General features: G+C 38.4%; 5 protein-coding genes and 1 long non-coding RNA gene across 6 annotated transcripts; 3 read left to right on the forward strand and 3 right to left on the reverse strand.

Annotated features, from left to right (window-relative positions):
- The first annotated feature begins 31,739 nt into the window (after positions 1 to 31,739).
- Positions 31,740 to 40,029, forward strand: LOC108947776 (uncharacterized). Its single transcript, XR_011415272.1, has 4 exons — positions 31,740 to 32,088; positions 32,198 to 32,415; positions 37,611 to 38,102; positions 38,400 to 40,029. It is a non-coding gene; the product is annotated as an uncharacterized lncRNA (long non-coding RNA).
- LOC104111570 (glutathione S-transferase T3-like) lies at positions 32,714 to 33,902 on the reverse strand. The gene is made up of 2 exons (XM_009621297.4): positions 33,519 to 33,902; positions 32,714 to 33,435 (listed from the first exon to the last, which is right to left on the reverse strand). The coding sequence occupies exons 1-2, from the start codon at positions 33,804 to 33,806 to the stop codon at positions 32,917 to 32,919; spliced, it is 807 nt and encodes a 268-aa protein (XP_009619592.1). The 5' UTR covers positions 33,807 to 33,902; the 3' UTR covers positions 32,714 to 32,916.
- LOC104111573 (uncharacterized) lies at positions 34,282 to 35,954 on the forward strand. The gene has a single exon (XM_070199576.1). It carries the CDS (start codon positions 35,141 to 35,143, stop codon positions 35,825 to 35,827), a length of 687 nt encoding a protein of 228 aa, XP_070055677.1. The 5' UTR covers positions 34,282 to 35,140; the 3' UTR covers positions 35,828 to 35,954.
- LOC104111571 (uncharacterized) lies at positions 39,563 to 47,341 on the reverse strand. Its single transcript, XM_009621298.4, has 5 exons — positions 47,186 to 47,341; positions 40,756 to 40,828; positions 40,601 to 40,649; positions 40,142 to 40,265; positions 39,563 to 39,824 (listed from the first exon to the last, which is right to left on the reverse strand). Exons 1-5 carry the CDS (start codon positions 47,186 to 47,188, stop codon positions 39,696 to 39,698), a joined length of 378 nt encoding a protein of 125 aa, XP_009619593.1. The 5' UTR covers positions 47,189 to 47,341; the 3' UTR covers positions 39,563 to 39,695.
- Positions 47,342 to 48,233: 892 nt separating this feature from the next.
- Positions 48,234 to 57,242, forward strand: LOC104111572 (SWR1 complex subunit 2). Its single transcript, XM_009621300.4, has 11 exons — positions 48,234 to 48,499; positions 48,626 to 48,695; positions 49,720 to 49,791; positions 49,961 to 50,004; positions 50,092 to 50,350; positions 50,695 to 50,770; positions 50,868 to 50,987; positions 51,165 to 51,233; positions 52,355 to 52,397; positions 56,024 to 56,089; positions 56,782 to 57,242. Exons 1-11 carry the CDS (start codon positions 48,429 to 48,431, stop codon positions 56,975 to 56,977), a joined length of 1,086 nt encoding a protein of 361 aa, XP_009619595.1. The 5' UTR covers positions 48,234 to 48,428; the 3' UTR covers positions 56,978 to 57,242.
- Positions 57,243 to 133,385: 76,143 nt separating this feature from the next.
- On the reverse strand, positions 133,386 to 134,011 carry LOC138909295 (uncharacterized). Its single transcript, XM_070200479.1, has 2 exons — positions 133,707 to 134,011; positions 133,386 to 133,599 (listed from the first exon to the last, which is right to left on the reverse strand). The coding sequence occupies exons 1-2, from the start codon at positions 134,009 to 134,011 to the stop codon at positions 133,386 to 133,388; spliced, it is 519 nt and encodes a 172-aa protein (XP_070056580.1).
- Positions 134,012 to 144,179: the final 10,168 nt, after the last annotated feature.

Genomic DNA, 144,179 nt, shown 5'->3' on the forward strand with positions numbered 1-144,179 from the left:
CAACAACGACCGCTTTCACATCAGGTTTTAGTTAACAAACTCCACGAGGTACCGAACCTCAGACAAATCACAACTCACGGGTCTCAATACCTGAACCCTAACACTTGTCATCTCGTGCCCTCATTACACCTCATAACTGCACTAATGACTCGCGTGCCAAATAGAGTCATTCTCACAAGAAGGCAAGTAAGCAAGGGTATGCATTTATACTCAACAATATCAAGACAACCTCTTATCCGATAAGAGTTCTTAACTACGTGTATACTTGTGCAAGTGTCATAACATAGTTCATACCAGCTAGTGAGCATAAGGAAAAGAACGGACAACACGTAGAATGTTTTCTCACAACTTTCACAAGATAAAACTCACACAGGTAAGTGTACCACTACACAAATATCAACAATAAGAATGCCCCCAGGCCATCACAAATCTTCACAAATCAATCCCTGAGATAGCCCACCTTGTCTCGCCATGTGTGCAATAGTAAAGTAAATGCCCGCCTTGTCTCGCCACACATGCATAATAATATTCCCACCTTGTCTCGCCACATGCGCAATCCACATATATATACCGCCTTGTCACGCCGCATGTGCAAATATCAATAGTAACATCAGCACGACAAAAACCTCATGAAACCCCATAACAAAGAGATGTCAACAAAGGGAACTCCCGAAATACCGTCTCGTGGTCCCAAAAGTAAATGCTCAACAGGGGATCTCCCGAGGTACCACCTCGTAGTCCCAAAAGTAAATATGCAAGATAGGGGGATCTCCCGAGGTACCGCCTCCAAGTCCCAAAGTAAATATGCGAGACAGGGGGATCTCCCGAGGTACCGCCTTGTAGTCCCAAAGTAAATATGCAAGAACAACAAGTACAACATCAACAATAATACTAATACAAGGGTACGACAAATAAATGAACTCAGAAATTCCAGAACTCAAAGGAACGGAGGAATTAATTCACGCGAAGTGGACACAATAGAGAATGCTAGTCATAATAAAAATAGCTCAACAAGAAAAGGAAATATTATGTAACAACGGTCCATGATGTACAGTTCTACAACGAGGGAGCTGACACAAGGCGAATAATTCCAAATAAGGACAAATTTAATTAGGGATAAGCAGCAGAAACATAATCATAGCCTCAATTAGGGATAATCAATTACAAAAGAGATAATTATAACTTCAAATAAAGTTAAGCAGTTAGGGGAAAGATAACATGGCAATAGAAGAGATAACCATTTCAGTTAAGGCACAGATGACTCAAATAAGCATCAAGGGCGGATCATGAAGCAATTAATTCTAATTAAAGCAGGTAGAGATGAAACTAGTAATTAAGAGACGTATTCATAACATAACAACTGCATAATCAGTGAATACAAGGACCTAAGAAGCCTAAAAGGCCAACTTTCTACAAATAAGTCCGAGCACGTACTTGTCACCTCGCGTACACGGATTACAATTAGCATAGAAGACTCAAATCCTAAGGGGTAGTTCCCCCACACGAAGTTAGTCAAGATACTTACCTCGCACCAAGCTCAATCAATCAGTAAGAATGCCCTTTCCACGATTATCCGACTCTGAATGGCCCAAATTTAGCCAAACACAATTACATATCATGAATAAAATTACAAGAAACTAATTTAAATAATAAATCTATGACTTTAGCAAAGAATCAAAAATTCGGCTTAGAAGGTCGACCCGGGCCCATGTCTCGAAATCGGGTATAAGTCACAAAATACGAACACCCAATCTACCACGAGTTCACTCGTACCAAAATTATCCAAATCCGATATCAAAATCCGAATCAAAACACAAAAATTTATTTGAAGAACCTTCTAACCTTTTCCCAAATTTCTCAACCAAAACACAGTCATATTCAACATTACGGACCTACTCCAACTTCCAGAATCAGATTCCGACCCTGATATCAAAATGTCCACTACCGGTCAAAATCTCCAAAAAATCGACTTTCGCCATTTCAAGCCTACATGAGCTACAGACATCCAAAACACAATCCGGACACGCCCCTAAGTCCAAAATCACCCAACAGAGCTAACGGAACTGACAAAACTCCATTTCGGAGTCGTCTTCACATAGTTCTGACAACGGTCAAAATCCTAAGGCTTAAGCTTCCGTTTAAGGCATTAAGTGTCCCAAATCACTCCGAATCATCTGGTAATTGAATTCAACCACACATGCTAGTCAATACACATAATACGAATCTGCTCAGGGCCTTATGTCACCGAACGAGACTTCAATTCTCAAAACGACCGGCTGGGTCATTACAAATCCCAACCGAGCATTCCTTGATTCACTAGCATAATCCGGATACGTCCTATCAAAATGCTTCCAAGCTTCCCCATCTGAAGGATGACACATAACACTCCGGCGGCCTTCTATTTTCATAGTGCCATCTCATATGAGGAGCAAAACTCATCGATGCGTACAACCTCTTTATTCTAGGAGTAAGAGGTAAGTAATGCATCGACTTCACAACAACCTTCTTCCCGTTGGAAACCTGCTTAAAACGAGGTGTTTCACAAAATTTACAACTTTCTAAATCTGCATCACCCTTATAATACAACATGCAACCATCTTCACAATAATCGATTCTCATAGATGAGAGTCCTAACTTAGAAATCAATCTTTTAGCCTTATAGAAATCTTCAAGTATGTTGAAAGTTGGGTCAACTAGTGCACTCATAAGGCCAATGATAGAATCCATTCCCGCTTGAGAAATATTGATATCTGATGTGATACTTAATAATCTAAACGCAACAGACAACTGAGAGTGCATACTCCCTTCACTTAGTGGATGACTAGCGGCCTCTAACTGTTTATAAAAATGTTTTGCCTCTTCGTTAGGAGCTTGTTCAACACTTTCATGGGGTTCAAACTCGAAGTGCATCCCAAAAGCATCCACAACCATTTCATGGTATCTAGGATGTTGAACGGTATTCCCCACCGACCTACTACTTTCACCAACAACTATGTTATAAAATATACCATCACTACCATCAACCTCTCCATGACTAGTCCACACAAAATAATTTTTCATAAAACCCTTTTTATAAAGACAAGTCTTAACATCCTCCGATCCAAAAATATGCAAACACTTGCACTTCACACAAGGACACCGAATCATCCCTCCGATTTGAAACGGTTCAAGTAACATTGCATGCCTAATAAATTCCTTAACCTCTTCTATAAATTCCTCCCTCAAAAACCGACGATTAGGATAATTTTTATTGTACATCCAACTACGATATTCCATCTACATCAAAAAAAATTATATTATATTTATATTAATCATAATTCAAATTAATTTATAGAATTAAGTTACATAATAAACTTTAGTTACAAAATACAACATAGTCAAATACTAGAATATTGAATTAGTTAAGCCATTCAATTAGACTAACTCAGTTACTATTAATCATAATTAATAAATCCTAAATCGTAATTTAATGTTCCCTAAAAGTCCAACTATGATATTCCATCTGCATAAAAAACAAATACATTAATATCCCAAAAATCCCAAATTGTAAACCCTAGTTTATACAATTGAAAGAATTTATATAACTAAAATTAACAAATGTGGATAACTAACCTTCAGAGAGAGGAGAGGGGTATGATTTTGGGAGTGGTGCGGCAGTGGCGAAGGAGCAGTGGTGGCGAAGAAGCAGTGGTGGCGCAGGAGAGACGAAGTGGGGGGTTTGATTTTGGGTGAGAAGGGAGTGGTGAGGTGATTTGGGTGGGATTTGGGAAGGATTTTCGGATGTGGAAGAAAGAGTGAGAAAAAGAGTAAAGAGAAAAATGGGAAAGAAACTCGTGCTCTTTTCCCTTAAATAGAAATTTTGACCGAAGTTGGTCGGAATATTCGGTCGGTAATATTAAGTTAATTTTGACCGTTTGACTACACATAACCGACCGAAATCGATCAGTAATTGATTTTTAAATTATTTTTAAAAGTAATTTAATTATAAAACCGACCGAAGTCTGTCGGTTTTTGTCAATTTATAATATTTAATATTTAAGTTTTATATATATATGTATATGTGTGTGTGTGTGTGTGTGTATTCTCCAATCGTGTGATTTAACCGAGTATATGTTATTGTTGTGTGTGTGTGTGTGTATATATATATATATATATATATATATATATATATATATATATATATATATATTGTGATGACCCGATAGGTCATGTTTAAATTTAATAAATTATATTTGTATTCTGAGAGCTCAAATAGCACTATTCATTATTCCTCGACTTGCGTGCGCAATCAGTATAATTTTTCGGAAAGTTTTTATGTGAAAAATAAATTAAAATATGAAATAGAGCTTTAAAACTCACTTAAGTTGACTTCGGTCAACATGTTTAGCAAATGGGCATAGATTAGTGTTTTGACAGCTCCAGTAGGTCTGTATCAAGATTTGGGATTTGGGCGTATGCCCGAAATTAAATTCGGAGGTCCCTAGCTCAAATTATCGCCATTTAACGAAAAACTAGAAATATAAAGGTTAAAGATTTCCAAAGTTTGACCGCGGAGTTGACTCTATTGTTATTGGACTCGGATAGAGATTCCAAAAATTGGAATAGCTCTGTTATGTCATTTATGACTTGTGTGTCAAATTTGAAGTCATTCCGGATTCATTTAACATGTTTCGGCACAAGTTTTGTAAATTAAAAAGTTTGACACTTATAAGTCCGAATCGAGGTATGAATTGTAATTTCGATGGTGTTTGACGTGATTTGAAACCCCGAGTAAGTCTGTATTATATTTCGGGACTTGTTGGAATATTCGGACGGGGTCCCGAGGGGCTCGGGTGAGTTACGGGGTGGTTTCGGACCGTTTCTAGGCTATTGTTAGCTACTGGGTTTTGGATACAGCAGTGTGCTATGCGATAGCGGGTAATTTTCTGCGATCGCGATAAGTAAAATGGGAGAAATTGACCAGTGCTTCGCGATCGCAGATGACCTTTCGCGATCGCATAGAGGAAACTTCGGTTGCACTGACCTGACTTTGGAAGCTTATATCTCGCAAACTATAAGGAATTTGGAGATGATCCAAAAATGAAAGTTGTAACCCTTTGTGTCTAGTTTGCATAAAATCAAACCATTTTGTATTTGGAGTTGTGTACAAAAAGTTTTGATTGGTACACTATAGGCTGTCCGGGAAGATGTTTGGAAATCGCGAAGAAGAAATTTGTGTTGCAAAGGGCTGATTTTGACAACTTATATCTCGAACTGTATAAGGAATTAGGAGATGACCAAAACATTAAAGTTGTAGATCTTGGTGTCTAGTTTTTAGAAAGATAATCCATTTCTTATTTGGAGTTTTGTTCAAAAGGTTATGACCATTATACTAGAGGCTATCCGGAAGAGTTGGAGAAGGTTGTCCGGGAGTTTGGTCGTGATCACATAGGGTAAATGACTGGGCAACAGAACTTAAGTTCTGGAAATGGGATTTCATCCCATTTTTCACTTCTCATGATTTTGAGCTCGGGTATGACGATTTTTGGGCGATTTTCACGGGAAAATATTAGGGTAGGTGTTCCTTATCCTATATTGATTATATTTCATTATTCCATACTCATTTACATCATGAATCCGTGAATTTATGGAAGAAAAATCAAATTTTTATAAAATCTTCCAAAAATATAAAATGAAGATTTGAAGGTCAATCTGATGTCAGAATTCGATAATTTTTGTATAGTTGAACTCGTATCTAAACGGGTGAGTTTTTTCGGGATTCGAGACGTGGGTCCTCCTATCGATTTTTAAAATGAATTTCAAATTTTATTCCGAAAAATTAGCAAATTCAAATGGAATTAATTCCTACGATTTGTATTGAGTATATTGAATTATTTATGACTAAATTTGAGACTTTCAGACACTAATTCGCGAGGCAAGGGTTTACTGGAATCTTGAATTTGGTTGCGAAGAGAGGTAAGTGTCGTGGTTAACCTTGACTTGAGGGAATAGAACACTTGAATGATTTGTTATATGAAATTCATGTGAACGACGTATAGGCGAGGTGATGAGTGTCTATATGTCAACAAATTAATTGTTTGCATAATTATTTGAAATCATAAATTGTTTTAAGACATGAATTAATTATTATATTAATTGTTTCTCTCATATTCCTTGCTCAATATTATGCCTTGAATCCATGCTATAGCTGTTACATGTTATTTGACATATGTGATTCATGTATTAGAAATTAAATTGCCTATTTTCTCCCTGATTTCCACAATTAAATGCTACTTGTCATTACTTGTTCCTAAATAATTTATAAATATTGTGTGCATTGTTGCCTAATAATTTCTTACTGAATGTGGTATTTATTGGAGTATTTTTTTTAATATTTAAGAGTTGTTAAATTATATTGTTGGAGCGGGTTGCAAGCCGCAACGGAAATGAAAAGGATTATATTTTAAGTTTATATTGTTGGAGCGGGTTGCATGCTGCAACAAAAATTTGTTGAATAATTATATTGTTGGAATGAGATACACGCCGCAACAGAAATTGATTGAAATAATAGTTGGTTATGACTGTCGAGTTGGCTTCAACTGTTGAAATGGGTTACTTGTTTTATTTCTATTATTGTTGTTATTACTATTTTTATGTACATGTTAATGTAAGTGACCTGCCTTAGCCTTGTCACTACTTCGTCGAGGTTAGGCTCAACACTTACAGAGTACATGGGGTCGGTTGTACTCATACTACACTCTTCACTTCTTGTGCAGATTCCGGAGTTGGTCCTAGCGGCGTACTGTAGATTGTGCTCAGATTCAGCTACCAGTGTAGACTTGAGGTATAGCTGCACGGCGTTCGCAATTCTGAAGTCCCCTTCTACTTTATTTTAGCTGTGTGCTTTCTTTCAGACAATATTATTTTATTCAGACCCTTGTTTGTATTATTCTAGAAGCTCGTGCACTTGTGACTCCAGTTCTGGGATGGTATTTAGACATCGCTATTATTATGGATTATTCACTTTATTTCCGCACTTGTTTCTTTGTTATTAAGAAATCTTAAATTGTTAAAAAAATGGTTTAAATTATTCTAAAGTTGGCTTGCCTAGCAAGTGAAATTATTCTGGTTATGACAAGTTGGTATCAGAGCACTAGGTTACCTAGGTCTCACGAGTCAAGAACAAGCTTAGTAGAGTCTGAAGGATCGGTACGAAGACGTCTGTACTTATCTTCCAGAGGCTACAGAGTTTAGGAAAAATTTCACTTATTTCATTCCTTATCGTATGACATTGATTTAGCTTGAAACATATAGTGTATTACATTGCGCACTCGGTATCAGTTATGCGTCAATGGTTCGTGATGCCACAGATGGACTACGAGGGAGTTAGAGATGCTCAAACATTGCCTCAACATGTGGTTCCGACTGAAGATGCAGACGTATTGAGAGATCACCCAATTAATCATGTGGGGGTGCAATGGACCTTGGCATCTTGTTGATTTATATGAGATGTGAAGTTTAATATTGTGGATCATCGGACGTTGTGACCTATGACTTCACGCCGAGTGGGGGAGTACACTATCAATGGATGGATTACGGGGTAATGTGTTATATCAGGTTTGGCCTAAAATGTATATATGTGGTACTAAAAGGTTCCCCAAAATTTACACATGTTTAAGGCCTCAGATTTTGTAAAGGATAAGGTTGGGACTTACGGTATGTCTTCCTCCTTAATAATCAAATACTTCTGTACCAAAAGAGTTAGAGAAACAACTTTAAATTTACAGAAGGTCTACTCTGCGTAGACATCACGGTTGTGGATTTTGGGGTGCTTCGGAGGAAGTACAGTGGTTGACGAGATTCTAGACTATGTGGTTCGTGCCAAGATTTGTCTGTATAGAGCTCTACTTTTATGATCGTTGTGTATAAATAGGGGTAAGGGTTACCCCAAAGAAGAATCGAAGAGTATGTTAAGAAATAGGTCAGCTCAGCAGTGTTGCGTCAGCATAACAAAAGAAGAAATTGGCCTTCGGAGAGATAATTCTCCACTGGTGTTTGTGGCAAGCCTATAAAGGGGACAGACAAGCCAATGCAACACCGCCCACTTGGCTCAGTTCTCAGAAATGCTTTTGAAAGAGTTTATTTCCTGGACGCTCCGTAATGCATGGCGCATAGGGTTTGAACGGTTGTGTCAGGTCACCCTGACAGTGTCAAAATATGCCATCAGGTTAAATAAGTTAGCCCGTCATACTCCTACTTTGGTTCCTACAGCCAGAGAGTGAGTCCACAGACTCATTAAAGGACTCAATTATGATCGTAAAATTTTGTACGACTCGGGAGCTACAGGTTGATACTTCATTTCCGCTAGTGGTAGAAATTGCCAAGATATTAGAACGTGTTCGGGGTGAGGAAAAAGGAAACTAAGGAAACCAAGAGGTCTCGAGGTTCTGGAGGATTCAGTGGATTCTACTCTGCATGTATGAATCATTACGGTGGGGGCTCGGGCAGTTGGCCAGCCCAATTTGCACATCGAATTACTCAGGATGCTCCAGTAAGTTCTTTTAATGCACCACCGACATGAGTTTCCTACAATGGTTATTCTAGTTATCTGGCACAGACTCAGTATGAACAGCCAAACCCGCAAAGGGTTTGTTATGAATGCGGTGATACTAGGCACATCATGAGAAAATTGTCCCAGACTTAGGAGAGACATATTTCATCAAAGCACTCAGGCTACGTGCCCCATTGCAGTTACTACACCACCTACACGACCAGTTAGGGGTGGAGGACGGGCAGGTAGAGGGAGTCCTAGAGGGGGAGGCCCAGCCATTGATATAATGTGTTTTATGGTAGGGCTAAGGTCTCTACATCAGATGGTGTCATTACAGGTACGACCTCGATTTAATATAAAGGAATAATTTCCTTAACTTGATTCGGTTCTGAGTATCGAGACGAGTCCTCCTATTGTGCTCCACTTATGAGTGAGCTTCGTAATTCTATAATCTATTTATGTGCTTACTCATGTTGGGAGATTCTATGGAGATAACTACGCCTATCATTCTGTGTTGGTCACTAATAAGAGCTGTGAGGCTAAAGGTGGCTTTCTGTTACTCATTTCGATAAGTTTTGATGTAATTTCTGGATAATTAATTACAAATTGTGAATTATATGCCCTACCGGTGTGGGGTTCATTATGTGTTGTGATTTTGTTAAACGGAAATTATTTTAAAGGAGAAAATGAAAAGTTTCGATTGGCACGATGTGCATATTACTTGTGATTCAGAACTGAGGACAAGATACTCGCATTTTAATATAAATTGATATGTTTAAACTAGGCTATGAGCTGCGGTGGAAGTTATATAAGGACGAGATCCTTGTGATGAAAATTCTTGTGTTTAAGCTCTCCATTGTGAAATTAAATTTGTACTATAGTACTAATAGGGAGTCATACATGTTAGTCTTATTTGAAAATTCTTGTATGAAACTCTCTGTGCATATTTGCCAACTTCGTGTTGTAATTATTGAGTTTTAACCTACGAGGTAGTGCCCACCCAGGTGGCGTTAAATATGACTCGTTAATTAGGGTAAATAATTATGAGGTCTTCATGCCTCGTATCTCGTTATCAGTATTGTGAAGGTTTGAAACAAGATTTTTGTTAACATGAAGTTAATTGACGATTCTGTAATTGATTATGAACAACTATTAAGACCAGATTGACCCAGAAGGGTGCCCCGTTCAGGTGGGCCGAATAGTGTGAGGAGAGCTTTCAAAAGCTCAAGATAGCTTTGACTACTGCCCCAGTATTAGTATTACTTACAGGTTCGGGGTCTTACACGGTGTATTGTGATGCATCTCGTATTGGACTTGGTGCAGTATTTATGCAAGATGGCAGAGTGATTGCTTATGCGTCACGGCAGTTGAAAGTCCATGAGAAGAATTATCCTGTTCATGACTTAGAATTGGCAGCCATTGTTCATGTGATGAAGATTTGGAGACACTACCTCTACGGCGTGTCATGTGAAGTATTCACAGATCATCGTAGTCTACGGTATCTATTCAGACAAAAAGATCTTAATTTGAGGCAGAGAAGATGGTTGGAGTTGTTGAAAGACTATGATATCACCATTTTGTATCACCTTGGAAAGGCCAATATGGTGGCCGATACTTTGAGTAGAAAGGCTGTGAGTATGGGCAGCCTTGCATATATTCCAGTTGGTGAGAGGCCACTAGCTGCAAATGGTCAGACTTTGGCCAATCAGTTTGTGAGGTTAGATGTTTTAGAGCCAAGTCGGTTTCTAGCTTGTACAGTTACTCGGTCTTCTTTATATGAGCATATTAGACAGCAACAGTATGATGATCCTCATTTCCTTGTCCTTAAGGACACGGTGGTGCCAAACAGGTTATTGTAGGGGAAGATGGAGTTATGCGGATGTAGGGTCGTATTTGTGTGCCTAATGTGAATGGGCTTCGTGAATTTATTCTTGAAGAGGCATATAGTTTTAGGTATTCTATTCATCCAGGTGCCGCCAAAATGTATCAAGATTTGCGGCAATATTATTGGTGGAGGATAATGAAAAAGGATATAGTGGCATATGTAGATCAGTGTCTAAATTGTCAACAAGTCAAGTACGAGCATCAAAGACCTGGTGGTTTGCTTCAGAAGTTAGAAATTCCTGAGTGAAAGTGGGAGCGTATCACTATGGATTTTGTTGTTGGGCTCCCACGGATTCAGAGAAAATTCGACGCAGTTTGGGTCATTGTGGATAGGTTGACCAAGTCAGCATATTTCATTCCAGTGGCAGTTACCTATTCTTCAGAGCGGTTAGCTGAAATTTACATTTGTGAGATTGTCTGCCTTCACGGTGTGCCTGTGTCTATTATTTTAGATCAAGGTACATAGTTTACCTCACACTTTTGGAGGGGGTACAACGTGAGTTAGGCACGCGGGTTGAATTGAGTACAATATTTCATCCACAGATAGACGGACAGTCAGAGCGCATTATTCAAATATTGGAAGATATGTTTCGCGCTTGTGTTATAGACTTTGGAGGTTCTTGGGATTAGTTCTTGCCACTTGCGGAGTTTGTATATAATAACATCTATCAGTCTGGCATTCAGATGGCTCCATATGAATCATTATACGGGAGACGATGTCGTTCGCCTATTGGCTAGTTTGAACCGGGAGAGGCTCGGTTGTTGGGTACCGATTCGGTGCACGATGCCTTGGATAAGATCAAGATTATTCAGGATCGACTTCGCACAGCTCAGTCTAAGGCAAAAGATTTATGCCGACTGTAAAGTTCATGATATTGCATTCATGGTGGGAGAAAGAGTATTGCCCCGGGTTTCATCTATGAAGGGCGTAATAAGATTCGGATAGAAGGGCAAATTGAGACCTAGGTATATCGAGCCCTTTGAAATTCTTGAAAGGGTGGGTGAAGTAGCCTACATGCTTGTGCTACCACCTTGTTTATCAGAAGTTCATCCGGTGTTCCCTGTGTCTATGCTACGGAAATATCATGGTGATCCGTCCCATGTATTAGATTTCAGCTCAGTCCAATTGGACAAGGATTTGACTTATGAAGAGGAGTCGGTAGCTATTCTAGCCCGACAAGTCCGACATTTGAGGTCTAAGAGTTATCCTTCAGTTCAGGTGCAATGGAAAGGTCAGTCGATTGAGACAGCTACCTAGGAGTCCGAGTCGGACATGCGGAGTAGATATCTATACCTTTTTCACCAGCTTAGGTAATTTTCTAATTTCGTTCGAGGACGAATGTTTGTTTTAGAGGTGGAGAATTTGATGGTTCAATATGTCATTTTTAAATTTAATAAATTATTTCTATGTTATGAGACCTCAAATAGCACTATTCATTATTCTTCGACTTGCGTGCGTAGTCCGTATAATTTTTCGGAAAGTTTTTATGTGAAAAATGAATTAAAATACAAAATAGAGCTTTAAAACTCACTTAAGTTGACTTTGGTCAACAGTTTTAGCAAACGGACCCGGATCATTATTTTGACAGCTCCGGTAGGTCGGTATCGTGATTTGGGACTTGGGCATATGCCCGAAATTGAATTTGGAGGTCCCTAGCTCAAATTATCGCCATTTAACGAAAAACTAGAAATATAAAGGCTAAAGATTTCCAAAGTTTGATTGCGGAGTTGACTTTATTGTTATTCAACTCGGATTGAGATTTCAAAAATTGGAATAGCTCTGTTATGTCATTTATGACTTGGGTGTCAAATTTGATATCATTCCAGATTCATTTAACATGTTTCGGCACAAGTTTTGTAAATTGAAAAGTTTGAAACTCATAAGTTTGAAACTCATAAGTCTGAATCGAGGTGTGAATTGTAATTTCGATGGTGTTTGGCATGATTTGAAACCCCGAGTAAGGATATATTGTGTTTCAGGACTTTTTTGGAATATTCGGACAGGGTCCCGAGGGGCTCGAGTGAGTTTCAGGGTGGTTTCAGACCATTTCTAGGCCATTTTTAGCTGCTGGTTTTTGGCTACAGCAGTGTGCAATGCGATAGTAGGTAATTGTCCGTGATCGCGATGAGTAAAATGGGAGAAATTGACCAGTGCTTCGCGATCGCGGATGACCTTTCGCGATCGCGTAGAGGAAACTTCTGTTGCACTAACCCGACTTTGGAAGCTTATATCTCGCAATCAATATAGAATTTGGAGATGATCCAAAAATGAAAGTTGTAGCTATTTGTCTCTAGTTTTCAAAATAGGAAACCATTTGGTATTTGGAGTTGTATAGAAAAGGTTATGGTTGGTACACTATAGGATGTCCGGGAAGATGTTTGGAAATCGTTAAGAAGAAATTTGTGTTGCACACGGCTGGCTTTGACAGCTTATATCTCAAAATGTATAAGGAATTAGGAGATGACCAAAACATGAAAATTGTAGACCTTAGTGTCTAGTTTTCAAAAATATAAACCATTTCTTATTTGGAGTTTTGTACAAAAGGTTATAACTATTATACTAGAGGCTATCCGAAAGTGTTGGAGAAGGCTGTTGGAAAAATTTGTTCTTCGCGATCGCGGGAGAATGGTCGCGATCGCATAGAGTAAAAGAATGCTGGAAAATTTTTGTGCTTCACGATCGCAGGAGTTTGGCCGTGATCGCATAGGGTAAATAACTGGTCAACAGAACTTAAGTTCTCGAAATGGGATTTCATCCCATTAGTTACTTCTCACGATTTCGAGCTCGGGTAAAACGACTTTTGGGCGATTTTCACGGGAAAACATTGGGGTAAGTGTTCCTTATCCTATATTGATTATATTTTATGATTCAATACTCATTTACATCATGAATCCGTGAATTTATGGAAGAAAAATCAGATTTTTATAAAATCTTCCAAAAATTTAAAATGAAGATTTGAAGGTCAATCCGATGTCGGAATTCGATAATGTTTGTATGGTTGAACTCGTATCAGAACGAGTGTTCAGATTTTGTGAGTTTTTCTGGGATTCGAGACATGAGTTCCACTACCAATTTTTAAAATGAATTTCGGATTTTAATCCGGAAAATTAGTAAATTCATATGGAATTAATTTCTACGATTTGTATTGAGTATATTGAATTGTTTATGACTATATTTGAGGCTTTCAGACACTAATTCGCGAGGCAAGGGTTTATTGGAATCTTGAATTTGGTTGTGAAGCGAGGTAAGTGTCGTGGTTAACCTTGACTTGAGGGAATAGAACCCTTGAATGATTTGTTATATGAAATTCATGTGAACGACGTATAGGCGAGGTGACGAGTATCTATACGTTGTCAAATTAATTGTTTGCATAATTATTTGAAATCATAAATTATTTTAAGACATGAATTATTTATTATATTAATTATTTCTCTCATATTCCTTGCTAGATATTATGCCTTGAATCCATGCTATAATTGTTATATGTTATTTCACTTATGTGACTTAATTGTTACTTGACATTTAGTATATTAGAAATTAAATTGCCTATTTTCTCCTTAATTTCCACAATTAAATGCTACTTCTCATTACTTGTTCCTAAATAATTTATAAATATTATGTGCATTATTTCCTAATAATTTCTTACTAAATGTGGTATTTATTGGAGTTTGTTTTATATATATAATAGTTGTTAAATTATATTGTTGGAGCGGGTTCCACGCAGCAACGGAAATGAAAAGGAATATATTGGGGGATCGGGTTGCACGCCTCAACAGATTATATTTTATGTTTATATTGTTGGAGCGGGTTGCACGCTGCAACGGAAATTGATTGAAATAATAGTTGGTTATGACTACCGAGTTGGCTTCAACTATTGAAATGAGTTACTTGTTTTATTTCTATTGTTGTTGTTATTACTATTATTGCATATAGGTCAATGTAAGTGACCTGCCTTAGCCTCGTCACTGCTTCGTCGAAGTTACGCTCAACACTTATAGAATACATAGGATCGGTTATACTCATACTATACTCTGCACTTCTTGTGCAGATTCCGGAGTTGGTCCTAGCAGCGTATTGTAGATTGTGCTCGGATTCAGCTACCAGTGGAGACTTGAGGTATAGTAGCACGGCGTTCGCAGTTCTGAAGTCCCCTTCTACTATATTTTAGTTGTGTGCTTTCTTTCAGACAACTTTATTTTATTCAGACCCTTATTTGTATTATTCTAGAAGCTCGTGCACTTGTGACTCCAGTTCTAGGATGATATTTAGACATCGCTATTATTATAGATTATTCACTTTATTTTAGACTTTATTTCCGCACTTGTTTCTTTGTTATTAAGAAATCTAAAATTATTTAAAAAATGGTTTAAATTATTCTAACGTTGGCTTGCCTAGCAAGTGAAATGTTAGGCGCCATCACGGTACCGAAGGTGAGAATTTCGGGTTATAACACACACACATAGACATACACACACACACACATACACACACACACACACACATATATATATATATATATATATATATATATATATATATATATATATATATGCGTGTGTGTGTGTGTGTGTATTTGTTTGACCATTTTGACCAATAATACCGACTATACATATATACACACACAGACACCAATAATACCGACTATACACACACACATACACATATGTGTGTGTGTGTGTGTGTATGTGTGTGTATATGTGTGTGTGTGTGTGTTTGACCATTTTTACCAATAATACTGACCGATTTCGGTATACCAATAAAACCAAAATGTGATTTGCTTGACTGATATATATGTGTATGTGTGTGTGTGTGTGTGTGTGTGTCTATATATGTGTGTATGTGTATGTATATAAATATATATTCAATGTCACGACCCAAAATCCACTAGAGGTTGTGATGGCGCCTAACACCCCCGTCAGGCAAGCCAACAGTGGATGATTAACTAAATTACTCATTTTAATATTTTTGAAATCAAAATTTCATCAATAAATTAGTAAGAAATAGAATTTTACATGGTAACTGATAATATGTTCACGACTACAACAATGAACCACCCACAAGCACCCCCAAAACCCGGTGTCACAAGTACATGAGCATCAACTAGGAAATATAATATAATTCAACCTCTGTCTGGAATACAAATTAGACATGAGAGTATAAATAACTCTGATGGAGACTCTGTAGGTTGCAGATTATAACATAAAATGCAGCTCACGGTAAGTCCCCGCAACATCCGCACCTCTGCACCCAGAAGACCGCCAGACATATAAGTACCTGCAAAAAAATATGCATCAAGTGTAGCATGAGTACGTAAATCAACGAGTACCCAGTAAGTATCTAGCCTAACCCCAGAGAAGTAGTGACGAGGGGTCAACATTGACGCTTACTAGTGGTCCAATAAGGCAAATACAGTAAGAAGTAAAACATATATGGGGCAGAATAAATGCGCGAATTAAACAAATATAAATATGTGGTACAATCTTCCTCTCAACAATAAACTCAACTCTCGATTAGCAGTCACCTCCTCCCTCTTATATATATATATATAATGGACCTCACCAGATGGGTCGCCATAATTCAAATCAGGAAAACTCCCAGATACACTGGCCTTTTGTACAATTAATACGCACGATTCCATAGAAGGAATTTTATAGAAATGTCAAGGCGTACGGCCCGATCCCATTATCATCTGGTATATAACCATAGATACATCTATTATATATATTGCCAAGGCGAACGACCCGCTCCCATGAGAGTGTGGTACATAATCCTGCCGAGGTGCACAACCCGATCCCATAAAGTGTGCGCACTGCCGAGGGTCGAAGAGCACGAACTATAGATATATCTATCTTGCCGAGGCGAACGGCCCGATCCCATTATCATCTGGTATATAACCATAGATACATCTATTATATATATTTCCAAGGCGAACGACCCGCTCCCATGAGAGTGTGGTACATAATCCTGCCGAGGTGCACAACCCGATCCCATAAAGTGTGCGCACTGCCGAGGGTCGAAGAGCACGAACCATAGATGTATCTATCTTGCCGAGGCGAACGGCCCGATCCCATTAGAATAAGAAATATTTGATGGGTCCTTGACCCCACTCATGAAGGGACATGCGAGTTTTAGGAAAGCTTTGGGGAAAGCCCTTCGATGAGAATGCGTAACGCGGGGGAAATTCGTAGGAGTACAATTATTTTGTGGCAATTCATAAAGTTCATCTGATCTCTACAGTAACGAGTCTACCACTCTACACAAGTCTAGTCTCAAGTCGTAACAAAAAAAATAAAGGAATTTAATAGGCAAGAGACTGTTCAAATAGCACAGTTATAGCATGGTGTGACCCTAAGTCTACCCGAACAATAACATGAATATATCTACGTACGAACTCTCATCACCTCGTACGTACGTAGCACCCACAACTAGTAGCACATAACAATTACATCACCTAGGGGTGGTTTCCCCCTCACAAGGTTAGACAAGAGACTTACCTCGCTCTGAAGTTCCATAACCGGCTCCAACGCCACTCTAACACCTCAAATCAATGTCCGTCGCTACAAAACTAGTCAAATAATGTGCAAACCAATAAAAATATACTCTAGTACTCATAATAAATCAATTTATAACAATCCCAAACCCCGCTCGAAAAGTCAATAAAATTGACTCACATGCCCGGATTCCGAAAAGTTTTGAAAATAAATATTACTCATAACTCATATGGTCTATATCCAGAAAATCATCCAATTTCATCCATGAATCGACCCTCAAATCATGGATTTACCATTTTTCAACTTTGGGGCTCAAAATCTCAATTTTTACAATTCAAATACGAATAAAAATAATAACCAACGGAAATAATAATAGAGAAACATCAAACTAAAAGGTCAGATATTTACCCCCTTGTTGATACGAGAACAACGCCGTGAAAATCACCTCAAACGGAGCTTTAGAACTCAAGATATGCCCAAAATACCAAAATAACACGGTCTGATTTTTATACCGAGGGATTTTCGCTTTTGCGACAAAACATCCGCACCTGCGCATTTTCAGCTGTAATATACGCTTTTACGGACCAATTTTTGCACCTGCGGGGGTGCAGATGCGGACCCAACTTTGCATCTGCGAAGCACCAACACCAACTCTATTCCCTGACACTAAAATGAGCATAACTTCCTCATACGATGTCCAAATTCGACTATTCTTGTCACGACTCAAGATCCCACCACAGGCGTCGTGATGGCACACATGAAGCGACAACGATTACAAGTCACACAGAAAATATAGGTGCACAATAACATCTCAAGATAAAGGCATGAATGTATACACAACAAAACGATATCACAATATAATATATGTCTCTCGCCCTCGCCTGCACGGAAACACCCTTCGTGCCATGAATATATGATAACATAAAAATAATTGCGTGGCATCACCCTTCGTGCTTTTACTCTCATCCTCACCTGATAATATAAATAAAATAGCACGGCATCACCCTTCGTGCTTTACACTCTCAATGGCACGACATCACCCTTCGTGCTTTACACTCTCAAATGGCACGGCATCACCCTTCGTGCTTTACACTCTCAAATGGCACGGCATCACCCTTCGTGCTTTACACTCTTCCTTACCAAGTACATGTATATCATTAACAAGCAAGGTAGGAAGCATAAATAACATCAAGGAGAGTGTTTATACCACAACACAACACAACAATTCATATCGCAATTTCCACTGACCACAACCAAATTCCAAATATGTAGCAGAATCAATAAATTTGTCAACAAATAGCCCAAGGCTCAACACAACGTATAATAAACCTCAAAACAATCAACAGAGGTGAAAAATACTCAATATAGGGCAACACCTTCATTATTCCAAATTCTTGATAATTATATTAACTCCTCAATTTAAACTTATTAATAAATATTTGCAGATAAGGGTTCCATCATGGATTTAATTCCAAGAAAATATCAAATCAATAAATACACGGAATTCACGAAAAATACAAGTGACAATAACACTAAATTTATTATATAAAATACAAATTTGACAAATAAGGAATGAGGCGTGATAATTCAAAGATTTACTAATGCCAACAATTATCTATTTTAATACATAAGAATGCCTAAAACTTTAAACCAATAAACTTTGCACATATAAGCCCGAGTACGTACTCGTCACCTCGCGTACTCGGCTTCACAGTTCACAAATGGCACATAAGACTCGATGCCTAAGGGGTATTTCCCCCACTCGAGGTTAAGCAAGACACTTATCTTTTTGAAATTATGCCGATATTCCAAAATCGCATCCTTTCTTGAATTGACCATCAGACCGCCCAAATCTATCAAAATTAATTGTATAACTCCATTAAAATTCATCGGAAATAATTCCGGATAATAATACGTCGACTTAAAAATTTATTCCAAAAAGTCAACAAAAGTCAACACGGGACCCGCCCCTCGAAACCCGATATAATTTTCATGAAATCCGAACACCTATTCTGATACAAGTTCAACCATACCAATTTTATCAAATTTCGATAACAACTCGACCTCCAAATCTTAAATTTTCGTTTTTGGAAGATTTTGCAAAATTCTTGATTTCTTCCATTGAAATCTGAAATAAATGATGAATATAACCATATAATCATGAATTATAATCACTTTAGGATATAGAACACTTACCCCAATCTATATGGTAAAACTCGCCTCAAAAATCGCATTAATCCGAGCTCCATCGCTCCAAATATATTAAAAATGGCTGAAATCTCAAAATATAGCTACTGCCCAGGTATTTACTCTTCGCGATCACGGAAAATGCTTCGCGATCGCGAAGCACAAAATTTTTCAGCCCCAAAATTGCTCTTCGCGATAGCGGAAAACCAATTGCGATCGCGAAGAACAAACTCCCCAACTCTTCCGGACAGTCTCTAGTATAATGGTCATAACGTTTTGTACAAACCTCCAAATGATAAATGGTTAACTTTATGAAAACTGGATTCCAAGGACTATAATTTTCTTTTGTTGCTCATCTCCAAATTCCTTATATATTTTGAGATATAAGCTTCCAAACTCATCCCTATGCAACAGAGATTTCAAAACTCTTCGCGGATAGCCTGTAGTATATCTATCATAACCTTTTGTACACAACTCAAAATGACAAACGTTTTACCTTTCTGAAAACTAGACACAAAGTGCTACAACTGCCATTTTTGGTTCATCTCCAAATTCTTTATAGATTGCGAGATATAAGCTTCCAAAGTCGGGTTAGTGCAGCAGAAGATTTCCTCTACACGATCGCGAAAGGCCTTCCGCGATCGTGATTCACTGGCCATTTTCCCCCATTTTGTGCTTCGCGATCGCGGCCAATTCCACGCGATCGCATAGCACACTGCTGTAGCCAAAAACCAGCAGCTATAAATGGCCTAGAAATGGTCCGAAACCACCCCGAAACTCACCTGAGCCCCTCGGGACCCCGTCCAATCACACCATCCAGTCCCATAACATAACACGGACCTACTCGAGGCCTCAAATCACATCGAACAACATCAAAATGAAGGTTCAGTGGAGGGGTTAGTCGGTCGAGGAGGCGACTTGGGAGACTGAGCATGATATGCGTAGCCTTTATCCTCATCTACTCGAGGACGAACAATTATTATAAGAGCATGAGGATGTAACGACCGGCCGGTCATTTTGAGAGTAATAGCCCTGATCCCCTGTTTATTGCTTCCCCCGTATCTTTTTATGCTTATGTGACTTGTCGGGAGGTTCTGTTTGTGGTTTCGGGGTGATTTGGGACACTTAGTCCCTAAAACGAAACTTAAGTTCTAGGATTTTTTATCGTAGTTGGAACTGTGTGAAGACGACTCAGGAATGGAGTTTCGTCGGTTTCGTTAGCTCCTTCAGGTGATTTTGGACTAGGAGCGTATTCGGATTATGTTTTGGAGATCTGTTGCTAAATTAGGCTTGAAATGGCAAAAGTTGAATTTTTGGAAAGTTTGACCGGCAGTGAACTTTTTGATATCGGGGTCAGATTCTGATTCTGGAAGTTAGAATATGTCCGTAATGTCGAATATGACTTGTGTGCAAAATTTGAGGTCAATCGGGCGTGGTTTGATAGGTTTCGGCATCGGTTGTGGAAGTTTGAAGTTTCAAAGTTCATAAAGTTTGAATTGGAAGGCAATTCGTGTCTTTAGCGTTGTTTGATGTGAATTGAGGGCTCGACTATGTTCGTATGGTGTTTTAGGACTTGTCAGTATGTTTGGTTGAGGTCTCGGGGGCCTCGGGTTGATTTCGGATACTTAACGGATCGAAATGGGACTTGTGTTTATTACTGAAGCCTTCAGGCTTCTGATGTTGTCGCACCTACGGTGGGGAGCCCGTAGGTGCGGGATCACACGTGTGTGAGGTCAAGCGTAGAAGCGGATTTGGGATATGTGGTCAGGGGTCACAGGTGCGAGAAAAATGCCGCATCTGCGATGCCCGCGGATACGCTTATGGAACAGCATGAGCGGAGAAGACCGCAGAAGCGGACAGTAGTTCGCAGGCGCACACTCGCAGGTGCGGCCCTTTTATCGCAGAAGAAGACCCAGCCCTCTTAAGTCATTTCCGCACCTGAGAAGGAAATTCAGCAGGTGTGGCTTCGCAGGTGCGACTGGAAGCCCGCAGAAGCGAAATCTTTAGGCAGAAAAGGGCCAAGTTCGAGGGTTTTATCCCAATTTCAATTTTAGGACTTTGAGAGCTCGGATTGAGGCGATAATTCAAGGATTTTTCAGAGAGAACTTTGGGGTAATGATTCTTAACTCATTTATGGTTATATTCCACTAATGTATAGTTGATTTCATCATTCAATTAAGGAATATATTTGAGAAATTTGGAGGAAAATGGGAGAAGTTCTTCAACTAAATTTTTGAGTTTTGATTGGGATTTTGATATCGGATTTGGATAATTTTGGTATGAGTGAACTCGTGAGTGAATGGGTGTTCATATTTTGTGACTTTTACCCGATTCCGAGACATGGGCCTAGGGAGGCCTTTTAGGGTGATTTTCGAAATTCTTGTTAAACTCTTGATTTCATTAATTAGCTTAGTCTATCATAGTTGTATTTATGAAATGTAATTGTGTTCGGCTAGATTTGGGTCATTCGGAGTCGGACAATCGAGGAAAAAGCATTCTTACGGATTGATTTGAGCTTGGTTCGAGATAAATGGCTTACCTAACCTTGTGTGAGGAAAATTCCCTTAGGATTTGGTACTGTTGTGATATGTGAGCGTCGTGTACGTGAGGTGACGAGTGTGTACATAAGCTATTTGTTGTAAAACCCGATTTTTACCGAGTAGTGACCTGTTTTTATCTTAATTGATTTATACTAGCATGTGTAGTTATCGTGTTTAGTCTAATATCCCATGTCTACATACTTTAACTGCTCATTTGAACTCTGTGCAGCATGTCTAATTGATTTCCTGCTTTTCCTTGATCTTTATCAGTCTTAACTGTAGAATTCTTGTTGTTAATTATTGTATTTATCGGTTTGAGCTGTGTGTTTACTTTTGAGACTACGAGGTGGTACCTCGGGAGTTCTCCCTCCATATTTACTTTTGAGACTACGAGGCGGTACCTCGGGAGTTCTCCCTGCATATTTACTTTTAAAACTACGAGGCGGTACCTCGAGAGTTCTCTTTGCATATTTACTTTGGGACTACGAGATAGTAACTCGGGAGATCCCCTACTGCTTAACCCTGTGTACTGTACTTTTATTTTGCTATATTTTCCTTTTTGTTAAATTCCAGTCTCTTATTATATTGCTACATTCTCCTGCTCTATTTATTATATACCGGTGGGCCCTGACCTGACCTCGTCATTACTCGACCGAGGTTAGGCTTGGCACTTACTGAGTACCGTTGTGGTGTACTCATGCTATACTTCTGCATATGTTTTGTGTGCAGATCCAGGTGCTCCTTATCAGCCACGTCATCAGTGAGCAGTGACAGTTGGAGTCTTCAAATTATATATGTCGCGTCTGCAGACCTCGAAGTCCCCCTTATTCTCCCCTATGTCAATTATCTTCTGTATTTCTTTTATTAGACTTTGGTGTATAGAGATACTAGTTTTCCTTATGTACCTTGTAACTTATGATGTTCTAGGTTTTGGGAATAATGTGTATTACTAAAGTGTTGGTTATTGTACATACCGAGCGTCATTGCTACCAGTTATTTAGTTACCTGCTGCAGTTAGTTGTTAATGTTTTACTTTCGTTTTTTTTTGTTATTTTCCGTAAATTGTTAGGCTTACCTAGTCGTAGAGACTAGGTGTTGTCACGACGTTTCACGGAGGGAGTTTGGGTCGTGACATATGCCTTGTAGGAGTGATTCCGATCTATGTAGATGTTGTGGAATGAATTCATGCTATTCTGGAGCTTTAAAGTCTGAGTAAAAGCCCAAGGATTAAGTTGGGATCGTGTTCGGGGATCAACGGATGATAGTGCACTTTAAGAACGCAACGAAGAATCGAGCAGGCATACTGGGCATTATCCAGTAAAATGTATATAACATTTAGCTCAGAAATCCATTTGGGCTCCACAATATATCGTTGGAAAGCTATTTAAAAGGGCTACAACTTTCATGTTTTACACTTTCCCAAATTCCCAACTGATGCCACCCAGGTGTGCGACCAAGTGTGCGTTCACGCACTAGGCGTACACTTGGGGCAGAACGTTGTGCAAAATGTGCGACCAAGTGCGCGAGTAGGTCCCTAGGTGCGCGACCGCGCATGTCCTGTCTGGGAAAAGTTCTATTTCGCTAAGAAAAGGGTAGTTTCATCCGTTTATTTTGGGGGCGGATTAAATACCCCAAAACACCATTTTAGAAGGACTTTTGACATACCTTAGACCTTGGGAAGCTTACGAGAAAAAGGAGAAGTAAGAACACAAGGATTTCATCTTTTCTTCCTCACTCAAATCCCGGTTTGGATTGTATTTATGTTTTCCTCTATTTTTGTTTCATTTGTGAAGAACTCCTCCATGTCTATGGAGTTGAACCATTTGAGTTTTGATGGATTTGGTGTATTGATGGTTGTTTGTGGATTATATCTCTATGTTTATGTATTTAAATCGTTTTTGGAAGATTTAATTATTGCATCTATGTTCACTTGTTCTTGTAATCGAAAGAGGCATAATTTGTGATATACTTGCACTATGTTGTTGGTTGAGTTCGTAGATTCTTCTAAGTAATAGAAAGAGGCTAGTTGAATCCTTGATTAAACCTAGTTACGAGGATAATCGAAAGAGGTACTCCTAAAGACCAATCCATTACGAATTCTTGTATATCTTCACCGAGCTTAAATTGGTTCATATTATGATGTTGAAACTTAATCGAGAGAGGAGTTTCTACTAAACATTTGTACTAATAATTAAGTGAATTAGAGAGATTCACTTAAACATTAAAAGTGAATTATCTAGAGTTAGATTCCGAAAAATTATCTTGTACCTATCCTATCAACCCATATTTTCTCCCATTGATAACTTCCTTGCTTACCTTTGTTGAGATTGTCATTAGTCAATAGTTTAGGTTCTTATTTAGTTTCAATTCTTAATTGTATAAATATCCATTGTTGATCCTCCTGGATAGCAATCGAGCTAACGAACTACGAGAATACGATTTAAATCCAATCCCTGTGGAGACGATAATTATACTATAGTATCTTTGACTAGCGAGCATAATTTAAGTGTGTGTTTTGCGCTCGTAATTATACACTCTTTGATATTGTACCTTATGGATGCTTCAATGTGTGGAATCAAGACAAGAGAAATCAAGTCAACATTCGAGTTAAAATGATTCCCACTGAATGTGTCCATTTAACAATTGTGGGTGTCAATGTATTTACCCACAACCCACATATTTGTTTTCAGCTTCCTCGCACGCAGCATCCAATTACAACCTTGAAACCATCTACGACAAATAACCTTGTATACTTCCGAAGATGACTCATGAACCATGATCTCACGACACTCTTTTATGTTGTACATTTGCAGCGCCTTGCTTAGGCATGCTTTATCAGCAAAAAGCATGCCCTTTGACAGCACCGTTGCTCTAGATTCATCCCACATTGTTGTCCGAATTTCGTCAAGATCCCTTGTGAGGGCATCCACATTCAGTATACTTGGAAAATGATCAAGGTAAGGAATTTCCCTTGAATGAAACGGCACATGGGACTCGTACACTCTTGGTCTAACGGGAGGTGGAGCATGCTCTCTCATCAAATCAGGTTCAGCATTCTCGTCCTCATCATCATCAACCTCATCGGGGAAGGGTGTGTCATCTCCAGACTCATCAACATTGTTGTCATAATCACTATTCTATTCCTGACTCTGCGCATCTGCCAGATCCCGATTAAATATATCGTCTTCGGGAAATTGAGTAAGGATAGGACCTTTAAGTTGCTCGTTTTCACTACACAACTAATAAAATAATAAGTTTCTCAAATTCATCCAAACTTTACATATACACTTTATCACTTTACTTACAAATCATAATGTGTTGATATCCCATGATGCACAATATCCTGTTGATGATGACTTCCGGATAGACCACCATGATCCAACACACCAAAACTAGGTATATTCCAACTGGTCGTTGGTTCATAACTTGTAAAATTCATATCTGACTGGTACCCCCTGTGGAATATATGAGTATTAATACAAATTCAATTCATAAAAATAAACATCGTAATACAAAAGAAAATTGAAGTTTACCACTCGGCTTGTGGATTATGTAAACTAGGGGAGAAACTATTTCCTCACTCCTTATTCGCCCCCGGAGAAAAGTTTAGATCAGGCCAAACTCTTTCACCCGAACCTGTTCGACTAAAACTGCTCCAAAATAACTACCCGATGATTGAGGGATATCCCTACTTTGCGAAACCTCATCATTGCGAACGTTTTCCGCCTTGACGTACATTTCCAATATTTTTATCACAAGAAGTTCTCGGTGTTCATCCGGAGTCCTCAAAAAATCTTTCAGAGTTTTATCGTCTTAGATGTTAAACTCAGCATAGCAAGCAACCCCTTGCGGAGTAACAGAATACGAATATCTCCCGGTTACTTTAATATTCATCGAACGTTTGCTCACACTCATTTTTTTACATAACAACGATATCAATGTATCGTACTCTATTGTAAGTGGCAACTTAACATGACACTGTGGAGAACAACTATAGCGTACTGAGTTATTCTCCACCACAACCTCACCTCCCCCCTCCCCCAATATAATGAAACCCTAATTTTTCGCTCTTCGGATTTCGAAAGACTTGAAGGATCCTTAATGGATTTTTACAAAATTCCAAAACTCCTTAAATAAGGAAAAAACCAGTCTGGGGTACAATTATTTGATGTATAGCGCCTTAAATATACATGCTATACCCCTATGAATTATTGGTGTGTCAGTTAAGTGCAGAAAAATTATTGGTGGGCCCAACATTTATGTATAGTGCAGTACATATGCGCGCTCTACCTATAGCGCGGCTATTCACTGCGTTATACCTTAACGGACAAATGCACCGTTAAGGTATAGCGCAGTGAATAACCTCGCTATATATATAATGGTGCCAGTCTTTTTTTTAACCTATTTTGATCGCTTGAGTCCAAAAATACCACAATTAGGTTTCGGACTCTATTATTAGTAAGGTCTCATTCTCCATCTTTTAATCCCCTCTTCAATTTCTTCTTTTATTTGGAAAAAAATGCACTTAACGACATTATTTTTTGTTTATTTTTTTGCTTTCTATGTATGTTGAGCATTTTATTACAGTTGAAAATTTTAGTTCTTCTTATAGCCACCCTAGCTAAACGACATTTTTTTGTTTATATTTTGCTTTTTATGCATTAATCATCGAGTTTGGAGAAATAAATTTTGCTTTCTACTTCTCGCTCCGTGAAAATGGGATCTTGTATAAATGGATCCACTGTTTTATTTAGGTCAAATGATAAATTAATACTAGTACTTGAAGAGTTTCTTTATCAGTTTCTCTCTTTGGCAGGTGGAGGTGACTTATTAATTATTATGCCAACCTATCAGTGCTTGTGCTTCAAGAATCGTGGAAAAACATGACGCCAAGAGAGTGATCTCATCAAACTGACTACATCTGCACATAGTACTTAAATTTTTATGCATTTACGCACGTTCTCATGACCCCTATCTTTAGAGTTTTTTCATTTGTCAAAGGAGAACTATACAACTATTATATGAGCACGGGCGTTCGCCTCCTACTATTATATGATGAAAAAGACTTCATGCTCATCACAAGGTTGCATCATCGATAATAATACGGAAAAGGATCAAAACTACCCTCGAACTATAGGTTTAGGGTCAAATATGCCCTCCGTTCACCTATTGTGCTAAAATTGCTCTCGACGTTTTCTTTTCAGCTCAAGTCTACCCTTATGACTAACGGTCATTTCCAAAAAAAAAGATTTATTTAATAATAATGTGGCAGCTTCTCATTCGTTGAATTTAAAACACTTGTCCCCATTAAAACGACCCACCCATATGTACCATTTTCATAATAACCCACCCCGAACCAAAAATCTAACAGAAAAAAGGGAACCCCCACCTCCACGGGACTCTTCTTCTTTCTTTTCTAAGTGCATTTTCTTCAAATTAGGGCTCTTCAAAGAAAGAAGAGTCGTGTCAATGGCTGCAATAAAACTTTTAGCTTATTCCACAAGAAAATCAGTTCAAATCTGTAGAGAACTACAAATTTTGGACATAAACAAACATCCACAAATCACTAAATACCTTCTAAAATTTCATATCTGAATATTTTGACTAGCTTCAATGGCGGACAACTTTGTTACTTGCATTTTCGAGCAACCGAGACAGTAGATAAAGTTGACTTTAGCTTCAAATAATAACAATCAGCAGGTTCCAAGCAACAATCTCGACTTTCAAAACCAAACTCTCTCAACAACTTTGACAATTTCAAGCCACGAATTTGGCCTACCAAAGATCCTAATCAGTAGAGTGATCAAGGAAAGTTTTAAGAACTAAAACTCTTCAATTCAGCAAAGGATCATCTTTTCTCAATTGCACCAATGAACCCAGTTGTATTTTCAAATGCTCATACCAATGAAATTTGTAAACTCACAAACAAAGCATGAACTCAAGTGTATTTGATCAAATAGTGATACTATATTTTAATTTTCTGATTTTTTTTTGTTTTGTTTTTGATTTGGTAATAAAATATTAGGCACTTCATGCCGGGTTAGTGCAGTTTGGGGCGGGTTAGTCCGAAAATAGGTACATATGGATGGGTCTTTTTAATGGGAACATGTGTAGCTGCCACATCATTATTAAATAAATATATTTTTTTGGTGGAAATAATTGTTAGTCCGAAGGGTAGGCTTGAGCCGAAAAGAAAACGCCGGGAGCAATTTTAGCGCAATAGGTGGACGGAGGGTATATTTGGCCCTAAGCCTATAATTCAGGGGCAGTTTTGACCCTTTTCCGATAATAATAAGACGCGAAAATTGTGGGTCTCTATTGTTTAGATTAATGATTATTGTAGACTTAAATCTTAATGATTAAACCTAAATAATGAAGGAAAATTGAATATTGATAGGGCGGTTCAATTTGAATATGCTAGAGCTAATGATCAAATTGGTTACATGACTGTCATCTTCGCAATTTGATTAGTTGTATGTTGAGCCGAGAACAAATTGTGTTTTGATGATTAACAAACTTTGATAAGAACCAGGCTTCAGGGTCTAGTCTGGTATGTTGCAAGACTGCTGTGAAGATGTGACAAGGTGAGTATATTAAAATTCAAAAGAACCAGGTTTACAGCAGGCTAGCTAATGTCACCAAGTCAGACGCGGAAGACCTGCATTCCCATGTGAGTAGGGATTCCTAGAAGATTCTGTCCGTGTCCAAAAAGGAGTACGTATTTGGAGGACTCCGTGTAATAAAAGGAATATGCATATATGAAAAATACTCATGGGAATCAATAAGGATGCAAGTTGGAGTCAAATAAGAAAACTTAGCCTATACAGGAAAGGATTTCCTTAGTCGAAATATTTTGGGTTTTGGAGCATTAATTGAAGAAAACGTTCGGCCAACCTTGCACCTATGAAAGAAGACATTTTGCCACAATTTCAAGACTACTGCTATTGAGAGAAATCGTGAGAATACTTCTGACAATAGCAAGCAAAGCAATAATGTACTTCTGAAGATCCAACTCAATCATTAACTGAAGAACAGGTTCTTCATGATGAAGTTGCTTGATTTCTTTAGTTATTAGGTTGAGTCTTTTGTTCTGATTTGTAACATATATGCTTTCATAGAAGTTTTGTAATAGGTTATTATTGAGACTTTGTTTTTGTTAGCTTTCTAGGCTAGAGTTAGTCTGGAAATGGGTTGCTATAATTGGGTGGATTGTAGGTGTTAGAGTATTAGAGTTAGTCCCTATTGAGTTGTAACCTAAAAAATTATTCTTTGAAGTTAGTGGAGATTTGAGGAAAATCCTTCTGGATGGGCCGTGGTTTTTACTCCCTTGAGCAAGGAGGTTTTCCACGTAAAAATCTTTGTGTTGATTACTTTTCCAAAATTATTCTATTTGAGTGTGCTGAACTAGTTCAAACAATCATGCTCTTTGAAAATGCGAAAATCAGGCAAGACCACAAGACACAACTCAACCCCATTCTTGTGTATAAGTAGGCGTTTGGACATAAGAATTGTAAAATTCGAAAAAATTGTGAAAATTTTTTTCATGTGAAAATGGTATTTAAAATTTAGAGTTCTGTTTGGACATAAATTTCAGTTTGGGTAGTTTTTGAAGTTTTGTGAGTGATTTGAGTGAAAATTTTGAAAAACAGCCTTTTGGAGTTTTTCAAATTTTCGAAAATTTTCAAAATGCATCTTCAAGTGAAAATTGAAAATTTTAAAAAAACTTCCATCAAATTTTATGTCCAAACGGGCTCTAACAAGTGTAGTCTAAATTGAATTAACACTGTAGCATCTTCAAATTGAACTGTAATATCAATATTCAATTTGCTCTCCTTATTTAGGTTCAATCATTAATCTAAACAATATTGACCCTGGATTTTCAGGTCTTAGTTATATATCAATGTCGTAATCAAAGTAAAATATTCTGATGTTGCAACCTTCTGATCAATGGGCATGATGTGTTGTTTTAACAATAATCTATATTATTATAAAAGCATGAATGACGTTAACGAAATATCGTTCGCCTTTTTATTCTTTTAAAATAGAGTTCACACTGGACAAAATAGTCATTAAATTAATTTCTTAATATTTACAAATAATTATTTAATTATTTTTCTAATATTTAGGATTTCGAAATCAACTGATATTTTATATACTAAGTACTTCCTTATTTGAACTATATAGAAATTCTTACTATTTCGAAATTAAAATCAATTCAGACCTTTACCTTATATACTAATAGTATAACTAATACGAACTCAACTTGTAAAATACTACCGAACAAATGATTGAAATTAATTTATGTAGAATTCTAATAAAAACATCGTCCAGTGAGACTACCCGATAGTCAACATGTCATAGTTATGATATATTATAAAGTTTTACATGTATTAAAATCAATGTCACTATACTAATTCATCATGTCATTTTCTGATTTTATAGAAAAATTCCATCAAGTGACTTTGACATAACAATTTATCTATCTATATTTATATTATATTAAAAATACGAATCTATCAATATATATTTATATCTATATTATATTAAAAGCACAAAGCCCCTTAGTAAAATATCGTTCGCCTTTTTTTACCCTTTAATAATAAATTTCATACTAAACAAATTACTTTCCTAATTATTAGAATTTTGAAATCAACTAAACTTTGTTTGTTGAACCCTTCCTTATTTGGATTAGGCAGGAAGTCCTAATAATTAAAACTTTAAATAAATTCTAATTAGATTCTAACACTCCAATAGGAATAAATAGCATAAAATTCAGTACTAATGTTAATATCTAAACTTTTATGCAACTTTACTGACTCATAAAAATATCATAGTGGCCGGAAGACACAACTTTTCGGTAGTATTCCACAGTTTTTTTTTGTTTTTTATTTTTAGTCTAGAAAATAATAACCCAATTAAAATAAGAATGACCTAATCCAATCTGACCCGACCCGACTCGACCGAATATCCATATACATAAATTAAAATAATACTAAAAGAAAAACATTTCTCCAAAATACACTATACTTCTATCTTTTATTATAGGAAGAATAACCTAATAAACACTTTTACTTGTTCAGGTTTGACATCTCGATCCTCCTACTTTATGAGTTTCAACCAGACACCTGAACTTGATCAAAACATATATTTTAAACACTTCTAACACTACGTGTTGCTCACTCGAGTTGACATGGAGGACATAACAGATCAACTACAGCTAAATTAAACCACGTCATTATTTATTTTTATAAAATATTATTTTTACTCTTCCTCTTGCACATTCAACCACCACCCTCTATGGTTTCTTTTCCTCTGCTTCCGCCTCCCTTCAACCATTGGTCGCCGATCTCCTCGTCCAAAACCAAAACAACGAGCGGACCAGGGATATAGAACAACAAGCAACATCACCGGCCGAAAAACTCACTTTGTATTAGTCCCTACGTCATCAATTAAGAATATTCCAAAATTCTCTTAAGGAAGAAAAAAAATCACATCTTTAGCTTCTTTCCACTTTCTGTTCATTGTCTCCACAGAGCAAGTCACCAAAAAGAATAAATTGTGAGTACAATTTTAAATCCATTCAATTTTTGGCCACAATTATTCTAATTCAAAGGTTACCAAGCTTGGTATTCTTGAAATGGCTGGAAAAACCAAGGTCAACTGGCTAACAAGAAGTTTTGGATATGTTAGCAATGAGGGATGGCACTGCTAGCTGAAAAGGGGGTGGGGAGGGCTATTGCAATGGGTTTTTGGGTTAAAATGGGGAGGAGGAAAAACGTGAAAAAGGAGGGAGATAGAGAAAAATGGAATTTGGGTGTGATGTTGTGTGGGGGAGGGGGGAGCAGAAGTTAGGTGAAAGAGAAAAAGCAAACTTTGCTTTTCTTTCTTTTCTCTAATTTGATTTTTGTATTTTTCTTTTTCTTATTCTTTTTTCCCTTATTTTAGTCATTTTTTTTTTTAGTTTTTTATATTCCTTATACGCATGAAATACACATATTTTGTCAAGTTTAGTAATAGTTAGAGAGGTTTAAAATACTGATTTTAAACAATTATTAGTGTAAATTTTATTAACTATAAGAACCGGAATGACAATCGTAAACACATATACTGTCTTTATTATATCATACACTTGTCAGTGTGATTAGATCATACTCTTGCCGTCATGTTTGACGAAAAGGCTAAAACTGATCCATGTGAACACGATTCCTTTTCCACGGAGCGAGAAAATAGAAAACGAATGTATTTCTCTTTAAAAGGCATTTAAGAGATCAACTATAAGAAGCACTAAAAAATCTCTTAAGGCTCGCTCGACAACCATATAATTGGAAAGCTAAATAACTGGTTTTACATGTTTTTGTTATCTTGAATCATTATGTTTTCTAGATATAAGCAAATTAGCCATTGAATGGTATCGTAAAGTTGCTTTCCCTTCTAAAGCACCTATCTTCTTCTCAGGTGGATGTGCTTTTTCTTTTATATGTTTTTCCCCCCTCTTTTCACCTCTCCTAACTACTGACTTTTCGTTTTGTTAATTTCTTTTTCCCACTGAACTGAATCAAATCAGGACTGATCATCATCCATGGTGTAGTAGAATACAGTATGCTATCAATTTTTATAACTCATCTGACGAATGACTGGGCAGTGAACTTACCAAAGGCAGCTCAAATGGTGAATGTGCAAGAAGGACTCTCATCCATTCTTGTCATTGTGGTTTCACAACTCTCTGACTGCTTCTTTGGTCGCTTATACGTAATTCTCTTCACCAATACAACTTTCATTTTGGTAAGTCTTATTTTTTTTTTTTTTTTTTTGGGTGTGGTTCATGTTACATATAAAAAGTAGAAAAGATAAAATATTATTATTTGTATTATTTAATCTTTTAATTTATCTTTTTATATATACCTAATTATGTTTATATAATATATTTACCTAATTAAATTTTTATCTTAACTTTGACGTATAATTTTGAAAAATAAATTATCGTGCATCTATTTTTTTTTTAATGTAAAATCGGTAATTTTATTATGAGTTATAATTGTATGAAAAAGATATAACCATCACAAAAAATGAAAGGTGCAAATATAAAATATTTGAAATATATTAAAATTGAAAATACATTAAATTAAAATACATTAAAATTGAAACTACGTTAAATAACATAATAATTTAGTACCGAGACATGTTGTTTTCAGGTACACCAAAATTATTATAGTACTGAGTGAATGAGGCAGATGATTGTTGTGGTTGTGACTGTTGTGGTTGTTGATTTCTTTTATACATTATTTATTGTTGTTCTTGCCGGAAATATTCACGACGAACTGGATCCAAAACAGAATCTACATCCATGGACATAATTTTACGATCATATTTCAATTCTTTTAGTCTCATTTTTTCTCTTTCAATGTCATTTGTTTCTTTTTGTCTCTCAGTTGCACTATTCATCACCTCAACAATTCGATTATTTTGTGATTCGACTATCTTCATATAACCATCATCGATTTTTCTCTTCATTTTTGCTTTCTTCACCCCACTTGGTCGTTGTGATGGCGTGGAATCATCTGCAACATCCTCATTTAAATTTACTGAAAATGATAAGCTAGGAGATGATACACAGGGTGAATCAGGGGCACGAGCCTCAGAGTCCGATGATATATTAGCATCGTTTTGCTTTCTTGTTTTTTTTCTTTCAACATTGCCATCGTTAAACTTCTCAAAATCCTTCCTTAGAGCCCACACATGATCAAATTTAAATCCTTTTTTGAAGTTTGGAACTTGCATAAATAAAACTTTTGCTTGTGTAAGCTGCAATGTTTAAAAAAAGATAAGAAAAACAATAAGTAAATATATACAAATAAAATTTAAGTAACTACAAAATAAATACTCACAATGTCTTGCTCTGAAGCACCACTAGGACGCAGCATTTCTACTTGACGTACACATCTATTTAATTTTTTTACTGCCTTCTCAATATTTGCAAATCGATGTTGTAGTGATTTTTTGTTGCGAATCTCCCAATTAAATACCTTTGCATTATTGTATGCATCTACAACTCGAGACCAAAATTGATCTCTAAATTGATAGACTCCCGTTATTAGATCTTGAGAAATATCTAAATACATTTGACATAATAGAAGATCTTCATCTACAGAGTGTCCTACAGATCGAATGGACATTTGTTTTTCAAGTGATTAGAGGAAAAGTGAATTATATGGTTAAAGAAAAATAAAAGGCACTCATGGTTATGGAAGGATATGCTAACACCATAAATATATATAGAGAGATAAATGTAGACACTACAAATTAATAGACCCCAATAGGATAAGATTTATTTTGATCTAAGTCGTCGAGTGAATTTCGTCCTAATCTCAACCGTCCGTTAGATCTCTATCTTATCTTTACTAAATAAATATCTCTACACGTTATTCAATAGATAACTCACCAGACGCAATAATTTAATAGACCCCAATAGGATAAGATTTATTTTGATTTAAGCCGTCAAGTAGATTTCGTCCTAATCTCAACTGTCCATTGGATTCCATCCTTATCTCTATCTTATCTTTACTAAATAAATATCTCTACACGTTATTCAATAGACAACTCACCATACACAATAATTTAATAGACCCCAATAGGATAAGATTTATTTTGATCTAAGCCGTCGAGTAGATTTCGTATTAATCTCAACCGTCCGTTGGATTTCATTCTTATCTCTATATTATCTTTACTAAATAAATATCTCTAGACATCTTTACTAAATAAAAAGCTCTATAAAAAGGAACATTATTTTGGAAGTATAACATCAGATTTCCAAATCATTTCAAAAGTAACTAAAAATTATTATTTATCATCTAAAAATAAATTTCTATATGGGAGGTTCATCTAATAATAATGATTCAAATTCCTCTTCATCATCGTCATCGTCTTCAGAAGAATTACAGTCACATGGCCTTGAAGCTCACATGCAATTGTGCATGCAAGCATTTCAGATGAACAATTATGTGTTGCAGTATTTGCACGATCAAAATAATGATGCTATCAGAGTTGGCTCTGTTCCTGGTCATGTGGTACTCAATCGAGATCGTGAAGGTGCTGATAATAATTTATTTCTTGATTATTTTTCAGAAAGTCCACGCTATAATGATCGTCAGTTTCGTCGTAGATATCGGATGTCCCGTAATTTGTTCCTCCGAATAGTTGATGAAGTTAAAGCTCATGATATGTACTTTGTACAACATGCCGATGCTATGGGTAGATTTGTATTATCTACTCTGCAAATAATTACAGCCGTATTTAGAATGTTGGCATAAAGTTTCCAGCGGATGCCACTGATGAATATGTGAAAATTGGAGAGTTGACTGCAATTGAGAGCCTGAAGAGATTTTGCCGAGCTGTCGTAGAGGTTTTTGGCGAGCAGTATTTGAGATCACCAACACCTAATGATGCTGCAAGGCTTCTACACATCGGTGAACAACGTGGCTTTCCAGGAATACTAGGCAGTCTAGACTGCATGCATTGGAAATGGAAAAATTATCCAACAGCATGGGTTGGACAATATGCAGGTCGTAGTGGATCCCTAACAATTATTCTTGAAGCTGTGGCTGATTATGACCTTTGGATATGGCATGCATATTTTGGTATGCCCGGCACCAATAATGACATTAATGTTTTAGAGTCATCATATTTGTTTTCCGATCTTGCTGCAGGTACTGCTCCTCCCGCCCATTATGTTATTCAAGGACAAGAATATAATATGGGTTATTATTTAGCTGATGGTATATATCCAAAATGGTCAACCCTTGTACAAACTATTTGTGAGCCATGTTCGACAAAGAAGAAATATTTTGCGATGAAACAAGAATCATGTCGAAAAGATGTTGAACGTACATTCAGAGTTTTGCAACAACGTTTTGCAATTGTTGCAGGACCATCACGTTTTTGGAAAAAAGAAGTGCTACATGATATAATGACTATATGTATTATATTGCACAACATGATAATCGAGAATGAGCGTGATCTTAATGCACCAATTCAAGATGATTTGGAAGGTCCACCTCCAACAGTAGAAATGGCAGTAGATGAAAATCAACGATTTCAAGAATTTTTATCTCGACATAGAAGAATTAAGGACAAAGATGCTCATTTTGCACTTCGTAATGCATTAATATATCATTTATGGGAGAATACTAGAGGTTGAAATCGAATATTTATGTAGTATTACGAATGAAATTTATCGTTATGTAATATGTATTTAATTAATCTTGTATCGCAATAACTTCACTTTTATTTGAATTATTAGTTAATCTATAATAATTGCTTGCAAAGTATATTATTTAAAATTTTATGGAATTATTTTAATGGAAATTACAAATTAATGAAAATAAAAGATGGAATTTGTTTAATGGAAATTAAAAATTAAAATTAAAATGAAAGATAATAATATAATATAGAATAGAGAGAAGAATATAAAAGAGAATATTCTCTTTTGGGGGGAAAATGGGGGAATGGTTGGAGTAAGTTGTCCCCAAAATGGGGGTAAAGGTTGGAGATGCCCTTAATAGTGTGAGATCTTCCGAGAAAAACCGGGCGGCTTGATTCAAAGCGGACACTATGACATCGTGTTAAAAGTATATTTTAGAGTCCATTACTCAGATGATCACTCAACTATCCGAAATCATCTACCAAAGTAATCTTTCTTTCGTTCGTAACAACAAAGTCACTTAACTATGTCAATAGCACTCAGAAGGTCACTCAACTAGATTTCTCAATTTTTGATAGTCAAATACCTGTTTTACCCTCTAAATTATCAACTTTTATCTTCTTTTTATTTTTGTTAGCTTTTTAATACAATAATTTTTTTCTCATTTTAATACATATTATGGACTTACCTTAAAATAAATAAATTTTATTTATAAATTAAAAAATAAAATAGTATTTAAGCATATATAATGTTAGAATAGTAAAATATTGCGCATAGTAGAAAGTTAATTAGAACAATTAGTTCGTAATAATAATTTTGATATTAACAAAAAAAAACTCAAAAAGTTATTTACACAATTGAGAATGAAAGAAAATAAAAGTTTTAAAATATATATTCCACGTACTATAGAAAATAATTATTAAAAATAAAGGTATTTTTGTAATATACATTACATATTCTTGAATATTATGTTCAATTATATTATTATTTTGACACTATATATGCTAGAAAAATATTTTTTTTATTTTTAATTTTTATATAAAATATTTTTGTTATGTAGGTAAGTCCATAATGTTGATTAAAAAGAGAAAAAATCATAATATTAAAAAATCAAAAAAATAACATAAGATAAAAGTTGATAATTTAGAAGGTAAAATAGGTATTTGGCGATCAAAAGTTTGATAAATCTAGTTGACTGACATTCTGAGTGTTATAGACGTAGTTAAGTGACTTTGCTGTTACAAACGAAAGAAAGATGACTTTGGTACATAATTTCGGAAAGTTGGATGACCATGTGAGTAACGAACTCGTATTTTTTAATCAAGTTTAGCCTAGCATTTTTCCCCCTGCCGACTTGTCATATGGTGCATTAGAAATTAGGCAGACTCATATCTATAAATTAAGAAGGGGAATGTTGGAGCAATAATAAAGATGTCTCTGTATCACCTATAAGTTAGAGGTTCGAGCCATGGAAGGCCACTAATGCTTGCATTAGGATAAACGACTATCTACATCATACCATTTGGAGTGTAGCCTTTTCCCGAGCCATGCGTGAATGTGAGATGCTTTGTACGGGCTGCCCCTTTTCCCATCCGTAAATTAAGATCTAATATGAAAGTATCTATAGGAGGGAGAGGAGTAAGTCCGCTAACCCGATGGATAATGTGCTCATGGTCTGTATGATTGCAACTACTTGCAAGAAACAAAAAACAAAAACAAAATGAATGCTTGTGTTTCCATAAAGTTTTCTTTGAGCAAAATCGTTTTATCCTTTGGACAGGGATTGGGGATGCTATGGTATGAGACTCACCGGCTAAGTATTAAAGCATTGTTTGGGGCACTGGCATTGTTAACTCTTTGGTAAAGCTGGGCGAGATGTCACTTTGAAAGCATTTCTAGCTGATCAACTATCGAAATCTAACGAAGAAACAAACGAAGAGAATGAAAATCTTATAGAGACATGTCGAAAAATTATTTGGAGAGTTTGTTGGATTTTTGGTATAATTATAGCAACTGTATGGCTCTCAAATACAGAGTGGGAGGTGCTTGCAAAGATATCTACAATCGCAATGGTAGCAGGATTTTCTCTGTTCTTGTTAGGCATCCCATTCTATGAACGCAAGAAACCATCTCCTAGTCCTATCCTTGATGTTTTCAAGGTCGTTAAAGCGGCACTATCAAAGATTCATCTTGATTACCCAGTTTCTCCTAGTCAGTTGTTCATGAATAACACAAGTGATACAAAGATTCTTCCTAATATTGCACTCCTCAGGTACTACTTACTCTCCCCATACTACTTTGATACCCGTACTCCCTCGAGTTGCAGGGTAAGGCTGTGTACAATAGACTCTTGTGGTCCGGTCCTTCCCTTGACCCCGCGCATAGCAGGTGCTTCGTGCACCGGGCTGCCCTTTATATAACATACTCTTTCAAGTTGAAACAATTATTACGAGCATATACCTCCAGTGTCACAAAGTCTTATAGCCACACAAATGTTATGACATATTTAGACCATAAGTTTGACAAGTCAGTATCTCAATAAACTGTACTTAAGTTAACCATATTGCAGATGGTTAGACAAAGCTGCCATTTTGGAACCATCACCTCCTTGTCCAGTAGCAATAGAGCAAGCTGAAACTGCGACATTTTTGAGGTAGCAAAGGTGAAGTATGTGAAACGTGTGCTGAGTATGTTTCCTCTTTGGTCAACTTTTCTTGTATGCAGTCTCGTAGGGGCTACAGCAAACACTTTCTTTTACGAACAAGCTAATGTCATGGATGACCATCTTGGAAAAATATCACATGTTCCAATTGTAATTTTTGTTATTATCAAAACCTTCACAAGTTCCATTATATCAATCATATGTCAATCGCTCAAAAACGCCGTAAGAACTACACGAAGTCCTCCTTTGTTCAGAACTATACTTGGAATGTTTTGCTCTTTTCTTTGTTGCCTAGCTGCTTGGTGGGTAGAAAAATACAGACATGATGATATGGAGATATGGGTTGACGAGGATAATGTGGAGTTTTACGTTAATGAAATGAGTGTTTTTTGGCTAATACCTCAGTTCGTCTTGGTTGGCCTTATGGATGGACTTTCATCGAGTGGGCTTAAAGATATCTTTGAAACTAAAGTTACTGACTCAATGAAAGGGTATGAGCCAGAGTTTATCGAATTCATTACTGGTATTGGCAAATTCTTCAGTGTGATCTTCATTCTTATATTCGGATCCTGGTTCAAGGAGGACGTAAACACAAGTCGTCTGGACAAGTACTATGCTATGTTAATGGCTCCTACATTCCTTAACTTTCTTTTCTGCTGGTTCGTGTGCAGCTGGTATGCACATCAACCATATTTTCACATCACTATTGACAGTGCTCAACAGTCAGAAGCTGGAACCATAGAAGTCTTGACAAATGAGAATTCTGGCTTTGACACCGCTCAAAAATTCGAAGATGGTGTTGTAGAAGTCTTGACAAATGAGAATTCTAGCTTTGACAATGCTCAAGAATTAGAAGATGGTATCATAGAAATCTTGATAAATGAGAATTCTAGCTTGACTCCATCTACCAATAATTGATATGTTACATAACACGAGCTAAAGTCAAAGAGCTAGCCCATGAGTCACTTGGAACTTCTATTTCGATCTTTGAAACAAACATTTGTGCTAAATGTTCGCCAATTTTGTGTAATGATTTGTAGTTTAGTTTCTTATATTTTCATTAGGATCTATTTATGTAATACCTCATCTGACGAGCATATTTGAACTATGATTTTACATATGTTATGAATTTGTTAGTGTGAAATTTGAAAGAAACTACAGAACAAACTCTCATAAACAAATGAGATACAACAGCTCCAGTATTCAAAAGAATTGAGCATTTTTAAACTCTTTACTACATTCGACTGTACTCTTGAGTTCTTCATCATGAGCATTTTCGACATGAGGCTCCTTAGTTGATGCTTCTACTTGTGTTTGTTTCAATTCCTCTAACTGCAACAACAATAGAAGATAACACTAAGTTTGTTCCATGATGAAGAAAGCCCTGAATTTTTGTGTGGTATTACCACTCATTATCAGACTTCAACTTGATAATGGTATTACTGTCTTCATAACCAAAACAATAAATAGACACAGGGAGGGTAACTAACTGATACGAAAGGTAAATTCAATTGGCCACACAAGGATTACCAGAAGGGGGGGAAAAAGAGTGAGAGGGAAGAATAACGGAAAAGATAAAACTACCACAACAAAAACAATTATCTGCTCTTCTGGACAGCTTAAGAAATTACAGTGAACCAAAGTCATACCTCCCTGCATCTTTCTTGGTGCTCTTTTAGCAGTTCGTCATATCTGATTTGCAAATCTGATAACTCAGCTTGTAGCTTTTCATATTCGGACACCGTTGGACCACCTAATTTTTGCTGAACAAATCTGAGAGATCAAAAACTAAACGATTATTTCATATAAGTTCTCTGAAAAGAAAGATCATAAAAGAATAATCAGCACAACCATGAGATGACAAAAACACATTTAAGCAAAAGCTTTGTGCCTTTTCATAACCATGTGAATTTTTGAGAAAAAACATAACGTGATAAGTTTTCCAGCCAACCCCACTATTGCGTCACAAGCAATGTTGTTAATCATCTATAGCATTTTGCTTTGAAAGACAAGTTTCACATAGACACAGTACAAATCAAAACAACGTGCAGCTTGTATCATGGGATCTTTTAGGGAATGAGTTTGGTAGTTTCCTAACAAATACTTACTCAAGAGCTGAAGAAGGTTTGTCATTCTGTTCGTACAGTGCGACAAGGACTAGAATGACAGGAAAACACACAAAATCAGAAGGAACTGTTTCAGAGAAAAATTAACAAAGAAAGAATGATGACTATCGACACTAATTTAGGAAGTAAGTCACAACCTTTGGTTAGAGCATCAAGAACTCCACTGGCCTCCAGATACTTTCTGAAAGCCTCTTTCTTTGCTTCCTTTTCCTGTTCAAAGATCCAAATAGGTGAATTCAACACGGGAAAATGAGGCATCTGTAAGAAATAATGGCACAAAGCAGAGAAGGTAGCAAATAGCAAGGAAATTCAAGGATAGATAGGCAACGTGTTTATTTTTTTTTTTTGTACTTTAAGCTCTTTGAATCACCATTATTCTAAGTTGGCCTTATCCTCTTTGTAGTTTTCTGCCATATCTGTGCATTTTGGGAGGTGAGGGAGAGTGTCAAATTTACTAAAAATTGATGGAACAAGTGGCTTAAAATTATTATGCTAGGATGTTAACTAAACTATTTGCATAATGCTGAACTTGAGTTTATTTAATACGAAAATCCTCTACAAATTGTATAGGCTATTAATTTGCTAAAGTACATTAACTATATAATTTAGGTCAAGCCTAACACCTAGGGCCTATTTTGAGGTTTGGTTGCAAATTGCAATCCTGTTATCTCATTCCGTAAACAGAAAGATCCAGATATTAGGTAATATTGTTAAAGGTCAGGAGACAAATTTCTGCAAATAATAATAATGCCACCTCTCATTTACACAGAGGATGATAGCTTGCCAAAAGTACCAAAGAATGGCTACATAAGTAAAAGGCATTACCTTGAAGACTTGTGAGGATTACATTTGCAAACAAACAACATAAAACAGAGAAAGAGAAAAACTATGATGGAATTAGCCAATTGAACTTTCTATCTCATTTAAGTGGAGAAGAATAGAGGGGCATGCTCGTTATCTACTGAGATTTGAACATAGAAACAGCAGATTTCTCGGTTATAAAAAATAAAATAAAAGAAACTCTCTACCTCATTTAATAAGCTAATATGTACACAAGGAACTTTTGCATATTTTTAACACAAATCAGCTTGTATCATCAAGCTCCAAAGCTAGTTGTACCAGTTTGACTCAGATAATGGCATCACATGAGGCCTTGAGAATTTTATAGACAAATTATAACAGTATCAAAAAACAGAGCTACGCGGTTTCTGTGTTGGTGGGAGGTAGCAAGGTACTTCGTGGAATTAGTCGAGGTGCGTGAGCTGGCTCGGATACTACGGTTATCAAAAACAAATTATATACTCCTATGTAATAACAGTATAAAAAACATGCTTCTGTAATGAGCAAAGTGTCCTGTCAAACTCATACATTGGTCAATATTACTCCCTTTGACCTCCTTAGCTGACTAAACTGAATAAAATTCTAATAATTTCTCCTTCAAAGTAACTTTTCCCGATATCTTGACTTTGCAGTATTGAGTAGCAAATTCATTTGTTCCACCATCTTGAGTTTGAGATGATGCATTGAAAGTAAAGGGTAAAGTCAATAGAATCATTAATAATATTTTGTAGCATTCCTAATGATTAAGTTGTAATAAATAGGGAACCCAGGAATTAGTTTCTTTCTTTTATAATGGTAGTGTCTATAACCACTTTGCACACACCTCATCTAAAACATCGGGTGTTTGCAACCTCGCACCAGCACAGAGAACAAATTAGTCAGCTCACCAAGATTTTGACAGCTAGAAATAATTCATCTAGTGGCGCCTCCATTGAAATTTCAAATCTTGATTCCTTCTGTAATGAATTCCAACAAGCACAGGACTTGAGGCATTCCACCAAGTCTCCCTCAAAAGTGCAAACTTGGTGGAATTCATTTGCTAACCACCAAATTAAAGCTCCTCAAAACTAAGCTAAAAGAGTGGAATAAGGAGGAGTATGACAGTCTAGAGAAAAGGAAGAAGACAATTCTCAGTAACATCTCAATCTTTGAACAGATTCAAGAAAGCAGAAGGCTCACAAAAGGAGAATTATTGGAAAAGGCTGGCCTCATGTTAGAAATTCAGGAGTTAGCCAAGCATGAGGAGACAACATGGAGGCAAAGGTCCAGAACCTTATGGCTGAAACAAGGGACAAGAATACGAAGTTCTTCCACAAAATGGCTAATGCACATAAGAGATACAATCACATTGATAAGCTGGAGGTGCAAGGTCAAACTACCACAAACTCTGAAGAAATCAAGAAGGAAATCATAGACTTCTATCAGAAGTTGTATGCTGAACCTGAAATATGAAGGCCAAACTACAATCTTGCTAGGGGGAACTTTTTAACAGTGGAGGAAAGTGTATGGTTACAAAGAGAGTTTGAAGAATAGGAAGTGGTGGAATGCCTCAAGTCCCGTGCTTCAGACAAAGCACTAGGACCTGATGGCTTCACCATGGGTTTTTTCCAGAAATGCTGGCCAACAGTCAAGGAAGATGTCATGTTGACCCTGAAGAATTTTCACTCTAATGATTACTTTGAGAAGAGTTTAAATGCATCCTATGTGGCTCTTATCCCAAAGAAGAATGAGGCCAGTTAACTTAAAGAATTTAGGCCAATTAGCTTGATTGGAAGTGTTTACAAAATTATAGCCAAAGTCCTAACTAAGAGGCTAAAGACTGTAATTAACAAGCTCATTGAAGGTCATCAAATGGCCTTCATAAAAGGAAGACAAATCATGGATGCTTCTCTTATTGCTAATGAGGTGGTTGACTCTAGACTCAAAAGTAAAACTCCAGGTGTTCTATGCAAGCTGGATATAGAGAAGGCCTACGACCATGTCAACTGGAAGTTCATTCTAAAATTAATGTTTGATATGGGCTTTGGAACTAAATGGATCAACTGGATCCGTTTCTATCTTAGCACTGTAAAATTCTCTATCTTGATTAATGGCTCATCCCAAGGTTTTTTCTCTTCAGAAAGGAGGTTAAGGCAAGGGGATCCTTTATCCCCTTTTTGTTTCTGATGGCAATGGAAGGGCTGAATCAGATAATCAACACTGCAAAGTCAAATGGCTGGATCAAGGGGTTCAAGGTGTATAACAGAGAAAATTGTAGCTTAGAGATTTCACATCTCTTGTATGCAGATGACTCTATCATTTTCATGGGAACTCAACCAGAAGAGATGCTTCATCTCAGACTGATATTAACAACCTTTGAAGCTGTTGCAGGCTTACATGTTAACTAGGGAAAGAGTAAGCTATATCAGGTCAATGATGTTCCAAACATACAGAATTTAGCTAATATCCTGGAATGTGGAATAGAGAACCTACCTACTAAATATCTAGATCTTCCTTTAGGCTCCAAAAACAAGTCGCAAGAAATCTGGCAAGGGGTGATTGAAAGGAGTGAAAAACGACTTTCAAGATGGAAGAGTCAATACTTGTCACTTGGAGGCATGGTGACTCAGGTGAATAGTGTCTTAGATGCACTGCTCTCCTATGTGATGTCCTTATTCCCAATACCAACTAAGGTGAGGAAAAAGATTGATTCCCTAAGAAGAACAAGGAAATAGTGAGAAAAAGACTATTCACTTAGTCAAATGGGATACTCTTTTGTGTTCTAAGCAGGCAAGTGGTTTAGGTATCAGAAACCTAAAGGCGCATAACAACAATCTCCTTGCAAAATGGTTATGGAGGTATAATTTAGAGAAAACAGCTTTATGGAAAAGGGTGATACAAGACAAGTATGGCCATGGAGGACCTTGGTGCACCAAACCAGTATCATCCCCACATGGAGTTGGTGTATGGAAAATAATTAGGGGACAATGGAGGTTCATTGCTGATCATTCTAGTATCAAGGTCGCAAATGGAAGAAGAGCTCTCTTCTGGTGTGACACATGGTTTGGGCACACTCTGAAAGATCAGTTCCCAGACTTATATAACATTGCTGCGAATCCAAGAATTTCAGTAGCAGAAGCAAAATCCACACATGGGTGGAATATTGTTTTCAGAAGGCACTTAAATGACTGGGAGTTGCAAAGTGTGACAGATTTCTGGGAGACCTTAGAAGCCTTCCAAGGTCTCATAGAAAAGGAAGATACCTTAATGTGGAAGGGTCACAAATCAGGATCCTTTTAGTGAAATCTGCTTATCATTTCATCAACAATACTCCTAATCCTACTCATGGATGGCCATGGAAACAAATCTGGAGGGTCAGGGCGCCCACAAAAGTCTTATGCTTCACATGGTTAGTAGCAAGGGAAGCTGTTCTAACTTAGGATAATCTTATTAGGAGAGGAATTCAACTACATGCTAGGTGTAGTCTATATGGCAAAGATGGGGAGTCAGTTTCCCATCTCTTTATACACTGTCCAGTCACTACTCAACTTTGGCATTTCTATCTTAATTTGGCTGGAATCTCCTGGACAATGCCCAATAACACTGCATCTCTTCTCAATAGCTGGAACAATGGAGGGGCAAATATTAAACAGAAGAAATGGTGGAAAGTAGTTCTTGCTTGCATCTGGTGGGTCATATGGAAGGAAAGGAATGCCAGAGTTTTTGAAGACAGACCTAGCTCTTACCAGAAAATTAAACTAAATTGGTTTTTGTTATTTCATTTTTGGTACAAAGAGAGTTACAGGGAGGATGTGCTTTCTTTACTAGATTTGCTAGAAGAAATGTAATCGAACAGAATAGGCTACGTAGTCTCAGATCTTTTGGGGTCTGATTGTGGCTCACACTATCTCTTGTAAATATTTTACTCATTTATAAAATTTGTTACCATTATAAAAAAATATAAAAAAAACTCCTACATAAGGAACCCTCTTGTATGTTTTTAATCAACAATTCAAATAAGAATTTTCTCTCTTCTTCTCCTTCCACAGGGATTAATAACTGGAAGATGCAAACTCAAAAATTCTAGATTTAATTGGCAAAAATCAAAGATTTTTCAATGCATTTACTGAACTATTGATCTTCAGGCCATTTGCTCGCTGCCAAATCTCTGGAGAATTCATATGCTAGCTTAATGAGATGTATCAGTATATTAACAATTGCAAATTCAGCCTAATTTGGTTAACAATAACAGAAGATGGGAACGCAATGCAGTTGTAAATTGGAAGCAAAGCTGAATATGCTGAGTAAGTTCCTTTCCAGTATTCTTGATTCCGAATTAGTGTTAATCATGAAGAGCAATTTTTCTGTACCAAGCATCAGATGATCAGAGGATTCCAACTAAAATGCAATGTACATCATCTTTCTTGAAAAGAAAATATATATGTATTGATTAACAAAAATGTTGCTGTATCAGACTATCAATGCAATCTTAGACCTCAAGTTGTGTATGCAGAAGTGCAACTAAACATGCAGCTGACTTCAATGAATAACCCGAATCCCAGAATAGCAGCTGTCTAGCATCAAAACACTAACCAAACGTAAGAAAAACACCAAGAGTGTGTAAATATGTTATGATGGATCTTACACGCAAATTACGATTGGAACTCTGTGATTGTGCTATTCACAATCTGACATACATACATAGGCGAATCTACCTTTTCAGCAACGAATGCAGCTCAAGCTATATGTAGAGTTAAATTCATTAATACTATTTATGCTCCCATTGTTCCATAGGAGTACTGGGTGCACTTCTGCACTTACTCCGCCTCTGAACTACAGATAAACGACACTAATGTAATTTCATCATTGGATCATTCTCTATCGCTTTGTAAGAATGCCCTTGAATATGTCTCAATTGACGCAACATTTCCATTTGTTGCCTAAAACCTATGTAGCCACGACTCTTCAAAAATGTTGATGGGTGTGCGTCGGATCCCCCAAAAATAGTACACTGTTGGAGGAGCCGACACGAGTGTGGCAACATATTTGGAGAGTCCGAACAACATAGCCTAAAATCCATGACTCATTTAAAAATAAAAAAATTCTTTTTTGGTCTTGAATACATATATGCACATTGACCATGAACAATAACACAAATTTAAGCAAGTGGGTGCAGAGTCTCATTGCGCACACTATTATGGTGGATATTAATTTGGTACAAAAACATATATTCATCAATCGGGTTTAAGTTCTACCCACTGACGGTGTAAAACATATTTACATAATCAGCTCACTTAAAAGGTAATTGCAAGTAACTCTAATCAAAATAAGCATTGACCGGTAACCAATAATAAATGATAACTAACCTACTATAATGATGGTGTAAAAATTACTACATTGTCAGTGTATATATGACTAAAATACTTATCAAAACTGAATCTTTTTTACACAATCAGGTCACTTAAAAAGGTAATTGCAAGTAACTCTGATTAATAAGCATTTGATCAGTAACCTAGAATAATTGGTAAGTAAGCTACTAGGGTAGAATTTCACTATACAGTCCGTGTATATAACTTAAATCCTTATAAAAAATGAATCTGTATTACTTCCCAATCAGGGAAAGAACTCCGGTATAGCTAGCTGACAATTACTGAAAAAGAAGCAATTTTTATGAACTAAGAAGCAGAGATCGGAGGCAATTCTAAGTTTTTAATAACAAATGCCATTTCTGAAAAGATTGAAGCTCACCATTTCCTTTCTTTTCTTCACTGGGATTTCAATTTCCAAGCTACTCCAATTGTGAAACTCGTTTTCCCCTTTTTTCGGGTAGAGAGTTTAGATCAGGGATGTTATTTGAACCTTTTTCTTTACGGTTGGGGAGAGTTATCTGAACCGGGGTGGCATGTTAAGTTTAACCGAGCCGGTTTAAAACTCTGTACGTAAATGTTGTATGAATTATGATGAATTTAGAAATATTAGACTTCTTTTCAAATTCCAATATAACCAATAGTATATGTTAAAAATTTAAATTATTGTTTTTTAATTGTGGTAATTGTGATTTAAGCAAATTTTTAGCTTATGAGATAGTCCTCAAACTTGAAGTGACATTTTAAATTTTTCTCTTTGACATTGTGACTACATGATATTTTCTTATAGTTTATATGGTAAGAGAGAAAAAATTATGAAATTCAATGACAAAAAGTAGCAAAAAACTGAAAATATTTCATCACAAACTTTGGAAAGTTCAAAAAATAACTTTTACCATTTAACATTCTCTCATTTTTATTTTGAAGCTCAAGAGTCAAGATAATTTTTCCTTCAAGTGAAAAATCAATTGGTTAAGCATAAATTTTTTATTAACAACAGAAGGAAAAAATATTTTTTACTTAAGCGGAAGGTCTATGCACAATCTCCTTGACAGAAGAAATTATTTTTAGTTTTTATTACTTCGGTTCCATTCTATATTGTCCTCATTAGGGTTGACATAATTTCCATTCTATATTGTCCGCAAATATTTTTTTTTTTGTTTGGCCAAGTTTTTGGAAAGAGTTAAAGTGCTTTTGAAGAAGCAGAAATAGTTTTTGAGAAGTAGAAAAAAATAGCTTCTATTCGAAAGCAATTTTGTGAGAAGAACTTTTAAGAAAAATATATTTAGAAGCAATTTTCAAAAATTTAGCCAAACATTAATTAATGCTCAAAAGTGCTTTTCAAATTAATTAGACAAAAATAAACTTACCAAACTAGCCTCACAATAAGCGGAATTTAGAAGGTTGGCCAAACAGCCCAGAAACCAATTGCATTTGATTTTTAACACTTCGTTGCTGAATAAATAAAGGAAAGAGAGGGAAATTGTACTTTCTCCGCTACTTCTGAATCTGATAGCTTAACGAACACCAATTGTTCGACAAAACGTCTGTAAAGGTTTTAACTTGATAAGCAAAACCAAGATTCTGAAATCCCCACCAGCAAATTTATTCGAAGAAACAGAAATATGGAGGAGACCAATAAAGAGGAAAATGCTGTTTTTCTCGATCGTTCTTCTCGAGCTACCAGAGGCAAACGGTAAATCAAGAATCCCAATTTCAATTATTTTTTTCTCTTTTTTTGGAGTGTTTGTTGTGTTTATTTTTCTACAATTTGAGTGTAATTAAGTTTATTTGCCTGTTCAAAATGGGATTTATGTTACAGGATGACCAAATTGTTGGATGACGAATTGGAAGAGGATGAACTTTTCTGGAATCAGGAAGCTCTTAAGGATGTAGGTATCTGTTGTTTCACTAACATGTTAGTACATTTTTTCTGTGTCTCTTTCAAATTATAGCCAGTAGGTAGCAGCTTATGCTTAATGTTTGTGTGTACAAGACATTTATTTAATTTTATGAAAAGATCATTTTTTAGCACCCTAGTGTGTGGCGTAGTGGTCAACGAAGTGGGATAAGAACTGTGATGTCCTAGGTTCAAATCCCAAAAAGGCAAAAAAAATACTACTAGGTGATTTCATTTCCGTCTAAGTCTTGGTCGGTAGAGTTACCCGGTACCTGTCCTGGTGGGACTTGGGAGATAGCAGGTTCCTGGTAGAAGAGTCGAGTTGCGTACAAGCTGACCCTGACACCGATGTCATAAAAAACACATTCTTAATTATCTTGGAGGTTTTTCCATTTGGGGTTCCCTTGTTGTTTCCATAGAACATGCCTATCCAACTCGTTGTAAGGCTCAAAATGATCACCTTTATGAATCAATGAAATGGATTATCGGGTGGAAAATTTGAGAACTAAGAAACCAAAAGCGTTAGTATCCTATGCGTGTTTATTGGTAATTGTAGAGGCAGAGTGAAGTGCAACTGCTACCGGCTTTTAGAGATTTAGGTGTCTTTGCTTTCTCTGGCAAGTCAAAAAATAGCATTGGAGCAGGAAAAAAAATGATGAAAACCGAATTTTCTGAGATATAGGTTTAATTGTGCTTCTAGAAAGAAAATAACAGTGGAAAGTTTGTTTCTCTGGAATAACTGCAGCCTCTGCACTCTACTTTTCTAAAATAATAATGATAATTATAGTAGCTGCAGCCTCCATTATGCCCAGCAACACCAATTGGAGTGCAATCTTTGACTCAAATCTTAGGTCTTGACATCTCCGATCCATGGTTGGATATCGGGCCTGCAAGTTTTAAGTTCTTAATTGATTTGGCAATCAAGAGCCACGCAACTTCCATAAAATACTTGGTTTGTGCTTGTTTGGCCAATTTGGTAATTGAATTTAATGAGCTTTTGTTTGGTTGCATCTCAGGAAGAGAATGACATAGAATATGAAGAGGAAGGGGAAGCTGTTGATGTTTTCGATAGTGACTTTGATGAAGATGTAAGTCCAGAGTGTTCCATTTCTCATCACTGACCTTTTCATTACACAGATTATAGTGACTGCTTGGTCAGATGAACTAGCAGCTCTAGTTTGGAAGGGTATGTTTATATGGATAATTCTGTTATTGTGTGACCTCTGCTGAAAATGAGTGACCTATTGTTGGTCTCAGGAACCTGAGCCTGATGAAGAAGGAGAAAATGAACCAGATGACAGGTTTCACACATTCAAGTTGATGGGAAGTGTCCTTTTTGTTTCATATGGACAGTCGTTAGGTTATAACTCTTCTCTTTTCTATGGCAGGACACGGACCAAAAAGCGATTGATTTTTCCAGGAAAACCATCTGCAAGAAAGAAAAAGAAAAAGAAAAACCTTACCAAGTCAGAAAAGGCACCCCAAGAAAATGAAAAAGCTCCAGATCCGTCTACTCCTTCTGAACATCATGATGCTCATGATGATATTGAAGAAGAAAGAACAATTAGGAAATCAACAAGAACAGCTGTCATTGTAAAGCAAGCTGAAAGAGAAGCCATACGTGCAGCCTTGCAGGCGACAATGAAGGTTTGGTGCTTGCAGTACTATGCTATTTGTCATAATAATACTAACTATAATTTTTTACATAGCACACTTTTTTCTTTTTTTGATGAAGTAAGATGTTTTATTAAAAGACATCATGAAGACGCAAAAGGTACAAAAGAGGGATTGTTAGCTCCAACACATCAATTATTTTCTGGATTTAGGACAAGACCCTTTTATTCTTGTATGTTTATTTAGTTTGTAATCCAGTGTCACGTGCTGGTTTTTCTTGATTTCAGAAATCATTACATGGACACTGAAATTAGAGTTTGTTTTTATTTTCTACCACTATTTGGTTTGTACTTCTGATTATGCTTCTGATCCTTCAGCCCATAAAAAGAAAAAAGGAAGGTGAAGAAAAAAAGATGACTCAAGAAGAGATGCTTCTTGAAGCAGCTCAAACAGGTTTGGATACATTTCTTTACTCAATAGAATTACTTTCAGTTTTTATCTGTGCATTTTCCACTAATTATATGTAACCTGTCTTTGGGAAAAACTGCAGAGGTCATGAATCTGAGGAATTTGGAGCGTGTTTTAGCAAGGGAAGAAGAAGTCAAGAAAAAAGCCATTGTGCATAAAGCAGTTTACACTGGCCCTCAGATACGATACCTATCCAGAGATGGCAAGTACCTTACCATAATTTAGGATCCCTAAAACTTTACTCTCTTCTCTATATAATAAAACATTCATATACTAAGCTGCTTCCACTTGAAATAGTTTTGTTGGATATTTATTTGAAAACTCAGTTGTTTGCTATCGTTCTGAACCATGCATGTTAAGGTTGTCTTGCTCTCTGCAGGTTCTTCCTATCTAGAGTTTGTCAATGGAGCATCTTTCAATTCACAGATTTCAACAACTTCCACTCCATGTAATTACAAGTCTTGATATACTCCATTCCTCTCTAAGTTTACATAGCCCTAGCAATCAGCATCATAGTCTTATGGGATTCCACGTTGCTAATGTATTTTTAGATGTTATTTATCACTATTTACTCCGTTATGATAAAATCTGATTTTCTTAGGTAAATGTTCTGTTACTGCTTGCTGTTAGCTTTCTGGTTACCTAGTTGTTATTATTGTTACCTAAGTGCTTGCCCAAGTGGAATTAATTGTAAGGGTCTAATTGCCCTGTGTTTATGGGATTTATTGAAACATGTAATCCTTCAGAATTCTCCTAGAAAACAATACTGTGGCCACATGAAGTCTCTCTGATTGGTATTAGGAAGATGTGTTTGCTGTATGAAAGCCTTATGAGTAAATGTTATGCTTTTTTCATCTGATAATATAAGTGAAGGGAAAGGAGTCGTTGGTTCAAGTCATAGTTTTTAAAGTAGAAACTTTTCTAGCTCTAACTTCTCTAATGAAAAATTGTTCTTATTTTTCTCTTCACAGTCAAAACCGTATCAACTATGAACTTTGTGAAGTCTTAGTTGTCAGAAAGTTTAAACTAAAAGAAAAATTATGAATGTTTTTTGGTAAGAGATGACAATTTTTGTACATTTCTTTCGAGTTTGAGCACTTATCTTGCTTTTTATCAGTATGAGGTCTGAACAATCAAATACCAAAAGTTTGCAGTGATAGCTAATTACCACTCATCTTAGCAGTTAGGGAACGTCCTAAAACAAACCAAATAGAAGTAAATTTTTATCCTGGGCAAGGTCTTGCATTTGAAAGCAAGGATTAAAAAATGCTTATACTTCTAACTGTGGTGCCGTTATCCTGGATTTATTAGGTGAAGTTCCACCTTATTTGCTCTATTTGCCAATCTTCCTGGACATTAGCTTAGTAGTTTCCCCTCATAAATGGAACTGGTGTTTACATTGGTTATCTTAGACTAGCTTTCTGGCACATAAGTTCACTATTTTTGTTTCTGTTTCGAGTAACTATATGAGCTTCTAAGATTGTTGGTCTTATCATTTTTGCAGTTAAGTTCTTTCACGTGTTTCAACCACTGACAGCTTATGATTATTGACTGGTTTCATCTTTACAGACCCCGAGAAGGCAATTTGTACAGTTACTGGGTTGCCTGCACGGTAACATGCTATTTCCCCATTCTCTTACTGATGTTTATTTTTATTAAGTGTCTGAATTCTAGCAATCATCAGTAAAACTTGTAGTTCTAACCTACTCTTTTGATAAATAAACATGCATTCCATAAAGGGCACACAGCAGGCATGAAGTATCTACAATACAAAAACTCAAAGTTCTCATGTAAGAAGTAGCTAGGAAATTTTGCAAAGCATCTATGTCATGTACATTAAACATGCTTCTCAAAAACACTAAAAAATACTAACATCTGTTTTTGTACTATGTCAAGTTCTTTTTCCCCTCAAACATCTCTGATTCTTTTCCTTACCAAATTACCCAAAAACTGCAAGGCTGGTATGTCTAGTACCAGCTTCCCTGTCATACCTCGCCCATCTATCCCCCCCACCCCCACCCCCCACCCCCAAACCTTGTCTGCCATACTCCACATATCTAAAAATTCTCTCCGAGGTCATCAAAGCTTCATTCTACGATTGTACTTGGACTGATGCTCCATTCCTCCTCACATCTTAAGGTGGAATGGGTAGTGATACTGAATGATCTCTCCTCTCAATATTATCCATTTGCTCCTCATTTTGATCCATTGTTTGGTTCATATTATGGAGATCACCATGCACTTTTTGAAACTGCAAATGCATCTTATTAATTTTCTGTGCAAGTGTGTGCAGCAAGGCATTAGTATCCTCAATCTCCTCTGTAGTCTTAGCTTCACTTGAATTGTCGTTAACACCTGATTTTGACATCTCAAAAATAATAGAGTGAAAGTACCTTATCAGAAAAAATAGGTTGAAAGTATAATGATCCTCATAATCCTCGTTTTCCGCTCTTGGATGGCATTAAAAATAATCTCATGTACATGTTTCCACTCCATTGGAATCCTCGAAGTTTGTTTCAACTCATTGAAATCACCAACAAGTAACGAATTTCCTGAGGCAATTTCTAGAAAGGAATTGATGCAAACAAAGAAGGACCATTAGCTAACAGACTTGGATCAATGAAATTCAACGAAATAAACGAGATTACACAAAGGAATTGGCACGAATGGTAATTGAATTCAAATATTAAGAACGTTTTAATGCGAACTAGCACTAGGTCATTCTAAACAAGAATATCAAATGTTAACCAACAGCGGAAGATCTCGATCTACCCAACAATAGAAAACTTCAAACTATCCAATACTTAGACATTTTTTTGTGATTTTTACTGATAGTTCTTCTCGAATCTGAGTATGAACAATACTCAAAATAGATTAAAAGATTGACTTTTGGATTAATACATGAACTAAGGAACGGACGTTTATAGGAATAAGCTCGAACCAAAGCTTTGATACCAACCCATTTGGGATGCTCGCAAGCTGAATAATCAAAAAATTGATTCATAAAAATAACAAAAATATAAATTCCCCACGAATTGAAGAACATAAAGAATCTCATACCCTAACTGAACGTCTATGGTAACTAATGATATATGGAATCATTCATCCCAAAGAAGGACAAACAAGAACGAAGTGTATAAAGATTTAAATAAGAAAGAATTACCGTCAAGAATCAAACTTGAAAGTAATTTCGACGTTTAATCCGAATAAAAAAGTTCCCAACCTCACAAAGATGTTGATCAATCTAAAAATATGCCAAACTACTGTCTAATTTGAGTTACAACTATTGATGTAGTTAACACCTACGTCCGGGGAATTTGTTTTGGCCCAAAGTAAAAATCTCTCAATTCGACAGGCAAGCTTGGCGCACTAGACCAATTCTTTAAGCTCAGTTCATCGCACTAAGTTGTATTTTCCAGCCCATTTATCTTCTCATTTCTCAGTGTGACACATCCAACCTCAGTGCTTCCAGCTCGACATACTAAACCATCACGGCGTGCTTCACCATCAAGCAGCTTCATTTTCGGCCTCTTCCAAGCAATGCTCGAGCCTCCAAAACATGGTATGCTTTGCATGAATCTTCAAAACGGCTCTCCAAGCATTTTCTAACCATCTCTAGAAGATCGTGTAGCTCCTTGATATGCAATTCTTGGACGCTCTTGTTCTTAGAACGAGTCAATGGTTATTTTGACTGTTCGGGATCCATAAGGTGCTCCGTGCTATCCAGGATCATATCATTCTATCTTGCTTAGAAAGCTTCTTCTCTCAGTCCAGATGAATATTCCTCCATCTCCTTCAACTTGGAAGCTACCAAGATTTTCTTACCATTTTGGCGATATATATACTAATTTTTGCCCAGTATACTCTAGAAGATATCTTTCTATATGAACTAATATCCCATTTTTTTACCAAAAACATTCGAAGTATACATGTATGCTAGTCTTCAAACTATCTGTTACGGTACTTTAAGTTGCTCAGACACGGGTGTGGGTGTCCGACACGGGTGCAAATCTAGAGGTCAGATCCTTCGAGATGTAAATTCTAAGATTCGGGGATACGGATCCTAGTGCAGATATGGGTGCAGGGATCCAACTAAAAATAATTCAAAAAAATAAAAATATTTCTAAATTATGAGAAATTTTGTGGAATACCTACGTATAGCTTGTAAAGTGTGGATTTCTTTTTTATTCAAGTTGTAGATAAGTAAAAAGATTGATTTCCTAGATAAGATATACCATTTTCTTCAAATTTACCCTAGTTTTGGTTTTGATTTCGGGAATCAAATTGTATCTCGTCTCGAGTTTTTCTGTCTGTTCTGGTGAAAGTACCCTAAATTGTTTGACCAGATCCGGTACGGATCCCATACCCACACCCATACCGGTATCATGTCGACACGGGTGCGGCACTTAAACTGCCGTGTCAGAGCAACTTAGACGGTACTGCTGCAAAGTTTCCATTTAAAAAAATAACTTGTAGTTCTAGCCTGTTCTGGCTTATAGCCTGTTTGGACAAGCTTCTCCAATCCTAGAAACACTTTTTTATTTCAAAGTTTAAGTGTTTGGCCAAGCTTTTGGAAGAAAAAAAGTGCTTTTGAGAAGCAGAAAAAAGTAGCTTCTCTCCAAAAACACTTTTTTGAAAAGCACTCTTGAGAAAAATACACTTAGAAGCAGTTTTTAAAAGATTGGCCAAACACTAATTGCTGCTTAGAAGTGCTTTTCAAATTAATTAGCCAAACACAAACTGCCTCTCACCAAAAGCATTTTTGAGAAAAAGCACTTCTCAAAATAAGCTGATTTTTGCAGCTTGGCCAAACGGGCTATTAATTCCTTTTGTTTGTCTCCAAACTGCCATCTCTCCTGTAATGATATAGGCATGAACCGGGTACACCTCCATTTTCGTTCTCTTGAACGTGTTTTATTTTTTCTCAGCTTCCTTGTTTCTTCTTACATTGATTCTCTCTCGTCCTCTCTCTTTCTCTCTCACACACACACATAGAGACACACTGAATCTAATATTAGGGCTCTATACTTTGTTCTCTCGTATAATTTGTCTGTGTTTCTTGAAGCTTCACTTATGTATTGCCTAAAAAGGGCAGAGAGATTACATATGTGTACATGACCCTCCGTGTGTGATGCTGTAGTTGATGTATTGTCATCTCTCTATCGCATATAATAGTCTTAATTTGGATATTAATTGTAGTACTGATTAAGTGTTATTTTCATCATTGATAATGTTCAGGTATCGTGACCCAAAGACTGGGCTTCCTTATGCAACTAAAGAAGCATTTAAGATCATCCGTGAACGGTAAGGATTTATTTCCTTTTACTGAATATTTCATGGTTCTTGTTATGGTTTATTGTGATTGTAATTAGGAGTCAAGTCATTGCAATCTCTTTCTTACTGAGCTTCATTTCAGTAAGAATTAGTTGGGGAAGAAAGTGTAGTTTATTATAAAATGAATACTTTCTTCCCTTTTGATTTTCTTTGATCATGCTTTTGGAGTTGAAACTAAAATAAAAAAAAATACAATTGCTCAAAGTTGTGGCCTATTGGTTAATGAGGTGGATGAAAGTAGAAGGCAAAAGAAAAACAAAAAAAGAAGAGAAAATGGTGGAAAGCCTATGATGCTTGCTGTCCTCCTCAACTTTCCTCTGCCTACGTTGTTGACTTACACATTAATTTCAGATTAAAATATTTATGTAGTTTTCATTGAATCATGATTTTTAAAGAGAAAGGGACTGTATCGATCTACGCAGGACGGCCTTAGAATAATCTATTAGACAATAAGTTCCCTTTACTTATCCTTGTAGTTTTTGCGTGAAACTAGAAGAGGCCACATGAACTTGGGTTCAGGCGTTAAGCTATGAAAAAAAGCTTGTTTGCTCTCACAACTCTTTTCAAAGGTTCAGTTCTTTTAGAAGTACGGGATGCATATTGACCGCCCTTTATAAATTTAGGGTTTATTTCCTTCATGAAATTACTATTTCATCTTACAGGTTTGCTGATGAAAGTAGCAGGGACCGGGAGAAAAAGAATATGGACGAGTTGTCTCAGGCAATTTCTGGGCAAGGATTTACCTCGAGACAAAAGAGGTCAATAGTTCCAACTAGTAGGCAATTGCCATATTCCCGGGTATTTGCTCGTTTCCGTAAGTTTCCTGCTGATGATACCATTTCTGTGGATTCAGAGTAGATGCAATGTACACATTAGTCCTCTTTATTTCTAGTCTAGATCTAGATTTGTAGAGATGCAGAGGTAGCATCTTTTTCTTGATTAGGTTGTAAATTTTGTTGTCTCAGAGTTTTGAATGACCTTTATATGAAATGTAAAGGATCACATGGCGCGTAACCCATCTGAATCTACCTCTATAAACGTAGAGCTTACTCCCTCCATCTCATATTATGTGAAGGTGTTTGATTGTACACGAAGTTTAAGAAAGAAAGACAGATATTTGGAACTTGGGATTTTAAGCATGCATGTCATGACGTTTATATGGCTATAAAATCATGTTATCAAGGGCGGAGTGGATAATTTAGATTTAAATTGTTTCTAAATATAGAAAAATGTCATTCTTTTTTAGATATACTAAAAAGAAAAGTGTCACATGAAATTGGACCGAGGGAGTTGATGGTGGAACAGCCCAAACCAAGATCTAGATTAGGCGTAGCCCCCCACTCCCTCTTGGTCATTGGGTTGTCGCCTTCGTGTATTTACTATAGTTTGAGATTTGTTATGACAGTAAATTTACCTAACGAAACGGAGAACTTTGCTCTCGATATGTACTTTAGAAGTTGTTTTGCTTTCGTCGATTATCCTCCTTAGTCCGGAAACAACAACAAATCCGGTATATTCCCACGCAGACCTTATCTCCCTACCTAGTGAGTAAGAGATTGTTTCCAATAAAATTGGAATTGACATGAAGAGTATGGTAAAGTAAGTTCTTTAAAATATATGTAATGGAGGATACAACTCGATAGGGAGACATCAGTCATCTGGAGAAATATAAAACTCAAAAAGCTCCTCGTGGTATACAATATACATGCTAGTCAATTATATATTCCCTCTCATTATAATCGTCACTAAATTTGGTTAAGTTAAATAACGCTAAACAATTAGTACGTAATAAAAACTCAAAACATTTATTGACTATAAATCGTACAGGAGGGATTACTTAATTCTATTTTTAAATATTCATAAGTTCGAATATTTTAAGTCATTAGATTAGTCATGATGTTGCTTATTACCGTATATTATATAAAATCATACACTGATTCTGTAGTGACGATGATCGACTTGAGAAACACAAACAAGGAAACTTCTAAAATAGGAAATTTTCCACTTCACAAGAAATTAATGAAAACGAATTCTAGAACGTCTGTACAAGAAACGGCCAACAAACAAGTAGAGAAGAAAATCTTTAAAAAGGAAGAGAACCCATCATGGTGAAGTATATATCCCTTAGAGAGAGACTTCGATATAAACTAAGAAAAAGAAGAGTCTAAAGAGAGGCGGATGAAATGAGAAAACTTGACCCTAAAATGTAAGACTAATATTTATATATATTCATATAATTCGAATTTCGGGTCGAATTGGATTAAAATTATATCAATCTGAATCCGATCCAAATATCCGAACTTTTAAAAAATCTAACCGAATTCCAATCCAAAATCCGTTCGGAAATCCGAAATCCGAAAATCCGAATAGAATGGATCGCTTATAAAATTACAAGCTACCCGTATTCAACTACACCATGGGTGATGATCAGTCATGATTTCATCCGGTCCGGAGGAAAATGAAATCAACGAAACAAAAAGTCACTAGTTAAGAGAAATGAAAAGAGAGAAAAAGAAAACATAAAAGAAAAAGTATGTACAACCATCTTAATGCACAAAAAGAGGCCTAAAGTCAAATTTAATAAGACGACCTTAAACTTTTTAATTGAATATATTAAAAAGCTAATGTTGCCTTTCTTTCTTTATTTCTTTAGCTTTTTATTTATAAGATGGTAGTGTTAAAAGACATTAAGCCTTTAACTTCATATAAATAATACTATTATTATTATATTAGTAAAAATTAATTCAGGTTAATAAGATACTTGCCATGTGTCATTTTAACTTGCAATAACTTTACAAAACAAAGATACTAGCCATCGTGTATTTACAATACATTACATTGGATATTATTATAAAAAATATTATTTACTAATACGAAGACTTAGAGCTTGATTCACAATTCTAAATGTTTCTATTCTGAGAAGAAGACAATCTTTCTTCCTCTCTTTCTTTTTTATAAGAGTTTCATATTTGTTTTACAAATTTTAATATTATCTAAGAGAAAAAAATAAATTAAAAATTTTGTAATGCCATCTACACATGACCGACGGTCGGGAAAACCAAACTGCTGAAGTTGAACCTTCTAATGGCCATTATATATGATTCAAGGCAAAATATTCAGTGCAACTTTAATTTTGCTTAGCCCCTATAATCATTTAGTGTTTATCATGCATATATGAGATAATTATGTTCTTGTGGAGCTGTTTACACTAGATTAATTTATTTCTTCTTGCAGTTGAGTCCTGAAGCCCTTAACAACCTTTTAGTTTATCATTATTTTTTTGGTATAATTAGTCTCTATGTACGTGCGTTGCACGTGTATTTCATACTATTTTTTATAAAATATAGATAATAAAAATATTATATACATATATATTTGAATAATATTTGATTTAGTTATAAGTTACAATTTAAATATAACAAAAGCTAACATTTTTGTATAATCTTAAGACTTTTTATAAAGAAAGTCAATAGGCATACTCTCTAACAAACTCAATCTCCATTCTTTTAGCCATCACACTATCAATTAAACTTTAGTATATCTTCCTTTTGAAATTTGATTGCTCTGACGTTGTTGGAAGAAGCATTTATTGATCAACTTTATCTTCTCTATATCCTTCAACCATAGCGCTTTCAATTGCGTCTTGAAATAATTGTCGTTTTTAAGATTGATTGCTCTTTTCTGGAATACTCAAATATCTCCTTTTCTATTTTAATGTGCATGTCATACACAATCTCCAGCTTTATCATATATAGTGTTAGAGTTCAAATCTAATAAGTGATATTAAATTGCCAGACATTTTATCTAGCTAATAAAAATTAGGTAATCAAGTAAGATAAAAATAAGAAAAAATATTCGATTTCTTATTTTCCTGTAAAATATTAGAGATTGATGTCTCTATGATGATCTGATAGGTCACTTTGAATTTTGGCCTTCATTTCTGAGTTTTGAGACCTCGAATAACTCTATTTAGTATTTCTCGAATTGCGTGCACAGTCTGACTCTTTGAAATGACTTGAGTTGACCACGATTAATATTTTATGTAAACGGATCCGAATCCGTATTTTAAAAATCCTGGTGGACCCATATCGTGATTTGAGACTTGGGCGTATGCCCCAAATTTAATTCAGAAGTTCCTAACTTGTTTTAACTCATTTTGCCAAAAACTAGCTTGTGTGTTCTGTATTCATTATTGTTATTGTGTTGATTTCCAGTGTTGTTACATGAAATTGCGAGCACAATTTTAAAAGGCATTTTTGGGGCGAGCCCCGGGGCGAGGCGTACCAAAAATGCCTCGGGGCAATGGTATGGGGAGAAAGTCTCAAGAGGCGTACACCCCGCAATTTGGGGCGTACGACCGGGCGTTCGAGGCACGTTCTTTTAGTAAGGAGTAAGCCCCATAGACTTTTTCAAATTAAAATAAAATTTGTTGAACTAGTCATTCATATAATACCCAAATTCTCAAAAGTTAGTTTGGTAATTACTCAAAAGGTTTAAAAAGGAACTCAAATGTATTAAATTTAAAAGTAAAGACCTTTTTATTGATTTAAGCCCTAATTCATGGTTTTTCCAATTTGTTATCTTGTCCGTTAGTCTGCTAATATCTCCCAAAAGCAACGAATATTTAATTATTTTTTACAAATACAAAGAGAGCTACATTCTTCTTCATAGCAGCAAATTCAAAGTTCAAATTGCAGGTTAATCATCATTTTTGTTCCTCCATATAGAAAACTTTATTCTTTTAGACTCAAATTATTTGTGCTTGTAAGTAACGTATAATAGATTGTTTTGATTAGTTTTTTGTGTGGATGGAGCACACATATATATAGTTTTCTTCAATTTTTATGCAATTTTACCTGTTTATAAATATTTACTGTCATTATATTATATTATAAAATATTAAAAATTAAATACCTATGGGGCCCCGCTGAGGCTTATGTAAAACGCCTCGCCTTACGTCTTTTAAAACACTGATTGCGAGATCGGTTATTCTGGATTCTTTGATTACAAGAATTGAGTTCTTTTTCATAAGTCAACTGCCTTTCTTTTCCCGTTTTCCTTTCTTGTTATTATTATTTTTATACTACATACAGGTTATTGTAAATGATCCACCTTATCTTCGCCACTACTTCGTCGAGATTAGGCTCGGCACTTACAGATTACAAGAGGTCGGTTGTGCTCATACTACACTCTGTACTTCTTGTGAAGATTTTGGAGTCGGTCCTAGCGGCAATCAGTAGATTGCTTGGATCTGGTGCTTGATGGAGACTTGAGGTACAGCAGCACGACATTCTGTCACGACCCAAATTTTCCCTCCGTATGACGTCGTGACGACACCTAATCTCTACGACTAGGTAAACCTAATATTTGCGGAATAATGAAAAGAAAACATAAATCTAACAACTAACTGGAGCAGTAACAACATAACTGGGTACCATGCCGCCTGGCATGTACAATAACCAACTATTCAAAAATATACAGAAATCCCAAAACTCGGAACATCATAAGTCACAAGCTACAGAAGGAAATTAGTATCTCTATACACCAGAATCTAATAACAGAGGTAAGGAAGGGTAATGACATATGAGGGAATAGAGGGGGACTCTAAGGTCTGCGGACGCGGCAGATATACCTTGAAGTCTCCGTACAACAACAAGCACTCTCTGCTAGTAGCGGGGCTGATAAGAAGTACCTAGATCTGCACACAAAACATGTGCAGAAGAGTAGCATGAGTACACCACAACGGTACCCAGTAAGTGCCAAGCCTAACCTCGGTCGAGTAGTGACAAGATCAAGTCAAAGCCCTACTGGTATATAAATAATAAACTACGACAAAAAGAAATATTATAGAAAAATAAGTGCTGCAATTTAACAAAGAATGAATTCATAGAAGACAACAGCTCAGTACACAGAGATCACAACATGGAATCTCCCGAGATACCGTCTCGTAATTTCAAATGTAAAAGTGTAGGGGGATCTCCCGAAATACCGTTCCGTAGTCCCAAAGTAAATATCCAATACATGGGGATCTCCCGGAATACCGTTCCGTAGTTCCAAAATAAATATGCAGTACATGGGGATCTCCCTAAATACTGTTCCGTAGTCCCAAAGTAAATATACACTGCAGGGGGCTCTCCCGGAATACCGTTCCGTAGTCCCAAAGTAAATATGCGGCTGAACAATAGAATTCAATAGTCACGGCACGGAATTCTACAGTTCAACCTAAGTACCAGTTAAGGAAAAATAAGTAAATTCACTAAACATGCTGCACGTAGTTCAAGTAAACAGTTAAGGCAAGTAGACATGCTATTCTAATCTAGAAAGATACTACACATGCTGATGAAACTCAAATAAGAAGGAAATCAGGTTATTACTTAGTAGAAAATCGGGTTTTTATACAATTAGCCCGTGTACATACTCGTCACCTCACGTACATGGCGCTCACATATCAAAAACAGTACAAATCCTACAGGGAGTTCCCCCCCCACAAAGTTAGGCTAGCCACTTACCTCGAACAAAGCTAAATCAATCGGTCACAATGCCCTTTCCACGAATATTCGAGTCTGAATGGCCCAAATCTAGCCAAAAATAATTACATATCATAAATACAACTACAATAGACTAGTCTAATTAATGAAATCAAGATTTTAATAAAAATTCTGAAATTCGTCCAAAAAAGTCGACCAGGCCCACGTCTCGGAATCGAGTAAAAGTAACAAAATATGAACACCCATTCACTCACGAGTCTAACCATATAAAATTACTCAAATCCGACCACAAATCCCCTTTCAAAACTAGAAATCTTTGTTTAAGAAGTTCTTCCAAAATTTTCCCAATTTCAACCCCAAAATCCGAAATTAAATGATGAAATCAACCATAGATTAGTGGAATATAAACATAAAGGGGTTAAGAATCATTACCCAATCGATATCTTTGAAAATCCCTCAATACCTCGTCCAAAATCAACTCAAGATTTTGATAAAAATGGCAAAACTCCCGTTTTTGTAAACTTTAACACTGCCCAGTGATTCCTTAATCGCGATCGCGGAAATAGCCTCGCGATCGCGAAGAACAACTTTGCTGCCCGAGAAATTAACCCTACGTGACCGCGTAAAACACCACGTGAATGCGATGCTCTGGATCCCATACTCACGCGATCGCGAACGTCCTCACGCAATGAGCAAAGCGCGTGGCCCAACTTTGGTCCACTTAACTCTACGCGATCACGACCTTGTCTCTGCGTTCGGGAAGTACCACCTCACATCACTACGCGTTCGCATGCCCATATCCGCGAACGCGAAGAACAATTCCATCCTCTGCAGAGCTAAGCCTACGCGATCGCGGATCACCCCTCGCGATCGCGTATAAGGAAACCAGAACTCAGAGACTAGAAAACTTCAGCAACCTCCTAAGTCCAAAAATCGATCCGTTGGGCGTTCGAAACTCACTCGAGGCCCTAGGGACATCAACCAAACATAACAACCAATCCTAAAACACCATACGAACTTAGTAGAATCCTCAAACCATATCAAATAATGCTAAAATCACAAATCATTCTCCGATTCAAACTTAAAGAACTTGAAACTTTCAAATTCGACAACCGATGCCGAAACTAACCAAACCACGTCCGATTGACCCCAAATTGTGTACACAAGTCATATTCAACATTACGGACCTACTCCAACTTCCGAAATCAGAATCCGACCCCGATATCAAAATTTTCACTACCGGCCCAAAACTCCAAAAAAATCCGACTTTCGTCATTTCAAGCCTAAATGAGCTACTGACCTCCAAAACACAATCCGAACACACCCCTAAACCCAAAATCACCTAACGGATCTAACGGAATTGATAGAATTTCATTCCGGAGTTGTCTTCACATAGTTCCGACTACGGTCCAAATCCTAAGGCTTAAACCTCCATTTAGGGAATAAGTGTCCCAAAATACTCCGAAACCAAAAACAAAACCTCCCGGCAAGTCACCTAAGCAGAAAAAGGTACGGGGGAAACAGTAAATAGGGGATCGAGGCTATTACTCTCAAAACGACCGGCCGGTTCGTTATATCCTCCCCCTCTTTAAACAATCATTCATCATCGAACGAGCATAGAGATATACCTGAAGTGGTGAAAAAATAAGGATAACGGCTGCGCATATCCTGCTAGGTCTCCCAAGTCGCCTCCTCGACCGATTGTCCCCTCCACTGAACCTTCATAGAAGCAATGTTCTTTTACCTTAGCTTTCTGACCTGCCTGTCTAAAATAGACATTGGCTCCTCAACATAAGATAGATCCCTGTCTAACTGGACTGAGCTGAAATCCAATACGTGAGCTGGATCACCGTGGTACTTCCAGAGCATCAAAACATGAAATACCGGATGAACTCCTGCTACACTGGGAGGTAAGGCAAGCTCATAAGCAACCTCCCCAACATGCCGCAATACCTCAAAAGGACTAATGAACCTTGGGCTCAACTTTCCCTTCTTTCTGAATCTCATAACGCCCTTCATAGGCGAAACCCGGAGCAAGACCCGCTCTCTAACCATGAATGCAACATCGCGAACCTTTCGATCTGCGTAACTCTTCTGTCTGGACTAGGCTGTGCGAATTCTATCCTGAATCACCTTAACCTTTTCCAAGGCATCCCGAACCAAGTCCGTACCCAATAATCTGGCCTCGCCCAGCTCGAACGAACCCACTGGGGACCGACACCGCCTACCATACAAAGCCTCAAACGCTGCCATCTGAATGCTGGACTGATAACTGTTGTTGTAAGCAAACTCCATAAATGGAAAGAACTGATCCCAAGCACAAACAAAATCTATCACACAAACTGGCTGGCTAAGGCCTGAACATCCAACGACATGGGCCTCTCTGCTACTGGTAGATATGCTAAGCTCCCCAAACTCTCTGCCCCACGACTCAAAGCATCGGCCACCACATTGGCCTTCCCAGGGTGGTACAAAATGGTGATATCATAATCCTTAAGCAGCTCCAACCACCTCCGCTGACGCAAGTTAAGATCTTTTTTCTTGAACAAATGCTGCAAACTCCGATGATCGGTGTAAATCTCACAAGGAATACCGTACAAATAATGTTGCCAAATCTTCAAGGCATGAACAATAGCTGCTAACTCAAGGTCGTGGATAGGATAGTTCTTTTCATGCACCTTCAGTTGTCTGGATGCGTAGGCAATCACCCTACCGTCCTGCATCAACACTACGCCGAGGCCAATCCGCAATGCATCACAATATATAGTATAAGATCCCGAACCTGTAGGCAATACCAATATTGGGGTTGTAGTCAAAGTTGTCTTGAGCTTCTGAAAGCTCTCCTCACATTCCTCTATCCACCTAAACGGGAGCACCCTTCTAGGTCAGCCTGGTCATAGGTACTGCAATAAATGAGAATCCCTCTATAAAGCGACGGTAATACCACACCAAACCAAGGAAACTCCGGATCTCTGTAGTTGAGGACGGTCTGGGCCAACTCTACACTGCTTCAATATTCTTCGAATCCACCTGGATCCCCTCATTCGATACTATATGACCCAAGAATGCCACTGAGTCTAGCCAAAACTCACGCTTTGAAAATTTTGCATATAACTTCTTTTCTCTCAAGGTGTGAAGTGCAGTCCTCAGGTGTTGCTCATGATCTTCCCGAGTCCGAGAGTACACCGGAATGTCATCAATAAACATAATGACGAACGAGTCAAGATAAGGCCAGAACACATTGTGCATCAAGTGCATAAAAGCTTCTTGGTTATTGGTCAGCCTAAAAGACATAACAAGAAACTCACAGTGACCATATCTGGTCCTGAAAGCAGTCTTCGGGATATCTGGCTCCCGAATCTTCAATTGATGATAACCTGAACGCAAGGCAATCTTGGAAAACACTCTGGCACCCTTTAACTGATCAAATAAGTCATCAATACGAGGCAATAGATACATGTTCTTCCCTTTGACTTTGTTCAACTGGCGATAATCAATACACATCCGCATAGAACCATCCTTCTTCTTCACAAATAAGACAGGAGCACCCCAAGGTGACACACTAGGCCGAATAAAGCCCTTATCAAGCAATTCCTGTAATTGCTCTTTCAACTCCATAAACTCAAGAGGAGCCATACGATATGGAGGAATAGATATAGGCTGATTGCCCGGCAACAAATCAATGCCAAAATCAGTATCTCTGTCGGGCGGCATTCCCGGAAGATCAACTGGGAACACATCTGGAAAGTCCCTCACTACTGGAACTGACTTAACTATGGGGGTATCAATACTGATATCTCTCACATAAGCTAGATACGCGCCACACCCCTTCTCAACCATTCGTTGAGCTTTAAGAAATGAAATAACCCTGTTGGGAGTATACTCTAAGGTACCTCTCCACTCTAACCACGGTAAACCTGGCATAGCCAGCGTCATGGTTTTAGCGTGACAATCAAGAATATCATAATGGGGCGACAACCAGTCCATGCCTAAAATAATATCAAAGTCCACTATGCTGAGCAATAATAAATCGGCTCTGGTCTCAAAACCACTAAGAGAAATCAAACACGACGGATACACGCGGTCAGCAATAAGAGAATCTCCCACAGGAGTAGACACATAAAGAGGGGAACTCAAAGAATCCCAAGATACGCCCAAATATGGGGCAAAATAAGAGGACACATAAGAATATGTACAGGCTGGGTCAAATAATACCGACGCATCTCTATGACAGACCGTGACAATACCTGTAATGACAGAATCATAAGCGACTGCCTCTGTACGAGTATGAAGGACATATTATCTGGCCTGGCTTCCCCCTCTAGGGCGACCTCTACCTCCCCGACCTCCACCTTGGGCTGGCTGAGCAGGTGGGGTGACAGCTGGTGCTGTAATCATAGCCTGAGGACCGGCGAAGCATGCTGTGGCTGAGAAGTCTGTGGAGGTGCACCCCTCCTAAATCTGGGGCAATCCCTCACCATATGGCGAGTGTCGCCACACTCAAAACAAGATCTAGGAGGGCGTGGCTGCTGTGACTTGCTCGGGACAGGTCTGCTAGACTGGCCGCTAGGAACACCCCGTGCAGGAGGCACACTAGATACTGGCGGTGCATAATAAGGCTCCTGAGGCCTAGAAGGAGCTAGAACACCACTGGCGGCTGAAAGAGCTGAATGAACGGGGTGACTCACATAACCCCTACCATGGCGAGCTGCTAGGACACGAGCTCCAGAATAATAACCAGTCTCTCGAGGTGATAGGCTGCTCCTCTAAGCTGGAATGTAGTAAAAGAAACCCCACTCTTCTCTGCTATGCCCATAGTACGGAGAATACGATGACACTCCTCCAGAAAACCCTGAGCATCATATGTAGTCAATCCGTTGAAGGTAGGTGGGTGGTACTTTTTGTACCTCTCAAGTTTGAGCTACTCCACCTCAGAAGCTGCCGCCCTAACCTCGGGCTGAGCTGGAGCTACCGGCTGTATTGGTAAAATCTTTGGAACCTAGTCGACCTGAACCCGATGCTCTGGAGTATCAGCGATGGGATTCTATGCTCCTCCCCCAGTCTGAGATGTGGCAGGAGCAAGTGGAATCAATCCAGCCCGAGCTAAGGTGCTGAACATGCTCAGAAACTGGGCTAGAGTCTCCTAGAGGGCTGGTGCAGGAACATGTACCTCAGGTGTCTGCCCTCCAGCTGGAGCTACTGGGGGCTCCTCTGTAGCAGCTCGTGCGGATGCCCTAGCTGCATCACGTGGACGTCCTCGGCCTCTACCCCGGTCTCGGCCTCTCGTGGCTCTAGCAGGGGGCGCGGGTACTTGGTTATCAGCTCATCTTGTACGTGTCCTCACCATCTGTGAGAGAATAGAATACATAAGTTTAGATTTTTTTTGAAGTCAACAGTTTTCGCACGATAAGGAATCAAGGTAGTGAAATTTTCCTAACAGTTCCATGGCCTCCCGAAGATAAGTACAGACGTCTCCATACCAATCCGCGACACTTTAAACGGGCTTGTGACTCACGACACCAACGAACCTAGAGCTCTGATTCCAACTTGTCACGACCCAAATTTCACCTCCGTATGACGTCTTGACGGCACATAGTCTCTACGACTAGGTAAGCCTAACATTTGCGGAATAATGAAAAGAAAGCATAAATCTAACAACTAACTGCAACAGTAACAACATAACTGGGTACCATGCCGCCTAGCATGTACAATAACCAACTATTCAAAAATACACAGAAATCCCAAAACCTGGAACATCATAAGTCACAAGCTACAGAAGGAAACTAGTATCTCTATATACCAGAATCTAATAACAGAAGTAAGGAAGGTAAATGGCATAGGAGGGAATAGAGGGGGACTCCAAGGTCTGCGGACGCGGCCGATATACCTTGAAGTGTCCGTACAACAACAAGCACTCTCAGCTAGTAGCGGGGCTAATAGGAAGTACCTGGATCTGCACACAAAACATGTGCAGAAGAGTAGCATGAGTACACCATAACGGTACCTAGTAAGTGCCAAGCCTAACCTCGGTCGAGTAGTGACGAGATCAGGTCAGGGTCCTACTGGTATATAAATAATAAACTACGGGAGAATAAAATATTACAGTAAAATAAGTGCTGAAATTTAACAAAGAATGAATTCATAGAAGACAACGGCTCAGTACACAGAGATAATAACTGGGAATCTCCCGAGATACCGTCTCGTAGTTCCAAACGTAAAAGTGTAGGGGGATCTCCCGGAATACCATTCCGTAGTCCCAAAGTGAATATCTAGTACAGGGGGATCTCTCGAAATACCGTTCCGTAGTCCCAAAGTAAATATGCAGTACACGGGGATCTCCCGGAATACCATTCCGTAGTCCCAAAGTAAATATGCGGCTGAACAATAGAATTCAATAGTCACGGCACGAAATTCTACAGTTTAACCTAAGTACCAGTTAAGGAAAAATATGTAAATTCACTAAACTTGTTGCACATAGTTCAAGTAAATAGTTAAGGCAAGTAGACATGCTATTCTAATCTAGCAGGATACTACACATACTGATGAAACTCAAATAAGAAGGAAATCATGTTATTACTTAGTAGAAAATCGAGGTTTTACACAATTAGCCAGTGTACGTACTCGTCACCTCACGTACACAACGCTCACATATCAAAAATAGTACAAATCCTACGGGGAGTCTCCCCCCCTCCCCCCCACAAAGTTAGACAAGCTACTTACCTCGAACCAAGCTCAATCAATCGGTGACAATGCCCTTTCCACGAATATTCGACTCTGAATGGACCAAATCTAGCCAAAAATAATTACATATGATAAATACAACTATAATAGACTAGTCTAATTAATGAAATCAAGATTTTAATAAATATTCTGAAATTCGTCCAAAAAGGTCGTCGGGACCATGTCTCGGAATCGAGTAAAAGTCACAAAATACGAACACCCATTCACTCACGAATCTAACCATATAGAAATTACTCAAATCTGATCACAAATCCCCTTTCAAAACTCGAAATCTTTGTTGAAGAAGTTCTTCCAAAGTTTTCCCAATTTCAACCCCAAAATCCAAAATTAAATGATGAAATCAACCTAGATTAGTGGAATATAACCTTAAAAGAGTTAAGAATCGTTACCCAATCGATATCTTTGAAAATCCCTCAATACCTCGTCCAAATTCCGAGCTCCCAACTCAAGTTTTTGATAAAAATGGCAAAACCCCTGTTTTTGGAAACTTTAACACTGCCTAGTGATTCCTTAATCGCGATCGCGGAGAACAACTTTGCTGCCCCAGAAATTAACCCTACGCGATCGCATAAAACACCACGCGAATGTGATGCTCTAGCTCCCATACTCACGCGATTGTGAATGTCCTCACACGATCGTGATGAGCAAAGCGCGTGGCCCAACTTTGGTCTACTTAACCCTACGCGATCGCGACCTTGTCTCTGCGTTCGCGAAGCACCACCTCACATCACTACGCGTTCACATGCCTATGTCCGTGAACGCGAAAAACAATTCCATTCTCTGCCCAGCTAAGCCTCCACGATCGAGTATCACCCCTCCCGATCACGTATAAGGAAACCAAAACTCAGACACCAGAAAACTTCAGCAACCTCCTAAGTCCAAAAATTGATCCGTTTGGCGTCTGAAACTCACCCGAGGCCCCCGAGACCTCAACCAAACATACCAGCCAATCCTAAAATACCATAAGAACTTAGTCGAATCCTCAAACTATATCAAACAATGCTTAAATTACAAATCATCCTATGATTCAAACTTAAAGAACTTGGAACTTCCAAATTTGACAATCGATGCCGAAACAAACCAAACCACATCCGATTGACCCCAAATTTTGCACACAAGTCATATTCAACATTGCGGACCTACTCCAACTTCCAGAATCGGAATCCGACCCCGATATCAAAATTTCCACTACCGGCCCAAAATTCCAAAAATTCGACTTTCGTTATTTCAAGCCTAAATGAGCTACGAACCTCCAAAACACAATCCGGGCACACCAGTAAACCCAAAATCACCTAACGGAGCTAACGGAACTGACAAAATTTCATTCCGGAGTCGTCTTCACATAGTTCCGACCATGGTCCAAATCATAAGGCTTAAACCTCTATTTAGGGACTAAGTGTCTCAAAACACTCCGTAACCAAAAACAAAACCTCCCGACAAGTCACCTAAGCAGAAAAAGGTACGGAGGAAATAGTAAATAGGGGATCGGGGATATTACTCTCAAAACGAACGGCCGGGTCGTTACACATTCACAGCCCTTAAGTCCCCTTCTACATTATTCTAGTTGTTTATTTCATTTCAGACAATTATACTTTCATTTAGACTATTATTTGTAGTACTCCAGTAGCTCGTGTACTTGTGACACCAGTTCTGGGATTGTATCTGATTATCGCTGTTATTTTATTTTATTCACTCTATTTCAGTTTATTCAGTTTATTGGTTTTTATTTAATTTGAATTATTAAAAATGGCTAATAACTACATCTAACGTTAGTTTGCCTAGCAAGTGAAATATTAAGCGCCATCACAGTCCTGAGGGTGGGAATTCTGGGTCGTGACAAGTTGGTACAAGAGCAATAAGTTGCCTAGGTCTCACGAGTCATGATCAAGCTTAGTAGAGTCTGGAGGATCGGTACAGAGACGTCTGTACTTATCTTCTAGAGGCTATGGAGTTTAGGAACAATTTCACTTCTTTCCTTCTCTATCGTGTGATTTTATCATTGATAATTGAACCATTCTATTCTTGTTCTCTCGCAGATGGAGAGAACACGCACAACATCTACTACAGGATATGAGTGTAGCCCATTGTGGCAGCTACCACCAGGGGCAGAGACCGAGTCCGAGGTCGAGCCAGAGGTAGAGCTCAGCCTAAATCTTGGGCAGCAGCACCTGCAGTGAACCCTCAAATGGATTATGTCCCAGCTTTGACTGCACCCATCAGACCAGCTCAGGTCCCGGAGGGGTTCATAGCCACTGCAGTGCTTATGTATACTCTAGTCCGCTTGGTGGGACTTATGGAAAATGTGGCCCAGACCGGTACATTTCCGGTGGCACCATCCATCCCTCGGGCTTGGGGAGGAGCATAGACTCCCACTACTCACACCCCGGAGCAGGTGGCTCCATTGTATCAGACTCCAACAGCCCCTCCAGTTGGAGTAGTTCAGCCGGTTGTCACGGCACAGGCCGATGATAGGCCCGCTATATCTTCCGAGGCTTTGTTGATGTTGGATGAGTTTACTAAGCTCTTCCCTATTCATTTCAGTGGTGCATCTTCTGAGGACCCACAAGATTATCTGGACCGTTGCCATGAGATGTTGCGCAACATGGGTATAGTTGAGACAAATGGGGTCGAGTTTGCAGTGTTTCAGATGACTGGTTCTACCAAGAGATAGTGGCGAGATTATATGTTGACTAGACCAGCTGATTCGCCTGCACTTACCTGGGATCAGTTTTCACAGCTATTTCTAGAGAAGTTTATTCCGGTCACTTTGAGAGAGGACTACCGTAGGCAGTTTGAGCGTTTCAGTAGGGTAGTATGACTGTTACCCAGTATGAGACTCGATTTGTGGACCTAGCTTGCCATGACATTATCTTTCTCCCTACTGAGAGGGAGAGAGTGAGGAGATTCATTGATGGACTCACTTTCACTATTAGGATACAGATGGCCAAGGAGACTGGAGATGATATTACTTTCCAGAAGGCCGTAGATATTACTAGACAGATCGAGATAGTTCGTGATCAGGAGAGGGGGCCAGTGTCTGATAAGAGGTCTCGCCATTCCAGTAGTTTCAGCGGTGCCTCATCTGGAGTAGGGGAACTTTTGGTAGAGGCCATCTCCCCAAGATATTTCTGTTAGCGCTTCAGGCATCTCACAGTGCTTCAGGGAGTTATGATCTTTCTGTAACCCATTCGAGGCAGCCAACTTACAGTGCACCATCAGCTCCTATTAGTGCGCCTTCGATCCAGAGCTACCACCATGGTTATCATGCCCATTCAGGCCAGTTCCAGCTTTAGTAGCTGATCCACGTCCAATCCACACTCAATAGTGAGTGGAAACGGTCGTTGGAAGAATAGTACCCAACAAGAGTCGGGGTCGATTTCCACAGGGTATTTAATATGGGTGTTAGGGTGTACACTTGATGAGAGAAAATGAAATAACTCAATTTCACTTACAAACATGGGATTTTGTTTTCTACTTCTAAATTAACACTAAAAATTGTAAACTAATGAGAAGAAACTAGAAAGCGAGTAGTAATTGTTGTTGTTTTAACCAAATGGTTAAAAGGCCTAGGGATCTAACCTTCACCTAGGTGTTCGCCTAATAGGTTAAGCATGTTAACACTTGGTTTTTTGATCGAGGTGTATTATAGCTCTCAACTCGTTACCCACTCAATACCTCTCGGTCATAGAGTGATTTTGCTCAATTTGGTTTCCTCAAGCCCAAATTGGTATCAAGCTAAGTAGTTGATATGATCTCAAGCCGGGTTTTCCCTATCTCTAGTTCAAACCCTTTAACTAGGCTAGTCAAATTCTTAACTAGCCCAATTTCTTTTTAGCCAAGTTTTTCTAGACTAGGTCCATCTTTCTCAAGTAAAGACCAAGTCAAAAAGGCATGAATCAATGTTTGCAATCATTAATTCTATAATTTAAGCATGAGCAAGGCTAAATAACAAACACCTAATCATAAATAATCATTAAATTAAATACTCATAAGGTTTACACACTAGGGTTGGGTCACAACCCAAGTAAAAGTTTAGCTACTCATAGTATAAAATGAAGAAAACAAAGAAGAAATATAATTAAACCCATAATATAATATTAAAATGATAAACTATGATGTTTTTATCCCAAAATGATCAAAAAGTTCCTAAAATAGAAAACTACTATGGCTACAGCTGCTAGAACTTCAAAACGTGACCTAAAATGTGATTTCTGTCTATTTATAGTGGCCCAAAATTCACTGACAAAAATACCCCTCAGGAGGTTCTGTGGCTGCAAAATTCCATGTACGGTATGCATATTGCTTGAGTTTGCAGGGGACTGGATTCTGTAGCCGCACAATTTGGTCTGTGGCTGCGATTTAGCTTCTGCGGCCGCATAATTCATGTGCGGTCCACACTTCATGCAAGGCTTCAAGTCTTGGTCAGTTGCACACTCTCTGAACCATTTGAATTTTTGTCAGTGCCCATGTTTTGCTTCAAGTACTGCTAGGTTTCTTCATCAGTTCTGTGGTCACAGAGAGAATTCTGCAGTCCACACTTGCTTTTACGGACTACACTGATAGTATGTTATGCCCCTTCTTGCCTTGTGAGTCGGAACACTCCTTTTTGAGTCAGATTTCTTCATAAAAGCCCAAATTTCCAACATTTATGCAATTTGCACACTTTCATTAGTTTTGGGGAACATAAATCAATACTTTCGGACTAAAACAAAAGTAAAAAGATACTAACAAGTGGTCAAAATCCGCACTTATTAACTCCTCCAAACTTAAATCTTTGTTTGTTCTCATGCAAATAGATTAGTTACCACCTCCTCAAAGTGAAATGTCATTTTAGTGAGTCAATGGTGAGCAATTCATACTCATTTGAGACTAACAATTACCCACATTACTCATGCATTATCAACAAGGTGAAAAATCAAATATTCATGCACATATAGTTCTATTGTGACATCTGATCTTCAAGAATTGACTTTACTCATCAAGGACTCTTGTTCTATTATGTAGGTCATGGTGGACTCCAAACTCTTCCTCATATACCTTCCATTTGCCAAGCTCACTTAAAAGTTAGCACTTAATCTTAAGATTCATGAAAGGTTCACTCTTCTCTCACAAGAGAATGTCACAAGTACGACTTCAAGTACCATAAGCTTGCCCCTCATGTAGATCACCACTAATGTAAGCTCACTCGGTTCGAAATCAAGTAGGACTTCTTTTGAGTTGTAATGAAGGCTTTTGGATTATGGTAGGATACCATATGGGTAAGTGGTTACACCTTTCCTTAAGCACTCCACATTTTTATTTCTCGGCTCACAATTACCAATCCTTAGAGGCATTCTCTTTTTTTATTGGGAGCTATAGAGACTTGACATCACCCTTTCTTGTTCATTTCATTCTTTTTCTCCCTTGATGCTCATGTTAGGGATCATTACCTCTTTTTGAATCCATCAATCCTTCCACTTATTCTCTTTTTTTGTATTTTTCTTTTTGTTCTTTTTCTTTTTTTGCCTTCTCTTTTTATAGAGATCATTTCTTTTCTCTTTTTATGCCTTGATACATTTTTCAAATTCCCTCATCTCTCCCCCAAACTTATTCTTTAAGCCACTTATTTCACAAGAGTGTTAAGAAAAGTTCGGGTGCCAAGAGAGGATCACGACAAAATGGGTAATGGCTTATAACATGGTTATCAAATGAGAAAAGGCTGGAGGCTCAAAGGAGGTTGACTAGGGATAACGACATTGGTTGGCAATAGAAAGCTCAAACGGGTCAAGGAAAGCCTACACTCATTTCTCAAACCAAGAAAAACTTAGGATTTCGCCTTGAAGCACCTTCGGGGCAAGTTCTAGACCATTCACATGGATACTTGGACTAGAAACAAATCATCTCACCCTTCACGCAACTAGACCATAAAAGACGATAGAGTCGAGAGTCTACAACAACCACACTCAAGTTTAAAGATCACTATGGTCCAATAAACCACTCGATGATTGCCAAAGTCAACTCAAAAGTATCAAAATCACTAACTAGAGCTATTTTCTTTCAAAAACCTTGTTTCAAACCATAAGAACATAGTTAAATGTGTTGGTACTAACTGAATCATGAATAACTCTTTTTAGGGAAAAACATGATTGGGCCTTTTATGGATTACTAATACTATTATTATTACCTAAACACAAAATGGACTCATTCCCTTAAGAAGGTTGTCACGCCATCCATCATTGGGACGAGTCACCCAATTTACACAAAAACTTTCTTTGGAAAGAACCATGGCGTTAAGAAAATCAAAGGCTTATTATCTACGAAAGCATAAAAAAAGCTACTAACAAAACAAGAACTAAAGTGAAAAAATAAAGAAGCTAATGAACAATAACTACTAAAGATAGATACCTACAAATAAGAAAAGGAATAGAATCATCAAATTATTACAGTCCAAATGTAAATGTGTCAATGTCAAATCAAATAAACTTCACCCCCTGAATAAAAGTAAGCATTGTCCCCAATGATTAACAAAATAAGAGTGAAAGACGAGAGGGTGAAGAGAAACTCCCTAAGGATCCTTGGACATCTCAGTGTACCCAGCAATATCATCTCCTGCCGGGTCAGCCAACTGTATCTCACCATCATCAAATCTGGGCGTGGCCGGAGTGGTGAACATCGCACGCACTGCCTTAGCAGTGTCGGCAGCTTGGTTTGAATTGGCCAGCTGGTGCAACCAGTACGGATGGTGCCACTGGATCTGGGGCTGACTGGTGTAGGTCAAGTATCATATCAAAAGGTAGGTACCCAATTGTCGCAAGTCTGGTCACCTCCTTTCTGAGCTTGTCAACTGATTTCTTTCTTGCCTGGGACTTCCTCATCTTCTTCACTTCTTTTCCCAACTCCTCAATAATCGACCCGTGCTGTACAAGGTATCCATTATCATCTTTTGGTTGTCCAGAACTTTTTGAGCATCTCATCAATGTCAGAGGAGGCCTATGGTGCCTGTTTAGTAGACTGCGCTACAACTGTACTAGATAAGTCAGACAACTTTGAAGTAGTTGTCTCCATCCAGTTGTTGAGACTCGCCAATGTCTGGGAGACTCACAGAGCAGATAATGGAGCTGTAGGCATAGGCACTATCCTCAGAGGCATAACATTAGCACTAGAAGAGGGCTCAGCAGAGGTGGTGGAAATCTCAGCACTACCACTGCCGGCTCATCAGACTGGCCTGTGGTGGTAGAATTCTGGGCTCTCTTCTTTGGGTTGGTCTCATCCATCAATGATTACCAGTCAAATGGCTTCTTCGGTTTCACCTTGGTGTTGAATGATCTCGGCTCTACCTTTGCATCGGTGAGGTACTCTGTGATAGTGTTGGGATAAGGGTAGGCCGAGCTAGCCTGTTGTGTTATCAATGAAATGTTGGCTAACATCACGGCACCCATATTAATTGGGTACCTGACCATGATAGAAGCCACAAGAATAGCCCGAGGGAGAGGTAGATGAGTCTCTTTCTGGCACAGATCAAGTCTGCTGCAAACAAAGTTTTGTCACCCCTTCGCCTCGAAGCTCAATGTGTTCCGCTTAATGGGAACTCCGGCGGTAATCCATGGTGGTGGTGGCCTCGGTGGTGCTAGAATCTCAGCCATCCAAGGTCGGACTTTTACTTCATTGCACATTTTTCCAGATACTCCTTTGGCTCCAAGTCCTCAAATCCCAAGTACGTGTTTAGCGTATGCTGATCAAACCTCACCTTGAGGTTGCGTACTTTGGTCACCTTGATGTGAGAAACATTTGCATAGAACTCTCAAATGAGGTACTCCTTGGCATCCTCAACTCTCTCCATAAACCACATCCAAACCTTTCTTGCTCTGAACTGCCTCAAGATCGCCGGGTTGCATTAATCTAAATCCTTCAATAGGAACTGCCGCTCAAGTGTCAAGGATCGCACTGGCCACCACATACGAAAATGAGTTAAGGCCTCCAAGCTGACAAACCTATCCTCCCAGATCTCCTTCTTCTTTAATCTCTCCACACTTGTGGATGTACCATATCCCCCTCTACCATCATCAGGGATATCCTGTTCCGTCTGTGTCTCTTTGGCTGGTGTAGCTACTGGGTCAGAGGTCTGGATAGCACTCTCTAACCCCTCGAAGGTGCTGTGAGATGAAGAGGGCTCATCCCTGAGCTGGTATCTCCCCTGTGGACTCGACTGTGTGGTTGGTTGCTCCTCCTGAATAGAGGCTAAGTTGCCCTCTGAAGCTTCCCTAGGCGAGACATAGGAACTAGACTCTGAGAGGTCTATAACTCTCCCTATGCCTGATGTGGCTTTGTTTTTATGGTCTTAGGCTGGCTAAAGGGTAAGGTACCTCTACCTTGAGTCCTACAGTATTCACCTTTTCCCTTTGAGGCGTCGCCTCGGCCTCGCGATCGAACCATTGTCTGTATCAAAGCAAAGAAGATTGCTAGTTGCAAATCATCATTCAACATATTCAGGACTTAGGTAGGCAAGAGAGAAACATGGGGACATAGCGGGATTATGATAAAAACACAGGTTTTGCAGGTATTGGGTTTTGCAGTCCGCAAAATTTTGATGTGCGGCCCCAGAAAGAAAGTACGGTCCGCACAATTGCAAGGGCTGCCGCACTTCAGACTCTCAAAGTTCAGGGGCTCTAAAGACAGTGTGATGGCCGATTTGCGGCCACAGGAAACATTTGCGGTCCGCACAAATTCAAGTGCGGACGCAGATTTTAAAATTTACATACAGTCACATTTTTTCTACTTAGAATTTTTTTTCAATTTCTTGCACAAACATACATGGCAACATGGTAAACACATAAAATTTAACTAACCCAATCCCATTAGAGCATGTATTATGTTTATCCAGTTCAGATCTACCCCACATGGACACATGGATAAATTCTAATAACAGATGACCTAAAAAGAAACTAAACTTCTAAAAATTAAACTAACACAAAAATTTAACAGGAATTGAAGCATACCAGATAGAGTGAGTGCAATTGGTGAATAATCATAGGTGATTGTGTGTGGGGATAGTTAAAATCTCTCAAGAAAATCAACCGAGCAGTAATTTTTGGTAAGAGAGTGAAAAGTGTAAAATGATATCTATTCTCCTATTTATACCAAGTGATTGAAAAAGGGAAAAGAGTTAAGTACGGCCGCACATTTTCATGTGCGATCCACATATTTTCATGTACGACTACAGATTTCACGAGAGGTCGCAGATCGGCCTCCGCACTAACAAGCTCAAACTTTAAAGAGTTAACATTTTGACACTTTTTTAATATTCCAAATGTGTGGTCCGCATGAGAAATGTGCGGCCGCTAATCCCTTCTACTGTGGCACACATAATTGTGCGGTCCGCACAAATAAAGTGCGGTCTGCAGATCATTTGAACACTTAGCAAGATTTTTGTTCACCTTTCTTGCAAGTCACACTTATCCATGTAGCACATTCAAATCAAGTTAGAATACAAATAACACCTAACTGCAAAAGAAAAATGGAAAATAACATGGGTTGCCTCCCAAGAAGCATCTGATTTAACGTCGCGGCACGACGTAAAATGCCCTCAAGTGAAGTGAATGACCGCCACCACATTGCTATCTCCAACCTTGCCCAAGTAGTGGTTCACCCGGTGACCATTCACTCAAAATACTTTATTATATTTGTTCTTCAAGTCTAATGCACCAAAAGATGTTACACCAACAATTTCAAAAGGACCACTCCACTTGGATTTTAGCTTCCCGGGAAACATTCTCAACCTTGAGTTAAACAACAATACAGGATCACCTATCTTGAACTCTTCGTTCCAAATGTATTTGTCATGAAGATATTTTATCTTTTCTTTGTACAAGGACAAACTCGCATAAGCATGGTACCGAAACTCATCCAATTCATTCAAATGTGCAGCCCTCAAGTTAGCGGCTACATCCCAATCAAGATTCAACTTCTTTGGAGCCCACATTGCCTTGTTCTCTAGTTCCACTGGAAGATGACAAGATTTTCCGAACACCAATCGGTATGGCGACATTCCGGTAGGTATTTTGTAAGTTGTCTGATACGCCCATAACACATCATCAAGCTTCTTGGACCAATCCGTCCGATTAGCATTCACGATTTTAGACAAGATACTCTTTATTTCCCGATTGGAGACTTCCACTTGCCCACTAGCTTGTGGGTGATAGGGAGTCGTGACTTTGCGAGTAACACCATACTTTCTAAGTAAAGTGTCAAAAGTTTTGTGGCAAAAGTGTGACCCCCATCGCTTATGATTGCACGTGGAGTACCAAACCTTGTGAAGATATTCTTCTTCAAGAAGTCCACTACACTTCTCGCCTCATTGTTGGGTAAAGCGACGGCCTCAACCCATTTGGACACATAATCCACCGCAACCAAGATGTAGGTGTTTCTACAAGAACTCACAAAAGGGCCCATGAAATGAATGCCCCAAACATCAAAAATATCAATCTCCAAGATGGTTGTGAGAGGCATTTCATTTTTCTTTGAGATTCCACCGGCCCGTTGATATTCATCACATCTTCTCACCAACTCGCTAGAATCCTTGTAAAGAGTAGGCCAATAGAAATCACAACTAAGCACTTTTGCTGCCGTTCTTGCTCCACCATGATGACCACCATGTGGCAAAGAATAACAAGAACCAAGAATATCACCTTGCTCTTCTTCTGGTACACACCTACTAATCACCCCATCCGTACAAATCCGGAAAAGGCATGATTCATCCCAATAATAATCTTGACAATCCCTTTTGAGATTCTTCTTTTGGCTTGAAGAGAACTCATCCGGAATGATTCCAAATACAAAAAAATTTTCTAAGTCCGCGAACCATGGCACCTCTTTAATTACAATTGCCAAAAGTTGCTCATCGGGGAAGGGGTCATTGATTTCAAGGCCATCATGCGGCCTCCCCTCCTCCTCCAAACGAGATAAGTGATTCGCCACTTGGTTTTCACTACCTTTCTTATCTTGGATGTCAATATCAATTTTTTGTAAAAAGAGTACCCATCTCATCAACCGAGCTTTGGAGTCCTTTTTTCTCATAAGATAGCGAAATGACGCATGATCCGTATGGACAATAATTTTTGCACCCATCAAGTACGGGCGTAACTTCTCAATTGCAAACACAATAGCAAGGAGCTCTTTCTCCGTAATGGTATAGTTGACTTGTGAACTATTTATGGTCTTACTAGCATAGTAGACCAGATGGAAAATATTGTTGATACGTTGCCCCAAAATAGCCCCAACCGCTACGTCACTTGCATCACACATAAGTTCAAAAGGCACACTCCAATTTGGAGCGGTGATGATAGGAGTAGTTATCAACTTGAGCTTGAACAATTCAAAAGCTCACATGCACTCATCATTGAAATTAAAGTTGGCATCCTTTTCAAGAATCTTGCACAACGGGTTCACTACTTTAGAAAAATCATTGATAAAGTTCCCGTAAAAACTCGCATGGCCTAAGAAACTCCGCACACCCTTCACCGAAGTTGGGGGTGAAAGCTTAGAAATCACCTCAATCTTTGCCTTGTCAACTTCAATCACATTCCTTGAGATTTTATGGCCAAGGACAATACCTTCATCAACCATGAAATGACATTTATCTCAATTGAGTACCAAATTGGTTTCTTCACATCTAGCCAACACTTTGTCCAAATTTGCAAGACAATCATCAAAAGAATCCCCAACCACCAATAAATCATCCATGAAAACTTTAAGGTAGTCTTCCACCATGTCTGTAAAAATAGCCATCATACACCATTGAAAAGTCGCTCATGCATTGCACAAACTAAATGGCATCCGCTTGAAAGAAAAAGTGCCACAGGGACATGTAAAGGTTGTTTTATCTTGATCTTTCAGAGTAATGAGAATTTGGTTGTAGCCCGAGTACCCATCAAGAAAATAATAGAAAGAACAGACGGCCAATCTATCGAGTATTTGATCTAAGAAAGGAAGTGGAAAGTGATCCTTTCTTGTTACTTTATTGAGCTTGCGATAATCCATACACACCTTCCAACCGGTCACCGTTCTTGTAGGAATCAATTTATTCTTGTCATTGGTGACCACCATCATGACTCCTTCTTTGGGACACATTGAACCAGAGAAGTCCATGAACTATCGGAGATGGGGAAGATAACCCCGACATCCAGCCACTTGATAATCTCCTTCTTAACAACTTCTTGCATAGCCTTATTGAGTCTTCTTTGATGTTCAATAGATAGTTTAGCACTATCCTCCAACTTGATCTTATGCATGCAAAAGGCGGGGCTTATACCTTTAATATTCACCAAGGTCCACCCAATAACCTTCTTCCTATTTTGTAGCACCCAATGTGGAATCTACCTACACGTTAGTCAAACAAGAGGAAAGGACATCCGATAAAGTTGAACAAGGGCCAAAATATTTATACCGAAGATGTGGAGGCAATGGCTTCAACTCCAAAGTAGGTGGCTCTTCAATAGAAGGCTTTGTAGGATGAGTCTTCTTATTTTCAAGATCCAAGATCAATTTACAGGGTGCATAGTTATACGACCCCATTCCTTGCAAAGAGTTAACACATTCCATGAAGCCATCCATCTCGGCATCGCCAAAGTTGAGCAAGATGGCCTCCAACATGTCACCAACATTGATTGTAGCACTTGTATCATCAAAAATGACATCAGTCACTAAATCCACAAGAGAACACACCTCATTGCTATTTGGTTGTCTCGTGGACTTACACACATGGAATACCACTTTTTTATCACCAACCTGGAAAGTGAGTTATACGACTTTAATATCACAAAAAGCCTTACTCGTAGCAAGGAAAGGTCTCCTAAGAATAATTGACACCTCATAATTAACCTCATAATCTAGAATGACAAAATCCGCCGGAAGAATGAATTTATCAACCCGGACCAAAATATCTTTAATCACACCCAACAACCTTTTCATGGTACGATCAGCCATTTGCAATCTCATCGAAGTGGGTCTTGGTTTCCCAATTCCCAAAGTCTTGAAAATCACATCAAATTTATACTTGCCCCAAGATCACAAAGAGGTTTAGTAAACTCGGCACTTCCAATTGTACAAGAAATTGTGAAAGCACCGGGATCCTCCAACTTAGGAGCTATTGAATGGACAATTGCACTCACTTGATGAGTGACTTTTATGGTCTCAAAATTCATTGATCGCTTCTTTGTCACAAGATATTTCATAAACTTTGCATAATCAGGCATTTGTTCCAAAGCTTCGACCAATGTCACATTGATTCAAAGACTCTTCATCATTTGAATGAACATCTTGAATTGATTCTCAACATTTTTATTGGAAAGTATTTGAGGGTATAGAGGTGGAGGCTTAGGCAATGGTGCCTTTGACTTTTGTAATACCGGCTCTGGTATGTCAATAATGTGTTCCCTAGACGAGTTTAACTCCTCTTGAGTCTCTTCCAGACTATCATCAATATCAATCCGAACTTCCTCATTAGGTTGAACAACATTGTTCGGGATCTCTTCTTCTTGCATCACTTGATCATTATCAACAAGTCGCCTTCCACTTGAGGTGGGTACATTCCCTCATCTTCCACTTCTTGTGATAACCGCCATAGCATGCCCCGTATTGTTACCATCATTTGGGTTCACCACTGTATCACTTGGTAATGCACCCTTAAGACGAGAATTTAGAGCTTGAGAGACTTCCCCCATATGAACTTCTAGATTTAGGATTGATGTGTTGTGTGAGGCAAGTAGGGCATCTGAATCGACATTCTTTTCCATTATTTGTTTGAACATATTCTTAATACGTCCCATATCATTGTTTGAAGAACTTGACCCATGGGAAGGATAAGAAGGTGGTTGCTCGGTTGTTGATACATTGGGGGACTTTGAAAACCCAACCCCCGGTTGCGTTGATTGTTACTCCAACCACCTTGGTTGTTGCCTCCCCAATTTCCTTGGTTGTCTCCACTCCAATTTCCTTGATTGTTGTTTCCACTCTAATTTCCTTGATTATTGTTATTATGCCAATTCTATTAATTATTAGAATTCCAATTGCCATGACTATTTTGTGGCCGCCATTGTTGTTGGTTTGGGCCTTGGAAATTATTTCTTTGCCCTTGAAAATTATTCACATATTGCACTTCCTCCTCTTGCTCATTATAAGAATCATCTTGATCAAAACTACCATCGTCTTGCACATAGTTCTCCACTCGAGTTTGCACTTGTGGACCCTTAGTCCTCTTCTTGTTCACCAAAACATTCACTCCCTCCATAGCATGAACTTGCTTAGGGGCTTGCACTTGACTAAGTTGAGCTTTTGCTAGTTGATTCATGGTAGTGGTCAATTCGGCAATGGCTTGCCCATGGTCAAGCAATTCTTTATGGAGGTGGATCATGTTCGGATCACATTATGGAACATTGGCCCGGGATTTCCAAGCCGACAATGTTTTCGCCATCTCATCTAAGGTTTCACACGTCTCCGCATAAAGCGTAGTCATAAAGTTTCCACTGGCTAGTTGATTCACTATACATTGGTTGGTTGGGTTAATCCCACGATAAAAAGTTTATTGTATTATGTTTTTCGTCATATCGTTGTTGGGACATTCCTTAACCATTGTTCTATAGCCCTCCCATATCTCGTGTAGTGGTTCATTCAGCTCTTTCTTGTAAGCCAAGATCTCATCTCAAAGTGTAGCCATGTGCCAGAGAGAGAAAAACTTAGCAATGAACTTTTCCGCCAACTCATCCCAAGTATGAATTAAATGGTTCGAAAATCGCTCCAACCAATCTAAAGCTTTCCCCCGTAGAGAGAAGGGAAAAATCCTTAGCGTCAATGAATCAACGGAAACATTAGTTTGCTTGCTCCCCCAACATGTATCCACAAAGCCCTTCAAATGCTTGTAAGCATTCTGAGTTGGTGTACCGGTAAAGAAACCCTGTTGCTCAAGCAGAATGAGCATCACATTTGTGATTTGAAAGTTTCTCGCCCTAATACGGGGAGGGACTATTTCACTCGCACAACATTCGTTGGGCAATACCCGGTGTGGAGCCGCTCGTGGTGGAGGCATGGGTGGAATGGGAACATTGTCATGAGCTACCCGACCTCTATGATTGGCTTGTGGCTCTTGAGGTACCTATTCTACTTGTTCCTCCTCGCTGTCCAGTTCCCCCAAAGGCAAATTTTTGAGCTCATTGTTCGCCATGTTTAATTTCTTAAACAAATTGGTAACACGGAAGGGAAATAAGATATTCTAAAAACACATTCAAATATGTAGATAACACCATTTTAACTCCCCGGCAATGACGCACAAATTGATCCACGTCCAATCCGTACTCAATAGTGAGTGAAAACGGTCATTGGAATAATAGTACCCAACAAGAGTCGGGGTCGATTTCCATAGGGATTTTAATATGGGTGTTCAGGTGTACACTTGATGAGAGTAAATTAAATAACTCAATTGAGCTTCCAAACAAGGGATTTTGTTTTCTCCTTCTAAATTAACACTAACAATTGTAAACTAATGAGAAGAAACTAGAATGCGAGTAATTGTTTTTGTTGTTATTACCAAATGGTTAAAAGGCCTAGGGATGTAACCTTCACCTAGGTGTTCGCCTAATGAGTTAAGCACGTTAACACTTGTTTTATTAATCGGGATGTATTATATCTCTCAACTCATTACCCACTCAATACCTCTCGGTCATAGAGTGATTTTGCTCAATTTGGCTTCCTCAAGACCAAATGGGTATCAAGCTAAGTAGTTGATATGAGCTCAAGTCGGGTTTTTTCTATCTCTAGTTCAAACTCTTTAACTAGGCTAGTCAAATCCTTAACTAGCCCAATTTCTTATTAGCCACGTTTTCATAGACTAGGTCCCTTTTTCTCAAGTAAAGACCAAGTCAAAAAATTATGAATCAATATTTGCAACCATTAATTCTATAATTAAAGCATGAACAAGGCTAAATAACAAACACCCAATCATAAACAAGCATTAAATTAAATACCCATAACGTTTACACACTAGGGTTGGATCACAACCCTAGTAAAAGTCTAGCTACACATAGTAGAAAATGAAGAAAACAAAGAAAAAATACTAATTAAACCCATAATATAAGATTAAAATGATAAACTATGATGTTTTTATCCCAAAAGTATCACAAATTTTCTAAAATAGAAAACTACAACGGCTACAACTGCTAGAACTTCAAAACTTGACCTAAAAATGTGATTCCCGTCTATTTATAGTGGCCCAAAATTTGCTAACAAAAGTGCCCCTCGAGAGGTTCTGCGATTGCACAATTCCATGTGCGGTCCGCATATTTCTTGAGTTTGCAAGGGACTGGATTCTGCAGCCGCACAATTTGGTTTGCGGCTGCGATTTAGATTCTGCGGCCGCACAATTCATGTGTGGTCCGCACTTCAGGCAAGGCCTCAACTCTTGGTCAGTTTCACACTCTCTGAATTTTTGAATTCTTGTCAGTACGGACCATGTTCTGCGGCCGCACAAATTGTGTGCGGTCCGCACTTCTGCTTCAAGTAGTGCTGGGATTCTTCATTAGTTCTACGGTCAGCACTTGCTTCTACGGACCGCACTTCTAGTATGGTGTGCCCTTTCTTGCCATGTGAGTCGGAACACTCCTTTATTAGTCAGATTTCTTTATATAAGCCCAAATTTCCAACATTCCTACAATTTGCACACTTTTATTAGTTTTGGGAACATAAATTAATACTTTCAAACTGAAACAAAAGTAAAAAGGTACTAATAAGTGGTCAAAATCCACACTTATCAGCAGCCACAACAACATGATGGGTGTTTTGAGTGTGGGTGTACAGATCACATTAGGAGGTTCTGTCCGAGATTGTTGAGCAACATACCACAATAGAGTTCTCGTGCCATGGTCCTGGCACCGGTTGCTCTATCGCCCTCTCAACCAGCTAGAGGTAGTGGCCAGACAACCAGAGGTGGAGGTCAAGTCGGTAGAGGAGGAGGCCAGCCAGTGAGAGGCCGTCAGAGATACGTAGGCCAGAGTGGTGGGGGCCAGCCCCAATTTTATTCTTTCCCAGCAAAACTTGAGGCCGAGTCATCTGACGCCATTATCATAGGTATTGTTCTAGTTTTCCATATAGATGCTTCAATTCTATTTGATCTGGGCTCTACTTATTCCTATGTGTCATCCTAGTTTGCTTCAAATATGGTTGTGCCTCATAATTCTTTAAGTGCTCATGTGTACGTGTCCATGCCTGTGGAAGATTCTATTATTGTATATCGTGTCTATCGCTCGTGTGTGATTACCATTAGGAGTCTTGAGACTAGTGTAGATCCCCTACTTCTTGATATGGTAGACTTTCATGTTATCTTGGGTATGGATTGTTTGTCACCTTATCATGCCATATTAGATTATCACGCCAAGACGGTGACCTAACCTATACCAGGGTTGCCTCGATTAGAGTGGAGAGAGACTCCTGGCCATTCTACCAGCAAGGTCATTTCTTATATCAAGGCTCGACGTATGGTCGAGAAGGGATGTCTAGCTTATCTGGCCTATATTTGTGATTCTAGTGTGGAGGTTCCTTCCATGGATTCAGTACTAGTTGTGCGTGAGTTTCCAGAGGTATTTCCGACAGATCTGTCGGGGATGCCACTCAATAGAGATATTGACTTCTGTATCGATTTGGCTCCGGGCACTTAGCCCATTTCTATTCTAACCATACAGTGTGGCTCCGCTGGAGTTGAAGGAACTAAAGGATCAGTTGCAGATGTGCTTGATAAGGGATTCATTAGACCTAGTGTCTTGCCTTGGGGTGGCCCCTGTTGTTCGTGAAGAAGAAGGATGGCTCGATGAGGATACGTATAGATTATCGACAGTTAAATAAGGTCACTATCAAGAACAAGTATCCTTTGCCGAGGATTGATGACTTATTTGATCAGCTTCAAGGTGCCAAGGTGTTTTCAAAGATTGATTTGAGGTCTGTCTATCATCAGTTGAAGATTAGGGCATCGAATGTCCCTAAGACGGCTTTTCGAAATCGGTATGGGTATTATGAGTTCCTAGTGATGTCATTTGGGCTGACAAATGCCCATCAACATTTATGGATTTGATGAACCGGGTATTAAAGCCCTATTTGGATTCTTTTGTGATCATATTTATTTATGATATCTTGATCTACTCCCGCAATCGAGAGGAGCATGAGCAGCATCTTTGGATTGTACTTTAGACTCTGAGAGATAGTTATATGCCAAGTTTTCAAAGTGCGAGTTTTGGTTAGACTTAGTCACCTTTTTGGGGCATGGCATATCGTCATAGGGCATAAAAGTGGATCCTAAGAAGATTGAGGCACTTCAGAACTGGCCTAGACCTACTTCAGCTATAGAGGTTCGGAGTTTCCTAGGTTTGGCGAGTTATTATCGCCAGTTCATGGAGGGGTATCCATCCATAGAAGCCCCATTGACTAGGTTGACCCAGAATAGTGCTCCATTCAGGTGGTCAGATGAGTGTGAGTTGAGCTTTCTAAAGCTCAAGACTGCTTTGACTACGGTGTCAGTGTTGGTGTTACCCACATGTTCAGGATCTTACACGGTGTATTGTGATGCATCTTGTATTGGGCTTGGTGCAGTATTGATGCAGGAAGGCAGGGTGATTGCATATGAGTCGTGGCAATTGAAGGTTCTTGAGTTAATTACCTTGTTCAGGACTTAGAGTTGGCAGCCATTGTTCATGCGCTGAAAAATTGGAGGCACTATCTTTACGGCGTGTCGTGTGTGGTATTCATGGATCATCGGAGTCTACAATATTTTTTTCAAGCAAAAGGATCTCAACTTCAGGCAGAGGAGGTGGTTGGAGTTATTAAAAGACTATGATATCACCATTTTGTATCATTCGGGGAAAGCCAATGTGGTGGCCGATGCCTTGAGAAGAAAGGTCGTGAGTATGGGTAGCCTTGCATATATTCTAGTTGGTGAGAGGCCGCTGGCATCAGATGTTCAAGCTTTGGCCAATCTGTTCGTGAGGTTAGATGTTTTGGAGCCCTGTCGTATTCTAGTTTGCACGGTCTCTCGGTCTTCTTTGTATGTGCGCATCAGAGAGCGTCACTATGATAACCCCCATTTGCTTGTCCTTAAGGACACAGTGTGACACGGAGGTGCCAAGCAGGTTACTGTTGGTGATGATGGGGTGTTTCAGATGCATGGCCATATTTGTGTGCCCAATGTGGATGGGCTTCGTGGGTTGTTTCTTGAGGAGGCCCACAATTCCCGGTATTCCATTCATCTGGGTGCCGCCAAGATGTATCAGGATTTGTGGAAGCATTATTGGTGGAAGAGTATGAAGAAGGATATAGTTGCATATGTAGCTCGGTGTCTGAATTGTCAGCAAGTAAAGTACTAGCATCAGAGACTTGTAGGTTTGCTTCAGAGGCTTGATATTCCTGAGTGGAAGTGAGAGCGTATTACCATGGATTTTGTTGTTGGGCTCCCATGGACTCATAAGAAAATCTTTTTTAGTATGGGTCATTGTGGACAGGTTGTCCAAGTCGGCACATTTCATTCTAGTGGCAGTTACCTATTGTTCAAAGAGGTTAGCTGAGATCTACATCCGCGAGATCGTTCGTCTTCACGGTGTGCCCGTGTTCATCATTTCTGATCGAGGTACGCAGTTCACCTCACATTTCTAGAGGCCGTACAATGTGAGTTAGGCACACATGTTGAGTTGAGTACAGAATTTCACCCCCAGATAGACGGACAATTCGAGCGCACCATTCAAATATTTGAGGATATGCTTCGCGCTTGCATTATGGATTTCAGGGGTTCTTGGGATCAGTTCTTGCCGCTTGCGGAGTTTGCTTACAACAACAGCTACCAGTCGAGTATTCAGATGGCTCCCTATGAGGCATTGTACGGGAGTCAATGTCGTTCTCTAGTTGGGTGGTTTGAGCCGGGAAAGGCTCGATTGTTGGGTACCGATTTGGTTTAGGATGCCTTGGACAAGGTCAAGATGATTCAGGATCGACTTAGCATAGCTCAATCTAGACAGAAGAGTTATTCCGATCGTAGAGTTCATGATGTTGCATTCATGGTTTGAGAGAGGGTATTGCTCCGGGTTTCACCCATGAAGGGTGTGATGAGGTTCGGAAAGAAGGGTAAGTTGAGCCCTAGGTATATCAGACCTTTTGAGATTCTAGAGAGAGTGAGTGAGGTGGCCGACAGGCTTGCATTGCCACCCAGTTTATCAGCAGTCCATCTGGTGTTCCATGTGTCCATACTCCGGAAGTATCATGGTGATCCGTCCCATGTGTTAGATTTCAGCTCAGTCCAATTGGACAAGGATTTGACTTATGAGGAGGAGCCAGTGGCTATTCTAGCTCGGCAGGAAGTTGAGGTTTAAGAGTTATCCTTCAGTTAGAGTACAGTGGAGAGGTCAGCCGATCGAGACAACCACGTGGGAGTCCGAGTCTAACATGCGGAGTAGATACCCACACCTTTTCACCAGTCCAGGTACCTTTCTATCTTGGTTCGAGGACGAACGTTTGTTTTAGAGGTGGAGAATGTGATGACCCGATAGGTCACTTTGAGTTTTTGCCTTCATTACTGTATTTTGAGACCTCGAATAGCTCCATTTAGCGTTCCTCGAATTGTGTGCTCAGTCCGAGTCTTTTTCCGAAAAATTTATTGGTGAAAATTTTGACAAAAAATGTGAATTTGTGTCTTTGAAATGACTTGAGTTGACCACGGTCAATATTTTGTATAAACGGACCCGGATTCATGTGTTTGACGATCCCGCTAGATCCGTATCGTGATTTGGGTCTTGGGCGTATGCCCTAATTTTAATTCGGTAGTCCCTAGATTGTTTTAACTCATTTTGCCGAAAACTAGCCTTTTTGAAAGTTAAAGAATCTCAAGGTTTGACCAAAAGTTGACTTCTTAGCTAACGGGTTCGGATTTTAATGTTAAAACTTGGAATAGTTCTGTATTGCTATTTGAAACTTGTCTGCAAAATTTGGTCCAATTCGGAATTGATTAACATGATTCGGATGCTTAAACGCGATTCTTGTGTTCGTGAGTTTCACTTTGAAATTTCCTTCATTTTATGGTTCGATTTATAGATTTAGATATTATTATGGTGATTTGATCACGCGATCGAGTTCATATGATGTTACTATACTTGTGTGCATGTTTGGGTTGGAGCCCGAGAGGCTCGGGTGAGTTTCGAACGTGTTTCATATGAGTTTGGTTAAGGTTGGACTAGCTGGTGCACCGCTATTGCTTGTGTTGGACTGCAGATCTCGCAGTTGCAATCACCTCATCGCATTTGCGAGCACGGGCTGGGGACTAGGGTTCTCGCATTTGCGAGGAAAGAGTCGCATTTGCGATGCTATGTAGGGTTGGGCATCCTTCGCATTTGCGAAGAGTTTTGTTGCGTTTGCAAAGGAGGGCAGTTTGCATTTGCGATCAATTTGTCGTAATTGAGACTTCTAGCTTCTGAGGCATGGTTCTCATTTGCAACATGTGCTTCACATTTACACTCTTCGCAATTGCGAACAAGATATCGCAATTGCAACATCCGCAGCTGGGTAAAAGAGGGAGAAAATGGGACTTAGCTCATTTCTCATATTTTCTCAACCCTAAACACCCTAGAGGCTTTTTTCCCAAGAGATTTTCTTTCTAAATTCATTGGTAAGTGAGTTTAATCTACTTCTTTTTAATTATCCATTGCATTTCATAAGATTTCAACATCAAATTTAAGATTTTCAAGGTAAAAATTAGGGATTTGGGTAGAATTAGGGATTTTTGTAATTTTGGGGATTTAGACCTCGAATTGAGGTCGAATTGTGAAATAAATTACATAACCGGGCTCGAAGGGGAATGTATAATCAGATTTTAGTCCGAATCTTAGTTTTGACCAAGCGGACCCGGGGGTTGACGTTTTCAAAAATGATCTAACTTTCATTTGTGGGTAGTTTCTAAAACTTAATTTGAATTGTTTGGCCAATAAATTACTAGATTTGGTTAGTTTGGAGGCTTGTTCAAACGGCAAGGCTGTGGCTGAGTGATTGCTTGAGTTGCGGAGCGAGGTAAGTGTTGAGTCTAACCTTGAATTGAGGGAATTAGGAACCCTTGAACTATATATTATGTGAATTATTGTATATACGCTGTCAAAATAATTGTTTCCATGCTTTCTCGTATTTCATGAATTATCTTATTCCATGTCTTAACGGTTACATGCCTTAATTGCTTTTTATGCCGTAACTTGTTACTTGTCATTAATTATTTTTGTATTGAAATGTTCGTTCCTTCCATGACTCCATGATTAATTACTACTTGCCTTAATTGTCTTACATGTACACTTTAGCTGTCATATATTTGGCTTGTATTATTGCTTTTGTATTAATTGTAGTATTTCTCGATTTGGTACGGGGTTCCTTTATTGCTTTGCTTTCATATTCTTTAATCGTAGAGATTCTTGTGAATCAAGTTGTTGGATTGATTACATTTATTGAATTTGTTTATGGATCGGGTTATATGCTGCAATGGTATTGATATGGTGGAATAAGGGAGGATTTTGATATTGATACGGTGGAATCGGGTTGCGCGCTGCAATAAATTTTATATGTGATTATGATATTGATACAGTGGAATAAGGGAGTATTTTGATATTGATACAGTGGGATCAGGTCGCACGCCACAACGAATTTTATATGTGATTCTTTGATATTGATGTGTTGAAATAAGGGAAGATTGTGTGTGTACGGTGGGATCGGATTGCGCGCCGCAACGGATCATGTGTTTTGTATTCGTTATTGTTATTGTGTTGATTTCCAGTGTTGTTACATGAAATTGCGAGATCGGTTATTCCGGGTTCTTTGATTACAAGAATTGAATTCTTTTTCATAAGTCAATTGCCTTACGTTTCCCCTTTTCCTTTGTTGTTGTTGTTGTTGTTGTTGTTGTTGTTGTTGTTGTTGTTGTTGTTGTTGTTGTTGTTGTTGTTGTTGTTGTTGTTATTATTATTATTATTATTATTATTATTATTATATTACGTACAGGTTATTGTAAGTGACCCGCATTAGCCTCGTCACTACTTCATCGAGGTTAGGCTCGACACTTACAGAGTACATGGGGTCGGTTGTACTCATACTATATTTTGCACTTCTTGTGCAGATCTTGGAGTCGGTCCTAGTGGCGGTCAGTAGATTGCTCGGATCCGGTGCTTGACGGAGACTTGAGGTACAACTGCACGACGTTCGCAGCCTTGAAGTCCCCTTCTACATTATTGTAGCTGTTTATTTCATATCAGACATTTATACTTTCATTGAGACTGTTATTTGTAGTACTTTAGTCGCTCGTCTACTTGTGACGCCAGTTGTGTGATTGTGTCTGGTTATCGTTGTTATTTTAGTTTATTTACTCTATTTCAGTTTATTCATCTTATTGGTTCTCATTTAATTTGAATTGTTAAAAATGGCTAATAACTATATCTAACGTTGGCTTGCCTAGCAAGTGAAATGTTAGGCGTCATCATAGACTCGAGGGTGGGAATTCCGAGTCGTGATAGTCTTCCTCGGGTGACCATAGTTCTTTCTTCACATTATCTTTATTACAACAAGGATTTCTCCTTTCTCTACCCAATTAGTTACATCGGACTTAGATAAACGTGTCATAAGTTCAACAAAGAACATTTATGAGATGTGAAAAGAAGGAATTTAAACATTAATCAAAATGATAGACTATAGTGTTGCTTTGTCCCTCTATTTTTCTGAAATGATCGAGATAGTAAAATATATTACTCCAATTTATAAGAAGGAATCATCAATATTAATATAACTTCTGGAATGGAACAAACTAAATGTGTAGGATGGGAACCCACAGAATTGTAGGTAAATATATGTACATGATTTTATGTTTTTCAAATATATATATAAGATCTTGTCGGTAAGAGCAAGAAGCAGATGATAGCAAAGTTATAAGGCATATAACAACATTTTTTATCAGACATCCATATTCTACAACAAAAAATAAACTTAACTACAGCTTTTCTTTTTTCATGACATGCTTTAGCGATCTTTTTTCCCCCTTGTTCGTTTCAACGGTTTGTTTAAATTCCTATTTTGTAAAATTTTACATATTTAATTGTCTAAATAAATCAAAATATTCAATTTATGTTCAATCTAGCTAAGGCTAATATTGCACTGAAATATTGTTTTAGAAATAAATCTAGTATAAGCAATGATGTTATTACTCATCGTTGGCCAAGAACAATTGTGAATACACGTTCTTTTTCTTAGAAGTATTAGGGAATATTAATTAAAATTTACATGTTAAATGCGTTTACCATCAAGATTCAAATAGTTGTATGCTTATATTTGATGGTTACATTAATAGCTGTAATGATGCATTAAAATATCGGTGACTTTAAAATCTTGAATTCGCCTTGGCAGAAGTCTTCAGCGCCCAACCCACCAATTAGAAAATTGATGGAAAAATGATATTGTATAGTCACTCTCAAAATAAAAGTCGAAAAAATATATATTTTTTGTATATATATACATTCTATATGTTATATAGAAAAATTATATAAATTTTATATACTTTTTTGGCTACTAAATATAAATAGTTTCTGACGCGGGTTAAAAGTGAAAAACAAAACCCAAGATTGGTGCAATTTTGACAAGGTTAGAAGACTGCTTATGTATTCGGCCTATGCTAAATTATAAATATGCCAAAAAAGGGGGGGAAATCCACGACAGTATGTTTTAGACTCTTCTCATCACGAGTCATCAAGCACGAGGTCTTAGGTTGACTATTGAGTCGGCATATTCCATGTTGTGACATTTTGGTCAAGGCTCAAGATCAAGGCCAGCAGTTACATTTTTTGGTTTTTCAGTCGATGTTTGTATTTTATTTTTTTTTAGCTATGAACTCCGTCGCTAATTTACATTAAATCGTTCGTAACTAACAAAATATTTTAATAACATATCCCTAATCTATCACTAAATAAAATTAGGGACAAAATTTTTTGTTTAGGTACAGAATTTGTCTGTAGTTGTTAATTCCTATTTTTTTTTAAGTAGTGAAGGTTGCGTAGATGCATGATAGATAAGTAGATCTAACATTGATAGAGATATTTGATGCTTACATCATTCATGATGTTTGCACCTCTGATTATTTTAATACTGATCGAGTAGACTTTCAAGTGGATACAGGTGACAAAATTCCAGACTTCAAATATGTGGTTTACATATCAATTCAAAAGTCCATAATTATAATTTGAATGACTGCCCAAAACCTATATTACTCCTATGTTCGACTGGAAGAGGAAACCCTTGCATGTCAATATACTCATAGCTTTTGGATTGAACAAATCACAACACATAGTAAAAATAATATGAGTTTAAATTTATGCATTGACGGTGCAAAAGATATTTACACAATCAAATTATTCATAAGATAAATATAAGATAATTACAAGTAAATCGTTATATAAAAATTAATTATTAACCTAATAAGAATAGTAACGAACCTTCAAAAGCATGACGGACCATCCGTCCTTTGCTAATATGTCAAATGTATAATTGCTAAGCTTTCTTAAACTAAAACATTGTAAATTGTTAGTGCGAGGGCTAAATTGACTAATTTTTAGTGTGAATTCGGAGATAGATTCTTTGAGTCTTTAAACTAAAATTCACATATTTAGAAACTACATATAAAGTATTATAAGCCATTGTAGCTAACAATTTAAAATATTTAAAAAATATTTGCGAAAAATATAGTCAAACAAAACTTTATTTGACTCTCTAAATAATAAAAGGTTTATTCTTTTTGAAACGGATGAAGCGTATTCTTACCATCGACTATCAATATTGTGGTTAATTAGTAATATATATGTCAATCTTTTTTTGAAACCCACTTATACAAAATCCAGCATTGGTTACTCCATTTGGATGATCTAGAGGCTGATAAAATACACCTACTTCTTGACCAAGGTTTTCTTCCTTCTTTTCTTTTTTAATTAGTGGGCCTTTGGACATAAGAATTGTAAAATTTTAAAATAGGGGGAAATTTTTTTTAAGTGAAAATGGTATTTAAAATTTAGAGTTGTGTTTGGACATGAATATAATTTTGGGTTGTTTTTAAAGTTTTGTGAGTGATTTGAGTGAAAATTTTGAAAAACAGTTTTTTGGAGTTTTTCAAATTTTCGAAAATTTCCAAAAATGCATCTTCAAGTGAAAATTGAAAATTCTATGAACAAACGCTGATTTCGAAAAAAAGTAATTTTTTTTTTGGAAAAAAGAAAAAAAAATTCTTATGTCCAAATAGCGGCGGCAAATGGGCTGGTTGAGTTGGATTTGGACGGATTGCAAAATGGGTAGAACAAAAACGGGTTGCAACCCAACCCGTCCATTTTTATAAGGGTAAAATGTGGGTTGGGTAAAATATGGGTTGGATAAAAAGTGGGTTTGACCCATTTTTGTACTTTGTCTAAAACCATTTTATTTTTACTCTACTTTAACTCTCTGCTCTATTATTGTTTACAAGTTCTTAGAAGAAGATCAAATTGTGTTTCAATTTCTCATTATCTGTATTTCAAATTGTGTTTCAATTCCTCATTATCTCAGAAATGTGCTAATTAAGCCCCTTCTATTAGTGCTTGAACTTTTCAAATAGAACTTCATTATAATGGCTACAAAAAGGTTCTTTTAAACATCTTATTTAAGCCCAAGAATTTTATGGTTCGCATGGAAAACTTTTAACCCTGTTATAATTTAAAAAATTAGCCTAACAAAATGCATTAGCAATCTGTTTCATTGATTAATAAATTTGTAATAATTTACTATTGAGAATTTTGTAATTCTTGGCAAAGAATGGTGCCATTTTTTGCAAGATTTCCATGGGTAAATGGTTTAACTACTTTTCTCTAAAATTCTGTTTCAGGAAAATACTTAACTTAATTTTTTCTTTAATTTTTAATTTTTTTATAAGAAAGTAAAACATACTTCACTTAATTAGTACTATTAGTACTACATAGAACGTCAAGAAAAGTTTTTTTTATCTATAACTTTTTCACCAAAAAAGAAATTTACGGCCATTTCTTGGGATCAACTTATCAAATTTCTATCACAAAACAAAACGAAATAATTAATGTCAAATTAAATGTAAATTTAGACAATTTGAAGGTAGAAAACATGAACCAGTTTATCTATATTTGGGTGAAGGAATATCAAATAATCTTGAGCTCATTACTTGATTGCATGCTGTAATGACCCAACCGGTCATTTTAACTTTTAGAATCTCGTTCCCTAAAATAAAATTTTCCGTAGGTGCTTGTAATTATTTATAACTTGCGGGGATGGTTGGTTCGGGATTTGGAAGTGTTTGGGGTGAAACCGAAACATTTGGTTCCTTAAGTTGGCCTTAAAGTGCTAAGTTTGACTTCGGTCAATATTTTAAGAAAACGATCTCAGAATAGAATTTTGATGATTCCAACAGCTCCGTATGGTAATTATTTACTTAGAAACGTGTTCGGAATTTTATTTGGAAGTCCATAGTTAAATTAGGCTTGAAATGGCTAAAAACAAGAATTTAAGTTTGGAAGTTTGAACGATGAGTTGACTTTTTGATACCGGAGTCGGAATCCAGTTTCGAAAATTTTTATAGCTCTGTTATGTCATTTATGACTTGTGTGTAAAATTTGAGGTCAATCGGAGTTGATTTGATAGGTTCCGACATAGAATGTAGAAGTTGAAAACTCTTATTTTCATTTAAGCTTGAATTGGGGTATGATTCGTGGTTTTATCATTGTTTGATGTGATTTAGAAGTTCGACTAAGTTCGTATGATATTTTAGGACTTGTTGGTATATTTTATTGAGGTCCCGAGGGCCTCGGGTGAGTTTCGGATGGTTAACGGATCAAAAATTGGAGTTAAAAAGCTGGTGCAATTTTTCCTCTTCTGTTGGACATTCTGGGCTGTGATCGAGCCCAGCTATCGAGCCAGATATCGAGCCCAGGTATCGAGCCCAGGGTTGACAAGGTACATGCTCGAGCTAGTATATCGAAGCCATGATCGAAGGTTCAACTCGAGGGCCATGATCGAAGGTCCAGCTCGAGGCCCATGATCGAAGGGGGCTCGAGGGCCAGGATCGAGACCCAAGATCGAGGGTCACAATCGAAGGATCAAGCTCGATGCCATGATTGAGGCTATGATCGAAGGCCCAACCTCGATGCCCTGATCGAGGCCATGACCGAGGTCCAGGCTGGAGCCTGTGATCGAAGCCGCGATCGAGGTCCAGTTCGAGGACCAGTTCCGAAGGCTGCTGGGAAGTTTTATAAAAAGAGGGCATTCGTCCTATTCGCCATTTTTAACAAATTGGAGCTTGAGCAGAGGCGAGTTTTGATAGATTTTCAAGGAAAAGACATGGGGGTAAGTGATTCTAACTTGGATTTGGTCTATAAACATAAATATATCATTATTTTCATAATTTAATTAGTGTTTTGAGATTTAAATTTGGAAATGTTTAGAAATCTCATAGAAACGAAATTTTGAGATTTCGGTATAGATTCGGAGTCGGATTTGAGTGAAACTGGTATAGTTTGACTCGTAATTGAATGGGTTATCGGATTTCATAATTTTCGCCGGATTTCGAGATGTGGGCCCGCGGGGGAATTTTTAATTTATTTCGGGATTTTTATTAAAAATATAGTATTTCATTATAGAATTTATTTCCTATAATTTTTAGTGATTGTATCGAATTATTTTTGGCTAGATTCGAGCCAGATAGAGTTGGATAATCGTGGAAAAGGCAAAATTGTGGATTAAATTAGAGCAAGACGAGGTAAGTCTCTTGTCTAATCTTGTGAGAGGGGAATTACCCCATAGGGATTAAATTGAATAATTGTTGCTAACTACGGGGGCTACGTATGCACGAGGTGACGAGAGTCCGTGCGTAGCTACTATTAATGCTAAAGTCCGGGTAGTTTAAGACTCAAAGCATGAATTACTTGTGTGAATTATATTCTTTATTAATTAAAATAATTGATATATATATTGTGAATTGTTATGAAAAGTAGAAAAATATGAAATTTTCATATGCTTAATTTTTGTTGTGAATTGTTATGAAAAGTAAAAAAATATAAAATTTTCATATGCTTAATTTTTGTTTAAATCAATTAATTGTTAAAAGAAATTGTTCTCCTCCCAAATTTATCTTATAATAAATATACTCTCCTTCCGGAGGCACATAAGAAAATGTCCTCCTTTCTTGTGGAGCGGTCCGAATGCCTCGGCAGGATAGATGCATCTATGGATCGCGCCGCACGTCCCTCGGCAGTGTACACGACACTCTGGATCGGGCCGTACGTCCTCGACAGAAATCGTGCTTAATAATAATAATTATACGATACTTTAATAATTTATTTAAGCTTGTGAAGCTAATTAATAAATTGAAAAATCCTTAGAATTTAATGAATTATTATTCTTGCTTGTTAAGGAATTAATTGTTACTCCTGTAAATGAGGTTTAATTGATAAATTAAAAATTATTTGAATTGAAGAAATTTAATTAATATATTGAGAATTGTTACATTTGAAGGAATTTGATTATTTCTGCTGATTAAATAAATTATTGTAAATTCTGTAAATCATGCTAATTTAAATATCCTAATTTTATTTCAGTTATTATTATTGACCCATAGTGAGTGTCAAAGTCGGCCATCTCGTCTCTACCACTTCGAGATTAGGCTTGATACTTGCTGGGTACACGTTGTTTACGTACTCATACTACAATTGCTGCACTTTTTGTGCAGGATCTGAGACAGGTATTAGTGGAGGACCTATCATCACATACCCACGTCATCCCGATGCATAGTGGTGAGCTACCTTTCTGAGCCGTTCTGCAGCTACTAGTGTCTCTTCTTATATTTATATTCTGTCTATTTTATTTCAGACAGTATTTGGAGTTTTGTATAATCTACTAGATGCTTATGCACTTGTGACACCGGATCTTGGCACACACATTGGTAGAAGTTGGTACTTTATTATTTTCTTGGAATAAAAGTTTAACCAATGTACGATTGACTTATTAGTTGGCTTGCCTAGCTGTAGTGTTGGGCGCCATCATGGCCTATAGGTGAAATTGGGTCGTGAAAACATGGTATCAGAGCACTAGGTTCACGTAGGTCTCACAAGTTATGAGCAGACCTAATAGAGTCTTGCGGATCGGTACGGAGACGTCTGTACTTATCTTCGAGAGGCTATATGGTGTTAGGAAACTACCTTTCTTCATATTCCATCGTGCAATTGATGTAGTACTAAATATCCTTCTCTTATTCTCTCACAGATGGTGAGAACACGATCTAATGAGATTCCTGACCAGGGAAGAGCTACTCCCCCAGTTGCTAGAGGCCGAGGCAGAGGCCGAAGGAGGGCTCAAGCCTATGGTAGAGGGCGAGGACGTCCCAGGACTATTCCGGTTATGCCGCCAGTGGATCCAACAGAGAATCCCATTATTGAGGAGCAGGGTGAGGTGCCTGTGGCAGAGCCAGCTCTGGTGGACTTCACATCTGCACCGGGATTTCAGGATGTCATGGGTCGTATGCTGCGATTCATGGAAAATATGACTCAGGCCAGTTTATTTCCGGCAGACCCAGCCACATCTCAGGCGAGCGGGGGAGCACAAACCCCTACCGCGCAGGCTCATGGACAGGCAGCTGCTGTATATCAGACCCAGGGTGCACTACCCGTGGGTGGAGTCCATCCAGTGGCAGCAGCTACACCTGAGCCCAGGCCAGCTATAGCCGCCGATCCTCAAAAACTATTGGACAGATGGACTAGACTACATCCTCCTGTCTTCGGGGGTGGGCGACATGAGGATCCATAGGATTTCATTGATCATTGCAAAGATAGACTGTACAACATGAGGATATTGGAATCCCATGGGGTTGATTTCGCTACTTTTCAGCTAGAGGTTAGAGCCCGTAGATGGTGGCAGTCTTATGCTCTTGGCAGACCAGCAGATTCTCCTCCCATGACTTGGGACAGGTTCACCCGTATCTTCTTGGACAGGTATATTCCACCCTCCCAGAGGGAAGAGTTGCGGTTTCAGTTTGAGCAGCTCCAGCAGGGTCAGATGTCAGTGACTGATTATGAGGCGAGGTTTTCTGAATTATCTCGCCATGCACTAATGATACTCCCTACTGAGGCGGAGAGAGTGCAAAGGTTTGTAGCCGGTTTACATACTGGTATTCAGGCCACTATGGCTCGAGAGGTTGAGATGGGTACTTCTTATGAGCGAGTTGTGGAGATAGCCCGGAGGATTGAGGGTGTACGTCAGCGGAGCCGAGAGCAGATTATGAGAGATAAACGGTTCAGGTACTCTGGAGAGTTCAGAGGTGCTCTGTCCGGGGGCAGAGGTCAGTTCGTGAGGGGACAGTCCAGCAGACCCCCATATCCAGCACCACCACCTCCTCGAGGTGCTCCAGTGCGACCTTATCTCAGTGTTATCCCAGAGAGTTTTTACCGCCCACCAGCTATTCAGGGTCCTCCCAGTGGGTATTCAGGTCTCCAGGGCCAGACACTTAGTCAGCAGCCCATCGCACCGAAGAGTTGTTACGAGTGCGGGGATCCCAGTCACATGCGGAAGTTTTGCCCCAGGCTTTGGGGTAGACCAGTACAGCAGGGTCAGCAGCCTATGCTTACCGGACCAGTTGCTCCACCAGTAGTCCGACCACCCAGCGGTGGAGGACAGGTGGGTAGGGGCCATCCTAGAGGTGGAGGTCAACCAAGCGGAGGCCAGACAGTTGGCTCTCCAGCTCGGTTCTATGCTTTTCCGGCTAGACCAGATACAGAGGCCTCAGATGCCGTGATTATAGGTATTATTTCTGTTTGTGGCAAAGATGCCTCAGTATTATTTGATCCAGGATCTACGTATTCATATGTGTCATCTCTATTTTCTCCATTCCTGGGTGTTTCTCGTGAGTCCTTGAGTACTCCTGTTTATGTGTCCACTCCTGTGGGCAATTCTGTTGTTGTGAACCGGATCTACCTGTCCTGTATTATTACATTCTGTGGTTATGAAACTAGAGCAGTTCTCCTATTGCTTGAGATGACCTATTTTGAAATTATTCTGGGTATGGGCTGGTTATCTCCATATCATGCTATTCTAGATTGTCATGCCAAGACTGTTACCTTGGCTATTCCAGCATTGCCTAAGCTGGAGTGGAAGGGTTCGCATGTTAGTTCATTTAATCGAGTTATTTCTTTTATAAAGGCTCAACACATGGTTGAGAAGGGTTGTTTGGCTTATCTAGCCTATGTTCGGGATACTACTGCAGAGACTCCGGCTATTGATTCAGTGCCTGCAGTTCGGGAGTTCCCCGATGTATTTCCGTCAGATCTTCCAGGTATGCCACCTGATCGTGATATTGATTTCTGTATTGACTTGGCTTCAGATACCCAGCCTATATCTATCCCACCGTATCGCAAGGCTCCGAAAGAATTGAAAAAATTGAAGGAACAACTTGAAGAGTTACTAGCCAAAGGGTTTGTCAGACCGAGTGTATCGCCTTGGGGTGCACCAGTATTATTTGTGAAAAAGAAGGATGGAACAATGCAGATGTGTATTGATTATCGCCAATTGAACAAACTCACTATTAATAACAAGTACCCGTTGCCGCGTATTGATGATCTATTTGACCAGTTACAGGGTGCTAGGGTATTCTCTAAGATCGACTTGAGGTCGGGGTACCATCCGTTAAAGATTCGGGATTCGGATGTTCCGAAGAGTGCTTTCCGTACTAGATATGGTCATTATGAGTTTCTGGTAATGTCTTTTGGTTTAACTAATGCCCCGGCAGTGTTTATGGATCTGATGAACAGAGTATTCATGCCATATCTTGATTCGTTTGTCATTGTCTTCATTGATGACATCTTAATCTATTCGCGCAGTAAGGAGGAACATGAGCAGCATATGAGATTAGTGCTTCAGACATTGCGGGTACAAAAGCTATATGCTAAGTTCTCTAAATGTGAGTTTTGGCTAGAGTCTGTAGCATTTTTGGGACATATCGTATCGGGCGAAGGTATTAAAGTTGATCCCAAAAAGATTGAGGTAGTTCAGAATTGGCATCGTCCTACTTCGGCGACAGAGATCAGGAGTTTTCTGGGTTTGGCAGGTTATTATCGTCGGTTCGTGGAAGGTTTTTCATCTATTGCAGCACCTTTGACCAAATTAACCCAGAAGGGTGCTCCATTCCGATGGTCCGATGATTGTGAGGTGAGCTTTCAGAAGCTCAAGACATCATTGACTACAACACCAGTGTTAGTGTTGCCTTCTGGTTCGGGGATGTATACAGTGTATTGTGACGCTTCGCGCGTTGGCTTGGGTTGTGTATTGATGCAGGAAGGGCAAGTTATTGCATATGCTTCACGTCAGCTGAAGCCCCATGAAAAAAATTATCCGGTACATGATTTGGAGTTAGCTGCGATTGTTCACGCTCTTAAGATTTGGAGGCATTATCTTTATGGGGTGTCTTGTGAAGCTTACACTGATCATCGTAATTTGCAGTATTTGTTCAAGCAGAGGGACCTAAATTTGAGATAGCGCAGATGGCTGGAGTTACTAAAAGATTATGATATTACTATCTTGTATCATCCGGGCAAAGCAAATGTGGTTGCAGATGCCTTGAGCAGAAAGGCAGAGAGTATGGGTAGTTTGGCTTTCATTTCAGCAGAGGAAAGGCCATTAGCCTCAGATATTCAGTCCTTGGCTAACAGACTTGTGAGGCTGGATATTTCAGAGCCCAGCCGAGTTCTTGCATGTGTTGTGGCCCAATCTTCACTATTTGAGCAGATCAAGGCTCGCCAGTATGATGACCCACACCTGGTGGTTCTTCGTGAAATGGTACTACGAGGTGGTGCCAAAGAAGTCACTATTGGTGCAGATGGTGTTCTACGACTCCAGGATCGCCTGTGTGTTCCTAATGTGGATGAACTGAAGAAAAAGATCGTGGAGGAGGCACACAGTTCTCGATATTCTATTCATCCAGGTGCTACGAAGATGTATCGTGACTTGAGGCAGCATTATTGGTGGCGACGAATGAAAAAGGACATAGTTGAGTATGTAGCTCGGTGTCTAAATTTCCAGCAAGTTAAATATGAGCACCAGAGGCCAGGTGGCCTACTTCAGCAGATGACCATACCAGAGTGGAAATGGGAACGAATTACTATGGATTTTGTAGTTGGGTTGCCGCGGACCTTAAGGAAGTTTGATGCAGTTTGGGTGATTGTTGACAGGTTGACTAAGTCGGCACATTTTATTCCTGTTGTGACTACATATACTTCAGAGAGGTTAGCTCAGATTTATATTCAGGAGATAGTTTGGTTGCATGGTGTGCCAATTTCCATCATATCAGATAGAGGTCCTCAGTTTACTTCACATTTCTGGAGAGCAGTACATAGTGAGTTGGGGACCCGTGTAGAGCTCAGTACAACCTTTCATCCGCAGACCGATGGACAGTCGGAGAGGACAATTCAGATTTTGGAGGATATGCTCAGGGCATATGTGAGTGACTTTGGAGGTCAGTGGGATCGTTTCCTGCCTTTGGCCGAGTTTGCTTATAATAACAGTTACCAATCCAGCATCGAGATGGCTCCATTTGAGGCTTTATATGGTCGGCGATATCGTTCACCTATCGGATGGTTTGAGCCAGGTGGGGCTAAGTTATATGGTACTGATTTGGTAAGGGATGCCTTGGAAAAGGTAAAGTTGATTCAGGAGCAACTTCGTACAGCACAGTCTAGGCAGAAGAGTTACGCAGATCAGAAAGCGCGTGATTTATCATTTTTGGTAGGCGAAAAAGTTCTCTTGAAGGTTTCGCCGATGAAGGGAATTATGAGATTCGGGAAGAAGGGCAAGTTGAGACCAAGGTTTATAGGCCCATTTGAGGTGTTGAAACGAGTTGAGGAGGTTGCTTATGAGCTTGCATTGCCTCCCAGCCTATCTGGAATTCATCCGATTTTCTACGTATCTATGCTCCGGAAGTATCGTGCCGACCTATCACATGTATTAGACTTCAGCACAGTTCAGCTAGATAATAGCTTGGGTTATGAAGAGTAGCCAATTGCCATTGTTGATAAACAGGTTCGCTAGTTGAGGTCCAAGAGGGTTTCTGTAGTAAAAGTCCAGTGGAGGGGCCAACCAGTCGAGGAAGCGACTTGGGAGGCCGAGGAAAACATGCGGAGTAGATATCCAGATTTATTCAGCACTTCAGGTATAATTCTAAACCCGTTCGAGGACGAACGTTTGTTTAAGAGGTGGAGAATATAATGACCCAACCGGTCATTTTAACTTTTAGAACCCCGTTCCCTAAAATAAAACTTCCCGTAGGTGCTTGTAATGATTTATGACTTGCGGGGATGGTTAGTTCGGGATTTGGAAGTGTTTGGGGTGAAACCGGAACATTTGGTTCCTTAAGTTGGCCTTAAAGTGCTAAGTTTGACTTCGGTCAACATTTTGAGAAAATGACACCTGAATAGAATTTTATGATTCCAATAGCTCCGTATGATAATTTTTGACTTAGGAACGTGTTCGGAATTTTATTTGGAAGTCTGTAGTTAAATTAGGCTTGAAATGGCTAAAAACAAGAATTTAAGTTTGGAAGTTTGAACGATGAGTTGACTTTTTGATACCGGAGTCGGAATCCAGTTCTAAAAATTTTCATAGCTCCGTTATGTCATTTATGACTTGTGTGTAAAATTTGAGGTCAATCGGAGTTGATTTGATAGGTTCCGACATCGAATGTAGAAGTTGAAAACTCTTATTTTTATTTAAGCTTGAATTGGGGTATGATTCGTGGTTTTAGCATTGTTTGATGTGATTTAGAGGTTCGACTAAGTTCGTATGATGTTTTGGGACTTGTTGGTATATTTTGTTGAGGTCCCGAGGGCCTCGGGTGAGTTTCGGATGGTTAACGGATCAAAAATTGGAGTTAAAAAGCTGGTGCAATTTTTCCTCTTCTGTTGGACATTCTGGGCTGTGATCGAGCCCAGCTATCGAGCCAGATATCAAGCCCAGGTATCGAGCCCAGGGTTGACGAGGTACATGCTCGAGCTAGTGTATCGAAGCCATGATCGAAGGTTCAACTCGAGGTCCATGATCGAAGGTCCAGCTCGAGGGCCATGATCGAAGGCAAGGCTCGAGGGCCAGGATCGAGACCTAAGATCGAGGGTCACAATCGAAGGATCAAGCTCGATGCCATGATTGAGGCTATGATCGAAGGCCCAACCTCGATGCCCTGATCGAGGCCATGACCGAGGTCCAGGCTCGAGCCTGTGATCGAAGCCGCGATCGAGGTCCAGTTCGAGTATCTATTCCGAAGGCTGCTGGGCAGTTTTATAAAAAGAGGGCATTCGTCCCATTCGCCATTTTTAACAAATTGGAGCTTGAGTAGAGGCGATTTTTGATAGATTTCAAGAAAAAGACATTGGAGTAAGTGATTCTAACTTGGATTTGGTCTATGAACATAAATATATCATTGTTTTCATAATTTAATTAGTGTTTTGAGATTGAAATTTGGAAATGTTTAGAAATCTCATAGAAACGAAATTTTGAGATTTCAGTATCGATTCGGAGTCGGATTTGAGTGAAACTGGTATGGATGGACTCGTAATTGAATGGGTTATCGGATTTCATAACTTTCGCCGGATTCCGGGATGTGGGCCCCGCGGGCGAATTTTTAATTTATTTCGGAATTTTTATTAAAAATGTAGTATTTCCTTATAGAATTTATTTCCTATAATTTTTAGTGATTGTATCGAATTATTTTTGGCTAGATTCGAGCCAGATAGAGTTGGATAATCGTGAAAAAGGCAAAATTGTGGATTAAATTGGAGCAAGACGAGGTAAGTCTCTTGTCTAATCTTGTGAGGGGAAATTACCCCATAGAGATTAAATTGAATAATTGTTGCTAATTGCGGGGGCTACGTACGCACGAGGTGACGAGAGTCCGTGCGTAGCTACTATTAATGCTAAAGTCCGGGTAGCTTAAGACTCAAAGCATGAATTACTTGTGTGAATTGTATTCTTTATTAATTAAAATAATTGATATATATCAAAGCATAAATTACTTGTGTGAATTGTATTCTTTATTAATTAAAATAATTGATGTATATATTGTGAATTGTTATGAAAAGTAGAAAAATATAAAATTTTCATATGCTTAATTTTTGTTTAAATCAATTAATTGTTAAAAGAAATTATTCTCCTCCCAAATTTATCTTATAATAAATATACTCTCCTTCCGGAGGCACATAAGAAAATGTCCTCCTTTCTTGTGGAGCGGGCCGAATGCCTCGGCAGGATAGATGCATCTATGGATCGCGCTGCACGTCCCTCGGCAGTGTACACGATACTCTGGATCGAGTCGTACGTCCTCGGCAGAAATCGTGCTTAATAATAATAATTACACGATACTTTAATAATTTATTTAAGCTTGTGAAGCTAATTAATAAATTGAAAAATCCTTGAAATTTAATGAATTATTATTCTTGCTTGTTAAGGAATTAATTGTTACTCCTGTAAATGATGTTTAATTGATAAATTGAAAATTATTTGAATTGAAGGAATTTAATTAATATATTGAGAATTGTTACATTTGAAGGAATTTGATTATTTCTGCTGATTAAATAAATTATTGTAAATTCTATAAATTATGCTGATTTAAATATCCTAGTTTTATTTCAGTTATTATTATTGACCCATAGTGAGTGTCAAAGTCGGCCATCTTGTCTCTACCACTTCGAGATTAGGCTTGATACTTACTGAGTACACGTTGTTTACGTACTCATACTACACTTGCTGCACTTTTTGTGCAGGATCTGAGACAGGTATTAGTGGATGACCTATCATCACATACCCACGTCATCCCGAGGCATAGTGGTGAGCTACCTTTCTGAGCCGTTCTGCAGCTACTAGTGTCTCTTCTTATATTTATATTCTGTCTATTTCATTTTAGACAGTATTTGGAGTTTTGTATAATCTACTAGATGTTCATGCACTTGTGACACCGGGTCTTGGCACACACATTGGTAGAGGTTGGTATTTTATTATTTTTTTGGAATAAAAGTTTAACCAATGTATGATTGACTTATTAGTTGGCTTGCCTAGCTGTAGTGTTGGGCGCCATCACGACCTATAGGTGAAATTGAGTCGTGACACATGCCAATCTATACTATATTAAAAGCACGAATGCCCTTAGCGAAATATCGTTCGCCTTTTTTACCCTTTAAAAATAAAGTTCACATTAGACAAAATAGTAATTCAACTTATTTTCCTAATATTTAAGAATTAGTTCCTTATTTGGATTATATATGAAGTCCTAATATTTAAGAGTTCAAAGTCAATTAAGATTTTACCTTATTTAAATTATTTTCTTATTTAAATTATTTATATAACAGTAATCATTCCATATTAATTTCTTAACATGTAAAATTCTATTAATTAAACGCTTTAATAAACTCACCCAACACATGCACGTTCAATGGTAGTAAGAAATATAGGGGAACACCATGGAAACCATTTGGGCTAATTGATTTTTTTTTTTACTTTAAAACTAATTTAGATTTAAATTACCTTATATGAATTATTTGTTTATTTTAGCAACGTGGCATAGTTGTTAATTTTTTCATGTTACAATTCAATTTACCACTTTAAAATCAACTAAAAATATAAAATTTTACTTATTAAAGGGAATCAAACTCAAACATGATTAACATTTATCATTTTCAAAAGCTCATATTTTTAAAATAATTTTTATATTTATAATGCAAACATGTCTTTTGAATATATTTTATGTTATTTTTAAAAACCTTATTCTTATTGATACAAAGTACACGCGTATAGCACGTATTCTAAGACTAATAGTGTAATAACAAGTGGCAAAACAAATAAATTAGACTCTACTCAAAGCAAATCTCTTAGAAAGAATAATTGTGGGTAATAGCTTTAGGCCTCATGAAGGAATCCGGAAATCAAAACAAATTTAAAATCGCATTCGACCCGTATTCAAACCGTATTTGCCCATTTTATTACGGGTTGAATATGGGTTAACCATATTTACCCATATTTAAAATGGGCGGGATGAATATGAGTTTATTGCGGGCGGGTTGGACGGATTGAGCAAATGTGGGTTGAAATTTCCACCACTACGTCCAAACGGGCTCTTAGAAGCCACGTTAACATTCGTTTCCTTATCATTAATTTGTTGATTAAATATTCTTTTTTTTTTGGTCCAACTGTTAAATATTCTTCAATTTGATGGACTATAAGATGAAGCTTCTTCTAAAAGCAGGATAAAATATTCCACTATATGTTAGCAAGCAATGACGCCAGACATCTGCGTACTGTAGGAATTTTATTTGGTAAGACCTTGATAAGTGATAGTATATTAAGACCAAGGGCTAATGTAAAAGTCAAGATACGGGTTCGATCGAATCTTATAATTTTTGTCTAAATATTATATTTGTTATTATATATATATATTAAATTTAAAAAATTAGTTATTACCACTTGAAGATACGTACAACTTTAAATTCAGAACCAAATAAAATTAAAATCTTGACTCCGCCTCTAATTATGATCAAATTGATCTCTTTTTCTGCATGGACATGTCACAATCTTTCCTTGACTATCTACTTCATTCATTCAAACATGTCATTTCATCTGGAAGCTTGTCTTCTCTTTTCTCCTTGTTTATTTCTTGGAAATTTCGACAAGTTATTGCCTCCACATTCCCTTCCATGTATAAATACTAAGGTTTCAATATTCACTTACACTATATATAAACTGCAGACATCAAAAACAAAACCGAGATATATACGTATGATTATATATTCATGGATTCCAAGAAAGAGCGAAAGCAGTACACTGGCAGAATAAGCAGTACAACTGAATTACCCGCTTTCGACCCGCCCATAAGCAGTAGTACTAAAGGAAGAGAACCGATAAAAGTGAAGTACATAGACAGTCCAGTGATGGTAAATGCCAAAAATGCAACCGAGTTTCGTACCATTGTTCAACAACTCACTGGAAAAAACCCTGCAAGTTCAAGTGTCAAAGAACCTTTGAATCACACGATTGATAACAATAATGTCGATTATGAGTTATGTTGGAAAGAATTTTCTGAGGGCATATTTGGTACCTAGATTACTAGTCTTTTCACTTTTGGCTCTTCTGTTTCCGTTTTTGTCATGTGTATCATATTGCTTTCAGTTTATGTGACGACAATATTTGACTGAATGCAAATTTTAATTAAGAAAAAAAAAAGTTTTTGAATATGTGAATTGAAAATTGTCATTAATGTTTGGGTAATTGTAAAATTATGTCATAAAAGATAACGTTAAATTATTTTTTAATGTAAAATGGTGTCAATTTTATCGGGATAGATTAAAAAAAAGTATGTCGCATAACATTGGGACAAAGGGAGTTGTAAATTTCTTACCCTTGTTTCCTACATGCATTCATGACGTTTTTTTTTTAATTAGTATTCATTGTAGAATGATTATTAGCTTTTTAAATTCTCAAATAATTTAATTTAAACTTTTTAATTTTATTCTTAATGACAATTTTTTCAAATTAACTTAAATATTACAATATATTTAAGATTATTCTTACGCTACCCAATCAAACTGTTTATATATGAAACGTAGAATATATATTACTGATATTTTGACTAAAGTTGTAATAACTCGAAATATATTTTTGTATGCTTATTAATTGTGGTATTGAAGAATTAATTTTATTTATAACTATTGGAGCAAATACTAAGATAGTGGAATAGTGCATTAGATAAGTGGAGCCAACGAAGTTTTCTTTGATAATCACTGGTAACAGATTAATTGTAGAGCAAAGGATTTGGTGTGCTAACTCGTTGATGGACGAGGCTAAGGGAAAAACACCAGCCTCCAGGTATATTAAATCTTGGTAAGCCTTATGATTGTGGTATGTCAAACATTGAAGCTAGTAGTATATATGTACTATAGGAATTAATTACTTTGCCATAATTTAGTAAACATAGTAATTAAGTCAATGATGTGGAGCAGTGATTATCATATGATTGGCTTTTAGGATTAGACTTGTAAAATTGCAGTTTTAATGTGATAGCTACTGCTGAGAACCCCTATTACCCCAATTGTTGCGAATTTTCATTCTTAATTAAAGAAAGCTTTTGAGTGGAAGCAGTCTATGGATTTTACCAGTGAAATCCGAGTACTAATTTATAGAAGTGAGATTAAATATTGAGTTTAGATTGAAGGTATTGCTTTATAAGAATCATAATTGAATATTGTGTTAGAGATTGAGATATTGGGACATATCTTTTTATTTAGGTATAAAATATTAAGATTTACCTTTAAGCTTGAAAGTTTGAGAGGTTTAAATTTGATCTCGACTAGCATAATTAATTTTGGTAGTTAATATTTTAAATAGATTGACGTTATTGGAGGCCGTTTGGTTGGTGTTCTTGACGTTACAAGGTTGGAGAACTTTCCGTTAGCGAGGTAAGTGAGACTTTAAGCTTTATACTTGCTTTTCTAGAACCCGTTTTGAAAACATATTTTCTCTGCCTGGTCCATGTGTTGGGATAAGCGTGCGCTTGGCAGAATCAGTGGTCTTAGACTAGTCGTAAATATATTATTTTATAAAAAATACAAAAAATAATTATTTTATAAGTTGTTTGATGGCGTGATGCAGCTGTGAGCCATGATATTGACTTTGATAGTTTGATACGACTGTGAGCCATGATGTTGGGGCATTGTGTATGCCTTTGTACATCACTTGAGCAATGTGTATGCTTCTTCATATATTTTGGGGCATTGTGTATGCTTCAATGAGCATTGTGTATGCTCCGTTACATATATAAATTTGAGGCATTGTGGTGTCGTTGTGGACTCGTAGATGTGTTGGTTAATTTCTTTCACTGCAATTGTGTCAATTAGTTAATGTGTACTCTTGTTGGTTAATTCTTATTAACTCTGTTGATACATATATATATATTGAGTTTTTGTATAATCATCGTATTTATTATATCGTTCTTGCTGTGGTGTGTTTGTATTTTCTAACACTTGTTCTAGGGGTATTCAAAGTGGTAGGTCGAGAATCTTACTGGGTTATATTCACGTATAATTCACTCTTTATCTGTATGTCCATGCAGATACTATTCCTGACGACAGAGCTAGTAGCTGGCGAGTTCGCTAAAGTGAATCCAGTTATTGAGGTGAACCACCGCTTTATTTGTGGAAGCTGCCAAAAGAGTCTTTACATTTATTCTTATAATGTCTTTTGTAATTCTCTTAGATGCTCCATGGTCTAGAGTGGATTTGGGCTAGAGTGTTGTTCTTCTATTTTGGTAGTTATTATTCGTAAATATTTATGGAACAATTTGAATCATTAATTGTCATACCCCTTTTATACCTCCCTCCCCCCCCCCCCCAAATTAATATATATATATATATATATATATATATATATATATATATATATATATATATATATATATAAGGTTATGGATTGTTGTGGGTTAAAGAGTTTTTTCAATTAAAGTGACAAATTTGAGTAGGGATTATTTTATTTATAGAATGCCACTGGAAATTGATTTTTTGGGTGTTACGAGTCACCTTTTATTTGAATCCCTAGTCAAAGGAAGGTTTGACTCTATTATTACTGGTCTGCGAAAACAAAGTACGAGTAAGGAATTCCCGAGTCCCGTGGTTCTAGCGCGGTCGCTTTATTGATTACATTTGGCTTATATTATTTTTGAATAACCTGCGTTTTATTGATTCTCATGTTTTACCTATGTCCGCTTTTATTGCTTGATTAGATTTGTGAACATTATCTTGAAATAAGTCACGTGTACATGTACTCGTTTTTGTTTGGCATCAAGAATCATGTCACATGTACGTGTACACAATCAATAACACACTTATTATTATTCGAAGTTATTGGTCAAGTCACGTGAACGAGCACTTGTATTATTTTCCCAAACTAATTTAAAATTATTGTAAGACCAAGAGTTTATGGATAGGAAATTATTTGGAAGTCGGTAAAATATTTTAGTTATTTAAAGTATTGACAAGTTATCCACACTTAGAAATATTTATAACTTACTACTCTATCTTTGAAATTAGGAGACATTTATCTATTATGGAATGATGGACTAATTATTAATCCAATGCATGACCCCTTAATATGGCAAGATCTTCATTCTTAATTCTAAATAGCAAATCTCATTAAGATGAAATCATATTCAAATAATATGTTGACAAATAGCTTGAAACATGTAAAAAAAAAAAAAAAAACTACAACATGACAATGTGTATAAATAAAACAGCACAAAAAATTATCACATGAACTTCTATAAGAAGATCACACAAAACAATAAATTAATTAACCAAAGGGAGAATAAGTAATGAACCTTTAAGCAAAAATTTCCTTCAGATTTGATTAATGCAAAAACAATTCTGAGCCAAACAAGTACAACAAACCAAGGGCAAATCGGCAAATGAGCAGAAAATCTAGCGACGAACCTTCTAAAATTTGAGCCCGGACCGAAACTTTACTGTACCTCGTGAGGTTGCTGGTTTTTGGCGTGAGAGAGGTGACTACCAACGAAGCTTCACAAGGTGTTTTTAGGCTTGAATTTGAGGTATTTTTGGGTCTTAAACAGGGTGATGAATTCTTGAATTTTTTTAAATAAAGAGAAAGAAAGAATGAAACGAGTAGAAATTCCCTTAGCACAAAAGAATAATTTTTTTTCCAATTCTCTCCTCCCCCCCTCTCTCTCTCTCTCTCCCCCTCCCTCTCTCTCTCTCTCTCTCTCTCTCTCTCTCTCTCTCTCTTTTTCTCTCTTATTTTCTCCTCACATTTCTCTTCTATTTATAGAAAACTTTTCGGAATTTTTTCAGATTTTTATTTTATTTTATTATTTTTTAATTAAAACATTTCCCACTTTCCATTTTTTTCTTTTAAAAAAAAAATAATTCCCCACTTTCCTTTACTTTTATTTTTTAAGTTCCCACTTTTTTTACTTTTCTTTTTTTATTTTTCTCTTATTTTACTTTTTTTTTTTTAAAATTTCCACTTATTTTACTTTTTTTTTTTAATTTCCACTTATTTTACTTTTGTTTTTTAATTTCCACTATCTTTTTCTTTCCTTTTTAATTCCAACTTTCTTTTTCTTTTCATTTTTAAAATTTTCATATTCTTTTACTTTTATTTTTTTAATTTTCCACTTTCTTTTACTTTTTTATTAAATAATTTTCACCTACTTTTACTTTTACTTTTTAATTCCATACTTTTAATTTTTCTATTATTTTATTCCCACTCGAAATTTTTAAAAAAATATTTAATTTTTTCGGTTTTGTTTTTAAATTTATTTTATTTAAAAATAAAATAAAAAATACTAATAGTAATAATTGACCTTTTAAATTATTTTTAATTTTTACCCTATATAAAAAAATGTAACAAAGCTAAAATATATATATTAAATTTCTAAAACTATTTACATAGTAGAAGGTGATAAAAATTCAAATATAATCAAAAATTAGGTGTTCATATTAATTATTCGCATTTAATTATCGAAATGTTAGAACTCACATTTATTTCGGTTGAGTTTTGAATAAATGCTAAGTGTATGGTATAAGTTGGTTCGCCTGGCGGATGGTGTTAGTTGGGTGTCAGTCACGTGTAAGAGATATTTTGGGACGTGACAAAAGTTCTTCTCCTCCATTTTTTATTTTTTATTCTCCTTTTTTTTTCCTTTTGTTTTAACGCGAAGCCCATTCTAGATAACCTAATACTCCATTATCTATAGTGGAAGCTTCTTTTTACATTACCGACTTTTGTGAAATAAATAATAAGTTGGATGATTATGGGTGTAATTAAACCCTTCTTTTTACGTTCATCATTTATTCTTTTTCTTTTTTTGGGCTAACTTAAGATTCTCCATTCAACATGACAGTTCTAAAATAGGAAATATTTTGCCACTTTGCAAGAAAATCAATGCCACACCAGATTCACATTTCATCAAAATGAAAGTACGTACTGATATTTTGATGGTCTATGAATATCTACCAGCCCTTTTAGTTCTTAAAAGTTTCTGCCTAATCCAGATCGAGTGTGTCTGCAGTTCTCATATAAATGGCTCAATTAGAGTTCAATATTCCTCAGAGAGACATTAATAAATTAGAAATGAGAATCACTTATGTAAAGAACTTTCAGAGAGCTTAATTATCGCGATTTCAGTTTCATCATCAATAATTTTCTTGTTCTCGTTATGAGTAGTGCTGATTTTCTTGCAGAGTGACTTTGTTCACGGCAGCTCTATAACATTGGTGGCATAGAACCAAACATTAATAAGAAGCCTTAAATATATTTAGTAAATATACATATGTCTATCTCTCTATATATATGCGTGTGGGGGGTGGGGTAATATGAAAATATTTAATTACTATCGTAATCTGACTAAATAGGCAAGGGATTTTTTTTAAAAAAAAATATTAACTTTATGATATACAAAACTGAATGAATTAAATGTTGCAAATATCAAACTTTGCTTGTCATGTCACTTACATACTTATTGGAAATGAAAGAACCTACGGGAAACATTTGACTTACGTGAGAAAATAAATAAATGATATGTTGGGTTATTAGATAGATTTAAGTGATTAATTTTTTTCTTTTTATCGCACCACTTTGCATGTACCTTGACTATTTAATCTAGTATTTACTACTTCTAACCAATACAAATACTAGATAAGTTTATCAATCTACCAATCAAGACTTGGACAGATAAAAAAAATTATCTAATATTTTTTGTCACTGCAGTCCTCATGGTTCTCCTTAAACTTTAATCACTCGACCAGGGGAGTATCTATAGTTCAATGTATGGGGCACATGAACCCCATCAGGGGCGAATCTATGTAGTGGAGAGGGAGTGCCACGCCACCCGAACGCTCGGGTAAAATTTAATGTATATATTTGTATTTCACACAATAAAATGAATATAAATAAAGGGTGCCACCCATAGTAACAAAGTGACGGTAGGTGCCAATGGTCAAAGCTCTAGTTTTCAGGCCTTTAGCCCGGGATTGAAACTCATTTTGTACGTAGTCTCTCTTTTTCGTTCTTTTTGACCTTTTCTCTTATTTCTTCTTTTCTTAGTTTTTATTTTCGTCACCGTTGTATTTTCTCTCTTTGTTACAACACCAGTTTATTATTTATTTAGATTATGTATTTGCTTCCTTTTTCATTTTCTAGATCTCCTAAGTTTTGTTTGAATATAATTTTAATTATTTTCCTTTGTTATTCATCTAGTGTTATTTTTTTCTTGATGTCAATTTGGACCAAATATTTTTAGTTTGGTGATTGCGTATTTATTTATGTATCAAAATTTTGTAAGCCGTATCGAATTAATTCAAGATAGATCGAACCGAACCGAACCGAGATATTCAAAATATAATGAATCGACCAAACATCACTCTTTTTTAATATCCTTGACTGGGGGTAGTTTGGCATAAATTTAAATTGAGCGGCACCCGCAGCCATGAAATCCTGGATCCGCCTCTGGAACCCATGGTCTCTTCGCCAAATTAAGTATTTTAGATACATATGTTTTTAGAATTGATCTAATATTACCTACTTGCACCCACACTCCAAAAAAGCTAAATGGTGCACCTAGTGAATGCTAAGTTATTTACCTAGAGGGGTAAGAATCAATTTCCACTTAATACTTTTATTTTTCCTTTTTTTAATGGTGCACCCATTTAAAAATCCTAAATCCGCCTCTACACTCGACTACACTCTTGGTTGCAAGTTAAGTGATTAATTAGTGAATAAAGAAAAAGAATCCAGCTAAAAAGTAAAATAAGATTGGAAGAAAATTAAATAAGTTATACTAATTAGTGTTATTTGATGCTTAACATTGATGTTCTCGTTATAAGCAACTCTTGTGATAGTAACATTTTAGACTTTTTTTGAGAACTACTTCGTTGTTCTTTCCTAAATAAGTGCTCCATTTTAAAACTAAATATTCAGTCAAAATTCTGGACTGTTGAATAGATATGCAAATCGCATATTTGAAGGCTGCGGAATTTCTCACATCTCTATCACTTAAAAGTCTACTAAGAAAAAAACTACTCGAGAGTGTAGTCTATATCTTTTTGCAGACTTTACCAATTACTACATTTCCCATTGGCATTTGTTAGCAATAATACAACATCAGACAATATGTAGTGTTTGAATTAGATTCAAATATAGTTTGAATTCAAGATTCAAATATTTGGGTAGTTGTAATGGGATAGCATACATATATATCCTTCTCTATCTCCTCCTAAATTCAAACTCCCAAAACCTAGATATTGCATAGTGAGGAAAAAACAGATGGATATAGATAATATATGTATGTGTGTGTATATATATATATATATATATATATATATATATATATATATATATATATATGTATGTATGTATGTATAAGATAAAATATGTTAATATTAGATGATCGCATAAGGAAGTGGCATGTGGAGTCAAAGACAGAAGATAGCTGAAACCGAAGGCAACTATCCTGTCTGTTACCAGACAATATGTAGTGTTTGAATTAGATTCAAATATAGTTTGAATTCAAGATTCAAATATTTGGGTAGTTGTAATGGGATAGCATACATATATATCCTTCTCTATCTTCTCCTAAATTCAAACTCCCAAAACCTAGATATTGCATAGTGAGGAAAAAACAGATGGATATATATATATATATATATATATATATATATATATATATATATATATATATATATATGTATAAGATAAAATATGTTAATATTAGATGATCGCATAAGGAAGTGGCATGTGGAGTCGAAGACAGAAGATAGCTGAAACCGAAGGCAACTATCCTGTCTGTTACCAGAGGGAATGATACTCATAAAGATGAAATAAATGCTTGCCACCCGATAGCATCTAATGAAGAATATTCTACAGCATTAAGTATGTTGCCCGTTACAAAGAATATAACATTCATGCCCGCCGTTATATATTCTTCAATGACCCTCATAATTGGCATTAAGAATGGCTTGATCCTAGGGCCTTGTTCCCTAGGTGCAGTTATAAATAATGAACTCTATTATCATTGTAAATGACACGATTTTTCTGGCAAACATACGCTACACACTATCCAAAGCTTAATATAATTTTATTTTCTTGCTTTTTGATATCATTGCTGTTGTGCCAGGAAGCCCTGCTCTCAGAATCACTATTTTTTTTTATTTCGTCTCTATCTTAAGGCTCAGTACTATATTTTTTAAATCTAATTCATCGATTACTTCAGTATCAAATTAATTCACTTGTCAAGACACCACGTATAAATTCAACTGTACCATTTTACGGGTAAGCAGTTTGGCGCCCATCGTGGGGCCTAGATAATTATGCAATTAAGTTGGTCCTTGCCTCTTTTACTAACGTGTTTGATTATTTGTTTTTAGCAAAAAATTATAGAAAATGGAAGATAATGGCGTTAATAACACATACAATCTTGAGGCCCAAGGAAATCAGCCTCAACATGAGGATATAATCAGTGATACCCGCAGTGAGGGGAACGAGGCCACACCGGACCACGGCAAGCAATAGCCGCGACATGTTCGGGATGCGACTCCTGATGATACGGAAGAAGAGCACGTCGTTAAAGAATTAAGGGTCCCGCATCAACAACAAGAGGCCATTCTAGGCCATATCACATGGCAATATAAAGTTATGACAGAGTTAAAACATGCATTATCGGGTGCTTCCAATAACGCGAATGGGCGAGGTCCAGTTCCTCCCGCTGCTCCCGCAAATCAAACAACGCAGAGGGTTGGCAAGAACACCCCGATGGGGGGGGGGGGGAGCGGATCCGATCCTAACAACAAGAGCGATTTCTTCAAAAGCGAACTCATACGGTTTATGAGGGAAGTGAACGCCTGCATGGACCAAATCCCGGGCGCACCACCGGTGCTGAAAGGATCGGACTCAAAGAAGTACACTCAATTGCGATGCTTTTTGGAAGTTGAAAGAAAGCTTGCTCGAGTTCCAAGAGACGACTTGGGCGGATGTTCACAATCGGTACGAATCAAAGATTAAGATTGAGGATGATCAGCTTGGCTTCCCAGCATCGGTTAAAGGTCGGGAGAAGAATACAAAGAAATCAAAAGACGGTTTCGACACAGATATGAACGAGACGAAGGACGCGATAGAGGTTTCTGGTCGGCAGACAGGTTCGTTACCGATAGAAGATCTGATTGCGGCCGGAACAACAGATCATTATAGGACAAGGAAACGTCAGGTTCTCGAGATCCTTCCTACCCCAGACTATCAGAATACAACTTCAACGTCAGTGTAGTAGAGTTGGTATCAGCTATGAGGAACATTAAAGAAGCACGGTTCACGAAGCCAACGAGATCTGATCCCAGCCAGAGGGATCCTAAATTATAGTGTGAATACCACGGGACGAACGGTCACCGGACCGGGGACTGCCGACATATGCGCTAAGAGGTGGCGACACTGATAAAGAATGGCCATCTCAGGGAATTCTTAAGTGACCAGGCCAAAAATAATTATGATTGCAATCGTGACAACACAGAGCCCTCAAAAGTAGGAGACGATCCCCCGCGCCTGAAAATCAACATGATTTTCGGGGGGAGGGGGTGGGGGGAACAAGATTAACGGGGTTACCTTCTCGGCAACAAAAAAGATAAAGGTATCGGTAACCCACAGTAAGAGACTCTAGGAAGTCGCTGAAGATGACATCACTTACACGGGGGACGACACAGATGGATTGTTGCTACCGCACAATGACGCATTGGTAATTTCTTTAAATGTATTAGATTTTAAAATCAAACGTGTTTTGGTAGATCTAGGGAGTTCGGCCAATATTATATAATTGAGGGTATTAGAACAAACAAAACTTACCGGAAGCATCATTCCGGCCCCAAAACTCCTCGTCGGGTTTAACCTTGCAAGCGTGACAACCCGATGAGAGATCTTGTTGCCCATAAATGCCGAGGGGGTGATGAAGACGACCTTTTTCGAGGTGGTAGATGGTGATATGGGCTACAACATTATCCTGGGAAGACCGTGATTGCACGAGATGAAAGTTGTACTATCGAGTATCATCAGTTACTGAAATTCCTATCTCCCGAGGGGATTAAACACATAAAAGGCGATCAACCGGCGATAAGGGAGATGAATGCGATTTTGGTCTCCAACAGCAAAGGGAAGTAGCATGCGGTATAGCAATTACAAGAACCGGCTCCTGCTCCTGAATCAAGTGAAGTCAACCAGGGGAAAGAGGCATCGGAACCTTATCAGGTGCCAAGATATTTCTAGGTACCAAAAGAGACGGCTGCAAAGAATTCCACAATAGAAGAGCATGAGCAAGTCGTATTGTTCGAAATGTTCTTGAAGAGGAAATTCCACTTGAGGACAGGACTGCACCCCGAGCTCAGGTATGGGTTTATTAAATTTCTTAAATTTAATGCCGATTGTTTTGTATGGTCGCATACGGATATGACAGGTATCCCGACGGAACTGGCCGTACACAAGCTAAGCTTGGATCCTAGCATCCCTCCGGTAAGACAAAATAAATGTCCTTGTGCCGAGGCCAGAAATAAATTCTTCAAAGAAGAGGTAACTTGCCTACTTGAGAGTGGTTTGATCCGAGAGGTAAAGTATCCAAACTGGCTAGCTAACATAGTAGTAGTTCCTAAGAAGAACAATAAATTTTGCATGTGCATACACTATAAGGACTTGAATAAGGCGTGCTTAAAGGACTCGTTCCCACTGCCAAAAATTGATCAAATGATTGATGCAACGGTCAAGCACGAGTTAATAAGTTTCCTCAGCACATATTGTTATAATGTGATGCCTTTCAGGCTAAAGAACGCTAGAGCCACTTATCAGCGGCTCGTAAATAAGATATTATAAAAACAGATAGGGAAAACCATAGGAGTTTATATAGACGATATGCTTGTTAAGTCTTTGAACATAGGTGATCATCTTTTTAAAACTTGCAAGAAACTTTTGACATCCTAAGGAAGCATAACATGAAGCTTAATCCCAAGAAGTGCACGTCCGGGTCCAGCTCCAGCAAGTTTCTAGGATTTTTGGTGTCACAAAATGGGATTGAGGTTAACCCCGATAAAATCAAAGCCAATGAACACATCCCGGACCAGCTATCAAGCGTAAAAGAGGTTCAAAGGCTCACAGGGAGATTGGCCACTTTGAGCATGTTTATTTCCTAGTCATCAGAGAAATGTCACCATTTCTTTGCGCTACTCAAAAAGAAGAACAACTTTGAAGGGACCCCGGAATGCCAGCAGGATTTGGGGAATTTGAAAAGGTACTTGTCAAGCCCTCCGTTACTATCAAAGTCGGAGGAAGGCGAAAAATTGTTAATCTACCTAGAAATCTCGGAGGTAGAGGTAAGCGTCGTTTTAGTCTGTGAGGATTAAGGTACACAATCTCCTATTTATTACGTTAGTAGAATTTTAACGGGAGCAGAAACTCGTTACCCGTATTTGGAGAAGTTGGCCTTAGCTCTCGTAGTCGCCGCTCGGAAGCTAAGGCCTTACTTCCAATGTCACCCGATAACTATGGTGACCACCTTTACCCTGCGGAATATCCTTCATAAGACCGAACTCTCGGGTAGGCTGGCCAAATGGGCCGTCAAAATGAGTGAATTTGACATAAAATATATACCTAGGACTGCGATTAAGTCACAAGTTTTGGCCGACTTTGTGGCCGATTTCAGTCCGAGATTGCTACCTCTGGCAACCAAAGAAGCAGTGATGGTATCAGAATCTATATCAAGAGTTTGAACCCTATTTACGGATGGAGCTTCCAATGTAAAAGAGTCCGGGATTGGCATAGTATTAACCACGCCTTCGGGAGAAACCCTAAGGAAGGCCATAAGAACGGTCCATTTGACTAACAACGAAGCAGAGTATGAAGCTTTGATTGCAGGACTCGAATTGGCCCGGGGACTAGATTCCGAGGTCATAGAGATCAAATGTGACTCTGATCATGTCCACAACACACCACTATAGGAGATATGATACGGTCATATGCAATAATATTTACCCAACTATGAGTCGGGGTCGAATTCACTAGGAGTTATGAGGGGTGTTAGGAGTATATATTTGAAGTAAGCAAATGGGTTATCTAAGATTGCACTTCCACAACAAGGTTTTGTTTTCTATTTTACTGTTACTCTAATGAATGCAAGCTAAAGAAAATAGATTATAGATAAATATTTTTGAGGTTTTTCCAATTGGATTAAAGGCCTAGGGTTGTGACTATAACCTAGGTGTTTGCCTAATGAGATAAAGATGTTTATACTTGTTTTGTTGATTGGGGTGTATTATAGCTCTCAACTCCATATTACCCACTTAATACCTCTCGGTCAAAGAGTAATTTTGCCCAATTTGGCTTTCTCAAGTCCAAATGGGTATCAACCAAAACAATTGGTAAGAGCTCAAGTCGGGTTCTTACTATCTCTAATTTGAACCCTTTAATTAGGTTAATCAATCTCTAAATTAACCCAATTCCTTGTTAGCTAAGTTATCCTAAACTAGGTCCCTCTTTCTCAAGTAGAGACTAAGTCAAATAGGCATGAATCAATATTTGCAACTATTAATTCTAAAATTAAAGCATGAACTAAGCTAAATAATCAACACCCAATCATAAAGGGTTTACATACTAGGGTTGGATCACAACCCTAGTAAAAATCTAGCTACTCATAATGGGATTTGAAGAAAATAAAGATGAAAAGCTAATTAAACTCATAATGAAAGATTAAAATGATGAAATCTAATGTTAAAATACCCAAATAAGCTAAAACTTCCTAAAATAGCAAAGAGAAACGGCTACAACAGATTTGTATGTCCAAACTTGACCTAATTTTGTGAAACTCGTCTATTCATACAATGCCAAAAATTGCAGACGAAAATTCCCCTCAAGAGGTTCTGCGGCCGCATAATTCCATGTGTAGTCCGCAGATTTGTTCTGTTGGCAGGAAGGTGAGTTCTGCGGCAGCACATTTTTAGACTGCGGCCGCGAGGCAATCTTCTGCGGCCGCACATTTATGGACTGCGGCCGCGAGGCAATCTTCTGCGGCCACACTATTCTTGTGCGGTCCGCACTTCAGAAAGGCTCCTGGACCTGGTATTTTTGTATACTCTCTGATCTTTGACTCTAAAGCCCAGTTCTGCGGTCGCACAATTCATGTGCGGTCCGCACATTGCTAAAAGTTCTGTTAGATTTTTCTTCTTGGTTTGCGGACGCAGATAGAATTATGCGGTCCGCAATTTCTTCTACGGCCACTGATGGAATTCTGAGGTCCGCAATTTCTTCTGCGGACCGCACACTTGTGCTTCTACGCCCTTTATTGCCTTGTGCTTCGGAATACTTCTTTTTAGTCGGATTTAATCTCGGGAGACCAAACTTCCAGGATTCCTGCAATTTGCACAATTTCATTAGTTTCGGGAACATAATTCAATATTTTCGTACTAAAACAAAAGGTAAAAGGTGCTAATATGTAGTCAAAATCTCCACTTATCAACTCCCCCAAACTTAAGTCTTTGTTTGTCCTCAAGCAATTAAATTAGTTCCCACCTCCAAAAGTTAAGGGTCATTTCAGCTAGTCAAAGGTGAGCCATCCACACATCAGTTGGGACCAACAATTACCCACATTACTCATGTATTATTAACAAGGCAACAAGCTAAACATTCATGCACATATAGTTCTAATGTGACATTTGAACTTAAAGAATTGACTTTACTCATCAAGGACTCTTGCTCTATCATGTAGATCATGGTGGACACCTCTATTTTCTATTTGCCTAACTCACTTAAGAAATTTAGCACTCAATCCAAAGATTTATGAAAGGTTCGGTCATCTCTCTCAAGAGAATGTCACAAGTACGGCTTCAAGTACCATAGGCTTGCCCCTCATGTAGATCGCCACTAATGTAAGATCACTCAGTTTGAAATCAAGTAAGAATTCTTTCGGGATGTAATGAAGGATTTTGGGTTAGGGTAGGATACCGTATGGGTAAGTGGTTATACCATTCATTAAGCACTCCATCTTCCATTTCTCGGCTCACACTTTGCCAATTCTTAGAGGAACTTTCTTTTCATTGGGGACTAGAGAGATTTAGCATCACTCTTTCTTGATTATTTCATTTTCCCCCCATTTTGATTTCTCCATGTTTGGGATCATTACCTCTTTTTGAATCCCTTCAACCCTTCCACTTATTCACTTTTTGCATCTTTCTTTTTGTTCTTCTCTTTTCTTGCCTTTTCTTCTCATAGAGATCATTTTTTTTCTCTTTTTGTGCCTTGATACCTTTTTCAAGTTCCTCATCTCTTCCCCAAACTTACATTTTAAGCCATTTATTTCACAAGAATGTTAAGGAAAGCTCGGGTGCCAAGAGAGGGTCGCGACCAAACGGGTAAAGGCTTGTAACATGATTATCAAATGAGAAAGGCTAGGGGGTTGACTAGGGATAATGACATTAGTTGGCAATAGAAAACTCAAATGGGCCAAGGAGAGCCTACAATCACTTCTCAAACCAAGCAAAACTTAGGATTTCGCCTTGAAACACATTCGGGAAAGTTCTAGACCCTTCGCATGGATACTTGGACTAACAACAATTCATCTCACCCCTCACGCAACCAGATTGTAAAATAGGACAGAGTCGAGGGCCCACAATGACCACATTCAAGTTTAAGTATCACTATGGTCCAATTAAACCACTCGATGATTGCCAAAGTCAACACAAGAGTAGCAAAGTCACTAACTAGAGCTATTTCTTTCAAAAACCTTGTTTCTAACCATAAGCATGTAGTTAAGTGTGTTGGTGCCAATTGAAGCATGGTTGACTCTTCGAGCATGACGTAATTAGGTATTTTTATTCATTACTACTACTATTGTTACCTAAACACAAAAAAACGGACTCATTCCCTTAAGAAGGTTGTTACGCCTTCCATTGTTGGGACGAGTCACCCGGTTCACACAACAACTACCTTTGGAAAGAACCATGGAATTAAGAAAAGCAAAGACTTATTATCTACTAAAACATAAGAAGAAGCTACTAAATCAAACAAAGAAGCTACTAAATCAAATAAAGAACTAATAAAGAAACAAAAATAAAGAAGCTAATAAGCAAAAACTACTGAAGATAAAATGAATATACATAATGAGAGAAAGAGAGAATATATAGACATAATAAGAAAAGAGAGAATAATATCAAGTTATTACATGCCAAATGTCTCAGAATGTATCAAATATAATAAATAAACTCCACCCCCCACCCCCCATAATAAAGATAAGCATTGTCCATAATGCTTAACAAAATAAGAGTAAAAAAGGGGAAAGAGTGAAGAAAACTCCATATGGCTCCTTGGACATCTCTGTGTCCCCAGCAATGTCATCGCCCCCAGGCTCAGCCAATTGAATCTCATCATCCTCAACTCTGGGTATGGCTGGGTTGGCAAACATCTGACGCACTGCCTCAGCAATGTCAGCAGCAAAGTCTAGCTCTTCAGACTGGCCAGCTGGTGCCACCGGTACATATGGTGTTGTAGGATCTGTGACAGAATGGTCTGGGTCAAGCAGCATGTCAAATGAGAGATCTCCGGCTGTAGCAAGCCTGGTCACCTATCTCTGGATCTTGTCAACTGCCTTCTTGCTACCTGGGACTTTTTGATCTTCTTTATTTCTTTTCCCAGCTCTTCGTTCACTGACCCGTGTTGTACCAAGGTAGGCATAATAATGTTCTGGTTCTCTAGGAGCTTATTCAATGTCTCTTCAACTGTAAGGGGAAAATGAGGTACCTAAACAGAAGACTCTGCTGTAACATTACTGGATAAGTCAGACAGCTTTGTAGTAACTATCTGCATTTAGTTGTTGAAGCTCGCCAATGTGTGGGAGACTCGCAGCGTAGAAAGTGGGACAATAGGCATAGGCATTGGCTTCAAAGCCGAGGTGGGATCTATGGAAGGAATTGCAGTAGGGGTTATGGATGATGGCGGAGGCATAGCTGCGGCACTGGAGGAAGGTTCTGCCGAAGTGGATGGAACATCAACTGCCTCAGCAACTACCATATTTGGCTCATCAGACTGGCCCGCGGTGGTAGGAGTCTAAACTTCTTCAGATTAGTCGCATCTATCAGTGAATACCAAGTAAAAGGCTTCTTCGGCTTCACCTTTGTGTCATAATCCCTCGGCTCTACCCTTGCATCAGTGAGATATTTTGTAATAGTGTTGGGATACGGGTAGGACGAGTCATCTTGCCGAGCAATCACTGAGATGTTGGCCGACATCACGGCACCCACATTGATAGGGTACCCGGCCATAATAGAAGCAACCAGAACTACCTGAGGAATCTGAAGGTAAGTCTCATTCTAGCTCGGGTCCAGTCTGCTGCAGACAAAGGTTTTCCACCCCTTCGCCTCGAAACGCAGAGTGCTCCGGTAGATAGGAACCCCAGCGGCACTCCGTGGTGGTGGTGGCCTTGGTGCTGCTAGAATCTCCGCTAACTAAGGTAGAGATGCGTCTCCTAATGCATAATTCTCTAAATATTCATTTGTCTCAACACCTTCGAAGCCCAAATACGTGTTGAGTGTATGCTGATTAAATCTCACGTTTAGGTTACGTACTTTAGTCACTTTTGTCCCCTTTTTGATGTGAGGCACATTGGCATAGAATTCACGGACCAGGTACTCTTTGGCGTCCACTACACTTTGAGTGAACCACATCCACCCCTTGCGTTCCCTGAACTGTCTCAACACTGTTGGGTTGTACATCTCCAAATCTTTCAACTAAAACTATCACTCAAGAGTTAGCAACCTCACTGGACACCATGTACGAAAGCTGGTGAAAGCATCCAGGTTGACAAAGCGGCTCTCCCAAAACTCTTTCTTCTTTGATCTTTCAAGACCAGCTGTTGTAGCATCTCTCCCTCTGCCATCATCGGGGATATCCTGAACTTGTGTATTATATTCTTCAGGGATAAGTGTAGTTGATGGCTCAGAAGCTTGACTAGCTCTCTCTGATTCCTCGGAAGTGCTATGAGATGAGGACGGATCGTCCCTAAGTTTGTATCTCCCTGGCGGCATTGACTGTACGGCTGACTGCTCATGAACAGAGGCTGAGTTGCCCTCTGATGCTTCCCTAGACGGGACATATAAGCTTGTGTCGGAGAGATCTGCACCTCTCCCCCTGCTGGCTGTAGCTTTCTTTGTAATTATCTTTTGTTGGCCAAGGGGCAAGTCACTCTTGCCTCGACCCCGAGAAGGTTCACCTCTCGCTTTAGATGTGTCGCCTTGTCCCCTAGATCAAACCATTATCGCTATCAAGCAAAGGTGATCATTAGTTGCAATTAAATGTTCAAACATACCTAGAAGACATACAAGTAAGATATAAACCAGAATACACAATGAGGGTACATAGCCAAAGCATGCTTACAGGAAACCAGATCCGTGGTCCACATAATTTTCTTGCGGCCGCAGATGATGACTTGCGGACCGCACAATTTGTTTTTGCGGTCGCAAAAGTCGAGCACGGTCCGCAAAATTTCACTTGCGGCCGCACCTCCGAGACCCAACAAATGCCAACTCTCTGATGATAAAGAATTGGCTGATGTGCGGCCGCAACATAATTTCTGCGGTCCGCACAATTAAACTTGCGGCCATACATTGGAGTCTCCAAGTAGGGACTCTCTGATGACAGTAAAAGTGCATTTTTGCGGTCGCAATAGGAGTTCTGTGGTCCGCACATTTTACCTTGCGGCAGAAGATCCCTTCTTCACTAATGCTGCCCTAAAATCAATTTCTGCGGACCACACAAATTCAGGTGCGGCCGCAAAATTCAAAAATTACGTACAATTCAGTTGTTTCATTCTAGGTTTTTCAATTTCGTGCACAATTTGACATTGCAATATCATAGAAGCGTGAAAATATGTTAACCCAGTCCCCATTAACCCATATAGATTTACCCCCACATGGATACACAATTGAATTCTAATGACAAATGGCCTAAAAATAACTAAAAATCTACAAATTAAAAGAAAACGATTAACAAGAAATTGAAGCATACCAGATGAATGAGTGTAATGAGTGACTGATCAAGGATGTTGTGTGTGTGGACAAATGAAATCACCAAAAAATTTCAATAGGGCACTATTTCTATGCTCAGAGAGTGAAAAGCGTAACAAATGCCCCTGTTCGTCTATTTATACTAGTTGGTTGGCTAAGGGAAAGAGGAGCGAGTGCGGCCCCACAATTTAATGTGTGGTCCACACTCTGTTACCTGGTGACCTTAACTCAGCATCTCATATGCAGTCCGCACAATTTTGTGTGTGGCTGCAGATATCATGTTGCGACCGTAGATTTCCTTTTGCGGTTGCTCATCGACCTTTTCTCTGATAGACTAAACTTCAGAGAGTTGACATTTTCAACCTTTCATTTGTGTGGTCCGTAAGATAATTGTGCGGCCGCATTGCACTTTTGTTGCAGTAACCATAAATGTGCGGTCCGCATAAATCAACAGCGGTCCGCAATCCTTGCAACACTTAGCCAGATTTCTGTCTACAATTCCTGTAAGTCACACTCAACTCTGTAGCACACTTCAAATCAAGTTAGCACAAAAACACCACCTAACTAGAAAAGAAAAAAGGAAAAGAAACCTGGGTTACCTCCCAAGAAGCGCTTGATTTAACGTCGCGGCACGACACAGAATACCATCAATTTAAATGAATGACCGCCACGACGTGGCTATCTACAACATTTCCCAAATAGTGCTTCACCCGGTGACCATTGACTCGGAATACTTCATTGTTTTTGTTCCTTAAGTCTAATGCACCAAAAGGTGTCACACCCACAATTTCAAAAGGACCACTCCATTTAGACTTTAGCTTCCCGGGAAACATCTTCAACCTTGAGTTAAACAACAATACAAGATCACCCACCTTGAACTCTTTGTTCCAAATGTATTTTTCATGAAGATATTTCATCTTTTCTTTGTACAAGAACGAACTTGCATAAGCATGGTACCGGAACTCATCCAATTCATTTAAATGTGCAACCCTCAAGTTAGCGGCTACATCCCAATCAAGATTCAACTTCTTTAGATCCCACATGACCTTGTGCTCTAGTTCTACCAAAAGATGACAAGCTTTTCCGAACACCAACCGGTATGGCGACATTCCGATAGGTGTTTTGTAAGCCGTCTGATAAGCCCGTAATGCATCATCAAGCTTCTTGGACCAATTCGTCTTATTAGCATTCACCGTTTTGGACAAGGTACTCTTTATCTCCCGGTTGAAAACTTCCACTTGCCCACTAGCTTGTGGGTGATAAGGAATCGTGATTTTGTGAGTAACACCACACTTGCTAGGCAAGGTGTCGAAAGCCTTGTTGCAGAAATGTGACCCCCATCGCTTATAATAGCACGTGGAGTACCAAACCGTGTAAAAATATTCTTCTTCAATAAAGCCACCACACTTCTCGCCTCATTGTTAGGTAAAGTAACGGCTTCAACCCAGTTGGACCCATAATCAACCACGACCAAGATGTAGGTGTTTCCATAAGAACTCACTGGAGGGCTCATGAAGTAAATACCCCACACATCGAAAATATCAATCTCCAAGATGGTTGTGAGAGGCATTTCATTCTTCTTTGAGATTCCATCGGCCCGTTGACATTCATCACATCTTTTCACTAGTTCACTTACATCCCTGTAAAGAATCGGCCAATAGAACCCGCGACTAAGCACTTTGGCTGCTGTTCTTGCTCTACCATGATGACCACCATATTGCGAAGAATGACAAGCCCCAAGAATTTTACCTTGCTCTTTTTCCATTACACATATTCTAATCACCCCATTCGTACAAATCCAGAAAAGGTATGGTTCATCCCAATAATAATCTTGACAATCCCGTTTGAGCTTCTTCCTTTGGTTGAAGAGAACTCATCCGGAATGATTCCACACACAAGAAAATTTGCTAGATCCACGAACCATGGCACACTTTTCATTGAAATAGCCAAGAGTTTCTCATCGAGGAAGGAGACATGATTTTGAGGCCATCATGCGGCCTCCCCTCCTCCTCCAAACGAGACAAGTTGTCCGCCACTTGGTTTTCACTCCATTTTCTATCTTGGATGTCAATATCAAACTCTTGCAAAAAAAGAAACCCATCTCATCAACCGATCTTTGGAGTCCTTCTTGCTCATAAGATAACAAAGTGCTGCATGAGCCGTGTGGATAATAAATTTTGCACCTGTCATGCCCCAACCTCGGGGAGCGCAACTGGCGTTCAACCGAGTGAACCCGGTCGAGCAAGCTTAGTAAACCTTTCCTACCCGACTCACTCATGATCCAAAAAGGGAATGCTTCACCATTTACAAAACAGGGGAGAGATCAGTTATATAATTATATAAACATTGCTAGTTCATTTTATTTTTTTAATTATATGCATTATGCCATAGTTAAGTTTCCAAAATACAACTCGATCCAACGACCGCCCCAACATACATACATGACCCACAAAATAAACGTCTACGGAGCCTCTAAGGATACAAAAGAGCAACATGACAATGCCGGCAACAAGGCCCCGGCTATACCTCAAAATATGAAAACTTATACAAAAGAATGACTACATGACCCCTGGGAGAAATGGGGCTCACCAAAACTCCTGTGAGGAGAGAAAGAGAGCACCACTATCTGCGATCGGCACTATCTGCGTTGGAACCACCTACATCCATTCAAAGATGTAGCGCCCTCGGCAAAAGGGATGTTAGTACTGTCGAATAGTACTAGTATGTAAGGCAAACACCAATCTCAGTAGAATGAATAGTGAAACAAAGAGAAGCTAGTCACAATAATCAATAAGTACTTCATGAAAATACAAGAAAACACCAAATAAGGATTACACAATTCCCAATTCAATCTTTTCATCTTTTTAGGTTAATAATCTTTAGTGCCAAGCCACAACTCACAATGCCACCGTGTTTTTACACGGAGTCCGGTCTCGGCCCGACCGGCTAAGCCATCCCAAGTGAGACATATCCATATCCACAATGTGAATCAATTATTCCAACACAAATGCCACCATGTGTATAGCATGGCATCCGATCTCGGCCCGATCGGCTAAGCCATCTCACTTGAGACATAACCTCTTTTAATTGTCCACTCAATTCACATTTCTTTCCCATCTCCATTACATTTCACAAACAACCTCATTTATTAAGTAGTTCTTGGCACATAGGCACATTTTACAATTCAAACTTTCCCCTTTTTATTTGTTCGAATAACATCATCATTCATGTCGATAAGTACCATCACATAAGGCATTTCACACATAAGGGAAGGAGCTTGGAAAATCATAATTACGTTCTCAAGTAGCATGATGACATGGTAACCATCTAAAATAATGAGGGAACATGAATCTTTCGATCAAATGCACTGAGGCAAACAATTCTAGTATAATCAGGTTGGAACTTACACCAATTATTTGGACACCAGGAGTTCGATTCTAAGAAGAAGAGAGTTAGCCATACATACCTCAATTGCGCTTCTTTAGACTCTACAATTATCCGGAACCCTTAGCAACCTCAATCTATTTTTGCAATATACAAATTGAACCCAAAATTAGGAAAACATTCATGGTTCTAGTTCCCTTTTCCACACTCTTTTTACCACACATGCATGCAAGATAAACAACCCTCATACCCATGGACCATCTAATTAATACCCCATTATAGCTATGTTTGAAATTAAGAGCTAGGGTGATGAAGTCTTACCCTTTTGGATGAAGAAGTTGAGTGCTCTACTTGAGTATTTCCAAGCTTTGAATGATGGATGAAGATTGATTGATGAAAATTAGTTCCTCCATCTAGAACCCTCTCTCTCTCACACTAGAAATATCAGAAATGAGCTCAAAATAGACTAAATGGGGTGTTTTAACGGAATGGGGGTCGGATTTTAAATTAAGAAAAATGGTGCCCCGACACAGGTCTGCGGTCGCATATGCGACCACATAATGGTTATGCGGTCCGCAAAGTGACCGCATAAATGGCCCTCAAGGTCCTGAACTTATGGCCTAGGTATGCGACCAATATGCGGTCCGTATACTCGTTCTACGGTCGCATAATGCACCGCAGAACTCCCTTCGCAAAAACTCAAGAGGGATTATACGATCAATATGCGGTCCGCATATCAATTATGCGGTCGCATAATCGACCGAAAAAATGACCTCAAGTTGGCCAAACTTACTGCTTCACTCTGCGGCCATTATGCGGCCGCAAAAATGCGTGCGTCTGTGAAATATTTTCCCCTCAGTCTGTAGGGTACTGTTTAATCCAAAAAGTCTGAACTTCTTTACTATAGAAGAATTTTCTACTATAGTAACGCAGGAATCTAACTTGGCACCACGAAACCCCAAGCTTTTGGTTTAAATTTTTACGGGTCCTTACAACACCCATCAAGTACGGGCGGAACTTCCCAACTGCAAACACAATGGCAAGGAGCTCTTTCTCTGTAACAGTATAGTTGACTTGGGCACTATTCATGGTCATACTAGCATAGTACACCATATGAAAATTTTTACTGATGTGTTGCCCCAAAACAGCCCCAACTGCTACGTCACTTGCATCACATATGAGTTCAAAAAGGACACTCCAATTTGGATCGGTGATGATGGGAGTAGTTGTCAACTTGAACTTCAACAATTCAAATGCTCTTATGCAATCATCATTGAAGTTGAACTTAGCATCCTTCTCAAGAAGCTTGCACAACGGGTTCACCACCTTAGAGAAATCTTTGATGAAACACCGGTAAAACCCCGCGTGGCCTAAGAAACTCCGCACACCTTTCACCAAAGTTGGAGGTGGAAGTTTAGAAGTCACCTCACTCTTTTCCTTGTCAACTTCAATTCCATTCTTTGAGATTTCGTGGCCAAGGACAATGCCTTCCTCGACCATGAAATGGCATTTCTCCCAATTAATCACCAAATTTATTTCTTCACATCTAGCCAACACTTTATCCAAATTTGCAAGGCAATCATCAAAAGAATCTCCAACCACCGAGAAGTCTTCCATGAAAACTTCAAGGTAGTCCTCCACCATGTCCGTGAAGATAGCCATCATACACCTTTGAAAAGTCGCCGGTGCATTGTACAAACCGAATGGCATCCACTTGAAGGCAAAAGTAACATAGGGACATGTAAAGGTTATTTTCTATTGACCTTCTGGAGAAATAAGAATTTGGTTATAGCCCGAATACCCATCAAGAAAGCAATAGAAAGCACGGCCGGCCAATCTATTAAGCATTTGATCTAAGAAAGGAAGTGGAAATTGATCCTTCCTTATGACTTTGTTGAGCTTGCGATAGTCCATACACACCTTTCATCCGGTCACCATTCTTGTAGGAATCAACTCATTCTTGTCATTGGTGACTACCGTCATGCTCCCTTCTTTGGGACACATTGAACCGGAGAAGTCCACAAACTATCGGAGATGGGGTAGACAATCCCGGCCTCCAACTACTTGATAATCTCCTTCTTGACAACTTTTTGCATAGCCTCATTGAATCTCCTTTGATGTTCAATAGATGGTTTCACGCCATCCTCCAACTTGATCTTATGCATGCAAAAGGTGGGGCTTATCCCCCGAATATCGGTCAATGCCCACCCAATAGCCTTCTTCCTCCTTTGTAGCACCGCCAATGTGGAATCTACCTGCACGCTAGTCAAACAAGAGGAAAGAATAACCGGTAAAGTATAATAGGGACCAAAAAATTCATACCAAAGATGTGGAGGCAATGGCTTCAACTCCAAGGTAGGAGGCTCTTCAATAGAAGGCTTTGTAGAAGGAGTTGTCCTATTTTCAAGATCCAAGGACAATATTCGGGGTACATAGTTGTACGACGCCATTCCTCACAAAGCGTTCACACATTACATGAAGCCATCCATCTCGTCATCATCAAAGTTGAGTAAGAAGGCCTCCAACATTGATTGTAGCACTTGTATCATCAACAATAATATCGGTCACCAAGTCCACAAAAGAGCACACCTCATTGCTATTTGGTTGCCGCATGGACTTACACACATGGAAACCCACTTTTTCATCACCAACCCAGAATGGAAGTTCTCCGACTTCAACATAACAAAGAGCCTTTCCCGTAACAAGGAAATGTCTTCCAAGAATAATCGATACCTCATAATTAACTTCACAATCTAGAATGACAAAATCCGCCGGAAGAATGAATTTATCAACACGAACCAAGACATATTCATTACTCACAAGGGTCTTTTCATGGTACGATCAGCCATTTGCAATCTCATAGAGGTGGGTCTTGGTTGCCCATTCCCCAAAGTCTTCAAAACCGAATAGGGTATCAAATTGAAACTTTCCTCAAGATCACAAAGAGCTTTATCAAACTCGGCACTTTCAATTGTACAAGGAATCGTGAAAGCTCTGGGATCCTCCAACTCAGGAGCCATTGAATGCACAATTGCACTCACTTTATGAGTGACTTTGATCGTTTCAAAATCCATTGACCGTTTCTTTGTCACTAGATCCTTTATGAACTTTGAATAATCGGGCATTTGCTACAAAGCTTCAACTAATGGCTCATTGATTGAGAGTCTCTTCATTATTTGAATAAACTTTTTGAATTGGTTTTCACCATTTTGCTTGGCAAGTCTGTGAGGATATGGAGGCTTAGGCAATTGTGCCTTATCCCTTTGCACTACCAGCTCCGGTATGTCAATAAAATGATCCCTAGATGGGTTTACCTCCTGTTGAGTATCTTCCACACTATCATCAATATCAATCCAGACTTCATCATTAGGTTGCACCTAATTGCTCAGGATCTCTTTTTCTTGCACCACTTGCTCATCATCCACAAATTACCTTTGACTTGAGATGGGTGCATTCCCACCTCTTCCACATCATGTAGTAACAGCCATGGCATGCCCCGTGTTGTTTTCACCCTTTGGGTTTACTACCGTGTCACGTGGTAGTGCCCCCTTAGGACGAGAATTTAGAGCTTGAGAGATTTGCCCCATTTAAACTTCTAAGTTGTGGATTGATGTATTGTGTGAGGCAAGTTGGGCATCCGAATCGACATTCTTTCCCATCATTTGCTTGAACATGTTTTCAATACGCCCCATCTTGTTGTTTGAAGAACTTGAACCATGGGAAGGATAAAAAGGCGGGTTGTTCGGTTGTTGATACATTGGGGGCCTTTGAAAGCCCGACCCCCGGTTGCTTTGATTGTTGTTCGATCCTCCTTGATTGTTACCCCCCCCCCCTTAATTTCCTTGATTATTTTCACTCCAATTTCCATGATTGTTGTTGTTATGCCAATTCCCTTGATTTTTGCCACCACTCCAATTTCCTTGGTTGTTAGAATTCCAATTGCCTTGATTGTTTTGAGGTCGCCATTGTTGTTGGTTTGGGCCTTGGAAGTTGTTTCTTTGCCCTTGAAAGTTGTTCACATATTGCACCTCCTCTTCTTGTTCATTATAAGAATCATCTTGATCAAAACCAGTATCTTCTTGCACATAATTCTTCACTCGATTTTGCACTTGTGGACCTTTAGTCCTCCTCTTGTTCACTATCATGTTCACTCCCTCCATGGCATTGACTTTCTTAGGATTTTGCACTTTATTTAGTTGGGCCTTTGCTAGTTACGTCATGGTGGTTGTCAACTCGGCAATGGCTCGCCCATGGTCTTGCAATTCTTTTTGAAGGTAAATCATATTTGGGTCACCTTGTGTAACATTCGCCCGAGATTTCCAAGACGATGACGTTTCCTCCATCTCATCCAAAATCTCACACGCCTCCGTATAAGTCGTAGTCATGAAATTCCCACCGGCAAAGTGATTCACTACACATTGGTTGGTTGTGTTAATCCCACGATAGAAAGTTTGTTGAATCATATTCTTCGTCATATCGTTGTTGGGGCATTCCTTAACCATTGTTTATAGCATTCCCAATATCCCGTGTAGTGGTTCATTTGGCTCTTGATTGAATGCCAAAATCTTATCTCGAAGTGTAGCCATGTGCCCCAGAGAGAAGAACTTAGAAATAAACTTTTCCGCCAGCTCATCCCAAGTATGAATGGAATGGTTCGGCAATCGTTCCAACCAATCTAAAGCTTTCCCCCGTAAAGAGAAGGTAAAAAGCCTTAGCCTAAAAATGCATCATCGGAGACATTTGTTTGTTTGCTCCCCCAACAAGTATCCACAAACCCCTTTAGATGTTTGTACACATTTTGAGTTTGGCACCGGTGAAGAAACCCCGTTGCTCAAGAAAAGTGAGCATCACATTGGTGATTTGAATATTACCCGCCCTAATATGTGGAGGGACTATTGCACTTGCATATCCTTCATTGGGTAATATCCGGTGTGGAGACGCTCGTGGTGGAGGTGGGGGTGGAGCGGGGACATTGTCATGAGGCACTCAGGCTCTTCTATTGGCTTGAGGTTCAAGAAGAACCTCATCAACTTGCTGATCCTCGACGTCCACATCCCCCAAAGGAAAATTTCCAAGCTCATTGTCCGCCATGGTAGTACCTACGATTTCTAACACAAGTTAGTAACATGGAAGAAAAAGAAGATATTCCAAAAATACACCCAAATATGTAGCTAACACCGTTTTAACTCCCTGACAACGGCGCCAAAAATTTATGACGTTCACAACACACCTTTATATGAGATATGATACGGCCGTATACAATAATAATTACCCAACTATAAGTCAAGGTCGAATCCACTGAGAGTTATGAGGGGTATTAGGAGTATATATTTGAAGCAAGCAAATGAGTTATCTAAGCAAGCAAACTATGAATCAATGTTTGCAACCACTAATTCTGAAATTGAAGCATGGACTAAGCTAAATAATCAACACCCAATCATAAACAAGCATAAAATTAATCACCCATAAGGTTTACACACTAGGGTTGGGTCACAACCCTAGTGAAAATCTAGCTACTCATAATGGGAATTGAAGAAAATAAAGATTAAAAGCTAATTAAACTCATAATGGATTATTAAAATAATGAAATCTAATGTTAAAATACTCAAATAAGCTAGAACTTCCTAAAATAGCAAAGAGAAATGGCTACAGCAGCTTTGTATGTTCAAACTTGACCTAATTTTGTGAAACTCATCTATTTATACAGGGCCAAAAATCGTGAACACAAATGCCCCTCGGGAGGTTCTACAGCCGCACAATTCCATGTGTGGTCCACAGATTTCTTCAGTTGACAGGAAGGTGAGTTCCGCGGCCTCACATTTTTAGACTTCGGCCGCGAGACAATCTTCTGCGGCCGCACATTTATGGACAGCGGCCGCACAATTCTTGTGCGGTCCGCACTTCACAAAGGCTCCTGGACCTGATCTATTTTCATACTCACTGATCTTTGACTCTTAAGCCTAGTTCTACGTCCGCATAATACATGTGCGGTCCGTACATTATTGAAAGTTCTGTTAGATTTTTCTTCTTGGTTTGCGGTCACATATGGAATTCTGTGGTCCGCAATTTCTTCTGCGTCCGTAGAATTCCTTATGCGGACCGCACAGTGTGCTTCTACACCCTTTATTGCCTTGTGCTTCGGAACACTCATTTTTAGCTGGATTTCATCTCGGAAGACCAAACTTTCAGCATTCTTGCAATTTGCATAATTTTATTAGTTTCGGGAACACAATCCAATACTTTCGGACTAAAACAAAAGCTAAAAGGTGCTAATAAGCAGTCAAAATCCCCACTTATCAAACTCCCAACTAGTGGTAAATTGGATCTACGGGATCTTCGAACCCAAAGAGGAGCGCATGCAACAATACGTAGTGAAGGTTCAGGCTCTACTTGCTCGATTCCAAGAGTGGTCAATTACACATATCCCAAGGGAAGAAAACTCGGAAGCAGACGCATTAGCTAACCTTGGCTTATCAACAGAATTAAAGGGATCAGATTTCGGTACGGTAGTACAGCTCACGCACTCGGTTTAGGATGCAGATAACTACTATGAGGTAAACACGACTAATATGCTCTGGTACTCGAGGAATGAGATCATTGATTATCTCGAGCACGTGAAGTTGCCTGAAGACCCCAAGGAATCCTGGAAGCTACGCGCTAAAGCAGCACGATATAGCTTCAAAGGAGGCCAATTGTACAGGAAATCTTTCCAAAGCCCGTTGGCCTGATGCTTGGGAGCCTGCGAAGCTAATTATGTTATGCGAGAAGTCCACAAAGGGATTTGATAACCCGATAGGTCATTTATAGTTTTACCCTTCATTTTTGCATTTTGAGACATCGAATAGCTCCATTTAGCCTTCCTTGATTTGTGTGCACAGTTCGTGTCCTTTTTTCGGAAGGTTTTTGTGAGAAATTGATAAAATTTGAAATTATGCCTTAAAACTCATTTGAGTTGAATACGGTCAACATTTTGTATAAATGGACCCAGATCAGTATTTTGACGGTCTTGGTGGGTCCGTATCGTGCGTTAGGCCTAGGGCATATACCCGGTATTGAATTCGGAAGTCCCTAAATTGATTTATCATCAATTGTTGAAACTAGAAGTTTAAAGGTTTAATGAATTTATAAGTTTAACTGTAGTTTGACTTTGTTGCTACTAGGTTTGATTTTTGGTTTCGGGACTTGGTATAGGTTCGTTTCAGTATTTATGACTTGTGTGCAAAATTTGGTGCAAAACGGAGTTGATTTGACGTGATTCGGACGTCCGGTTGAGAAGTTGCATGCTTTTAAGTTTCATTGAAAATTTCATTTGTTTTGGTGTCTGATTCGTAGTTCTAGATATTATTTTGTTGTTTTTATCACGCGAACAAGTTTGTATGATATTTTTGGACTTGTGTGTATGTTTGGTTTGGAGCACCGAGGGTTAGGGTAAGTTTCGGATAGGCTACGAATGATTTGAACTTAGGAAAAATTTTTGCTTTTGATTTCTGCTATCAGTTGGTGTGTCCTTCTTCGCGATCGCGAAGATACTCCCGCGATCGCTAAGAGTAGTTTAGGACTGGGGAAGAGTTGTTCTTTGTGAACGCTAGGTTCTGGTCGCGAACGGGAAGTGAAGGGGGGCTTGCCCTTTGCGAATGCGACTGTTCCTCCGCGAACGCGAATCGTTGTGGGATTCTCGGGGAGCTGGGCTTGTGTTCTTCACGACCGCGATCATTGGGTCGCGAACGCGATGGCCAAGGGGGAAGAGCCATCGCGAACGCGAGGAAGATTTTGCGAACACGAAGGCCATTTGGTCCACGGTGCTACGTGAACGCGGCAGGTCCTTCACGAACGTGAAGAAGACCCGGCGCTAGTGATTTAAAATATCCTAAAGTCGGGATTTCACCCATTTTTCACCATCTTTTCATTTGAGCTCGGCCTAGAGGCGATTTGGAGGTGAAATTTCATCACCCTTTCATAGGTTAGTATACTTTAACTTATCTGCTTCCATTTCCATCATCACCCATTAATCTATAGCCTTAATCCATGTTCCTTCATGGTAGAAAGTTAGGGATTTAGGAAGAATTGGGGGTTTTTGCAAATTTGGGATTTTGACTTCAAATTGAGGTTGGATTCGAAACTAATTACATATTCGGACTCGGAGGTGAATGGGTAAATGGGTTTTGGTCCGAATCTCGAGTTTTTGACCAAGCGAGCCTAGGGTTGACTTTTGTTGACTTTTTAGGGAAAATGTAAAGATCTTAACTTTATGTATTGTAATTTATTTCCCTAGCATTATTTGACGTTATTGAGTCGATTTTGGTTAGATTAGATTGGTTTGGAGGCGGATTTTAGAGGAAAGGCCCTGGTAGAGCTTTGATTTGATTGCGGAGCGAGGTAAGTGTTGGGTCTAACCTTGATTTTAGGTAATTAGGAACCCTTGAGTTATGTGCTATGTGAAATTCTTGTGTAGCGGCATATATGCGAGGTGATGAGTGTATGTACACCGTCAAAATACTTGTTACCACGCTTTTTCGTATTTCATTAACTATTTTATTCCATGTCTTAACTGTTACATGTTTTAATTGCTTCCTATGACTTAATTTGTTACTTGTAATTTATTATTCTCATATTAAAATGTTAGTTTCTCTCATGCTTCCATGATTAACTGCTACTTGCCTTAATTGGTTTACTTGTACCCTTTAGTTGTCATTTATTTGACGTGTCTTGCCGCTTAGTATTAATTTTAGCAATCCTTGATTTGGTACAAGATTTCCTTTATGGTTCTTCTTTCATATTTGTTAATCATAGAGATTCTTGTGATTTGAGTTAATGAATTGATTTATGTTTATGGATTGGGTTGCACGCCTCAACAGGTGGAATACGAAGAATTGATATTCATATGGTGGGATCGGGTTACACGCTGCAACAAGTGGAATAAGGGAGGATTAATATGGTGAAATAAGGGAGTATTATGATATTGATTCTGATTATATGGTGGGATCGGGTTGTGCGCCGCAACGGATTTTACTTGTTATTATTCTTATTGATATGGTGAAATAAGGAAGGATCGTGTTTGTATGGTGGGATTGGGTTGCACGCCGTAACGGTTTGTGTGTTTTGTATTCCTTATTGTATTGTATTGGCTTTGGTGTTTTTGTACGAGATTCTGAGGATTGGTATTTCTGATTTTACTAGTTTTTAAGGATTGAGTTTATTTTCATGAGTTAACTGCCTTATTTTTCTGTATCTCCTTTCCTGTCATTATTATTATTATACTGCGTACAGGTTAATGTAAGTGACCTGCCTTTGCCTCGTCACTACTTCATCGAGGTTAGACTCGGCACTAACGGAGTACATGGGGTCGGTTGAACTTATTACTACACTCTGCACTTCTTGTGTGGAATTTGGAGTCGGTCCCAGCAGCAGTCAGTAGATTGCTCGAATCGGACATCTGACGGAGACTTGAGGTACAATTGTTTAGCGTTTGCAGCCCTGGAATCCCCTTCTACCTAATCCTAGCTGTTTATTTCTTTTCAGACAGTTTTACTCTCATTCAGACCATTATCTGTATTATTCTAGTCGCTCGTGCACTTGTGACACCAGATCTGGAGTTGTATCTAGATACGGTTGTTATGACTTTTCGCACTTTATTTCAGTTCTATTTCAGTTATTTCAGTTTAATTGGTATCAGTTAATTTGTTTTGTTAAAAATGACTAAAAATTATTCTAACGTTGGCTTGCCTAGCAAGTGAAATGTTAGGCGCCATCACGGTCCCGAGGGTGTGGATTCCAGGCGTGGCAAGGGATATGTGGAAATTATTCGGGCACAGGTTCCCTAGTACTAAAGTTGGTAAGGGCGGGATACTACTGGCCCCGAATGGAACAAGACGCCAAAACTTTTGTTTAAATATGCGATAAGTGTCAACGCTATGCACCATTGGTACATCAACCCGCTGAACCATTACACTCAGTTTTGTTTCCATGGTCATTCATGAAGTGGGGGATGGATATCATCGGACCACTGCCGCCGGCCCCTGGTAAGGTAAGGTTTCTTTTGATTTTAACTGACTATTTTTCTAAGTGGGTTGAAGTAGGTTCTTATCAGAAGATCGACGAACATGAAGTGGTGGATTTCCTGTGGGAGAACATAATTTACAGATTTGGGATACCAAAAGAGATAGCCTGCGACAACGAGCCATAATTTATAGGCACAAAGGTCACAAAGTTCCTTGAAGACTTGAAAATCAAAAGGATCATATCTTCACCCTATCATCCAAGCGCAAACAGTCAAGAGGAATCGATGAACGTAGTGATTATATAAAATCTCAAAAAGAGATTGGAATCGGCTAAAGGTAAATGGCCCGAGGAACTGCCTAAAGTACTATGGGTGTACCGAACAACGGCCAAATCGAGCACAGGAGAGACTTCATTCTCCCTTGTGTATGTAGAAGAATCCTTTATCCCGATGGAAGTGGGGAAACCTACATGGAGATACCTCCAGGTAAATGAAGAAGTAAACAACGAAGCAACGTTAGTCAATTTGGAATTGCTCGATGAGCGTAGGGACTTGGCGCATATAAAGATGGTAGATCAAAAGCAGAGAATAGAAAGATATTATAATCAAAGAGCCAACGTCCATTATTTCAAAGTGCGAGACTTGGTTCTAAGGAAAGTAACTCAAAACACCCAAGAACTTAATGCAGGGAAGCTAGGTCCAACATGGGAAGGCCCCTACCGGGTTTCAGCTATCACCGGGAAAGGTTCATATGAGCTGGAGAATCAAGATGGAGAAAAGTTGCCAATCAACTGGAACGTGGCACACCCCAAGAGATACTATTGCTGATGAACATCACATGTACTAAAAGTATGTGCTGCACTCTTTTTACCTTCTTCCAGATTTTGTCCTAATTGGATTTTTCTAGCAAGGTTTTTAATGAGGCAGCAATGGAAAGCATACTACGAAGAAGGTTTCAACAGCAACAATAAGACCTTTTAATAGCAAGGCCCACAAGCGAAGAACCACTCCGGAGCGATTAGATAATCTTTTGCTCGGTAGCAAATTTTCCACCGGGAAGTTAAGTTTGCTATCGAACAAAGGTTACCTGATCGTTCACAAGTGCAAGCCACTAGGGGATTGTTAGATAGTCGTTGGCTCGATAGCATAAATTCCTAAGGGGAAGTGAAGTTTGTTACCGAATTGAAGATTATCTAGCAATTCATTAGTGGAGTCCTCGAAGGTGAAAAATTTCCTGTGGTTAAATTCACATTCTTTGCATTCGAACACTGGGGGGATGATATTAGGATACGACAATAATGACTGCCACATCGATCGAAATACGAAAATCTAAAATATAGTTGTATCATTGGGACCTGGGACTGCGTGGCCAGCCCCGTAGAAACAAGTTGTATACGTTAGCCACAAGAAATGGCAATTTATTTTTTCTCATAATGAATACTTATGTACTTTTTGAAAATGAAGGAACAAAGTAAAGTCCTTTTATTTCTATCTTGTTTCTTGTTTGAACAATGAATTGATTTTGTCATTTGAAAGTTAAACAAGTACTTCAAATACTAGTGTCATAATGAACATGAGACGTTCTCTTCAATAGCACCGTAAACATAAGAGGGCCCTCTCTTATGAAGATCCTCACGATAAAAGGGTTAATTTTGGAAGAACTTGTGCCCGAAATCCAAATGCTTTTGGGGGAAAATACACCCAAAGCCTTGCATAATCAGACGCAAACAGTAAAACTTGTGCAAAACACTGTAGAAAGAAAGAACACAAAGATTAAACTTGCATAAATGTTTAAACAAAAGAGCGTAGAAAGACCCATGCAATACTTGAGCAAAAGATATTTTTATTTACAATAAATATGCAAAAACGACACAAGTACAAAAGTTGGGAAAGAAATGAAAAGCTAAGTTGCTTCATCTTCGGAACACGGAAGAAGAGAAGTATTCGTGCCCCCAGGGGAAGTGGGCAGATCCATCGTCGGCTCGATATTTCGACCCTCATCATTTTGGCCATCAACATCTTCGCCTTCCGATTCCTCTACAGTTTCCGAGGATTCAAAACCGAAACCAGAAGCATTAGACCTGGTTGGAAGACCCCTTTTAGCAGCTGACTCCAGCTCACAGACTTTAGCAATTTCGACATCAAAATCGATGACACCCGCTTTAGCCTCTTCAAAGGGTTTTCTCCTCATGCTATACATAACAAAAACATCGAGGGAAGCCACTCGGTGCTTGAGTTCTTCTTTAAGTTGGTCAACCTCGGCAGAAAGATTTTCCCGTGTGGATCTAACGGATCGGAGGCTAACATCGAGATCACAGACACTAGAGCTGAAAAGTCTGTTATGCTCAATGGTCCTCTTATACTTCTCCTTCAATTGGGAATATTTCACCCCTGCATCAGAAAGCTCTTCAGTTTTGGAGTTCAAGGCTACCTCCAAATTATTTATTCTTTCAGCGGAGGCAGCCTCGCGATCGGATACAGCAAGAATGTCACTATGGACTTCAGCCTATTTTGCCCTAGCCTCTTCAAATTGAACCCTCAGCGGGCCGATCTCTTGGCTAAGGGTATATACTTCTTGCTCGCTTTGCTGCAACAAGCCTCCATCACAACAGCCTCAGCAGCTTTGGCTTCCAGTTCTGAGAGGCAAGTAGCAGTTTGGTCCCGCTCGACCAAAAGTTGATCCCGCTCGGAGGTAAGTTCCTCATTTTCCCGAACCAACCTTTGGAGACCCTCTGAAGCAATAAATTGGCCTGTGAAACAAGAAAGGCAAACTCAAAATACTTCTAAATCAAAGACAGAAGAAGTGACAAAGGAAATGAAGAGTATACCGCTGCGGCATTGTGCATAGAATTGTTCAACAAACATTCTCCTAAGAGAGCCTGTATCTTTTCCCAATCTTTTTCTGAAGCCAAAGGCCTCAAATAGTTAGAAAGTTCCACCGTCTGGGACAGCAGATTGCATCCGGTAGAGATCGGGAGAGTAACGCTCTTCCTCCTTTGCGGATCTTCCGAGAGGGCAGCGTAATTTTTCCCCAAATTCCCATGAACTGGGGACTGGGGGATAGGAATATCCTCTTCTCGGACAGATGCATCTGGTGGAGATGATGTAGCAGTTGTTGGTGGAAGAGTCAGTGAAGAAGGAGAGAAAGCTGATGGCGTTGAATAATGAGAAGTAGCTACGGCAAGAGCAGCACTGGGTGTTGGTTGCTCATCAACCGAAGACGGTAGGGACCCGGTACTCAGCCTCATAGTACCGGGTGCAGCGTCTGGGATTCGAAAATAGGAGTTGGAATTTTC

The sequence above is a fragment of the Nicotiana tomentosiformis genome, chromosome 4, assembly GCF_000390325.3.
Source record: "Nicotiana tomentosiformis chromosome 4, ASM39032v3, whole genome shotgun sequence".
In the NCBI taxonomy this organism is placed as follows: domain Eukaryota; kingdom Viridiplantae; phylum Streptophyta; class Magnoliopsida; order Solanales; family Solanaceae; genus Nicotiana; species Nicotiana tomentosiformis.

Coding starts and splice junctions, on each gene's coding strand:
- LOC104111573 (XM_070199576.1), top strand. CDS start 35,141: ATGCATTGGAAATGGAAAAATTATCCAACAGCATGGGTTGGACAATAT.
- LOC138909295 (XM_070200479.1), bottom strand. CDS start 134,011: ATGCCCGATTATTCAAAGTTCATAAAGGATCTAGTGACAAAGAAACGG. Junction 133,600..133,706: donor CGTACCATGAAAAGACCCTT/GTGAGTAATGAA, acceptor TATTCTTGGAAG/ACATTTCCTTGTTACGGGAA.
- LOC104111571 (XM_009621298.4), bottom strand. Junction 40,266..40,600: donor AAACCTTCTTCAGCTCTTGA/GTAAGTATTTGT, acceptor TTGATCTCTCAG/ATTTGTTCAGCAAAAATTAG. Junction 39,825..40,141: donor ACCAAGAAAGATGCAGGGAG/GTATGACTTTGG, acceptor TTGTTGTTGCAG/TTAGAGGAATTGAAACAAAC.
- LOC104111570 (XM_009621297.4), bottom strand. CDS start 33,806: ATGTCCATTCGATCTGTAGGACACTCTGTAGATGAAGATCTTCTATTA. Junction 33,436..33,518: donor GTGCTTCAGAGCAAGACATT/GTGAGTATTTAT, acceptor TAAACATTGCAG/CTTACACAAGCAAAAGTTTT.
- LOC104111572 (XM_009621300.4), top strand. CDS start 48,429: ATGGAGGAGACCAATAAAGAGGAAAATGCTGTTTTTCTCGATCGTTCT. Junction 51,234..52,354: donor TTCAACAACTTCCACTCCAT/GTAATTACAAGT, acceptor TCATCTTTACAG/ACCCCGAGAAGGCAATTTGT. Junction 56,090..56,781: donor TTTAAGATCATCCGTGAACG/GTAAGGATTTAT, acceptor TTCATCTTACAG/GTTTGCTGATGAAAGTAGCA.